This window comes from Gavia stellata, chromosome 7, assembly GCF_030936135.1.
Source record: "Gavia stellata isolate bGavSte3 chromosome 7, bGavSte3.hap2, whole genome shotgun sequence".
NCBI classification, from domain to species: domain Eukaryota; kingdom Metazoa; phylum Chordata; class Aves; order Gaviiformes; family Gaviidae; genus Gavia; species Gavia stellata.
In genome coordinates this window covers 49,853,006-49,986,496 of record NC_082600.1, presented here as the reverse complement: position 1 = coordinate 49,986,496, position 133,491 = coordinate 49,853,006, and the positions used below count along the sequence as shown (strand labels likewise).

General features: G+C 44.8%; 1 protein-coding gene across 1 annotated transcript; it reads right to left on the bottom strand.

Annotated features, from left to right (window-relative positions):
• Nucleotides 1-63,196: 63,196 nt before the first annotated feature.
• Nucleotides 63,197-120,362, bottom strand: PAMR1 (peptidase domain containing associated with muscle regeneration 1). Its single transcript, XM_059819640.1, has 12 exons — nucleotides 120,243-120,362; nucleotides 108,098-108,274; nucleotides 107,212-107,340; nucleotides 100,642-100,756; nucleotides 95,269-95,486; nucleotides 92,016-92,123; nucleotides 73,832-74,032; nucleotides 70,938-71,150; nucleotides 69,249-69,315; nucleotides 66,882-67,114; nucleotides 65,196-65,491; nucleotides 63,197-63,934 (listed from the first exon to the last, which is right to left on the bottom strand). The coding sequence occupies exons 1-12, from the start codon at nucleotides 120,313-120,315 to the stop codon at nucleotides 63,398-63,400; spliced, it is 2,367 nt and encodes a 788-aa protein (XP_059675623.1). The 5' UTR covers nucleotides 120,316-120,362; the 3' UTR covers nucleotides 63,197-63,397.
• Nucleotides 120,363-133,491: the final 13,129 nt, after the last annotated feature.

The window sequence follows — 133,491 nt, the reverse complement described above, 5'->3', positions numbered from 1 at the left end:
GGGCCCCTCACTGCAAGAAGGACATTGAGGTGCTGGAGCGTGTCCAGAGAAGGGCGACGGAGCTGGTGAGGGGTCTGGAGCACAAGTCTGATGAGGAGCGGCTGAGGGAGCTGGGGTTGTTCAGTCTGGAGAAGAGGAGGCTGAGGTGAGACCTCATCGCTCTCTCCAACTACCTGAAAGGGGATTGCAGAGAGGTGGGTATTGGTCTCTTCTCCCAAGTGACAAGTGATAGGAAAAGAGGAAATGGCCTCAAGTTGCACCAGGGCAGGTTTAGGCTGGATATGAGGAAAAATTTCTTCAAGGAAAGGGTTTTCAGACACTGGAACAGGCTGCCCAGGGAGGTGGTGGAGTCACCGTCCCTGGAGGTATTTAAAGGATGTGTGGATGAGGCGCTTCGGGACATGGTTTAGTGGTGGACTTGACAGTGTCAGGTTTACAGTTGGACGCAATGATCTTAAGGGTCTTTTCCAATGTAAATGATTCTATGATGCTATGATTCTATAGTTAAATAGCTGGCCAGCAGCATCTTTACTGAACCTGCAGGGAAGAGTGGTCTGCATGAACCCACTCCTGTCTCCAAATTCATTAGCAGCTACATACATCTCTTTCTTCTGATTTTTTAAAAATATTGTTCCATGAGGTCATTTAGGAAAACAACTCTTCATGATCTACCTGAGTTTGCAGTCTTTGAACTTAGGCTCCATTTGTTTGCGTTTTTAGAACCCTATTAGAATTGGCAGGAAATTTCTGCTCACTAAATGCTTCATTTAACAGTTTCTCCACATTTTGAATCTGGCTCATGAAACTTAATTGTACAATAAAGAAAGGGCAGTCTAGAGGCCATCCGAAAGCAGGAGCAAAGGAAAATGAAGTATAAAATGACAATATTTTTACAAGCATATGGTCTTTTTTTACATATCTATCCAGGTCCTTCCACAAATACTTATCACCATGGAGCAGAAATTTTTTTCCCCTCCTAGGGTTTCTTTATGTCTGATTGACTAATGTATTGAGTTACATATTATGCAGTACATCTGAAAAATAAGAAAAAGAAGTAAAGGTGATGGATCTGCCAGGCAGGAAGGCATGGTTTTGTACTCACAATCACACAGCCTGTGTATGTCCACATACGTGGCTTTGAATAAACTCTTTAGACAGACTGCAGTGCGTGGATAAAGCCTCTTCCCATGCAAGATTTTTTCTATTAACTTGCAACTTATATTTTATATAGCATTTTATGGCATATTACATGGAAAAGAAAATGAGTCCCTATGGAGAGGTTGTGAACTATAGTTCACTTTTCACAGAATCACAGAATCACAGAATCACTAAGGTTGGAAAAGACCTGTAAGATCATCAACTCCAACCATCAACCCAACACCACCAAGCCAACTAAACCATGTCCCACAATTCCTCGTCCACACGTTCCGTGAACCCCTCCAGGGATGGTGACTCCACCACCTCCCTGGGCAGCCTCTTCCAATGCTTCACCACTCTCTCAGGAAAGACATTGTTCCTAATATCCAGCCTGAACCTCCCCTGGTGCAACTTGAGGCCATTTCCTCTCGTTCTATCACTAGTCACTTGGGAGAAGAGACCAACACCCACCTCACCACAACCCCCTTTCAGGTAGTTGTAGAGAGCGATGAGGTCTCACCTCAGCCTCCTCTTCTCCAGACTGAACAACCCCAGTTCCCTTAGCTGCTCCTCATCAGACTTGTGCTCCAGACCCCTCAACAGCTCCATTGCCCTTCTCTGGACACGCTCCAGCACCTCAATGTCCTTCTTGCAGTGAGGGGCCCAAAACTGAACACAGCATTCGAGGTCTGGCCTCACCAGCAGCGAGCACAGGGGAACGATCCCTTCCCCACTCCTGCTGGCCACACCATTTCTGATACAGGCCAGGATGCCGTTGGCCTTCTTGGCCACCTGGGCACACTGCTGGCTCATATTCAGCCGGATGTCGACCAACATCCCCAGGTCCTTTTCTGCAGGGCAGCTTTCCAGCCACTCGTCCCCAAGCCTGTGGTGTTTCATGGGGTTGTTGTGGCCAAAGTGCAGGACCCGGCACTTGGCCTTGTGGAACCTCATACAATTGGCCTCGGCCCATCGATCCAGCCTGTCCAGATCCCTCTGCAGAGCCTTCCTGCCCTCCAGCAGATCAACACTCCCGCCCAACTTGCTGTTGTCTGCAAACTTATTGAGGGTGCACTCAATCCCCTCATCCAGATCATGGATAAACACATTAAACAAGACCGGCCCCAGAACTGACCCCTTTTCATAGTAACCTGCACCATAAACCTCACAGAATCATGGAATGATAAAATCTTTTAGGTTGGAAATGACCTTTAAGATCATCAAGTCCAACCGCCAACCTAACCCTGCTAAGTCCACCACAAAATCATGTCCCTAAGCACCTCAGAGCCCATTGAATCACATTGGTTTTGTTAGAAAGAATACAATTGTATTTTACACAAACCGGTATGTAACTGCATACCTAGAAACACTTTGGGAGTGTCAGGCAGGCAGGGCAGAAAGCAATCAGGATAACACCAAGGTGTCTGAAAGGAAGAGAGATAGAAATTTCCGCAGTAAATTGCAAAAAGGAGATCCATAACCCCAACTCACCACTCAGTGAGTGGTGGGTCTGATGGCAGGGATCCACGGGAAGCTTTGCAGGTATCCTTCCACCCGGCAGCCGTGAAGCCGCTGGCTGCGGGACCCCACAAAGCAGTGCCTTTGGGTGTCTCTTACCTAGTCATATGAAAACCTGATTTTAACACCTCAAAGAGAGTGTGTGTCGGAGTGTCTGTGTGTGAGCACGTTAGCGAGTTAACTAACTTTCTTATTTAGTGGCATGACAAAGCCTGACAGAAAGAGATTAAGTTACAGTTCCTAAGAACAAAGCCAAGGTAGTTATCCAGACCTCACACAAGACAGGTGTCCCGTGGACTTCCATGCTCCTTGGCAAGGAAGATCCCCAGCACTTTCCTAGGACAAAAGTTTTAGTGATCGGAAATCCACTCCTTGCAGAAATATCTGAAAAACCCAAAGGTGCTTCTTGCATCTGCATGTGCTGACCAGTCTACAAAGTGGAGTGAGCGACCAAAGACTTACGTTATACTCCTCTCTGTGTGAGCATCTCCAGGGTGAAACAACACTGCCTTGGTAGAGATTAGCTGTTGTTTGTAGGAAGAGAGAATTTGTAATACGGCTCACATTTTAGCAGACAAAGAAAAAGCTTTCATAATTCTTCCTATTTGACAAGTCCTCTGATTCATGCCAGCTGAGGATCTGGACATGAACTTCTTTTTTAACAAGTCTTTAAATTTGTCACTGACAGATTTATGTGAAGCTCTGTCTCTGTCTCTGCTTTTCTGATCCTGAATCTCAAGCCTAATCAACCTAAAAAAGCAAATCCTACTATGACATGGTAAAGATTCTGATTTACTCTAAATTTCAGACCTTAAAGGGATATCAGGTCTTTGTGGAAGGAGGGCTGCCGGTTTGTTTCTTGTTTGGAATAAACACGGTGCATGTCTCTCTACAGGGATTGTATTCTATCCATCATCCAGAGTGTAAAGTGAGAAAGTGTGTTTTAAACCATACAGGGTAATACCTACCATAAAGATGATCATTTATTTATGTAATGATGCACATGTGGGATATCTTTTTGAACTGACAAATTTCTGATAGGGCTTTATAGTGGTGTAACAATCTGGGAACTTGCATGCTTCATTACCCCAGAATTATGTACTGAGGCTGAAATGAAGAGTAATAGAATTAAGGATGAATCATATTATTATTATGGCAAAGGATATAATAACGATGTGCTTTGTGCAAAAAATTATCTACTTACATGCTTAGAAACTCAGAGACAAGTAAAATCATGATCTTGCATTTGCTTCTACCCGGGGCGTGCCAGGTAGCACAAAGAAAAAGGCTATGAAATGATTTGGGGATTAACGTAGTTTTCAAGGGCACTGAGCAAAGATTAAGCCAGTGAGAATGTGAGAAGATCAGAAACATAGCAGGTCCTAGACGTGCTGGCTAGGGACAAAAAGGAGTAGAAGTGTGGGGGGTTTTATATAATTCAGAGTACCTCACAGAAAGGCAGGCTGAACAAGGAGCTCCGATTGTGAGAGACAGAATTAATTTTGTCATGACAATGGGAAACAAAATGCAAGTTCTCCTATGAATTTATTTCTTGAGTGATGGCTCTTGAAACACTTCTTCCTGGGGTAAATGCTCACAGGTTTGTCACCAAAAGCAGCTGCACCCGTGATTTTGGACGACATCACTGGCACAGAACAAGTTTCTGGTGGCCACGTAAACCCCCACGGCTGAATTGGCGCATCAGAGCTCGACAATTAAGTGAGACTTAACTAAATCTGAACACACTTACTAGCATTCATCTAGATACTGTTAGGGATAAAAAGACCCAATCTTAATTGTTTAACTTTTTTCTCACCAAATCTGTATATTAACCATTTATTAGCGAAAATATGATACGTGTCAATGAGCAGAAAATATACAAAAAATGAGAAAAAGCCTCCTTGCCTCCCCCGTAATGACTATTGCCCTTGGTATCCACTTCGAAAGTTCCCTATAGCTTTGAGAGCAGCACGGAAGTACCCGTCAGATGCATTAGGAGTCTTGTCAATGCTGTGCTGTAATGAAGTGCTGTAAACTTCCAGGTGATTTCAATACAGCTCCAAAGCATCTTTCAACTGAAAATAGTGACCACAGATGATACTGCTTTAACCTGCAAACAGAAGCTCCCTCTCGTACCACAACTTCATCTTGCTTTTCCAATATGCTCTATAAGTTACATAGCCAACTAGTTGCTTCTCAAAGTATTAAAAAACCTTTAGTTTGTTAAATGTTTTCTGAGAAGTGACTGGATAGTGCTAGGTTTGCTGTCCACATTCAACCAGAAAAACTAGAAAAATCAAGATGAAAAAAAAAATAAAAAAACATCAGAGCTTCCCTCCGACTTCCAGTGGCCAAAGTCTGCGATAGCTGACCCTTCACACTTTCAGTATTTTCCTCTAAACCCTGCAAAGGGCACAAATAGAGCCAAGTTTGCCTAGACTTCAGATAACCGTAATAAAAAGCAACCAATTCCCTAAAAACTGCATTCAGTTCCATGGGGTGTTTGTAAATAAGCCAGCACATAACACTGAATCCAGCACTCGTTCTGTTCTAAACCATTTCTCAGTGCTTCCTGCGGGGGAAATCTGTCTTCCAGAAAGTATTGTGGATAGAGTCCGAAACTGTTTGCACAAAGAGCAACTACTGAGGAGGCTACAAGGAAACAGTCGAACTTCTATGCAGAAAATGTCAGAATTCGGATTAGTGTACAGAAACCCAAGGTCCCAATTTGCTCCTACGTACCCTAACAGATGTTAATTCTGCTTCAACTACAGATAATGGTGTTTCTCAGCTGTTCTCCAAAATGTGACTTACAAGGAAATTTTAAACAACTATAAAGCTAATTTACCACTGCAGTCTCCGAGTGCCAGAAACCTCTACGGAAGTGTGGAGGTCTCACAGCCCAACATTACAAACAGACTATATTTGTTCACCAGTACAATGTTATCTCACAAGCTGAAAAACAAAAGAGACATTTTAAGCTTTTTCTTTCACCATATGGCATATTCTATCTCAAAATGCATCCTGTTCAAGAAACTTGTAGTCATTCTTTTCTCTTACTTGTTTTTTTTTTTTTTTCCGGAGTCCCTGCTTCAGTTTTTATCCCAATACGTTTTTATTATAGCCAGACATTCAGATTGCTTTAATCACAACTATTGCTCCGACAAAATTGCTTTGGTCAAACTCTGCTCATGTTCCGTGAAAACAAACTCAACAAAAATTACTTGGGCTGGGCCCTGAGAAAGTAAAGAAACTTAGTTTTGAAGACATACTAATTTCCTGTAGTATGTTAAAGAGATGATAGAAATCAAGTGTAGCATCACAGAATCACTCGTGACACATTCTTTTAGCTGTACAGTGGTACCTGGTCCTTGGAGCAGTATTTATGATCAGACACGGCAGCTTTGATGAGTGCATGCCATCTGCTGGAACCAAAAAAGGGCTTCTTACAGGGGAAATCCTAAAAGGCAGCAATAATTTTCACCCAGTGTAAAGCATCTTCTTCATTGTCTCCTGTGCCTTCGTAATTAGGGTTTGGAGCCTTTATTTTATACCGTACCTTTAAAACAAATGAAAAACGGTAGTAGACACACTGTGACCACATTCTTGGGAAAGGAGGGAAAGGTTTCCTATTCACACAAACTAGGAATTTATTCTAGTAGCTGTATGAAATGGAATGGGCGTGCAGATAAATAGGTTGCTCAGCTGATGTTTATATTGTTCCCTCCTTATCAACATATCAGAGAGGTCTGCTAGGAAACTACACCCAGAAAACCAACAGTATTAAGATGGGAGCTCATAAACACAAAAAAGCTTTCACAAAGAAGTGTATATTTAGGGTTATGGGCCTGCAGATGGATAATTGGGTTGTTTTCTACCTTGTACATTATACATGGGATGCCCTCAGGGCACGCACCACCCCGTCAAAGGATCTGCCTCTGTCTGCCCCAGGTCTGCTTACACCCATTTTACAGATGCAAAAGGGTTGACAGAATTTTGGCGCTGGCAGGAACAAGATTATTTTTGGCATTCCATAAGTCCTAGTGAGACATTTTCGTGAACATATTATTTTTGCTGCTTATTTAGTATTGTCTACCTGACGGTAGTATAACACTTTGGGCAGCCTCGGCTGAACTTTGTCAGTTCAGCCTGGTGGTGCCTTCTTAGGGAGATGCTCCACTTCAAGACAGAGCAGCACAGTTACTATGTATGTGCTGAAGACAAATCTTTGTATCCAAAAGCTGTCAGGCTCAACAGCAGGATGCATTACTCTGAGCTGCAGCAGTTGTTCTTCTGCGTGATACAACTACTGTCACCACAGGAGAATGCAATAGCTTCTGTGAAAACTAGGCTGGATTTTCTAACCTTGGCCAAATTCAATCGTGGAAACCTGAATCTTTCAAAGTTAGTGGAAATCTAAAAAGGTTAATTTTCCAAATTATTCTGTGCTCCTCACCCTAATGGCTTTTAATATGAAGACTAAAGCAGGTCAAACTAGAGGGCTCATTTAACCCAGTTTGAAATCTCTGACAGCGACCAGCTCTAGACACCCGGGACATGACTGTAAGATGAGCACGTAAGCACAGTATTCCCCAAAGTATTGTCCTGGCATTCGCCAGCCTGTGAGTTGTGGATTTCCTGTGTTATCTGGACATAAACTGTAAGACTCCTTCAATACAAAGTTAGAAAAAGAAAGTACAAGCACACGTCACAAACAGTTTTTCCCATTCTTCCTTGTGAGACTCGTAATCCAGATTGCTTAAAGAGCGACCAAGCCCGAGATGGCATCGGGAACCTTTGTAGAACATGCTGTACAAGTAGAAAGTTTGCAGAGTTTTAGCTTGACTTATGCTCAGTGACATCTCAAATGATAAATTACAGAATGATCTTAACCCCAACCACATTTACCATGTCTATGTTTCCCAGGGTGAATTCCAAAGCATATTATGTAAACATCATCTCCAGCAAAATGGTGATGTATTGCAGGGTGCTTGAGTCCAAGGAATAAAAAGTCTAAGCCCAGTAATGAACTCCCATGAGTTAAATCTCAAGGCTTTTATTGAGTTTTTACTGACAGTTCTACTAAGTCACTCGAATGTTTACCTAAAGTTGGAGCTATGGAAAATCTCATTCACTTTTAGAGGAAATTATCGCCAAGAAATAAAACAAGCCCACGCCACTAAACATCTAAGCAATGGATGTCTTCAAGAGAGTTTGAAAAGGGCTGGTAAAACTGTGTGACGCGTGACACCCCTCAGCGTCGCCTGGCCTGTCCCTGGGCCAGGGTCAGAGTAAATACACAGAACCGGAGGCTCGCTGCACAGCACCCGTCACACCCAAACACAATCTGCTGGTCTTTTAATCTCATGGAGAGTCATCTCCTGGGACACAGCTGTGTGGAAACTCAGCAGCTCTTACACGCGTCCTTAAAGCTAAGTATATGTTTGTCTGGTTGACTGAACTGGTCCCTAACTGATGAACCGTGGGAGGATTTACTGAAAGCAATCACTGCCTCAATAATGATCAAGGGAAACACAGATTTTTGACTAACGGCTGTACGTACCCTAGCTAATCTTTTTAATGCTGACTAAATATTAGGCTTCTAAGTACTTAGGAACTTCGAATCCAATACTACTGTAAAAGACCCTCACATTTTTTTCATTATATGCAGATCATCTAGAAAATTCTGACTTTTAGGACTATGGGAGACTTTAACTTACGTTGCCTTTATTTATTGCATTTGTATTTTGTTGCTTGAAAAGTTTAATAGCAAAGGACACTTTAAACAATAATTCATTACCGTGCCATTGTCGTTTGTAGCCAGAAGTGAGCTGGAGTCCCAGCTGGCCATGCCGTTTCTGACTTCTGGCACTCTCACTCAAGCTCTGGCTGTCGATACAGCGTACCACCGGTGTCCTCGGTGCGAGCCAGTAGATGTTTTGATCGTTTACATTTGCAGCTTATTCCTCGTCAACAGACTTTATTCTGTCAAAAACGACAAAGTGGGGAAGCAGCCACGATGGACACACTAAAAATACAATGGACTAGGTAATGCTGTGGTGGAGCCCACATTCTAGGGCAAGACAATGCTCAGGTTAGGCTGACTTTGTAAACAGGCGTAGATCAACGAGATCATGTGCTGAAGTTACGACGCAGAGTTTTATAGCACCTTCCAGCACTTGCATGTTGCTTTCAGATTAGCGAAGAAATCGCTATTAAAAATCCACAGAGTACATGACTTAGCTCTGTGTCACTGCAAACACCACAGTATGTGCTAGTTTAATTGCTTGTCTTCGGCTGCGTATTTAGTATACAGATTTAAGTGAGAAAATTTGACACTTTCTTTTGCTCAACAAACCTAACTGAAGAAGCATTCTCATCAAATGCTCTTTAAAACTCTGCTGCCCTTTCCACATATTTTGCAGTAACAATGACTCTGTTTAATCTCTGGTACTTTTCTGCCTGATTAACTAACAGGTGGCACCAACCAAAGGACAAAAGTTTGTACCACTGAAATGTATGAAAAGCTCTAGGAATGAAAAATCTGTGATCGTGCATTTGTGTGTCTTTCCTCAGGCATCACAGAGTCACTGACTTGAACTTAGCGACGTATTTTTGTTCCATTCTCTCCCCCACTCTCTTCCTGCCCAGCTCAACTCTCATACATCAAACTCACTACTTTCTGATTACTTAGAGCTATAGTTTTTCATGGTTGTATTTATTGTAACACAATTAAACAGGCCAGTCTTGCCATTCTTGAAATACTTCACTCAGTTTCTTCTGCTGCTAATGCTTCTTTGGGCTGTTGGTGCAGCCCAAGTATCACCCCATTGCTCTGTGAGGGGCCAGAGGTCATCACCCAAGCGTCTCCCGTGACCATATGCCTTTCAGTCACTGCACCCTTCATATGGCACTGGTCACAGGGTGTTTCAAAATACACAAGTGTCCTTGAGCACACGAGCACTGTGGCCATCCCTAAACGTGATGAGCAAGCTCCTTCAGCTGGTGGAAAGCAGCCGATTCATCAAAATCAAAATGTTTGCCCCAGAGAAACTACCAAAGGATTATCTTCTTCAAAAGGCAGCCTCAGCATTTTCTCTGACCCATTTCTCTCTGTCTCTTGTCCCCTTCATCTGTCCCCGTTCCTCTCCTCCTCTGCAGGAGGCCATTCCCCACCCCTTGCTGTCCCCGCCGTCTGCCCACAGAGGAACCCCAGCTGTGCCGTGCTGCGCCCACAGGCGGGCTTCCCAGCGCCCGCATAAAAGTCACTTTCCAGGAGTGTACGAGAGCGACACTTGGGAAATTTCAAGCCAGACCCAATGCATGGCTCCTCTTACAATAATTATTACATTTACTATATTTCTTGCCAGGTTCACTTGACCTTTCAAGGGGCAAAAGTGCAGTTTGTTTCAACCGGCTGCAGTGAAGTCTCCCAGCCAGCTGCAGTGAGGATAAAGTCCATCAGAAACAATGCTGTCTTCAGCTTTCCTGGCACGGTATGAAGTTTTACTTCTAGCCATCTTCAGAAGGGTTTTGTCTGGCAATCACGGTACCACCTACAAAGAGAAAGATCTCTTCTCCCTCTTGATACACAGTAGGAATCTGTTGGAGATGAATGGCCATACCTTTTGCTGGTAAAAAATGATGCATTTCTTCTAAAACGAGTATCTTGCGCATTGATGTACGGCACCAGAAGGCAAACAGGGCTAAATCAAAATCCAGTTTCCTAAGGACTGCACGGAGCTCAAATTTTGTCCCAGACTAATATAAATTTGGGGACACTCAGGACTTCCTCTATTTTTTTCAGTTCTGGGCTTTAATTGTCAGGTGACAATTAAATGAATTTATAATACAACTCACTTTATCTTAAGTTTGGATGTATTCCTATTCTGCCTCCTTCTTCCTTATTCTGCTTTAAACTCTCCAGCAACGGGAGCTTAAAATACCTAACAAAAAAAAGCATCTTCAACTGAGCAGGAGGACGTGATTCTTTCTGGTACCCTGAACAGCACAAGGGCTCCATTTCAGAGGAAAGAAGACTGATCTGAAATGGCCCAGGTAATCCGATGCGTCCCCTTTTAGAGTGACAGGAGCTAGAAAACATGATTTATGGTGAAGGTATACTCCTCGCAGCTTTCTTGACATGCCTCCACGCTTGATTCCCCAGCGGTTTGAGAGCTGGCGCAGACTCGCAGAAGGCAGCAGAGGCTTGGGCAGAGCGGCACTGAGTAGCACCTCACGCCATCGCACTTATTGGTGTCGTATGAGTCCAAGTTACCCAACAGGCCTTGCCTTCAGAAACCAGGCAGTGAAGAAGTATTGCAGATAGTGAGAACAAGAATTCACGACCTCTGCATTTTTGCCTCTGGCTCTCCGTTTTAGTAATTTGATCACTTTCATGGCAAAGACTAACGCAAAGGATTTTTATACCCTTAACATTTTTCATGTGTTTCAATACTGCCTTTCTTGCAAATGTATTAGTAGCACAAATAACGACTCACAGGTATTTTGCAAGTGATTACTTATAACAGGAAGCATAGGTGATAGACCAGAAAACATAAATATTCTCCACCTATGAATAAAAATAAACATGAAATGTGAACAGTAAGGGTGAACACACATGCTATAGGCAAGTATGTGGGAAAGTATACAACAACAGAGCAAAGTTACAAAACAGGGTCTTACCCTGTGATATTCATGTATGAAATCCCGCCTTCGAATGACAATATAGGATCTTTGCATTTTAACTGTATATTTTTATCAAATAAAATGCTTCTCAGCTTCTCCTTCTTTCAGCTATTCATCTCTAGAAACATGGAGCTTGACTATCCACTATACTAGAATAGCTTAGCACTAATGATGGAAAAGTCAAAGGCCACAGGATGGTTGCCAACAACCCACTCCATTAAACGAGACCGCCGGAGTGCCTCGGGCTCCTCCTTACCGCTGACATAACCCTGGCAATTCCCCAGGCTCTCCCTGATCTCTCTTTGGGTTGCAGACCGAGAGCCACTAAGGTCTCTCCAGGGCGCAAAGCGACATGTTGGGGGCACAGGCCATCCCCGTGCCAGACAAGGACAGACCATGCTCAGTTCTGCCGGGAGACTGTGCACTGGTTTCCCTAAGGCGGCTCAACCTCCTCTTCTTGAGAGTCTGGCCGTGCTACGCCCATTCAGGTACATGCAACTCGTCATGAATAAGTTATAAGCCAAAATCTACTCAGAGAAATGGAACAAATATTCCTGGCTTAGAAATACATCAAGCAAAAAAACTTACTCCCTCCATGACTAATCCTCTCTATGTCTGTAGTCAAATAATTGCATCTTGCTCACCATGTAATACAAAAAGTTCCCTAGCTAATACATTCATTTGGATTCACCACGACATGTTCTAGTATGACATGATAATGCTCTGCAACCCAAACCTTGCCCTGAACTCATCTGAGAAAACAAAGCTTTAGCCCTGTTCCAAGAATGACCTTCCCGCTCTGTCATTCTTCTTTGGTTTTGACTACTTTCACATTTCCAGGTTCCAGAAGACAGACTTGAGAGCCACAGGAATCCCTTGGCAGTGCCTGAAGGAGCAGGTTCAGACCAAGCAGCTTCAGCAAACATCAATCACCCCAGTTGCCTTCTACCTAAACCCCTGAATAATTTGTGCTCCTGCATCCCCTGTTAGCTCATGCATCCCAAAGCCAGACAGAATGGAGGTAGGAATTTTCCTGCCCTTGCCTTTTTTGGCCTTATCTGTATCAAGCAGAACTTGGAGCCTGAGTTCTGCTTGAGTTACATCGCCTCCCGCAAGCCTCTGCGTACGGTAATAATTGTAAGCGGCTCATGCCCCAGCCTGTTACAGTTTCCTCTATTGTCTATATGAAGGAAAAAAAAACATTATTCTGATCGCTCTTCCTCCTCTTACGCATCACTTGGGTTGAAAACAACTTGGCTTGTTATCACGCTTGCAGGAAATGTGTTACAGATGGTCTGGGATGATGAAATGCACACCTGCACTAGCAGCCAATCTACTTTTAAACTCATTAAAAAGGAAGTTGGTTTGCTTTGTTAACACAGTATTTTTCTAGCACAGACACATTTTTGTCAAACGTGTTAAGCCCAGGTTTGTTTTTACATTCAAATAGGGTTTATCTGCATGTAGCCTAAAAGAAGGGGAGGGTTGGGAGAATTCAACAGAATGTTATGACAATTTTTAAGGGTAAATCAACCCAGTTGATATCCATCACTCACCCATTAGACACGTGAAATATTGCAAACACTTTACAGCCCTTAGAACTGCTAAGACACTCATATCTGACTTGCCTGTTGCTAAAATTGTTCTCAAAGTGGACACAGTCTGCTCAGCCCATCTCCTGGTAGCTAATGATGTGGCCATCATTACTCCTGGAAACTTTACACCTTTCGCTCTGGTTACACCTGGCACGATACAAATTGATAAAGGCCAAGCCTACGTCTTAAAGGCATAGGCCAGTTACTCTTCACCAGGAGCAAGGATGAAACGATGTTCTTTGTGTACTCCACAACACAGAGAAGGTTTCTTGCACCTTTCTCAGGACCACTCCTATGGGCTGACATCCAACACTGATTTAAGCAGGTACAGCAGTAAACAGGCTTCCTAAAATTAAAGGGGTTGTTGGCTATAAAATTTTCCTTCTATTATTTTCTCAGAACTAAGAGCAAAGGGGATATTTTACGGTTCACCATTGTACTCTGGGATTACTAAAGCCTGCATGAAGCTATCCAACAGTAGCTCAGGCTTCTTTTCTATGGTGTGGCGGGTTGACCCTGGCTGGATGCCAGGTGCCCACCCAGCCGCTCTGTCACTGCCCTTCTCAACTGGACAGGGGAGAGAAAATACAACGAAAGGCTCGAGGGTCGAGATAAGGACAGCGAGATCCCTCTGCATTACTGTCACAGGCAAAACAGACTCGACTTGGGGAAATTAACTTATTACCAATCAAAATCAGAGTAGGATAATGAGAAATAAAAACAAATCTTAAAAACACCTTCCCCCCACCCCTCCCTTCTTCCCAGGCTCAACTTCACTCCTCATTTTCTTTCCCTCCTTCCCCCCAGTGGCACAGGGGGACGGGGAATGGGGGTTGTGGTCAGTTCATCACACGTTGTCTCTGCCACTCCTTCCTCCTCACACTCTTCCCCTGCTCCAGCGTGGGGTCCCTCCCACGGGAGACAGTTCTCCACGAACTTCTCCAAGGTGAGTCCTTCCCATGGGCTGCAGTTCTTCACTAACTGCTCCAGCATGAGTCCTTTCCACAGGGTGCAGTCCTTCAGGAACAGACTGCTCCAGCGTGGGTCCCCCATGGGGTCACAAGTCCTGCCAGCAAACCTGCTCCAGCGTGGGCTCCTCTCTCCACGGGGCCACAGGTCCTGCCAGGAGCCTGCTCCAGCGTGGGCTTCCCACGAGGTCACAGACCCCTTCGGGCACCCACCTGCTCCGGTGTGTGGTCCTCCATGGGCTGCAGCTGGGTATCTGCTCCACTGTGGACCTCCATGGGCTTCAGGGGCACAGCCTGCCTCACCATGGTCTTCACCACGGGCTGCCAGGGAATCTCTGCTCCGGCGCCTGGAGCACCTCCTCCCCTCCTTCTTCACTGACCTTGGTGTCTGCAGAGCTGTTTCTCTCACATATTCTCACTCCTCTCTTCTCCGGCTGCTGTTGCACAGTTGTTTTTCCCCCTTCTTAAATACATTATCCCGGAGGCGCTACCACCGTCTCCGATGGGCTCGGCCTTGGCCAGCGGTGGGTCTGTCTTGGAGCCGGCTGGCATTGGCTTTGTCAGACATGGGGGAAGCTTCTAGCAGCTTTTCATGGAAGCCACCCCTGTAGCCCCCCCACTACCAAAACCTTGCCATGCAAACCCAATACATATGGGTATGGTTGAGGCTGGATTTTCTGTCTTTGAGGAATAATCTTTCTCTGACTTCTTTACCCCTGCCCTCCTCTCTGCTCGCCGATCCTGTTGGCAATTCTGGCTTTCGCACAGTTAAAGTGTTTAAGCAAAGAATTTCAGTGCAGGATGTGCACACACACATGTATAATGACACTTTCCCTCTCTGCTTTCAGTACAGGATGCAGTAAAAGTGAAAACACATCTAATTTAACACACTGCCTGTACAGGATAGATTTTGCTGTACCCCAGTGTCCCCCATATTTAAGCCTCCAACGTTCTGGAGGGAAACCCTGACAGACCCAGCAGGATTATTCATAACCTTGCCAATTTGCATTGCCGTTTAGATCAGTGCGAGGTAGGTACAAACCATTCCTGGGTTCACAGTTGTCCGTAGGTTTACCCTGGTGATACCATTTTGCTTCCACTGTGCGTTCCCTGAAGCCTCACTGGGGAATACAGCAACCAACCTCTGTGGGCTCTACGAGCATCCCCATCACACTAGACCTGATGCATCAGAGCTTCTCCTAACACATACAAAACCTCCTCAGAAGTACTTTGTACCACCACGTATCAGGAAACCACGGAGAGGAGAGGAAACTATGCTAACCAAAGCCCCCGCAGCTATCCTTGATGCCAACAGGTTCTGCCCTGATTTTACACTAATTACCATTAAAATCTTTGCAGAAGTAGAGCTCAGAATCTGCTTTTGATACCTGCTTTATCAAGATCTGCTTAAATACCAGAAGAACCAGAACAGCATCAGAGAGACAACTTAGAAAAGTGCAGAAGTTTTAATGGTAATTCTTACACGTGATTCTTCCTGGGCCTCGCACCTCTGACCTTCCTAACAAACAAAATTTTCTAATGCTATTTCCCCCATTCGCCCATGTCCTAGACCACTTCTGTCATGATAGCGAGAGTCCAGATTTCAGTACTGGGTTTGCTAACAGCCGCTGCAGCAACGAGCAAGACCCAGTCTGCTTTAAGGAGGTGCTGCTGGTTTGAACAAAGTAGGCATGGACAGACCACATCATAGCATTTATCCTGTGAAGGCTATCAGGATTTCTTCCCTCATAGGCATTTGTACAATACAGGGTCCATTAGGCACCAAAAGAGTTGAGCTAAATTCCAGTGTTTTGTGGGATCAGACTGCGCCCCAAATGCAATTTTAAGTACTCTAGCCTCAGAGAATCTCCTTAGTGTTAAGTACAATTGAAACTGTCTTTGGTCATTTCCTAAATCCTTTCTTTCCTCTCTGTTATGGGTGATATGGCTGCATGTAATCTTGTAATAGGCCAGAAGGCTCTTCATTGAAAGCATAAAGGATTCTTGAATGGTAACAGAGATTGAGGATTTCTTATACAAAATGAAGCGTCTGTCCTAGCTGGAAAAGGAAAGCTGACTACAGAGAGCCCCCTTTTGTTTAATTTGTAAATAGCCACCGTGTCTAATTCAATTACTTGTGGTACACTGATACAGTAAGAGATTAGCAGTGAACTGAGTTCATCAACAGTGAAAATAAGAAAAAACAACTGTTAAACAGCAGAAGCTGATGTTGGTGTAGAAAGATTTTAAGTCCAGCACACACTTGTCTTCAACAGTAACCCAACATATTTCATTGTTTTCCAAAGGCCAACTCCTATGTGCCCTGTGGCCTGAGCACTTGATCCCTAGATGACTGATAAGTCTTATTACAAGTTGTTCACGCTGCGTTTTATGTCATTTGAAGAGGAAAGGCACTGGAAATCAAAGCTCTTCATCTAGGCACAAGATAGGTGTGTAACCAAAAAGCCACTGCAGCTCATCTTAAACAAACTGCTTCAAATATATTCTGGACTAAAAGCCTATTCTTTAGATTGCATATGGCCAACAGAATTAGTCCATGATCACCCATTCTTCTACATAACAGCTATCCCACCAACACTTTCTGTGAGCCCTCTCTGCTGGTACTACATTTGGGTCACTGCCCCAAAGACTGACAATTATTTTAGAGTAGCAAATTGATCGCAATGACTACCTTGCGGCATAACCTCACCCTCCCTATATAAACCAGTCCTCTGCCGCCCATTTCAATATCCCTGGTAACTTCTACTTGGTTTTTATCTCTTCTTATTTCCAGTTCTGTATTTAACAGAACAAAGTGTTATTGTCGTTAAGAGAGTGTAAGATGGACACTGTCTAACTAAAAGGGGAAGTCCCTTACTTCATTCATGCGTATGTCAAAGATCACATTGCAACTCCCTTTGCTCTTACCTTGGAATATAAAAGGTTGATCCTCCACACTTCCCAATGAGAAATTTTTCTGCTTAGAAGAGTCGTCTAAGAACAAAATTCTTCACAGGTTTTCTACAAAGTCACTGGACTGGCATGTTACAGTCTAGACCTGCTTACTTCTACTAGAAATAATAGCTCTTCAGACTAATATTCTTTATAATAATTCCACAGCCTGTTAATAAGCATCACCTAAAAGAAAGCTCACCTTCATGCTGAATCCTGAACCATGTTTTTCCTCTTTATTAATTAGCTTTTCCAAGTTAACCAAGGTCAGTACATCTCTTTTTTGTCTCTCACTTGCCTGCCCCTTTAATCTCCTTACGTTTCATTTCTTTTCTGAGCTGCCACCTCTCACACACTGACAGAGACATACGGTTTATACGATTTTTTTTTTTAAGGCCTCAGCCCACTAATGAATTGTCTTGGGTTTTTTCTTTGTCTGTTGGGTTTTTTTCCTGGCATTTCTGGAGAGCAAGAGATGATTTCCTTCTCTTGGTTGCACAGATGTGTATGGGAAGGAAAGACCTGGCTCTGTCAGTGACCAAAATTAGGAGTACATAAAGCTCAGCAATAATCTCTTTCCCCAAACGCAAAGGAGTTTATTAGATGGGACTTCACCACGTCTCTCAATCGAGTGCCTATTCACTCCTAATCCAGGGCTTAGTGAAAATTCAGGGCTTGAGAAAAATCCAGTGAGAGAAAGTTCAGAACATATTCCCAGAACAAAAGATTTCAGTTCAGACATGCGAAAATGAAGGTCTCTGGTTACCTCGGGTCCATATATTTTTATCTGTGTAAGGGACACGAATGTGATTCACTCTTCCCGTCACAAGACACAAACGACCTTTAGCCCAGCCTATTAAGAAGAATGGGAAACCATGTGGGGACCCAAGTGACAACTACTAGGGCAAGATGACAGCACACCACAGTGCGACAGTTTGATAATTCAACCAAGGTAGTTCTGATCCGAGTTTAGTTTGAAGTGATTAGATTTCCATAGGAGGAAGAGAAAGCATGCCTCAGGATCTTCCTTCCTCACACAGACTCTCCCGGCAGTTTGAACATCTGCTGTAAAATCAGATTCACAAAATTACCCCCATTTTCTTAAGCACCTTCATCCCTGGGCCATATCTCTATGGCAAAAGAAATGAAACATCCTAGAATTCTGGAAACGTTTTAGTTTAGTCGTGACTTACAGCATTATTGATGCAATGTAATGCTTTTCTCTTTGAATCACCAGTTGTCCAACACAAATAAAGCAATACATATGTGCCCTTCATGCGCTCTTTGCATAAAATAGAAGCACGAAAAATCCCGGGAGGTCTACCAAATGCAAGTGGGCAAAACCAAAACCAACGTGTCATCACTACTGGCCAGGAGACATCCTCGTAACGCCACTCCTCAGTGTATATCCTCGGAAGTTACATTAGCAGTAGATTTACGATTTCCGCTCTTCAGATTCCTGACTAAGGGTCGCATGAATTACGATGAAGGTCAAAGTGTAGTGGATCTTCATACTGAAGCAAAGAAAAATTACAGCTGCTGATTTTGCTCATACTTGCTAAAATATATATATTTTTTATATATGTTCTCTTTCATGGTCGCTAGGCTGGATTATATGTTTTCTTGTATAAAATGCTGCATCCGTTCTATGTTATTTAGTAGATTTAACCCATAGACTAGTTATGAACTTAAAAACAAAACAAGAATCCCAACGGCAATGAGGAGTTAAAAATGAAATATATACTAATACATTTACTATGCTTTATCTGGTCTAAGTCCAGCAACTGGACTCAGGGGTAATGGCTTTAAACTGAAAGAGGGTAGATTTAGATGAGATATTAGGAAGAAATTCTTCACCTTGAGGGTGGTGAGGCACTGGCACAGGTTGCCCAGAGAAGTTGTGGCTGCCCCATCCCTGGAAGTGTTCAAGGCCAGGTTGGACGGGGCTTTGAGCAACCTGGTCTGGTGGAAGGTGTCCCTGCCCATGGCAGGGGGGTTGGACTAGATGATCTTTAAGGTCCCTTCCATCCCAAACCATTCTATGATTCTATGAACTTGAATTTCATATGGAAAATTGTGTTGAATATAAACAATCAGAGTGTAAAAAACCCAGAGATTAATGTTTCTAGACTCTGATTTGCTTTTACCCATCTTCTTATGACCAGCAGCCCAACCTACAGGCTGTGGGTTTGGCTCTTTTAAACATGAAATGCTTCTCTTCAATGTAGAGGGGGAAAAAAACTTCCAAAGAGGAACTTTTACAATAGAAATTTTCACACTTTAAATGCTTTTTTGTCAATGTAGTGTGAATGGTGCTGGGGAAACAGGCCTTAACATAAAGCTCAAAGTGGAATTTGGCCAGAACATCATTTGCCCCATGTTTCTCATTTGCCAGTCGCTCATGGCTTCAGCATGCGTTCCACAGTACTGCACAGGCTCCAGCCCAGTGGTTTGAAGAAAAGGTGTATCACAGAGATCTGAAGGAAAGAGAATTAATAACCCGACATTTCTTGTCTGATGCCATTTTCAGCAAGCAAATATTCAGCCTTTTCACATCACCCCTGCATGAGGTGCTCCTTTGCTAGAAGGGGATGTAGGGCACTGCAGTGGTGGGAAAGGTCTTACGGAAGCGCTGCAACTGTACGGCCCTGGAGAAACGCGAAGTCCATTCTCCTCTGCAGCCAGCTGTTTCCCTTTCGTCTCTTCTGGCCCGGGCTGAGAGACACCGTTGTGCTACACAGGACAGCAGCGTCGGCAGCAGCTCCCCGGCGCTTCCTCTTCCCTTTCCATTCACCCAGAAGCAGCCACAATGGGGTTTTTAAAATGAACCTTCTTACTAGGGCATGATCCTGAAACCTTGACTAATGCCTGGTGAGACTCATTCACCGGAGCGGTTTTAGTGTCCGAGGTGGTATTTGAAGCAGGAAAATTGACATGTCTGGCTAGCAAGGGCTGCAGCATTCGTATCGGTCTGAAGGAAGATGGGAGTCTGGCTTGGCCCTGCACGGTCCGGAAGCTTTAGAAGAAGGGCTGTCTCACACTGCACGTGTATTTAATTCTTCCTGCACCCTGCTAGAGATTTTCAAGCTTAATCTCCCTACAGCCTGAATTAACACTTTTATTTTACTGCAACCAGTCATAAAAAGCTGGAGGGGAGGGATATTTATTTTTTTTAACAGTTGAATTTGCTGTACCTACACCAAGCAACCTGTAACCAAAGAGAAGTATGAAATGTGGGATAAAGACTCAAAATGGGAGATTAATAAAGAAGTAAGAAAGCAAACAACATGAACAACTTGAATGAATGCCACCTTTGTTCTTTGTAAATGAATGTCCTAACTCCAGTTTCACAACTTCACATTCTGATGTAAAAGAGGAAAACAGAAAGAGGGAAATCTTAGTGGGAGCCATTAACTTCTGAAGATAAGGACAGGACCTCATGAAGAAGGACACTTACTTTCACTTGACTTCAATATACAAGGGAAAAAAAAACCTCCCCGAAGGCAAACTTTGCCACGGGTACACTCAAACCTCAAATCTTTGAGGGGCACGAACCTTGTACTATTGCGCAATTAAAAGTGCTGGAGTGAACAAAATGTTATTTACGATGGAGTAGCTTTGGTTTCGATCCTGTTTTATTAAAGTTTCAGGAGGTGCATCGGTGACTGGCACTCAGGATAAAGGTCAGCAGACGGCAAACAACACGCCCTCGTTGTGGTCACTCTCTCTGCTCGGTTGCTGGTTTTTGCAGATTTCCCTCTCGATTGGTTACCGATGGAGAAATAGGTACAACCTGGATTCGCACTTCAAAACAAACAACAGGAAAAACAAACACGGAGGGAAAAACAACCGCTGTTTCAAAAGAATTTGCTAGGGCCTGTAAAACCTCCGAGCTGATGCAAACTATTGCAAGTCCGAGTCTGCCCTAGTCCAGATCTGGTGAGCTCTAGGACTGTCGTACTTTGCTCTTACAGCCTTCCATGGCTTCGTTCTGAGGATGAAGAAAGGACAAGATGGATGGTTTTTACAAGGATGCTTTTGCTCTGTGATCTAAAAGTAGATCACAGTCTACTTCTATACACTTTACACACTCCTATATACAGATAGACTTCTATATAAAGATACACTTCTGCTCATGCTTGTAACCCAGTTTCACCTCAGATTTCAAAGGAGCAAGACACTACCTTGGAAGATCTTCCTTACGCTCAACCATTACGGCCTGAGCTCAGCCGGGGGAGGCTCAAGTGCTGAAGCGCCTGGGCTGTGTGGTACGTGCCGCTTCCTAGTGCTGCGTCATGTACGCAGGAGACGGTGTCACCATCTCGTGGGCTTGTCGGAGATGCTAATGCTAAAGGTTTTAGAGAAAGAGCCCGTCTGGTTACTTAGCCTGACCCAAACTGCCTTAAAGCTCACTTAGCTATCACCGGTGCAGCGCCCTGGAGCAGATGCCTCGGGAGCCCTTTTCCGCAGCCAACAACAAGGCTACAGAGAGGAAAAGTAACTGGGTATCACACCAACCAGAACTGATGATTGTCATAAAATCTGCCTGGGCCTTGGGGCAGTTGGTAGCGTTTAAAATGTGATAGGAGTGTAACAGGTTCAAATTATGCCATCCTGGGCTAGGATTATGGTCCTGCCCTCTAAGGCACATCATACCACTGCACGACCCAGTCAGTGGTTGATTTCTCTTCTGAGTCAGCTGCGTGGTAATTAGCATATTATATTTTAATGAAAAATCCAAAGCTACAGTTACACAAGGTAAGCTCTTTGCAAGCAGTAGCTTCTCTGAAGGAAGCAGAAAGGGACTTGGACGAAGGCCCTGATTATTCCATGCCGAGCAGCCGGGATGACCAGGTGCAGAAGGCAGCACACATGCATCCTCCTACACGTGCGCGTGGAGCGCATTCCCCTCCGGTGCAGTTCTCCAGAACTGCACGATCACCTAGAGCCGCAGGCTCTGACATGAGTGACTTGCTAAAGGTTAGACGAGTTGAGACGGAACCCAGCTCTCCTCTCTTCTTCTCAGACTCCATGCTTTTGGACCTGAAACAAACCATACTAATGTTAATGGAGGATTCCTATTTCTTTTAGTGATTTTCAGAGAAAGTACTCAAACCTCCAGTCTGCCTGATAAGAGGATGTGGGCTCCTTGCTCTCTGAAAATCTTCAGCTGCATGCCAGGAAAGAGATTTCCCTGAGTAGGAAGAAGGAGCTATCCCATTCTTGCCTTTGTAGATATAAATCTCATTCACTCATTGCTGGTTTTACATACAATCTCTCCTCAGTTGCTCAAGCAGAACAACGCAGCTGGCAATAGATTTCGGTTTATATCTTGCTTGGGAAAAAAAAAAAGCCAGATGCAAGCACATCTGGAGCGCATGCCATCCTCCCTCTGGTCATAAAAGAATGACAGTGATGGTGGTAAGACCGCTGAGAGGTTTGGCTGTGCCCCACAGTACATTTTGTCACACTCAGCAATTGGGTTCTTTCGCAGTAAGCTACATAGGATGGCAACTGTAATATCCTGGCTTTTGTAATGAAAAACACAACACTTCAAGCTGAGGGTACACAGAACAGAGAAGCCTCCACCTCATTTCTTGCACTCATCTTAAATACTGTGTAACAAGGGCATTCAATGTACGTCTGTGCCTTAGCACTCCCTTACACACAGTAAAGAATCTGGAAAAAAATCCAGTTTCTTTATCCCCTTCGCATGTTATTGGCTTCGTTACAAAACGCTCTGTCCAAAAGGCAAACTAACTAAATTGTTAAGAGCAGCGATTCTGTTTTGTCTAGTCTGGAAGTTGTTCCCTACAATCTCACAGATACTAATCCATTCTTTCCCTCCCTGCGACACCTCTTCCAAAGACTTACACTATACTCCCCAGCTCAGTTTTCTCTAGCTCAGTTACGAAGCTTTCAAGTAATAATAAAAAAAATCATTCGGTATTGATATACTGTACAGGGGAGCTTCAAACCTTTTCTTCAGCAATTAGGGTCTGCAATGCCATCAAAGAACATTTCCATCTCCAAACTTTTGTTACTGGAGCATGGAAATAATTGGCTATGCAAGTTCGTTTTGGGGATACTGAGCGTAGACGTGCAATGTCTTGGGGAAAAAAGGTTCCATACAATACTGTCAAACAAGTAACTAATGACTTCCTTAAGCGAAACACCCTCTGACTTTTTGGGAGTGTATAGCTCAGCTCCAAACGAAAGAACAGAGTTCTTTTTAAAGCATGCAATATTAGCATGAGCTGAAATAACCTCTGAAGAACAATCAGTCCCCTTGTTTCAGGGAGCGCTCTTGCGAACAGAACAAGAGGAGGTGCCCGCGTGATTTACTACCATGCCACATAACACTGAAAGGATCCTATTTAGTTTTACACATGCAGTCTGCAGGTTATTCAAAACATTTGCCTTTAGAAATGTTTTTCATCACAGCTTTTTGCTGATATGTTCTTTCTTTCTAGACTTCCCAGTCTGGGTTTGAAAAACAAACAGGATCTCTGCATTTGTTTATTTCTTTTTCATTGAAAAAATACAAAGTTCAGGAGAATCTGAAAAAACTTACTTATTATTAAAAATATACATACTTGTCAGTTTGAACGAGACATAAAAACAAGCAGTCCAAGAAAAAGCTAAGTTCTGTGTCCGACACAGACATATTTTAAAGGCAGAACTACAACGGCTATAGGAAAACGCAGAGGAGTTACATTCCTGATCATATCCTTTTCCCTTTAAGGTTAGTGGAAGCTTTGCCCATAGGCCTAGCTTTTTTCAATCTAACCAAGGAAAAAAAAACAACAAACCCACAACTGATGAACGCTGGGAAAAAGTGTCAACCAGCCAGAAAGAAGTTGTGCGGCAGACCCGACAGAAAGCCTGATCTTGGCCCAGAAACAGATGCAGGAATTTTATGATAACCGGCAACTATTTCAAAGGGCTAATTGGAGACGGTGCATTGTAGGCATCACCAAGTGCTTTGTAGGAGCCAAGATAGCTGCTGAAAGACAAAGATAGACACTCCAGTTCTTTTATCAGTGTTTTTCTTCTACTGTGAGTTGGAATCAGGATATGAATTATAACGGCAACTATTAGAACAATTTGGCACTTCTGAGGGAAAACTTGCAGTGGAGTAAGCCATCTCAGCTTTATTGACACTAGTAGAGATAAGCTAGTTAATGAAGAATTAGTTCACTAGCACTTTTTAAAGTCACAACTCCTTTAGACTTGTTCTGGACTCTGCCATGGGTTCACTGTTACTTTCGTGATCTGCTGAACTTCTCTGTACCTCCGTTCACCTGCCAGGACAGTAAATGTAATCAAAGAATCACAGAATCATTAAGGTTGGAAAAGACCTGTAAGATCATCAAGTCCAACCACCAACCCAACCCCACCATGCCCACTAAACCATGTCCCACAGTGCCACGTCCACACATGCCTTGAACCCCTCCAGGGATGGTGACTCCACCACCTCCCTGGGCAGCCTCTTCCAATGGTTCACCACTCTCTCTGGAAAGAAATTTTTCCTAATATCCAGTCTAAACACAACACCTGGTCTTCTGTGAAAGCACAGATGTAAGTATTTGCAGGACAACTCAGCGCTGATTGCCTACAATGCATTAGAAGTTGAGTTGAAGGCAACCTCAAATCCATCTACTTGATTGGAAGTGGGTATTCAGGGAATGACCAACAACAGCAATGCATACTCACAAGCAAATCTTAAGCTACACAAACTTATTTTAGCAAACTAAATCTAAAACTTCTTGGCAAAGGGGAAATGATGCCCACAACAGCATTGTTAAGATGCAGAGACACGTTTAAAGGCCACTACAGAAATACAGCAGGTTTATTGCTGTTTTATTTCAGCTTCGATAAGGAAATCTGACCACAGGGCGCAGGGGAAGCGGCTCGCTGGCAGAGGAGGCCAGCAGCGCACGTGCCGGCAGACGACGCCAGAGACCCATTGATGCAGTGACTCAAACTGGCTGATGCGGCACTGAACACTGCCAGACTTGCGGCAGAGCCTCCGGGCTTCTACCACTTTATGCTGGTAGACAACCTCCTGAGCCTGGAGATCACACAAATAACTGCCTCAGAACAGAAACCTAGGAGAAAGTCTCACAGCTCAGCAGCACAGTCTTTATCTCAGGCTGGCGGTAGCAGGCAAGGTACGTGTTTCAGTAGTCCTCACATAGCCCAGAGTCTCCGCAGACTGTTCTCCAATGAAAGCAAACCCTGACCGTTACCCTATTCAAGCTCCTTGCACAGCATCCCTTAACGATTCTAGCTGTATAAGCTAAAAGCCAGGGTGGTTTTTTTACCCTACCCTTCCTCCCAGCAGTCTTGCAGAGAGCAAAGCAGTCTGTAGTCCATCTTCCTCATTTCAAGCATGAGATGATCTCTGCAAACGCGTATCCAAATCCGTGTATGCTACCCACCTTTTCCCTTGAGAGGGAAAACAGATTTTAAAGACCTGTATGGAAAATGCTAAGGCATCATTATATGCTGTTGAGAATTTCTGATGTTTCTTGAGAACAATTTTTCCCTGTTGCGACCTTCTTCTGCCTCAACCTAGTCCCCTGGATTGGACATTGACATCACTTCTAGGTAGCATTTATTTCACATTCCTTACATCTCAAAGATCATCAACACGGGAAGGTCAGGCAAAGTAAGCTAGTGTGTGAGCATCAATACACCCTTAATTTGCATAATTGCCTGTGTAGATGGAAGCTACTCTATAGGTGCTCTCTTCCAAAGCAGAGTCCTAGACACAATGCAGAGAAGCTAGCGCAAACCTTACTGTACTTCTTAGTCACTTCATTTCATAACAACCCATCCTGTTTCAGAATGCTGGATCCCAGTCACCCCAATAAAATTCAGAAATTATTTGCAGGAACTATGTTACAATGACGATAATACACAGGCATTTTCCATAGAACAGACATTTAAATCTTACTCATACAATGACATTTAAAAATATTGTCCTTAGAAAAAGTACATAAATGACCTGACCCTCATGTTTATTATACCAGTCTTAGAGAAGTCTGATTTTGCCGAGTGTAATCCTCCTTACGCTGGCATCAGATGATTCGTACTGGAGTCAACAAGAACTGCAGCGAGAACGTGGACCATCAACCGGTTCACTGGATTCACTCTCGGCATTGTAGCAATGCATGTGAAATGAAAATTAAGGCAAAATCCTGGAGCACTCTTAGGCCAGAATCACCACAGGCTTTATTTGTCCTTTTTAATCGTGTTATACTACTCAGGTCAAGAGAGTTAGAACAGCATAAAACTAAACTGACCGACAACGCAGCATTTTGCTGTCTGCTCAGTTAGCTTACTTAGCTGCCAACAGATAATCATCTAAACATTTTCCTCTCGTGCTTTACTGCTGACTTAATAAACCATCATGCTTTTATTGTCAGATTTTAGGACAAATTTCACCAAAAAGCAGTGTGCTTTAATCCAGTCAATGTACTAAACTCTTATTTTGTTCTAATTACATTTCCCAAATGGCGTCTTTACAGAGGGAAAACAAAGAGGAAGCTGAGATAGCCTAGCAAATTAAATCCCATTTGTGGCTAAGCAGAATAACAAAAATGGAACACCTTATTAGAAGAGCGGAATATGCCACCTAAATTTGCAACAAGCTTATATTGAGCTAGACACAGTCACCCTTATTCACAATGAGGACCATCAGGTTTCAACTCAAGACTCTTCTCAAAATGCAGCCAGTATTAGAAGTAAGATTATCTAGAAAGAAAACAAATATTAAAAATAAGATAGACATCACTGGCCTTATTGTCCTAATGACAACGTTCCCTTATGTGAGCGTGCAGAACACTTCATGACCCACTGAACAGTGCGATTGACTCCATCTTGCGAAGTTCTTCACTTCTCATTATTCTATAGCCAAAGGCCAGCCTGTGATTTTAAGAGTGCACCCTGAGGTGCAGAGCACAGACTATCACTACATTTGGCCCAAAGTGCCAGACACATAAACACCACGATACAGCAAAATGAGGCTAGTCCTAAAGACCTCTTCCTGACATTCTTCAGTAAGAAGCAAAATAACTTCCATTTGTGATCTGGGACTTTAAGCAGGCTCTCTGAACAGACATAAAAAGGTAGAGTTTTCACAAAACAAGAGTTCTTTTTGCAAGGTGGATACAAGAGAAGCTCTGGACCTTCCCTGCCGGTGCAATGGAAACAGGTTATGCTGAATATATATAGCAAACCATCATTAAAATACCACACTGTAAAACCAAGTGACTGATAGCTTTATTATGGTTGGAACAAAAGGGGAATTTTACGCTGTGGTTGTACAGTGGGAACCAAGTGCTGGACTGCATCTCTTGTAAGCTTTAATATAACAAATGTAGCTCTTCCCATAAAAAGTTAGGTATTTTAATTAAGATTTAACACCAAGTGGGGATCAGAAAAGCATTCCATTATGAAATCGGCTGCTCTATGGGACAAAAACGATTTTCTATATCTGTGGCTGTAGTAGATAGAAGGAAAAGAACTTAACGTCTAGCAAGGAGGCTAAGGTTAGGTGTCATGAAAACTCTTCTCCTCTGCAGAAGTAGCCTGCAGGGGCTGGGGATGTCCTTCACTGACCCTCTAGTTTAAACAAAAACCTGTCAGAGATGAGACCAGAGCGATTGATCCTGTCTCAGATGAAGGATGGGAAACCTCCTTAGGTCCCCTGCAGCATTATTTCCTGACACTGCAATGGTTGGGTTACTGCGTTGTTTTAGTTTCCACTAATGTGCAATAAGCATTAAAACAAATAAAACAGCAAAGGGCTTTGGTTGCTCGATTGCATTTAATCTCTTACGAATTATCAGTCTGCCTCAGACAGTGACTGTGTTTTGCAGCTTGTGCTGGGCAGGGGAGTCACGCTGCTCTCTGTGAACTAGGTCTGATGTGCTAAATCCCTACCAGTGGTGCCAGGGTTGTCTGGGATGTAAAGCACCCTGTCACTTTGCAAGGTATTTTTAGGCACCAAAGATTTCAGTGGTGTTCATAAGTGGGAAGATTCCCACCGACATGTCTGTATGTATGCTCATTTAATAACATGATGCTATTTAACCATTAAAAATAACGCAGAATTTCTGTTTCGTTCAAAAACCCAGGGTACCACCACACCCCATCTAGTGCAGGGGTATTAAAATTCATATTTTACACACCTCAAAACAAGACAGGTGTTTATTCATTCTTGCATTGTGATTCCACGTTGGTTTAAACACTGGTGTCTATTTGGAGTCCTTGCACCTATTCACGGATAAAAGCATGACAGTTTATTTTTAGTGAACTTTTTTTCCAAAGAGTTTTATTTTAAAGCCTGACTAATCTTTGCTGCACCACAGACTAGGCTGATCTCTTAATAAATCTTAGCTTAGATTGGTGGTGAGCTGCAAGAAGACACCAAATGCTTTTTCAATTAATCCTCTTTTATATCTACCCTTAGAAGGAAGGCACAGAAAAGAGCCAGAAGGCATGCAACGCTTCCCTGAGATCCTAGAGCAGCCTGGAAAAGGTGGGAGAGCCACATGCATTTATTTAGCTGTCTTCTGTTTCTTAGCGTGGTCTTTTTAGCAGCTCTACAATGCATGAATTTGCTCTGCCTGCAATTATTCACTGCGTCTCAAAGAAAACATGCATCAGATTTGCTTGCTCAGATTTTCTTACTTTCATCTTAGCCTCGCCAACTAGGATGTTGGAAAAAAAAAGAAGGGCTGGGGGAGAAACATATTTCAATTTACAGAACGGTGCATTTTTAGATCCATACTATTGTTAAATTTTAATACATAATAAAAACAGTGCCAAAGCCATCAACAGTCCTTGAAGCCTTTCTACCAGAGCCTGTGACTGGGAATTCCACAGCCTGAACCGGCGAGACAGAGAGAGGGAGACAGGCAGGCGGGCAGGCAGGCAGACAGACGGACACACTTCTTTTCTGTTCACAGCCTTGCAGCTGCTAATTCTGAGTGCCTCCTTCCCTTGTACTGGGAAACACAGTGGTATGGTTGTTGGAGGTGGCATAAAGGTAAAGGCCACTTGGCCATCATGGAATAATTAGGAGGGATTTCTCCGGTGTCAGGGAGGTCCCGGAGGCGGAAATCCACACACGTGCACAGCGGGCATATGGGCACAGGAAAGGCCATTTCACACACTAAAGAGTTGTGAGGAGGACAAACAGCCGACTCCATCTGTCCTGAAGTGACAACCTAGACCTTGGACTACTCCCAGCTGGGTAGAAAACCGAACACGCTTTCCCAATCTGTGCTGGAGTAACGGCCCCGTGGAAAATGGGGGAGCTCTGGCAGGCACCTCCCCATTTCACCACGTCTCAGGCACAAACCTCAGTCTGATTTTCTTCAGTAAGGAAAAAACCCTTGGCTTTAGCTTCCTGATGTGCTCCGCAGCCAGGAATAACGCAGCCTTTATTCTTCCAAGTAACCTCCCAGGGACTGCTTATGAGAGCAGGTATTGCAAAACCAGGGTTGAACTCTTCTGCCCCATGCTTAAGTAATCCTCCTTTCCTTTCCATTTCAGGGAGGGAACTAAGAAGCTACAAGTACAAGAAAACACTCGATAATTCACATTCTTTGGTGAAATGACACCTAGATGTGCTATTCAGCTTGAGATGGTTATCGAACTCTGGGCAGCGGAAAGCCTCCGAAGTGCAAGTAAATGTCTTTGGACATACTTGACTGAATCTTACAAATGAAACTCTAGCTCTAGCGTTTTGCCCTTCTTGGGGCATGAATTTCAGCTCTCAAATCCCCCAGCCAATCCTCCTAACACCTCTGCAGGGAAATCAGCTGAGCGGGGTAGGGCTCGACGGCTGCCCGCCTGCAGCGAGCGCGGTGGCCGTCGGCTCTCTGCAAGGGACGGCCAAGCCGGCTGCAGGATGGAGGAAAAGATACACGTTAGGGATGGGTGGGGAATAGCAAAAAGCAGCATTGCTCTTGTTACAGGCAGCACTTCTGGGGTTTCTGGTAATTCTCTATTTTTATCTCGGTCGTGAAGCAATGACTGTGTCCAAACCAGGACGTTGAGCACATCAGAGGGTCGGGCCCTTCCCATTCACCCGGACGCTGCTGCACGCCAGCCCCTCTTTGCGAGGTCTATTACAGCCACCCCTGGGGGCCAAACAGTAATCGGCACAGAGCAGGCAAAAAATACATATTATCCCCAAGCCTTGCGGATTTTCATGAAGGTTTACTGATTTTTCTTTTTTCTTCTGCTTTATCTTCTTTTCCTTTTTCCTTTTTCTTTGCTTTTTGCCATCTGATTTGTAATGTTTCCTTTTTCAGTCACAAGCAAGAGGGAGTTGCCTTCAGTATTCCTGAATCATGATTCCATCTGGGTTTACCGAATTGCTAAAATATCTGCTAAGGACAACCCCACTGCTAATGTTACGGCCCCACACATTCCCCACAGGCCACCCCTCTCCCTCCCCGCTGTCTAGTTTTCAGTGGATTACATTTCAGGATCACTCCTTGGCCTTAGTAAATAGATCATTCCCTACCACCCGACATGGGGAAGAAGTATTTTCTTTCCTGCTAAAAGGTGGCTTTTGGACAGTGGTGCAGTGATGAAGAAACTGGAGAGAAACAAGTGCGCTCCTTTGGATTTTTCACGCTGAGTGCATCCAGAAATAATCTGGTGGAAGGTCTCAAAACCCCAGAGGACAACAGGATCCCACTGTAGGAAAAGGAGGGCTGGATTTTTTTAATTTCCATTAGTGCCCTTGGACCTCTCTCCTCTCAAATAAAGCTCTAAACCAGGTATCTAGTAGGTCATCTGGGCACTTCCTAGGCAATTCAGGTGGTGTGCCGTGTGATATATTAGAGTGATCCGAGCAGCCTGCTCATTAAAGTTTTACGGCATTTATCTTCCACTACTTCCCCTGAGAATCTCCAAAACTGTCTAATGAATCTTGTCATTAATACATAAATACACGCATACATTTGGATTTTTTTCAGTAAATTCAAGCTCATTTTTCCCTTTTTTTTTTACCATCTGAATATTCCTAATTATATCTCATGAGGACCAAGCGAATTAATTCCCTTCCTTTCTTGATGGTACAAATACTTGCCTCAACCTGCAGCGCTACGTTTCAGCTCAGAGCCCAGATACCCTCAGATAAGCACAGGCAACTTACTTAACACTTCCACGAAAATCACTGTTTCTCCTTCCTACGGCAATAACGGCAAAGGCTAGCTCTGCTTCTGCCTCTAATTTCAACGGCTAGTACAGAAAACTTATTTCTAACAAAAACCTGACAAAAAGCAAGAGTCTGTGCTTTGAACTTCGAGTTTCCCCAAGAAGCCTGCCGTGCTGCCACTCATTTGAGGTCGGCTGTTTGGCCCCATCTGCTCCCAGCGTTGCTGAACAGCTGAGGTCTCCCATTCCCTCTGAAATGGGATCACACGTTTACCTCTATCAAGTTGCGGTGAAGCATGACCTGGCTTGAGCAGTTGGCAAAAAAGCTGCCGACTCTTCCATTCATTGCTTTTCCTGGAAACGATCACTGCCACCTGCCAGGTGTCTCAGCACAGAGAGGCATCCTACGGCTCTGATTTTCCTGGTTTTATCTTTTTTTCCAAAGGACTCATTAAGGGCCCATGATGGACAGCCAGGCAGATACAGCTCTTGTCTGTTCGGCTGATGAGGTTATAATACCTGTCCTAGACCATCAGCTTTGTGTTTCAAACCCTGCACGTCAAACCTGTCTTTGGTCTCATTCCTGCATATCAAAGCCTAGCTGGAGTGTGAAGAGAGGAAGAGCTGCAGAAAAATCTGCACTAATAGAGATTACAACAATAATTATCAGCCTACAGTGAGGTCTGAGTACACCAGCCATCACGAGGGGAAGACCTGGGGTTGGAAGGAGAAGACGAAGCTGCATAGCCCTACAGCAAGCTCTGAATTTGGCCCAAAGACGCAAGTCCCTGCTGACAAGGCGTGAGGGTGAAGCTATGCACAGCACCCTACCTCAGCTACCCACCTGGGAAAGAAAGGTCTCTCTCCAGCCCGAAGCAGCAGCCTCGCAAAAGACCCACATGCAACCCTTCCAGATCAAAGATGAAAATTCACCTATCTGGGACAGACCATTTGGGGAGCATTATTAGTCCTCGGTGGAAAAATTTATGATGTGATTGATATTTACTCAGTTATCTAGTTGTTTCAATGAACAAATTTAGGATCACAGCCCCAGTATTTTTGAGCATAACTACGTCTACCAAATTTCCTCCTTGGCGTATCTGTTAAACACCTGTATTCTCCTCAAACACATTCACAGACTGTGAACAGTGGCGGTTAATACCTATGTGTCTCTTAAATCACATTTTAAAGACCTTCTGCCCTTTTTGTCATGAATATTCAACACTACCAGAAATGTAATTCTTATCTGGAGTCACCACTCAAATCCCTTAGTGAGAAAAGACTAAGAATAGAGACAATTTGAATAACGAAAGCAAGCTGATTGTGCATACATGAGAAAAATCAATAAGCAGGATCACATCTTTAAGTAGTTTGAAAGCAGTAATGTAAAGTCCTACAAGAGCAGTTATTCAGAGCCTTTTGAAAAAGTAAGCATTGTGTCAACCAGTTTTGTAAGCTTAGAAGAGCTGTCTGACCCTTCGGAGAAGAGCTGCTGTCTTTGCCAATTCCAGAACACAGTGGTGTACGTTGATATTCATATTAAAGATGGAAAATATTCTGCCCTCAAATCACGCCACTGGCATGTTTCATTTCCAAGTGAATTGCCCTCTTATCCTCATGATGCTTTTCATGCTAAACCCTAAAAAGAATTTCCAGGAAATTTTAGAAAAGAAAATGTTTGAAATATGTTTTGGGGGAAGCAGATCTGAGCACAGAAAATCATTATGAAAATTCTTAATAAATAGTGCAAAACCAAAACTTCAGCGTTAGTCAATTCAGTTTCTGTTTTCTCAGAAAATTAGAACACAGTCTTCCCCTACTTACATATTATTCCAAAAAACATTTGTGGATTACTGAATGTATTAAAAAAACCTTAAAATCTTCTGCAATACTTTTACAACCATGCTATTTCTGCATAGAAAAGCTGTATCAAAAACTAGCAGGCATCAGACACACTTTTTCCCCTAATTTTTTTTATAGTTACCACCCAGATTCTAATTTAAAATAGTAATGTATTACATGTCAGGAGGCATTTTCTATACAAAATTTAAAACAAGTGAGTTTTGCATTGGAATTTTGAAGCTCAGGGGAAGAAATTCCCTTTTAAACATAACCCACTCTGCCTGTCTGTTAATGGTTAGATAAACTGCTAGAGCTGCTTAAAGCTTGAGAGTAGATGACAAAGCTCCAGGAAAAATATATAAAGAAAAGAAAAAAAATCTTATAGCTTACATAATGCACTATGAAATCCCAGTGCTACAGAAGTCTTGCAATATTTGCTCAATAAAACACATGACACCACAGCGCACAGCCATCAAGGAACAGGATTTTGCATTTTCTGCTGCTGAAAACCATTAATAATTCACTCCTGACTGACAGTATTCGGTTGCCATAGTAATGTCTGTGCTCTCTATCCATAAGAATGTATTTGGGCTGCTTTGAACGTGAACAGTGCATGTCTTGACACAGGGTAGATGTGTACACACTAAAGCTGAGGCTGCCCCATAAAACGCACAGTCTGCCACGACTGAATGATGGATCGTCTGTATAAATTTCAGGCAAGCAGAAGGTCGCATCTCTGCCGGTGTAAATCGCCAGAACTGCACTGAAGTCAGTAGAGTGATGACCAGGGAACACAAGCAGAGAATATATCTTACTCTCCTGGCTGAGGGAGAGTAACAATAAATACCCCTCGTTACCATTTTCTTTCTCACTGCACTCCCTGGAAAACAGTTGCTGGGTTTCATGTTCACATTCCAATAGGATCTATTTCTCCTAACGAAGCGCCAGTGGGCATACATGCACACGTACAACCACCCTCAATGTGGAGTTAGAACGGCTCCAGCCTGTGTCGTTTGGCCGTAAAAGTCTGTGTCACATTTTTGCACAGCTCCTTCAGTTCCCTGGAGCGTGAAAGTAAGTCAGGAGGAGCGATGCGGGACGCATGGGATGGTTTGTGGTGCTGCCCGTGATTTCAGAAGGAGGGTCTTGTAGCTTAGGCCATTTTTAGCAGCTTGAAGTAATTATTAACAACATATAAAACACTACTGCACGAGTTGCACACATGTAGTCAGCAACAGAGCTGGTGGGGGGTCTGGAGCACAAGTCTGATGAGGAGCGGCTGAGGGAGCTGGGGTTGTTCAGTCTGGAGAAGAGGAGGCTGAGGGGAGACCTCATCGCTCTCTACAACTACCTGAAAGGGGGTTGTGGTGAGGTGGGTGTTGGTCTCTTCTCCCATGTAACTAGTGACAGGATAAGAGGAAATAACCTCAAGTTGCACCAGGGGAGGTTCAGGCTGGATATTAGAAAAAATGTCTTTACTGAGAGAGCAGTGAAGCATTGGAAGAGGCTGCCCAGGGAGGTGGTGGAGTCACCATCCCTGGAGGGGTTCAAGGAACGTGTGGACGTGGCACTGCGGGACATGGTTTAGTGGGCATGGTGGTGTTGGGTTGGTGGTTGGACTTGATGATCTTACAGGTCTTTTCCAACCTTAGTGATTCTGTGATTCTGTAATAGGGCCACTCCTCTATGATGGATGTAGCAACAGCATGGTGTAATATCATAAGGACTTATTTTGGGAGAGGCAGAGTGAATTTTACATAGCGGAGGGTGTTGGTGTTGCAAGCAAGTGGAACTGGATGCCTAAGGGAGGGGAGCTGGGCTCATCCCTGGACCCAGTCCAGCCTGGCTCGGCTGTGACCGAAACACGCAACCACTAATGGCAGGTTTGGGATAGATGTGAAACGAGTGATTTCAGTTCCTAGGGAGCAGTCCCACAAACCACAAAAACATTACTTGTGGTAGACACAGCAGGGAGAAGCCAAAGGATAAATTGCCTGCTGGGACTGGCTTCACTCCCTCCAAGAGACAGGATGAGATTTTTCAAACATACACAAATCAGATGCTTGACTATTTGGAGGCCTCTCTGGAAGACCGCACTGAAGGAGCACTGGGACCTTCCTACCCATGGACAAATACCAACTGAAATCTATTCTTCTGGGTTGCTTGTTTAGCATCATTCATGAGCACTGAATTCACTCTGCCCTAGAGCAGACCACAAGCATGCTAACATGAAGTAAAGCCATCAGGTAACTATGGCTGAGATTAAAAACTGAGGCTAGGAAAGAAAAAAATAAATCAGAGAAACTGCGTATGACTAAGTCCTGAAAGAGAAATGAAGAGGAAAGAGAAGCTCAGCGTGCATATATTTGGGATGAGCTGTGAATAAGGTAGTAGTGAGAAAAGGGCAACAGGTGAGAAAAAGTTAATTTGTATTTTCTTACGTTGCACTAGAATACGACTATCCACATTAGAAGTATTGTATTAAAGGCACTACGAATAGTATCTAACTGTCTAGACAGGATTTTAGTTTCCTGGAGAATGGGTGCTGTTGGCGGGTTGGCTTTTGGGTTGAGGTTCTTGTCCGGAGACCTGACGGATATCGGATCTCAGCTCTGCAACAGCTCGGTCCTTCCCGCTCCACCAGGCAAGGCGCCCTGAGGTCCGCCTGCAGAAGGGCTGGTGCACCGCGGCCCTGACCCCCCGGCCTCGGGGAGCGTGCGGCAGGCAGGAACAGACTCCGTCTGCTCGGGCTGACCAGAAGGGTCAGTGCGATACCAGACACAGGCTAATAATCCCAGCTGACAGACAAGCTACACTAGCTCAGCTGCGGCACCGGGCTACCGCAGCCACACAACTCTCCTCGACGGGAGCTGCCTCACATCCCTCCAGCCCAGAGCACAGGCAGGGCGACCTCAGCACAGCAAGGGTTTGAAAGATCTGCGCCTTGAGGCTAACCGTGTGAAGAGGCAATATCAAAGTTTCAGCTCTCAAAGTCCGTTTCTGACCAAGCCTAGCCCTTTCTGTACCTCCAGCATCCAGCTGCATGTCCCAATCTGAGTCTTACCAGCGTGTTACTCTAAATGCAGATACAGCAGCATTAAGCAAACAGGGAGGAGCAGAGACTGATCCTCCTCCTCTTCTTAAAAAAACGTGATTACCTGGCTTTGATGATATGAACCACCACCTCCTTTCCGCTTTGGGGAGCACCCGCAGAAAGTCACAGACGTAACTTTCAAAATACATCATATTGTGTATTATAAAGCAGATCTGAGTATCATGAATTCTATTTTTTTAATACGGTGAGTCTTTGCCGTCCATCTGCTGGCAGAATGGAATTCCAGGTTTGTATTTTTCTAAGGCAGGAACGAATGTCACTGCACAACTGTAACATGGAAGTGGTATTGTCAAGTGTATTCCTAAAAGGAGTTTCATTAGCCTATTTATGGTATTTCATTAAAAAAAAGTTCACCTACCACCTGTGAGCACTTTCCTCACAGCCTCATTAGGGAAGCATCTACTTGGCTTGCTTTAGTTTTCTCGAGTCATCTTTTTTAAGCGCTAATTACACCCTCCCGTACAGCCTTGTTGTGTCCTTGTGGTTATATATTACTGTATGGCAGCATTTACTGTTAACAAAATGCCCTGTGAAGGGAGAACTGGGAATGTTAGCTTTTAGCCCCCATCTCTGCATATCACATAAATGTTTCTGAGCTCTACCTGTTTTTTTTTCTCCAGAAAAGCCACGAGCGATTGCCCACTACTTGTTTTCATGAGTGTCCTGCTCCTTTTGCACCCACAGCGCGAGGGAACTGCGCCACAGAGGGAACAAGGCAAAGTTTGCAACAAGCAAAGGCCTGTCGCTCTGACACAGCTGCATTGTATTTCTGAGACAAGATGAGTATGACTCAAATTCATTTTGTGCATAAAACCCAGAGGTTTTATTAGCCGCCAGGCTTGAACTTGCAGAGTGTCTCGTGTACTGCTAGCTGGTGGTCAGAAATGAGCAGAGTCAAAATCAATTCTTTAACCCCATCTCCTGGCCTCATCCGGGCAGTCACATTCAGAACCCGGGCAAAGAAAACGAAGCTGCTGAAACTCACAATGAATAGAAAGAAGTTGTGATTTTTTTTATTTTTTTTTTAGGACGGCAAAGCCTTTACAACTCTAAAGCCTGCCTGCGCTGGGAATCTATTGAGGCACAGGCATAGGTGCCATGCTGGCTCTCCTACACTTTCAAGGTATAGTCAGCTACTTCACCTTTGCTGTGGGGTGAGCGCATCTGTGTGAGGAATTGGTGCAGAGTAGCTAGTGCACAGCCAACTAGCCAAACAGCTTGCTTCACTGTAGGCAAGCCCATACATTTCCAGAGTGCTGGTATGTCTGTGAGTAGCTGTGAAGGACTTCCAAAGACTTTCAGATCAACAGGTAATCCAGCAAAGCATCAGAATTTACACGTGACACATATCGCGTATTCTATGAAAGTCTGGACTTGAGCAAAAAGACCAGCATATTCCACTGACACGGCTTTGTGCCTGCCAGCCACACGGGCAATAGTCTCACCGAAGGAAGAGTAAACCTGAAATGAAATTTTCTTCTATTATAACTAATGAGAAGTGATTGCCAGAACACGGGCAAATAGTCAGAGCAGTCTGTACTGGCAAACACAAATAAACTATGCGTAGTTGGCCAGGAGAGCTGCAATTAAATGTGTACCACCTTCCTCACATTCCTTTGTAATTAATTTTTATTTCTTCTTGCAATGAGTAAAGATTTTTAAAGTAACAAACGAGCAGAATACCTACCTTTCACCTATTAAAAGAAGTATTTGGATAGCACTGTGGAAATCCCACAACGCCCTTTTTTCTTCACTTCCTTTTCAATAAAAACCTGACATTTGTTATCATGAATTAGTTCTAGCAACTATCAAGTCTGATTCTGGTTCAGCTGACCAACTATTGCCAATAGTCTGAAGAAAAAATATGACACAGAGGCTTATAGTGTAAACAGAACAGAGCAGGTAGCCAGAACTGTTAAATCCTACTTCAGTTTTTGTCAGGGGTCCCTATTTGATCCGTTCAAAAAATTGAGAGTGAAAAATTTTCAGATCTAAGGCATGCTAGAAAGTACGGGCAAACTTGTGGGACACTGCACGTGAACACTGATATCCACGTGACTGTGGGTATTTGCACTCACAGTCACTGAGAACACGCTCACGCAAGAGAGTGGGCTTCCTGAGCCGGCCAGGGACCGTCGAGGAGTGCACGTAAGGTCTTCACTACAAGCTCTATCCATACAGGCACTAAACAAGCTGTAGGAAACTCCCACTCGGTATGTGGATGAGGGAATAGCAAAAAAAAAGACATTACACATAACAAAAGTCTTACAGGCAAATAATAGCTAGATGGTGAATATAACTATTCATTTTTCATTTTTCATTTTTGCACAGGAAAACTCATACCTCATGATCCCACTGACCTGGAAGGATGCATTTTAAACAAAACTTACAAACTCTGAGATCTTCACATAGAATGTACACCTGTGCATGGATGTGAAGCCCACCGAAACATGTTTGAGTGGTGTCACTGATACGGAATCCATAGATGAAGATGGAGACTACCAACTGGTGTTACCAATGTTGAATCACAGAATCAGAGTCATTAAGGTTGGAAAAGACCTATAAGATCATCAGGTCCAACCACCAACCCAACCCCACCATGCCCACTAAACCATGTCCCGCAGTGCCACGTCCACACATTCCTTGAACACCTCCAGTGATGGTGACTCCACCACCTCCTACAACAGTATGACAAAGGAGGTCTCCCTCCCTGTTGGGCCAGTCACTGACCATTATCCTTTGCTGAGCTGTGAGTGGTTTTTTTTGCTGTGAAATCAGATTCAGTATTGTCCACAAAACAGATAAGCTAATTCACCTAATTTTCTTTTACAGTGGGTAATTTCTGTAATTTTTCTAGCTACACACTGTAGGCCTGCATGGGATCCAATGCGCCTTTTTGTCTGCCTTATTATTGTTTTCTGACTTTGTTTCTGCTAATCCACCTAATCTTTGTGGGACCTCATGGCACTTGAAAAAACAAACATGAACCACTACGGCAAGTTAATGCTGATGGTTTGAAAACGCTAACAGTGGAACAACTTGCCAGGGATTTCTGTTAGCTACACTGAAGGATTTTAGAAGAGGACCAGATTTAAGGCTAAAATCTGGAGTCTTTTCTGTTCCACATACATCATTTGAGTATTTCAAAAGGAATTAAGAGCGTAATTCTTGGACAGAGGGATGCTCATCTGAGAAGACAATGAAAGATACAGATATGACTTAGCCAACTCCTATACCACCTTCTCCAGAAACTCTGGACAAAGGATATGTTGAGGAGGAAATACAAGATAAGGATGTCTAGTACACTCACTAACCATTATAAATGATCCCAAAGGCTGAAAATTAAAGCACCTGCTAGAATATTCTAATTTATGCTGGGATGGGACTGTGAAGATCATTTCCACAGAGCCCAAGTACTTCTTTTACGCTGAACTCAGGACATGGTGAAACAGCGGAGAGGATCTGTCGATAAATCTTCAAGAAATGTGTATTGAGGCCAATAATACCCAGACAGACAAACCAAATTATAGCTATGTCATCTCCACGTTAATGTAAATTTTGCAGTATATCAAATGGGGCAATTTAAAACTACACCATGTTTGTCAGTGATGGCCTAGAGACACCTGGCAACTCAGCAACAGATTAGCACTAGGACTTAATAATGACTGGGTGTTTGCACGTATTTCTTTCAGTACGTGTCTGTACATAAAGATGTCTTCCATGGCTCAGTAGATGTGTGAGCATCTTCTTTAAACAAGGAAGACCCTTGACAATAATTGTTTATGGCCAAGTTCAAGAAAACACACTATTCCGTTCTTCTTTTACACTCTGTCATGTAAAAGGTGCCCTACTGGGGTGTTATCTTGCTTACCTAATTGCTTATTCAACTGATGGACTAACTTTTTTCTGTCTCCTGCTATTCTGTCCTGCTAGGCAGAATGTGATGTTATGTCAAGAGCATAAGCCATGAGAAAGAATCTACCTGTTGAAACAAAACAAATAGTGATGGAAGGTTCGTGAAATGCGATAAACTGGTCATCTGCCAATAAGGATCTTTCCATTCTGGCTTTTGATGTTCATTTGGCACTAGTGTATTTCCCGTCGCTGGGAAATGTCCCATCTATCCTTCAGGTACATACTTTTGATGTCTAAAAGCCTAGTTTTACAAATCAGCCACCGTTAATAAACACATCAGTTTCACAACAGTGCTTAGAAACAGCAGCTCTGAGAAATGCAGTCTGCCTCGAAAAATAAATAGTCGTCGTCAGGTTTTCGGGTATTTTAAGCTTCGGGAGAAAAAAAAAAAAAGCTGAAAGCAAGCAATAGGAGAACCTAAGCATTCCCGAACAATTCAACAACTCTGAAGGCAACCTGGTATTTTCTCTTCGCAAGAAGGGGGAAGCCACTGCAGGTCCACACAAAGAAGCAAGTTCAGCCCCTCATCTGGCCTCCCTCTGCTCTCGGCAGGCAGCAAAGGGGCAATCAACATCACCTGGGATGAAAAGTGTGGGAAATAGATGGTTTTGTGTGACCTGACTGGCCATGGCGACAGGACAACTGTCCTATCCAGAACCGCAGATTCCTGTGTGACAGGGAGCAAACCTCACACCTTAGCTCTCCATCTATAAAGATGAGAATATATTGCTTCTCCTAAGCTGTCTCTGATTTCTCTGTTTAGACAGGAAGATAAATTAGGAGACATGTACATGTCATTTTAGCCGCAAAGAGGCATTCTGGTAGCACAGCATTACTAATAAATAGATTGGAAAAACACCACCTCGATGTGGCCACTCTTGATATGCCATGGATGAGAAGGAAGGTTGCCAGAACTACCATCTTTCTTGATGGCAGAAGGAATATAAATAGCAGGGAAACTGGCTGGAAGTTAAAATCCTCCTTCTCTTTCCTTTCTCTCCCTCTTGGAAATAAAGAAGAAACAGGGTATGCAAGCTACTGTGATTTCCTTATGGTGTCTAAAATTATGGAAATACTTCACTTGTATGATGATGTACGGTCACTGCGTAACCCACAGTAATTACCAGGCATTAACACACAGGTACAAGACATGAACTAATTTGTCCCCCCCTTTTCAGTTCTCAGTCTTGAGGCCAAGTCTGACCTCCAGGCACCAACTGCTGTTTCTGCAGCTCCCGTTCCACGTGCCTGCCCAACCTGTCCCCTGCTCTGGCAGGTTCCTCTCATCAGCTCTGACCAGCGTCCAAGTGACAACTTTCAGTGCTCCCGCTGCAGATGTAGAGCCGGTGGCTTTAAGGTGAGAGCTCTAGCACTTTCTTCCCATCACCTCCAGCACTTGGTGGGCAATGCTGTCAGGAGCAGCCTAGTGATCTCTGACATGTGCTGACTGCTGAAATCCTCCTGTATTTGATCAAGGAGGAGGGATACGATGACTGCTACACTGATTGAGGTATGACAATTATTTCGTACCTTCAGTGCAGAGCCTGAATAGAAAATATTATGAACTGTTACCACCCAGTAGAATTAAACTGTCACTTAACACTTTTTCAAGTCAATTATATCAATCCTACACTGTCGTTACATCAATTTGTCAAAGAGTCTAAGCAATGAACCAGTTTCGTCTGCGGGTTGAATAGCATGACATGCAACCGAAAATCACTTGTACTTAACAAAGCAGATGGCAAATCTAGATTGAGTGATCCAGACACGGGGGAAAACTTCACTGATGAAATATTATTGTTCTTCATGTTTTTATTGTTAAGGGCTACATATGCTGGCTCTGCAGGATATTTTGGGGGCAGCCCAAAGTTCAAAATGGACAGGAATAAAGACACTGGCATTCGAGCCTTTCTATGACTACATCTTTACTATTCCCTCAAGATAGCAAAATGCATTCTTTTCTCCTGATTTGGACAATACATTCAGATTAACTAACACCATGGTTATTTTGAATTAGAAACATTTCTCTGTAGGTTAGTGAATAAATAAAACCTACACATTAAGTTGCTTTTGGACTCCACCTTACCCCTGCTCTCACCGGGGCCCCAATGTCAAAGGGCCATAACAACCGATGGTGTCTTTTTTTAGCTAGAAAAATGCAACGCACAAAGAAGTTCTGGTAATAAACACTGCCACGCTGTCGCTGCGGCTGTTTGCTGGATCTCTGTAAAAGAGTGCAAGTTGTCCAAAGCAGACAACTGTCTGTCTTTCTACTGTAAATGTAAGAGTTAACGTATGGTTGGGCTCTGATCCCCAGCCCAGACTTTTGGACACCGCAAGCACACTGATGAATGACAAGATCACAAGCGGATTGATCTCCTAAGACGCAGAGGCTTCCATAGCACGCACAAGTACGAAACCGAGGTACCTAAACTCAACAGCCTACCTCATTTGTGGGAAGGCAAAATAACAAAACTGTTTAAGAGTACTTGGTAACCACTGTCGAAGGCAGGAAGCTGGTGAGAATCCAGGTGGCCAGAACAGGATTCCTTCGGTCTGAATTTAGCTACGTATATTCTTGCGTTATGTTTCACAAAATCCTTAACTGCTACTGATAGTAACATCTCATTGCTAAATATTATCAAGAAAAAAAAAGGAATGTCTTGGCAAAAATAGCCAGGTGTGATAAATACCAACCAACATATTGGGATTTTACTCTTTGCACTATGATTTTGTGTCTACTGCCAGGTTACCTAAAAAAATGGGGCTTACACAACTACACCATCCTTGTGGGTTTTATCTGTTTCCCACTGCCCAGTAAGTCTTTCCACCTATTCACCGATTTCAAGCCAGACACAATCAGGGGTTCAACATCTGAAAGACATGCTAGCCTCCGTTACTGAGTGAGGGTGAAGCCCCCCTAGACCTCTCTGACGGAGGGAGAGCCTGCAGTGGGAGTTCAAGCTTTATTCGGTTTGCAAGGGTGCCACCATGTGACACAAACCCGTTTCCAGAAAAGGGAGAGAGGAATGTCCTCCTCAAGGCACTCCAGCAACTCCTGTGAAGAGACGGTGACTGCTACGGGGCCCTTCTGCCCTTAATTTCGAGCCCAGTACTGTGCCTTTGGGAGGGTCCTCCAGGTTCCCCTCGGAAAGGGCTGTTGGGAACACCCTTCAGCAGACCACCAGGGAACACATGCCTGCAAACTAAATGGGGCAGGAAAGAAAGCAAGAAGGAAGGCAACAGCTAATCCTGGAAGCAGCGTAAGGCTTCCTACTGAGGTGCTTTGCTATTACAGTGAGACAGGTTTTGTAACGCTGTTGGCCTACATAGCTGTGAAGGTTCCTCCGGCGCTTTTTTATATCAATAGGAATAGTATCTCCTGGCGGTTTCCAGCATGGGACGTTGCCATCTGCCTGTTCTAAGTCCCCCTAAAATGTCAGGTGAGGGATTCTGATCTGTTTGTCACTTCCTGTCCTAGATTGCTGTGATATAAATAGCAGCCAGGTGTTAATTAATTCCCATAGGCGTGCGTGTGTGGGGATGCCATGTGTTCATGTACATGTCTGCTTTTAGGGACAAATCTTTTCTCAGTTACTACAGCAAGAGTAGTTCTTACACAGAGAAGGACCAGATGCTTAATTAACGAGATAGCTTTCTGCCTCAGAGGAAGCGTACTACAACCATACATACTCGCTATGCTGCTTCTGCCATTGTACGGGGCCAAGGGCCCTCCTGTGTCTGGCATGAATTTGCAACAGAAGCCTCCACGTTCACAGGGAAGTGATCGTGCCCCTGTACTCGGTGCTGGTGAGGCCGCACCTCGAAAGCTGTGTTCCGTTTTGGGCCCCTCACTACAAGAAGGACATTGAGGTGCTGGAGCATATCCAGAGAAGGGCGACGAAGCTGGTGAGGGGTCTGGAGCACAAGTTCAGCTCCTCCGCTGAGGAGCAGCTGAGGAAACTGGGGATGTTCAGTCTGGAGAAGAGGAGGCTGAGGGGAGACCTCATCGCTCCCTACAATTACCTGAAAGGGGGGTGTGGGAAGTGGGTGTTGGTCTCTTCTCCCATGTAACTAGCGATAGAATGAGAGGAAATGGCCTCAAGTTGCACCAGGGGAAGTTTAGATTGGATATGAGGAAAAATTTCTTCACGGAAAAGGTTGTGAGACACTGGAACAGGCTGCCCAGGGAGGTGCCTGAGTCACCATCCCTGGAGGTTTTTAAAAGATGTGTGCATGAGGCATTTCGGGACATGGTTTAGTGGTGGACTTAGCAGTGTTAGGTTTACAGTTGGACTTGATGATCTTAAAGGTCTTTTCCAACCGAAATGATTCTATGATTCCATGATTCTGTATGACTGGAGACTATGGTTCACCTCCAGCCATGGTGGTCTATGCTCCTCGTGACGAGTCGGCCAAGTACTGTTCACTAACGGCTTACGTACACAAATGTCTCAACAGACCATGGCAGCACCTCAGCTTGTGGCCGCAGAAGCAGCCGTGCTGCCATCAGGCACATGAGTATCCAGAAGATGACGAGAGCCTGCCAGGAACCTGCCCAGTGAGGAGCACTTACCTGAGGAGTATCAGTAACCAACTGAGGGTAAACTTATATTAGCAATTTAGTCCAAATCCGGAGCGAGCTGCTGGAGTGAACTTGCTGACGATGCCCACCTGCTGCACTCTGGTTCGCATGGCGGAGCTGTGTTGGGGCAGATGCACTGAATTATTTCTGGATTAAGCTACACCAGGAAACGCACTCTAGGAATCACACAAAATCACAGAATCGCTAAGGTTGGAAAAGACCTGTAAGATCAAGTCCAACCATCAACCCAACACCACCATGCCCATTAAACCATGTCCCACAATGCCTCATCCACACGTTCCTTGAACACCTCCAGTGATGGTGACTCCACTACTTCCCTGGGCAGTTTATTCCAGTGTCTGACCACTCTCCCAGTAAGGAAATTGTTCCTAATATCCAGTCTAAACCTCTCCTGGTGCAACTTGAGGCCATTTCCTCTTGTCCTGTCACTTGTAACTTGGGAGAAGGCTCTCCACACACTAACCAGTGTAGTGTGGACTTACGAGGACCAACTATTCCTGTTGGGCTGGACTATTATTCATGTATACATAGCCTGAAGCCAATCTCATGAAAAATCAGTAACATGGACATAGTATAGCATGGTATGGTGTGCCAGCAGTATATGGCATCACAGCCGTATCCAAGAACTGAGATACGAAGATACTACATGGAGACTGCTGCATACTGTGTATTTGTGGTATACAGAATCTCAGAACAGTTAAAGTTGGAAGGGGCCTCTGGAGAGCCTCTAGTCCACTCTCATATCCCCAGTTACATGTTACATATGTGTTGGCATTTTTTTAGATGAAGAGAGCCATCGTGCTAGATGGTTGGTGGTTAGTAAAAATCACAAATGCCAGCCATAATTTTCATACTCTAGAAGAAATAGCATTGATCTTTTTTTTCTTGGACTGAGAAACTTGTTGAGAAACAGGCTTTCAGGCTCTGTATGGGCCTGACCTGGGACATAAAGGGTACCCACGCCTGCCTCTGTGCCAGCCCAGGACATCCATACTAGCGCAGTCCTGCGCTCAAGCTAATTAGCCTGGCTAAGAGGCAGTCATTAGCCTGGATACAATGCTGGGCTAATACAGTTACACCTCCTTCAGGGTCTGAACTGGTCCCTGATCATGTTGCTCCTCCAGGTTGGAAAGATGTACCGGAGGTGTCAGTCAAGCCCTCTAAGAGGGTGCTGCATCAGACACACTTGCCCAAAGTAGTAGGAATGGACAGGTTTGCGCACAGCGCCTGCCAGGCAGGCTTTGTGAATGATGTGCAGTGCGTCAGAAGCTTAGCCGTGCACGTGACGTCTTTACCAGTGATCTCTGTCATTGCCCCTGCGACAGAGCAAATCTCCAAGATCCAAACTTAACTCAGCTGCTGGGGTTAGCACAGTAAATGACAGGAGGAAAGTCCAATGCACGGTTGGAAAGGAAAACACCAGGGGTTCCTGTCTAGGGGGAGATGAAGTCCACCATCTGGAAACCACATGGCATGGCTTGACGCAGCCACAAGTAAATCAGAGATGCAGTCAGTCTCAAATTTGAAGCACAAGTTTGGCAGTGGGGCTAAGCAAGACTAACTTGACTCACACAGAAATGTGAATTAGCAGGTGATACACCTATAGCTCCCCTTAGACCTGTTTACCTGTCTTCCCTGGGGTAGAGGTACAGGGATAAATTAATGCATTTACGCTTTTGGCAAGTATCAGTTTGAATGCAGGTTTTACTGCTACCCTCTCTAAGCATTCTAGTACCGAACTGACCATCTTCTCACTCACACAGATTTTATACTTGGATACATCACTGGTTATTCTGGATAAGCCAAAGGGATGATTGATTAAATTTAAACTGGCCCTAAAATACGTACTTCAGAGGTGCTGTCCATTATCTTCTTATTGGGGATGTGGTTGATAATGAGCTATCACAGAATAAGAAAAAGCTCAATTCCTGGACAGAGCTGGAGGACCTTGACTTTGGTAATGGCAGTTGCATCCTGCCCACCCAACAGAGACAGGTGGGCAGCCCCTATGCCTACATATGGATACCAGTGTTAAAAACCAACGCTGTAAACCTGCCATTGTGAAAATCAACACCACAAAATACACTAACAGGTTCTGAGATTGACAGAGAAAAGGCTCAAAACCTCCTGCCAATTTTGGAAGCAACACCAGTGAACCAGCTGAAGACAGAATCAAATATGCCTCTGTATGCAGCAGAGAAGAAGAAACATTTTATTCCAAACTAAATAGTACTGAAGCATAGAGACTTGGCAAAATCTCTTCTCAGCTGGCTGTCTTCACAGAGACCCTAGGTGAATCATCAGTGTCTAGTGACCAGGAAAAAGATTTCTTATTAAAAAAAGACAAAACAGAAGCCACGAAGGACTAGAAATAAAAGAACGACAACAGAGATGGCTGAAAGTGTAGGAAGCAGACCAATATTGAATGGTAAAAGAGAATGCCAAAAGTTACTGTGGAAGTATATTTCAGAGGTGGAATTAAAAAGCACCAATATAACAGAAACAGCAGAAACGTCTACTAAATAAAACTGTTGAAGACAGGAGAAAGTATCTGAAATGAAGCAACGAAGCATACATATATATGCGTACACACACACATATATACACACACACATAGTGCATATTATAGTTGTAGTCTGAGGGGAACAGAGGGTCCAATATGCTGCACAGACCCTCCTCTTAGGGAAGTCTGCTGCCTCCCTGGGGCCCGGGCTAAGGACATCACTAGGAAACTCCCTAGCCTGGTGCGGCCCTCGGACTGTTACCCGTTACTGCTCTTCCACGTGGGTGGTGATGAAGCCGCAATGCGTAGTCCAAGGGTGATCAAAAGAGACTTCGGGGTCTTGGGATGGTTGGTAAGGGAATCTGGAGCATGGGTTAGTTGTTCCTCTCTCCTTCCAGTTGCGGGCAGCGACATTGGAAGAAACAGATGCACCCCGTCTATTAATACATGGCTGGTGTCACCACCACAGTTTTGGGTTTTTCGATAATGAGATGGCCTACACGGCACCAGGCTTGCTGGCATCAGACGGGATTCACCTTTCTCAAAGGGGGAAGAGGGTCTTTGCTCACGAGCTAGCAGGGCTCATTGACAGAGCTTTAAACTAGGCTTGAAGGGGGAGGAGGATAATATCAGGCTTGCCCATGACAAGCTGTGGGGTGACACGCCAAGGTTAGCGGGACAGGGTGCTAGCGATGGCCCTCAGCCTGTTGCTCTGAGACGTGCTGGGTACACTGGAGTACACCTGAAGTCTTACGGAGATGAGCCAGGGGCTCCTGAGGTAATAGGAGCCAACAGGGTTTCACACCAGTGAAATACCGCGAAGGAATTAGGGGTGTTCCTCTAAGAAGGTGACACGGCCGACAGCCCAGCTGAAGTGCCTCTGCACCAATGCACGCAGCATGGGCAACAAACAGGAGGAGCTGGAAGCCACTGCGCTGCTAGAAAGCTATGACCTAGTTGCCATTACTGAAACTTGGTGGGACAAATCCCATGACTGGAGCGTGGCTATCGCTGGCTACAGGCTGTTCAGAAGGGGCAGGCAAGGAAGGAAGGATGGGGGGGTTGCCCTCTACACCAAGAAATGGATAGATCGTGAAGAGCTGTCTCTGAAGAATAGCCACGAGGAGGTTGAAAGCTTATGGGTAAGAATTAGAGACCGAGGCAACAAAGGGAACACTGTGGTTGGTGACCACTACAAGTCGCCCGATGAAGGGGAGCCTATTGATGAAGCCTTCTTACTCCAGCTCCTGGAGGCATCGCACTCGCAGGCTCTCGTCCTGCTGGGGGACTTCCACCGCCCCGACGTCTGCTGGAAAAGGAGCACTGCGAGCTGTGGGCGATGCAGGAGACTCCTGGAGCGCAGTGAAGATAACTTCTTAAACCAGGTAATAGACAGCCCTACCAGAGGGGATGCGGTAGTGGGCCTGATGGTCACCAGCACAAGTGAGCTAATCAGTGACGTCAAAATTGGAGGCAGCCTGGGCTGGTGGAGTTCACAGTCCTGAGAGTTGTGGGTCAGGCAAAGAGTAATGTCAGGACCCTGAATTGTAGGAAAGCAAAATTCCAGCTGTTCAAGGAGTGAGTCAATAGGACCCCTTGGGAAACTGCCCTCAGGGACATGGGAGCAGAACAGAGCTGGCAGATCTTTAAGGATGCTTTCCAAAGAGTGCAAGAGCTCTTGATCCCCAGGTGTAAGAAATCAGCAAAGGAAGGCAAGAGACCAGCACGGCTGAGTCAAGACCTGCTGGTCAAACTAAAGAACAAGGAAATGCACAGGCAGTGGAAGCAGGGATAGGTATCCTGGGAAGAGTATAGGAACGCTGCCCGGTTGTGTACGGATGGGGGCAGGAAGGCCAAGGCACGGCTGGAGCTGAACTTGGCCAGGGATGCAAAGATCAGTAAGAAGGGCTTCTACAGGTGTGTCAGCCAGAAAAGGAAGGTCAAAGAAAGCGTACCCCCCTGATGAGCAGGACTGGCAAACTGGTTACAACGGATGAGAAGAAGGCTGAAGTATTCCACAACTTTTCTGCCTCAGTCTTCACTAGCAACCTCTCTTGCCACACCTCTCAAGTGATGGACCTCAAGGCAGGGACTGGGGGAGCAAAGTCCCTCCCATATAAGAGAAGATTGTGACCACCTGAGGAACCTGAACATACACAAGTCTATGGGACCCAATGAGATGCATCCTGGAGTCCTGAGTGAATTGGCTGATGTAGTCGCCAAGCCACTCTCCATGATATTTGAAAAGTCACAGCAGTCGGGTGAAGTCCCCGGTGACTGGAAAAAGGGAAACATTGCACCCATTTTTAAAAAGGGTAGAAAGGAGGACCCTGGGAACTACCGACCTGTCAGCCTCACTGGTGGTACTGGTGGATGAAAAGCTGGACATGAACCGGCAATGTGCGCTCACAGCCCAGAAAGCCAACCGTATCCTGGGCCGCACCAAAAGAAGTGTGGCCAGCAGGTCGAGGGAGGGGATTCTGCCCCTCTGCTCCGCTCTGGTGAGACCCCAGCTGCAGACCTGCGTCCAGCTGTGGGGTCCTCAGCACAGGAAAGACATGGACCTGTTGGAGCAGGTCCAGAGGAGGCCACAACAATGATCAGAGGGCTGGAACACCTCTCCTATGAGGACAGGCCGAGAGAGTTGGGGTTGTTCAGCCTGGAGAAGAGAAGGCTCCGTAGAGACCTTACGGCGGCTTTTCAGTACTTAAAGGGGGCTTATAAGAAAGATGGGGACAGACTTTTTAGCAGGGCCTGTTGCGATAAGACAAGAGGGTAATGGTTTTAAATTAAAAGAGGGCAGATTTAAACTAGATATAAGGAAGAGATTTTTTACAATGAGGGTGGTGAGACACTGGCACAGGTTGCCCAGAGAGGTAGCAGATGCCCCATCCTGGGAAACGTTCAAGGTCAGGTTGGACAGGGCTCTGAGCAACCTGATCTAGTTGAAGATGTCCCTGCCCATGGCAGGGGGGGTTGGACTAGATGACCTTTAAATGTCCCTTCCAACCCAAACCATTTTATGATTCTATATAAATTCAAATGCCTAAAGAAATAGCCCAGAGTTTAACTCATGTGTTGAGAAAATAGTAAAAAAGGCTACAGAGCAGAAAGCAGTGTAAAAAAACTACTGATTTTTGACTTGGTGTTTATATTTGAAAAAAGTCAAGAAATAGATCAGTCACAGTCACAGTAAAAAAGATATGCTTCACGTTTGCCAGCAGAACTTAAAAAAAAAAAAAAACAGAAAAAAAGACAAATATTGTTTTAGTCAACCCAAAATGTTTCCTTAATACACAGTGAAGTGTTTTCCTTTGTATTGGAGCCCCTACCATTTCATTTTAGTCTTCCTTTTTTCATTGACCTTTTTTTCAATTGAAAAATAGGTTTGAAATTAAATGTTTGGGCTGAAACAAAGCATTTATTTTCGAAAAGTAAAAATTAAATGGTTTTCATTTTTCAATTCCCCTTCCACCTTCTTTTCTTTACAACTCTTCAATGAATTTGATCTCTCAGACACGTCAGTGAACCTGAAATACTGCATTTTTGTGAATTTCACGCTGTTCTCCTAAAGACGCCTGTAATTAGCGGGAGTGTTCCTTAATTTGTTTATGCCTCGGTTCTTTTATGTTCTTCCTCGTAAGGATCTCCAATTTGGAATTGCTTACACAGGGCCAAATATGTTCTGGATAAAAGTTAGAAAATATGTGATCTTTGAATCTAGTCTGTTATCTTTCTCAAGCACTGAGACATGTATTGTAGCTAATTGTCTTAAAGCTTTAAGTACGCTGAGAGGCTTTGAAATTAATATAGAAGTAGGATTAAATATATAAAAGCACACTCATTTTTATTGCTTGCATGCCTCTAGAAACAGCATTTTAAACTAACGAGCTGGAGGCTAAAACTATGAAATATTGTACTGACTTGGCGAGAGAGGAGTTTTCATTAGCAGATGGACACTAACAGAGATGATGGATTTGACAGAGCCAGTGTTTTCAAGAACTCATACAATTAATTCTTCTAAATAGCAGGTGTTGCAACACATTGGGCTGGGGAAGGGAATTAAATCATACGGAAAATTAAAAGGTATTAAATGAGAAGGTAGCAAGGATGAAGGCCCACTTGTTGGCACTGCACCCCCTCTCCACACCCCTCCCAAGCACACAGCGTGCTCCTGTATGAAGACAACTCTTTGCAGAGCTAGCCCGGCACTGCAGGCTGGGCTTCGTGTGGGCTCCGCGTCCCCCCACATACACGGCCCCGGCGCTCCCACTGTTGCATACACCGAGAAGGAACCCGCATGCCAACCACACTGCTACACAGGTGAAAGAGGACAGAGTTTTAATGACAGCCTTTTTCAACTGAAAAACTGCGACCCTTTAATCACTGCACACAAATTTACAGTTAGTAGCAATCTTGGTTAGGGTAGCCTGTAGATCGAGGGGAAATGGGAAGACAAAGAAGAAAAATGAAATGCAGTAATTTGCTGGTATAGAAACACAGCACCGCTTTGTATGCTGAGTTCTTAGTGCACTTGTACATATACATCTGCGTGTATGTTGATGGAGGAGGGAGTACATATGTGTTTATCTCACAGAAACCTACGGTAAGGCAAGACTTTTGAAAACTTTAGCCATTTTTTAAGGAAGCACTATCTCCCTTTAGCCTTTTGTATATCTAATCCAAATTTATAACCTGCTTTTTCTAAAAAGTTCAGAATAAATAAGCCCCTGTAAGCTTTATAAGAAGTATTTTAATCCTTGTGTGTCTATATAAGGATCTGGATATGTAGAAAAATGGAGATAATGTCTAGGTGACAGCTTCTTTTTGAAAGTGTAGCTCAAGGCCAAACTGAAGGTTGGGGCCATGAGAATTACCGTGTCATCAGATTAGTTTTAAGGAACATGAGTTATCTTCTGTAGAGCCAATCAATTTTATTGAAATCGATGAGAGATTTGCAATCGACAACAGTGAAATGAGGTCAGAGCCACAGGTGCTATGTCTAATTAATAGGCTACATCCACTCCATCTGTCCCACAAAATGTCTGAGAAAGAGCATAGGGTAAAACATCTCCATCCTGAGTCTGTGCTGTTCAAATCCTGCATAAAAATAGCAGTGAGAACACTTGGAGGATTTCATCCTCTGAAGTATCTAAACATTTGTGCCAGCAAATTTCATCAAGTTTCCATTTAGAGGAATTTTGTGGGTAAATTACAGAGTAAAAACTCATATGACAAGAAATCTGTGGGTGTGTTTGTTGTACATATTGTGGCAGATCCTGAAAAGCCACTCTCCCATGTGGGTGCCTGAACCCTACCATGAAATGCAAAGCTGGTTCTTCTGACTCGCCTAGGTGTGTCCTGTTCTCTCTGGGCTAGGCATACAATACGTGTGGGCATTCTCCCTTTCAGGCTTTGTCTTGCCCGGGCAGCGAATGGCTTCATGACTCCCGCTCCAAGATCCAAAACCACCACAGCTGCATGACTAAAACACTAATCCTGCATAATAAATTAATTCTTAAGGTTCAAATTTGTTCAAAAAATGTTGACAGGTTAACTTGCATCCACAGGGCTTGATGCCAGGTAAGGTAATTTTTATTTGTGCCTCCTGTGTTAACTTTGTGTTGAATTGACTAATAATCATATTTCTACAGCTAGTATAAAACCTGTGTAAGTTCCATGCTATATGCCATGGCTAATTCTAGAGAAATCAAATCATACGCTCCCTGATCTGGACCAAACTTGTATTGTTTGGTGATCAGGTAGTACAGACAAACCATATTCATGACGGTGGAACTGTAGCGTCAGAGACAGTGAAACTTGGGATGAAGATACAGAGTATCTATGGAAGAAGAATGTAGGAACAATCAAGCTTGGAGAGGAGGAACGGACCACAGCTGGGGTTTTTTGTTTTGGCTTTTTTTTTCCTGTTAAGTGAGATATTGATCAAGCCAAATATCAAGACAGGGATCTCTGTAGCTTGCATGCAGTATATCTGCTACTCTGAACAGAATGGGAGCTCCGCATCCATGCCATTTCATATTGCATAAACACCATTTATATTAAGTGTACATAAAATTGTGAAGCACTTACTACTATTTCACTAATCAAATCACAATGCTAAGCAATTACCCAGACTTCTGTATTTTCAAACATAATGTTTCAGCGTACTATTCCACCTCACTAGATTTATTTTGTAGCAGAGCGCATACACACACGCACACGCAGACTTGCCTGTTAACTGCGTACCACATAGCCGTAAGGGTAACATCTCCCTTCATAAACCTGCCCTGGGACTGTTCTCTAGCACCGAGACCAATGGAAATGGAAGAGCCCACATCAGTATTATTAAACTCTCCAAAATGCAGTGATCACATCCAAACTGCCCACTGGGAACAGCCACCGGCCCACACCTGCAAACTGGGAGCGGGCTGCCTGGCCAAAGCCGTGGCGGGATGGCTCCGGGCTGACCTGCACACAGAGGGTAGAGCTCCCGCTCCGACACCTGCTCTGCCTCTGTTTAATTTACTACTATAGATGCAGTGATAGTGTCTCCTAGTGGCTATATTCTTGAAGGAACAGACCCAACCCCAAACTTCACACCTGTAACTCCCGCTCTTCAAAGGTACACACAATACAAACGCCTCTCTGGATTTTTAGAGTATCTAAATCAGCATCACTCAAACAGGTGAAATAAAACAAATAATTTAAACACTCAAGGTTCAATATCTGAGTTACAAAGTCGCATGCTGATCTAACATCTAAAACCCACCTGTAGATTATACAAATGTGTTTTTTTAAAACAAACAGTAGCAAGGTATCGCATTCTTTCCTTTTTGAAACAGTAATGCTGCAGAAAGAGATGAGAGCCGCAACAAAACCACGTGAAGCAAGGTGTTCAGGACTTTGCTCAAAGGTCTGAAGGCAAGCATGGGCATCAACTGGATCAGAGTCAACCTCATTTAACCTTTAGGTCCTCTCAGACCCTGTAAAAGCAAAGCAAATGCTGAAATGCTCTGCTACGGCAAGTTTCCATAGGTTCAACCTACCACATACTGAGCCCAATGCCAGACACCACAATCTGTGAATATGAACTGAGGACGCTGGATCTTTGAAGGGTGCTAAGGACTCCAAAAGGCGATGCCGGCATCGACCAGAAGGCCACTTCTCTGTCTGCCGTCGTGACCAGCAGAGGATGTTTAAACAGAGAACATAAGAACAAGCAGTATCGATACGTGGTTCTAGCCCTTCCCCCTTGAACTAGCAATTTCCCATTTTCAGCACCAGCTAAACACCAAAAATCCATCTTGGTAATGAGATCTGTATCAGGGGATTTTGCGAAAGGAAGACTTAAGTGTCAAGATACAGACCATGTGTTCAACAGTAAGCCAAAGCCAAAGCCCCACCAGCTGGAACTACAGCAAGGCAGACCCAGAGGACACACGGGTCTGATTTTGCCATGTTCAGGGACATTTCTCATTTTCAACCGACTGCAGCTTCGCGGTGTCCACTATCCTCTTGGAAGAGAAAGATTGGGCAGCAAATTTCCATACAATGGATAAGCTTAACCAAATAAGACATTGAAAGAAAAAAATCATGACTGGAAAGGCGCAGACAAGGAAAGCTTTCCTAGCAAATCCTGGCTCTAAGTGACCACTACTTCTTAATAATGGAATACAGATTTGCCTTCCTCTGTGTATATATCGGGGCTTTTTCTTGTTCACCAAGTATCCTGTCACACCCCTGACATCCCACTTTGGAGATTTCATGTAAGCTCCCCTGTTAGAGGAGAAACAACACAATGGAGTAGTTGTATCACAACAAAATAAAGCCTTTATATACTTCAGATCTCCACTAACGTAGCTATCCGAACATCCCAAGAGCCACCAGCCGTAAACCTGGAGTGCATACAGTCTGTCCCCACCTCCAGCAGGTCTTTCTCCGTGTACCTGCCTGAGATACCCTGCTCCGCTTGCAGCAACAGGCGCTTTCTGCTGCCTTTTTCCCCACTGTGCCGGAGCTGGTGGAAAGCCCTTCCTGAATAAGGTCTGGTCAGTATTCACTTTCCCTGACGATCCTCACAGTGCCTGAGTTTGCTGACCTCTAGGCCAGAGCGTAAGCTCATCTACATCCTCAGCTTTTTACCTGAGGGGAGGGAAAGATGACAATTCAGTTTTGGAAGAGGTTCTCACTGGTGAAAAGGGATTGCCAAGTGAAATGCTTTCCACTCAACTTGTTTTCCACCCCTCCTTCAGCTATCGCCGAGCACTAGTTGAATCATACCAAATAAACAGTTTCAGCTTGTCTTAGTCTAGGTAAATTTCCTGAAAAGTTTGAAAGCAAAGCCTAAACTTTTTGTTTTCTCACCTTGACAATTTAGCTCTGTCCAGTAAGCAAAGCAAAAGCATGCATCTATTGAAGCCTTTCTGTTTCTGGCGCTCTGATCTTTTTTAGCCCACCTGTTCAGCCGACTTCTTTTAAAAGCATCTCTCGTCACACACGTTTAAAACCTCCTTTCATCCAAAGTTGACAAATCCCCCAAACACAGCCACCTCTCATCACGTCTCCTCTTATTAAACCCCTGCACAACAGATCCCACATTCTCCCACCGGTCCGAAATAAGCACAGACCTCTAGAGCCGCCTTATGTGGGAATGAAAAGAGCACGAGACCTGTGCACCCAGAGGGGAGCGAAAGTTGGGGTAGTCCAAGGATACAGAAGGGACAGAGAAGACAGAGCTGCAACCCGATGGATGTAGGCTGGTTCCTCCATCTCCAAGCTTCTTCCTCGTGGCTCCAATTTTTTGTTGACAGTATCTAGGTAAGTGATTTCATTGTCAGAGGAAATGCTACAGGGCAGATTAAACTGCTGGGCTGCTACCGAAACGGGAACGTACAAATTTGGAGCGGACATTCCCCGCGAGGGCAAGGCAGTAGCAAACAGTAAGTTAGTTACCTCCGTCAGTCCCGCGAAGAGCCACAGAAGTCCCACAGATTTGCCCTCTGTCAGACCTGGGGGGTTGTCCTTTCTCTAAAGCAACCAAAGCTAACACTTGCTAACCTTCCACTCCTCCCGAGCCAACTGCTCGGGGGCCACTCTGAAGAGAGCCAGTTCCTTCCTTTGTCCAGGTAACAGGACACTTGTGCGCACACCCTCCCAGACATGTGTCGGGTTATTTAAATCAGCTCAGCAAGTCTTTCAGCCTGAGAGACACAAAAGCAATACAAACAGAGCTTCGTTTTGCACTCTGTCCTCAGAGAGTCCTATCCAGAGCAGATCATGCTGATAGAACCTGACAACATCCAGGGATAAAGGGGAGGCTCACACCAGACACAGTCTAATACTAGCTAGTATTCTAAGAGGGCAACCAGAGATCAAAGAAACGTTTTCTTTCCTTTCCTACTACCAGTTACTCTGTAAACCGAACAAGCCCCCAGCCCCATCAGAGTGACAAAGCGGCTGATCCTCGCAATCCTGTCAGGGGTAGGGAGGAAGGTTTCCTTCCAAGGGACACTATGAGGGCTGAACTGTGTTTGCTTTTCTTTAAAGCCTCTTGTATAAACCTTTGCCCTTCGCCGCATTTCTCTTGCTAGCACTGTAACGCATTTGGCACAAAACTGCAAAATTGCAAAACTCCTCAAGAAGTCGGATTTATTTGTTGCCTTTTTGAGGGGCGGGCAGGGGGACACCTCCTCGAGTCTTTTTCAGCTATTGAGGATTATTATTATATTTAGGAGGCTGCTCCCCCCCTCCACCTCTGAGTTAACCATCCCCTTGGGCTCTTCTTCCAGGCAGGTGGTTTAAGCTTGATCTGCCCTCCAGGGGTTAAATAAAGAAGCGATGGGAGGAAAACCAAAACCTTTCCAGTGGCTCATATTTGAAATTCTTTTTTCCCTCTCTCTCTCTCTCCCTCTCCTAAACGGGGCTCGTCTGCTTCTCGTTTCCTCTCGCTCCCTAATTATTCCGTTAGGGAATGGCGAGGGGCAAGGATTAATAACGAAGCAGATGTCAGGAAACTGTTACCAAAAGCACAACGCCGCACGCCTCCCGTTCCTCCCTCCCGAGAGACGGTCCCCCTCACCCTTCCGTCGATGCCATGGTCCCGAAAGCCCCCCTGTCTTCCCAGAGTCCGCGGGATTCTTTCGGACAGCGGGGCGCGAAGGAGGCTGGCTCTTTGGGGCGGCCCTCGCTCTCCTCCGGGAAGGAGCGCGCAATTCCTTGTAATCCGGGGGGCTCCGCGGGGCGAGGATCCGGCAGCCCCGCTCCTCGGCTCTGCCCCAGCCCGCCGCCGCCGCCGCCGCCCCAGCGAGGGCTCCCCGCGCCCCGGGGACCGGCGCTGCTGCCCCGCGGCCGCCCAGCAGTGGCCGGCGGGGCGAGGAGGCGCTGGCAGCGGGGCTGCGGTGGCCGGCGCCCTCCCCTCGCCGTGGGGTGCGTGTGCGCGTGGGTGCGTGTGCGTGTGCGGGAGGTGGGGGTGACTTCACATCGGCGCGGTGCTGGCTGGGGCTGGATTGGAAGGTTTTAGCCCTCGAGCCGTGGATTTGCAGTCTATCCCTCTCTATTTTAGGCACGGGCTGACATCACGAGCCGTTGTTACTCCTATAAATCCCCCCAACCGCTCCTTGACAGAGGCGGGGGGGGGGGGGGGGGGGGGGGGGGGCGGCGGCGAACCCCTCGCAGGGGGAGGGCCGCCGCTCCCGGCCGCGACCTGCCCCGCTCGCCGCGCACCGCCACCGCCTCCGCGGGGCAGGCCCGGCCCTCCGCGCCGAGAGGGCCCGCCGGGACCCCGGGGAGCCGGCCGGCAGCGGCGGGAAGGAGCCAATCCCCCTCCACCCCGCACCCCCACGCCGTTGGGGTCCGGCTGCCACCTCATGCCCCTCATCATGGCGAGCGGGCCGGCCCTGCGGCGGGAGAAGAGTCCCGCAGCCCGCCCGGGCGAGCGGCACGTCGCCGCCTCCCCGCCTGCCGGGCCGCGCCCCCCGCAGCCGAGGCACCTGCCCCGCCACGCCGCGGCGGCAGCCTCCCGCGGCGGCACGGCCCGGCACGGCGCTGGGCGGCCGCCCCTCGCCGGGCCCGGCCCGTTCAGCCCTTCGCGAGAGCCGCCCTGCCTCGCCGGGCCGGCCCGGGGCCGGCTGCCTGCCGCAGCAGGACCGAAAGGCGGTGGCGGGCGGCGAGCGGGGCCGCCGGCCCTCAGGGGCGAGCAGGGCGCGGCGTGGCCGTGCCGAGCGCGCGGGACCCCGGCCCGGCCCGGCGGCGGCGGCGCGGGGCGGTGCTGCCCCCTGCCGGGGAGGCGGGGGCGGCGCCGCGGCGGAGGCCCCACCTGCCGGCGCGGCGGGACCCCGGCCCGGGCGGCGCGGCCCGGCGGCGGCGCCCCCACAGGCGCGGCCTGAGCGCGGAGCAGAGCCCGGGCGCGCCGGGCCTGGCCCAGCCCCGCGCCGCCGCGGCCCCGGGAGGAGGCCGCCGTCCCGCGGTGGCCGCGGCGCCTCCCCGCGCCCCCTGCCCGCTCGCACCGCCCTCGACCGCGCCCGGGCCCGCGCCCGGGCCCGCCCCGCGCCGCCCGGCGTCCCGCGCCGCGTCCCTACCTGCACCGCCCGCCGCCGCGCCCCTCAGCACCGCCCCGCCCCGCCCCGCCGGGGGGCGCCGCGCGGGGCCGCGGCCCGGCGGGCCCGGGGGCCGGGGGAGGCTGCGGGGCGGGCGGGGCCTCCCGCCGGCGGGGCCGCAGGGCGGTGCTGGGGCAGCAGCCGCCGCGGGCGCGGCGGCGGGGCGCGGCACGGAGCCGTCTTTCCATCCGAGCCCGGCCCACCTGCGGTCCCCCCTCGCAGCGAACAAGCGTTGCCGCCGTAGCCCGTCGCCGCTGCACCAAGGAGGGGGCGCGGGAAGGCGGCAGCCGCGCGGGAAGCTCCCGGCCGCGCGAAGGAGCCGCGAGGCTGCAGCGGGTGCCCATCCGAGCGAAGGCCGCCCGGCGCTGCCCGCCGCTCCCGCCCCCCCGGGGCGCCTGTCCTGCACCCCAGCCGGTTCCAGTACCTGTCCTTAAAAACGGCAGGATGGAGCTTGGGATGCATTCCCTCGCCCCGATCAAATACGTGTTTTTTCTTGTGATCTTACCATGGGCGGGAGTGTTGATCTGCTGGAGGGTCGGAAGGCTCTGCAGAGGGATCTGGACAGACTGGATCGATGGGCCGAGGCCAATTGTGTGAGGTTCAACAAGGCCAAGTGCCGGGTCCTGCACTTGGGTCACAACAACCCCATGCAACGCTACAGGCTTGGGGACGAGTGGCTGGAAAGCTGCCCCACAGAAAAGGACCTGGGGGTGTTGATTGACAGCCGGCTGAATATGAGCCAGCAGTGTGCCCAGGTGGCCAAGAAGGCCAACGGCATCCTGGCCTGTATCAGAAATGGTGTGGGCAGCAGGAGTGGGGAGGGGATTGTGCCCCTGTACTCGGCTCTGGTGAGGCCACATCTCAAATGCTGTGTTCAGTTTTGGGCCCCTCCCTACAAGAAGGACATTGAGGTGCTGGAGCGTGTCCAGAGATGGGCGACGAAGCTGTTGAGGGGTCTGGAGCACAAGTCTGATGAGGAGCGGCTGAGGGAGCTGGGGTTGTTCAGTCTGGAGAAGAGGAGGCTGAGGGGAGACCTCATCGCTCTCTACAACTACCTGAAAGGGGGTTGTGGTGAGGTGGGTGTTGGTCTCTTCTCCCATATAACTAGCGACAGGACAAGAGGAAACGGCCTCAAGTTGCACCAGGGGAGGTTTAGATCGGATATTAGGAAAAACTTCTACACTGAAAGCGTTGTCAGACACTGGAACGGGCTGCCCAGGGAGGTGGTGAAGTCACCATCACTGGAGGTGTTCAAGGAACATGTGGACGTGGCACTGTGGGACATGGTTTAGTGGGCATGGTGGTGTTGGGTTGGTGGTTGGACTTGATGATCTTACAGGTCTTTTCCAACCTTAGTGATTCTGTGATTCTATGGACTTAGGTTTTCAAGGGAAACAAGCTACCAGGGCAATTCTGTTAGAGTCACTGAAGGTGTGCCTGAGAAGAACATGTACTTCAGTACGTCCATTTCCTTACAGCGCTATTTTTCAGCTAAGCACCCTGGCTTTTGGAACTAATTTAATGCACCCCCAGCCCCAAAAACATACAAAGGGAGAATTATGTATCCACTGGAGTGAGTAAAAAAGCAGAGACTGTTTTGCTCTCTGTTTTTTTTCATGGCAAATGTCTTTACAGCCTTTCCAGAACACACAGCTTTTTTCCTTGGAGGGAAGATGTCTTGCTGTCCATGTTGTGCTATTTCACACCCTTTCTCCAACAGATGTCATAGATCCTCACCTGTTGAGAAAGAGATGTTTGAAATAGTTTTGCATCTTAAAAAGAGATCCTAGCTATCAAAGGGATTCGTGGTTCCAGCTCATGGGTTGTTTTTTTCAAACATTCATCCCCTATTTTCCCTCATTGTTGGCGTTAGATGTTAACGCCTGTTCTGCTCAGGCTGTATGTATGGAACTAGTGTGGCTCAGCCTGCCAGACAGGATGGACAAGCCGATTTGTAATTCCTAGGCATGGCACAGGTGCTTGGATATGTTGACATGACTGCCCACCCGCACATGGGAATACATAGGTCATGTAACAATAGAAATAAAGTGTTATGTTTACATTTAGAGATTAGCCAGAATTGAATCTAGGATTCAAACATCACTGAGGTCCAGAAGCAGAACCAAACGCTACAGCTAATTCCTCTTTCTATAAAGGACTATGCTAAAATCTGAATCCTGGGGTTGAGAGAAGCCTGGCTGTTTTCTTGCTTCTGTTTTCTTTGAAGAGCATCACGACTGTGAAAAGAAGGGGGGGGGGGTGAATTCTGCTGTGCACACACAGCTGTAGCAACCTCCTCCTGTGATTTTCATTCCATGAATTCCTTCAAGTTTCTCTTCAAGAATATACTTTTGTGTGATATACAGCCGGTGAACAGCTATATTGTTGCTGCCCAAGCCGAGAAACTTTCAGCTCCTCCTTGCCAGATCTGTGAGTGGTTTGAAGCCAAACGGGGACGGGATTCAACCCTGAGGAGTCAGGATCAGTAAATACTAGGCATGGCTGATCTTTAGTAACAGGGGAAGAGTGAGGGCTAAAGCTGGAATTAATACAGACTTTTGCAGATCTGTGTGGACTGCCTAGTTCTCTACTGGACAAGTCCTAGAGGGAGAAAAAACCATTTAGGGCATCTTCTTCTCTCTCAGTTGTAGCAGCGGAGAGCAAGAATGCTACGGAGAGCAATGCAGTCACCGTGTCGTAACTGAGGAGAGAACCAGCTCACAGACCTTTACGATTTCTGTTTTAGAAGAGAATTTCTCTTACAATTAGAGTGCAGAGACTCTCATTTAATGTAATCATGGAAGAGCTCTGACTGGGCAAGCCAGGCTCCGATAAACAATTCTATTCCTTTCTCATTTCATTCTTTGTCGATAGTGTTAGGAAGAACCACATATTGACTTTCTGCAAGTTTGCCCTTCTCCAAAACTGTCACCTAACTTCCTCTAACCCCTTCTGTCAGCGGGGGAGTACCACACGTTCACTGGCACATGTTCTTCCCAGCAGAGGAATGAAACACATCTTATTTTTCACATTTAATTCAGATTTTTTGTTGCTGTTGTTGCCGTGCAGTTTGTTGGCCAAGCATAATATCCTGGCAGGAGGAGACAGGCAAACAAGACAAAGCGAAGCAATATACTTTGGTTGTAGCCCTTAAACTTCTTGATTCAAGGAACATCATCTGGACCTATTGCCAGTGAAAATAAGAGAAGTGCAAAAGCATAACACATTAAATCTTTCTGCCCAGGGAAGCAAAAAATGAATTGTATGGGTTGACCACCAATACTAATTGCCCTTTTAGCAGCAATTTTCAGATTCAAAAGTAGGTGGAAACTACTGAATGCTAAAAAACTCGTAACAAGATTTCACAGCATCGGAGAATCAGAGCTGAAATCAGACTTGTTGGCTTATAATTGCCGTAGCCATGCAATAGTCAGGCAGAATGCAACTTCAGGACCTGAGCCCTTCTTGGTGAGAGTACTAAATCCTTTCATCCCATCCCCAGCCTTCACATCCAACTATGGCTGTGAGCTGGTTTGGGCACTGGAATAATCTGGAGGTCCTACAAATTCCAGGGTGGCATAGATGATTTATCCAGGAGTCATTACTGATGGGAGACATTCCCCTCTCTCTCCTCCCCAACTTTTCTGGGAGCTCATATCTAGTCTTTAGCCACAACTGAATGGAGAATGATTTAGTGGAAGAGCAGCAACTAAGGACTATGAGGAGACCAAAGTATCTCCACTAGACAACATGTCCAATGGGAGAATCTTACACTTTGATGAAAGTCCAGTCAGGAAAACAGTCCAGTCAAGAAAAGCCTCTGCTAAGTGTGAGACCTGGACATCATTCTTCACCCCAAAGAGCGACAGAGGAGTTGTTTTGCCACAAAAGTATGTGAGCTGATGGAAACCAGAAGTTCTCCTGAGGTTTTTATAGGTCTTTGAAATAATCCACATGGAAAAACATTTTTAAAAGTATGTTTCAGGTTTTCATCTGTTCAGAATACAAGGTGGGAGAGAACTCCCCTGTACATTTCATTGCAATGGTTCACGTACAACAATAGCAGCACTGGATGTATTAAGAAAAAAAACCCTTGTTATTTATGTAGTAATTGAATTTTGTGCTGATTCTGCCTTTCAGTGTGCCTGAAGAGTCCCAAGTGAGAGTCACGTGCAAACAGACAAGGGCAGTAGAGAGTCCCTAGAGTGCGAGACAGATAAAGCAACAAGGAATCTAAATAATGTCAGACACGGGTATGTAGGTTAAAAAAACAAACCATGGTTTATTTAAATGTGTAAAGTACTTGGGAGGGAAAAAGATTACATTGTACTATGGCAATACAGACAGCACATACCGTAACAAGCTCATCCATCGTAATGAATTCAGGCTACTCTTTCCAGCCTCCTAATCCGCTCAGTCACACAGATCTTTGGGAGAGGCTCACCGTCACTTTCTCTAGGGGACTCCACACTACAGACTAATTTCAGTCAGAATTTGCCGTCCTGTTTCTGTATGTCAGACTCAGGAGCAGAGCATCATCCTCCCACCAGGGGAGATGGGCGGAATACGGCAAAACTTCTCATGCACTAAGACCATCTGTCATGGGGTAAGTAAAAGTAGCCTGATGGAACATCTGATCCTAGGACAAATTACCAGGCTGTCTGCCTTAACCTTATCCCAGAAGTGGCTCATCACTGGGATGAGAAGCCTAAAGCAGCAGAGACTGAGAGAGATATTATGATAGCAATAAAATGCCATTTCCAGACACAGCTTTTTATTTCAGGTTCTTCTCAATCCAGTCTTTGAAAGGAAGAGCTTTGGTGTAGCCACTGTAGAGTTCTAGGCTGCAAGTTTTATCATAGCCCCAGCTCACTAATCCCATCAGGTGCCACCTTAGCTCAGGAGATGCTTTTCCTGGCAAAGTTATGGCTGCAATCCCACCAGTCTCAGCAGGGCAGATATTAGAAAAGGCTGTGTGGTCTTGTTTGGCGCAGAACATGCTGTCAGTGATGCTGACTTGTATCCCATTATCCTCGTACTGTTGCTCGCACAACAGTGAATCCACCATCCGAACACGTCCCATGCGGATTGTGTCGTTCTTGTATCCGGGATCTTTAATGTCAGCCAACACCTTCCAGCCAGTAACCATTATTTTTAAATCCTCTGTGGACGAAGTCAAGTCATGAGAAGATGATAAGCAAATGGGTTGAACACGACTGCTGATTCTGGCTTTGTCCAAGAGTTTTATGATAGCTATGTCAGAATCAAGTAATATAGGGTCATAATTGGGATGCACTATGATGGCAGAAATCTGCGGAGGAAACGGAGTAGGAAGAATTGTAGTGTTAACAGCGATGGCAAGTCAGCAGCACTCTTTCCATACTACTATAATACATGTTAGTTTATTTAGCATACTTCTCCTCCACCCTCCACTCCCAAACTGTTCTTTCACCACAGTGCTCACTCAAATGAGAAGCATGCAAAGAGATGAACCATCTTCTGACTTTTTTTTTGGCTTGGGTTTCAGGACAGTTTTTATTGCATGAAACTCTTCCTAACGAAAAGCAGTCAAGGACATTTTCAGCCAAATGGGGAGTTAATGTGCAGTTCAAGTTTTTCCACTGTTTTCTGAAAAGATTTTACCTGCCATGTCATCTTTAGCCTGTAGAATTTGAAGGGGGGGGGCGGGGGGGGGGGCTTTGAATTAAAATGTTATCTTCTTATTGAAATTCAACCATCTTCCCACCACAAAAGAATACTAGCAATACATTACATGATGTTGGGACCTAACCTTTACTGATAGTTACCTTGGTGGAACACTACAATAACGGATAGGATTCCTCTAAGGAAATATTGTAAAAAATAATATATTTCCTTGCAGGAAAAGTCTGAAAAAGCTGGAATTAGAGAAGGAAACTAAAAATGGGGAGGGGGGGAAGAGTCAAATTAATTATGATCTCTTGGGTAAAATCCATTAATTAACTCACATGCCCCAACACTCCAGAAAAAGAGACACACACAGCCAAAATTGCTGTACTTCTCTTCATTTTGACTTCAACCTTTCTAGTTCTGCTTGAAAAAAGCAAACCACTCTGGTGAGCCTGAGGTGCTATTTTTGGAGGTGGAGTCAGACGTAAACTTCTTTTGAGTTTAGAGCTGTACAGCCTTGGGACTGAGATGTGAAATGCGCTCATGGCGTCAAACCAGGATCTAGAGCACAAGTGTTTCCCTCATAAGTTATGCTAATCGCTTTTGACAGTAGCTGGCATCTCTTCTACTTTTTTTCCGGCAATATCACTCAAGACATTATGGCCCATGGAACCTGAGCTATTTTCTTAGCGTTAGGGGGTGAACAGAAGAGTTGGACAGTGTCAGGGGAATTTAATGAACAACAGCATGTGCCCTCCTTTGCCATGACAGTTCTGTCAGTTGAGTCTCTAGATATGCATTTCAAAGAACAGCATGTAAAACAATATACTGCTCAAAGGATAACCTTTTTCTCCCCATACAAGACGGATGTGATCAGCGTCTGTCTGTGCTCATCATTTTCCGCTCCCAGCAGACTTACTCACCCGCAGGTTCTGGATGGTCTTTTCATCCCTGTCATCATCTCTGTAGAATTTCCCCAGAACCACCTTGAGCTCTGCTGTCTTGAGCACAATGGTCTTGCCCAGGTCAGTGACGCAGTGAGCTGCCACCACCACTGTGCGCTCGTTCACCAGGGCCCCACTGCAGATAAGGATCCAGGCCCCTTTCCGGAGACTGTTCTCCTTCACCCCGTTGGCCGTCCGATAGATTGCTGCTTGCCAGGGCCACCTGGTGGACGTCACTGCCTTCTGAAGGGTGATGTTTTCTGCTTTTCCACAGACTGAGGAAACATGAACCAAGAATGAGGTAACGCCTTTTCCCCACCAAAGAGTCTGAATATCACTCTTGATTCCTGCTTAGGTTGTGCCAAAAGAAACCAAACTGCAATGGTTAGCATGAGGGACAGCTTTCTAATTAACCTCTGCCTCCAAACTGCAAAACTGTAATATAAGAATATTTTATATAGCTTTTTAAAAAAAACTTCCAGTTTTTCCATTATTATCTGAATTCCTGGCTGAAGTAGGAATGTGGATTTAGCACTTGAGCAGGTGAATTTTCATGACAACCTTATCAAGCCGCACTATAATGAGATGACTGCATAAATAAATGGAAAGAACATCTGTGATTCTTGCTTATAATAAACCGCCATAAAGCCAGCAGTGCACTAAAACTCACCCTAGGCAGTCACAGAGTAGTTGTGAGGTCCTCTCCTAGAACTGACCTTAGCACAAATGCGTTCATGCCTATGAAAACAGACTTGTCTTGCAACAAGAACCTTGAAGCAAATGCGTCTAAATCAACAGCCATCTGGGGAAAAGAAAAAGCTCTGCCCTCTTATAGGAATATATCACCCGGGCTCAGACCTGGAGTAAAATCTCCTGCATTAGGAAAGGTTTACTTCAGTGGAAAGAGTTACATCATGTGGTCACATTTTTCAGTCTCCCTTAGGACGTTTTCTTTCCCTGGGACGTAGTGCGTGCATGCCCATAGTAGAAAGGATTGAATGAAATACTTTTCAATACATGAGATTATCTCAAACCAGAACCACAAACAAGAACTCTAAAAATTTGCTTGATGTTAGGACCTACTTTTCACAAGTTGCCTGATGTCAGTAGTGGGTTGTACCCAATCTTGTGATGTTCCTATACTGACTTACTCTGTGCACTAGCTCTGGATAAGATTTTATCTGGACTTAGAGCTTGCAGTACGAACCCTTTCTTAGCAGGGTATATTAAAGGAAAAACCTCTTTAAAATGCAGACTCTCCATTCTATTGCTTAAATTTTGATGTTTTTGTCATCTGTGTGCCAAAGTATAGAGATAAATGAAAAACCACGCTTGCAGTAAATAATACAAGAAAACATGAAGTGATAGTAGGAAAGCATTTTCAAATCAGGAGAGAAACTCACTACATCTTTTGCTCAAGAAAAGAGTAGAAAAATTGATGGCAAATTACAGTGCTGAAAGCTTTATCCCTTTACTGTCAACTGCACAAGTTCTACTGGTGGATAAAAAGAGCCATATATCCCCCAAGCCTTATTGCTCCTATCTCCCAGCTGGAAGCATAGGCAGCCTACGCCCCTGGGAGTACCTCATTATCTAAGATGAACACACATCCTGTTCCCCTATCTGCCCAGAGATGTGTGCATGTTTTTCCCCTTAAAGACTCACTTGGAATACACACAGGGGCTCTCCCACTCCATTTTCCTGTCTTCAGACAGGTCCTCCTGCTGCTACCCAGGCGGCGGTAGAAAGGAGAAATGCACTCATACTGAAGCTGCGTGTGCAGATGCTGGTACCCTGGGGGCAGGTCCCCAAATGGCAGGGCTGGCTTCTTGGTTGGGTAGAGTTCAAGCTTTTGCTTGCTGAATGCAGATGAGTAAAGTTGATGCAAAGGTGTTTCCCTGTTGCAAGGCACAAAGAACACAGGGTAATAATAATAATAATATTATAAAAGCGATCATCACCATAGCTGTATCACCAGCTGTGTTAAGTATCATTTAAAAGCATATGAAGTTTGCTTGTGAAAGGAAAAGGCAAAAACGTCATTCCAACATAGTTTAGGAATACTCCTGTTTACATCCCAGCTATTTTACTTACATATATATGTATTTTTTGTACACACAAGTTTATAGATTTTCTATTTGTGTCTCTTTTTTTTCATTTTACAGTTTCTGGATTGCAACCAGTTGCCTCTGAATGTGGAACAGTTTTTGCCATTCACAAAAGGACTGAGATACCATGTTTTTAAATAAAGAAATTACACTGTAAGTTGGCATTGCCGTAATTAATTCGCACTAGAGAGGAGTTAGGCACATCTTTTCTCTAGTGAATGTTTTAATAGGCAGTATTAGGAATCGATTCAGATTAAATCATGTTGATAAAGTTGCTTGATTTAGCAATTAACAGAGATAATTGCCTCACCACAGAGATTTCATAATTGCAATAATCACTAAGCTTCCATTTAGAAGTTGTACTGATTAGCTGAACCATGGCACATAATTAAAAAAATAAATATATGCACCAGCCTAGATATGGACCATAAGCTTGACTACAGTCATATTTAAATCTTTATCACTTAGACTGGGTCCCTTGCTCTAATGCTTAAAAGCACGTATCTACAGAAAAAAACTATTTATGTCTGAAAAATTCAGCAGGAAATTAATTTCCCTTGAGATTTCTTGTACTGCCTGCATCCAGAAAAGCCATAAGAATGTTTTTTCACGTGGTAATTCCATTTTTGATCACAGAGAGACACAGACTGCCTCCGTCATATAGAATCTGTGAGGCGATACGTAACAGCACTCAAGGAAAGTAAAGTTATCAAGAACAAGAGCAATGGCAAGTTTCTTGCATTTTGGAAGAAGGATGAGAGCTGCTGTGGTCATGCTTAGACTGCCAGGGTCCCATTCCCTACTCACATGTGACCTTGCAATATTGCATAAGCCACACTTTGCCTATTAAGCTATGACATGGAGATCCTACTTCAAGGGATAAAAACAGTCCACAAACGAGATGCCATCATGATGGTATGGAGGTGGGGGCATGGATGCGCTCTCATACAGCTGGTGCTAATATCTGAAACATTTAGCATAAAAAGACCTGTGTTCAAAAGTGAATTGAGAAATTTAAACAAGAAAAATCCCCTGATAGCTCCTAAAGTCTCCTGATGGCTTTTCAGGGCCATCTCTACAATTATACATCACAGAGCTGGAGAGTGGGAGAGTATTTGGGAAGTATGTGCTTGTCTTGTTCCTAAAGTCTTCTCTAGGCATCTCTGGCCACTGCCAGAGACAGGGTACGGCTTGAGCTGCACCTTTATTCTGACCTGGCATGGCTGTTCTTAAGACCAAAGATGAAGACAGTTCTTGCACTGCATCTAAAAATAAATGAATCATGTACTCCAGAAAAAACCCTGGAATGAGGAATTACTACTTGGAAAAAAATGAACCGGAACATTGCAGCATAACTAATTCAGATTGGGCTTATTTCAAGAAATCAGCAGAAGGGTAAGCCCAGACAGGGTCTGATCTTTCCTTCCTTCCTCCCCTCCTACTCTACTTCCTCCTCTCCCCCATGCCCACCCCAAACCCAACTTTATTTCAGTTGTGCTATATTGCTTTGGATGGTGAAACTTAATGGGAGCAGATTACATTGCTATACCCCTTTCTCTCCTTATGCTCTCCCCACTCATTTCTTCACTAAGATGGCACATGTTCCTATTTTAAGACACATCATTAGCCCCGAGGAACTGTTCTCAGACTGTTCTCATAGCCTGTCACAAGCTTGCAAGCCTAATTCTGGCATCGCCCAGTAGTTTGCACATCTCTAACTGTGCATTTCCTCCTGGCTGCCTCCAGCAGCTTGCAAACCTGTGCTTAATCAGACCTCCCCTCCCAGCAGCTCTCATTGCTCAGGTATCAGTGGAGTTGTAGGAATGGCTGCTCAGGCAGGCTAAACACACAGGGTGGAAAGGAGAGGAGGGGAAAAGCAATCACATTTTTTCTTTAAACTGTAGTTGAGATATTGCATTCTCACCTTGACTGAACCTGCATTGGAAGCACTTTCTGTCTCACCAGGTCAGAGATCTTTGGCTCTCTGCAGGCTAGAAAAAATATAATGTTGCACAGTACTTTTCCACATTCACAGCTCAAGTGTTTTGGTTCATACACATTTCCACTCTTTCCTCTCACTAGCTATAGTGGACTGGATTAAGAAAAGGGGCAGCAAATTACGTGCATTAACATAAAGATAGGCTCTAAAACCTAAAGCCTTGGAAAAATACTTCCCCGCAGATCGCCAGATCTATCCCATTTACAACGGTGGAAACAACCGAGTGTCTTCTGCACTGGCACTTTCAGCCATGGAGAAGTTTTGTCCATCAGTGTGTCTGAATGCCAGATTTACACCACTGCAGCTGATGGTTTGGAATCTGAGCAAACTTTTGCAATAATGGAATGATATAAAAAAAACTTGATTTCCATCTGTGTAGCCACACACAGCTAATCCCAGTGACTCGGCATACAGAGAAAGGCTGCGGGATGTTACAGACTTCTAAGAGTCTGTTTCCTTGTGTACCGATTGGAAGGAGATGGAGACTCTGATTCAGAGGAACACCTCAGAGTTACCTGAATACACACAAAATAACAGAAGGGAGATCCAGGATTTCTAATTTTGCATATTCAGTTTATTTAAGAGCAGGATAAAATATTCAGGTTTATCAGGTCAAATAACCCTACCAGGATCTCCTTCCTGCTGCACACAGTGGAAGAAAAGGAATCTTGCAGGATGGATTTTATCTGTATGCCTGAGCACTTGTGTTCTGTGGGATTTAACAATATCTAGCTCTTTGTGATTACTGTATATGTTAACCTTTATGTCACTATCAAAGTTAACATCAATAAAGATGTGTTCCACGAATGGTTATCATCAATAAAGATGCTTTCCACAGATGATTATACGCTTCAGGGAGAGAGTATTTCCATCTAAAATAACAGAATAAAGCAAATTCCCCAGGGGACAGACATATTTCCTTGTATTATTATTACTTCAGTTAAAAAAAAGGTCCATTAAAATATGTGTCAAACAATTGCTTTGGGAAAATGAATTTGGCAGTTCTCCAGGCCAAATTCATTCATCTATCCATTCAGGCTTTCAGACGCGCTTAGAGTAGCTCCAGGTCAACAGCATAATTCCCTTTCTAGCAAAGTATTTAAAGATGTGTTTCAGTGTTTTGATGAATACAGATAGTTTAAGCATGTCCTCAAGTGGTTTTCTGAACCAAACCTTCAAGGCTGCAATCTACCGGCTTGGCCTTTTGCATTCATGACTGGTCCCATTGACTTAAAAGGATTGTGAAAGGAGAGCTCAGCCCTATGACAGCAGCTCTGATGAGACAATTATTTCCTTCTATTTCAATTCCCTCCTGATCTTCTTTTTGATTTTGATCTTACGCAGGTTTGATCCTAGAATGAGGGTAATAAGGGTCTTAGGGAACATTCCTTTCTATGTTTAAAGATGGAAACATCTTCTGGAATCGCTGGCATCTTCTCTGGCTGAGTTTAGCAGCCAATAGAGCTGGCAAACTACCAATCTCAGTATCAGGTGTCAGTCAGACAGTTTATTCTTAGCAAAAATGATTGTTTGGAGAGTGTAAATCATATAAAACAAACTCCAGTAAAACCATAGCACCTTTTGTGAGTTGTGGTAAAAAAGATTGTAAACTACCTTTTATGCAGATTGGCTGCTTCCCTGACCATTCTCCATTGTCTTGGCAGGTCCTCTGTTCATTCCCACTAAGAACATAGGAGTTGTTACAAAAGAAAGCAATGACTGTGCCAATTTTTGCATAGCGTCCATTCAAGACTCCAGTGTCTTCTACTACTCTTCTGTAGCCATTGAGTGGGCCACCAGGATCTGTGCAGTTTTTTTCATCTAGAACTAATGATAGGAGATAAAAATAGTAACCATTTTATCAGGTTCAGAGCATTATTTTCACCCATCAGACTGCTTGGCATTTCATTCAGATGTTACTGCAAGATCTACACTTTATTAAAGGTTCCTTTTCAAGACCCATCTGGGATCTCTGTCTTCAAAAAGATCAAATATTAAAGAAGAAATGATAATATACAGATGTCTGCTTATAATACACACTTTAGTCTTCACTGAAAGCGTAAGATTCTCAAATTATTAAAAAGACCTTAAAACGTAGCTGACAATCCTGAAAAAGAACCTTGACTTTACATGATGTCAATGTCCCATTAACATTAACAAGGCTACTTCAAGAGCATGAAAGGATGCACTCAAACTATTTGCAGGAAACAGGCCCTTGGCATTCTTTCCCTTTTCTGTACTTTCAGCACTTCATTGGACTTGGATAATAAGACTAGACTATTTAATTTTACTTTTATGTTTGATTTTATTTTGGTTTTTTAGCACTGAGAGAGACACCTCAATAACCCAGGGAAATACAGGAATCGAAAGAGAACATCTATATATATATATTTACGGATACTAAACATTTAATATGGAAAGTTTACTCATGCTAAATTCTGCCTATAAAACCTCTTTTACTTCCTCCTTCCCAATATTTTCCTCTTCTTTTTATTTGTTGTTTTGTTCTTTCTCTCAGTAAACTTAAATTTTCGGCCTAAATCTGGATGACAGTATTCCCTATGTGATGCTAATAAATGCTTTTCCCTACATTTTTCACTCCTCTGCTCTTTCTATTTAGCAGTTGAAAGGGTTTTGGTTTTTTTTTTCCTTTGGATTTCATCTCAGTTTTCTTGTCCGGCTGACAGTAACATGCAATTCTGTTTAATTCCTCTGTCCGATGTCTCATTGCGTGATAACCAGTGAACACCTAGTTTAGACAGCTAGTGTTGGTGCTGCTCTGCTTGTGGAGGGCTGAGAAGACTGAGATGTATCAATTGACCAGAAATGACCTCTTCACGTCATTGCTTCAGACTCAGCTGCCTGCTGAGCCTCGCTTCACAAAAGCGCCAACAAAGCACTGAAACATTTATTTAAATCCCTGTGAAATCAGCACAATAACAGTGCATAGGTATGGCCCTGTCCTGTTCCCATATCCTCATGTCACCAGGCAGAGCCCAGCTCAGCAAAGCATGTAAGAACATAGCTAACCATAACAGTACAAGTTCAACGAAGAGCATATGCTCTTCACGTTGAGTCTACAATTCAAGCTAAGCATATATTTCAGTGCTTTCTTTAACAACATTGGATTTTAGCATATGCTGAAGGCTATATATGTACTTAAATACTTTTCCTCATGAGTCATATTGAGTAAACAAAAAGGATGTCTGAACTTCCTCTCAACCAGGAGAAAGGGAGAAGCAGAGCCCTGTCTCCTTTTAATTTGGCTCCATTTTTCTTCTCTGTGCCTCACAGGCTCTCTCACTTGTGAACCACAAGTGACTGATAAACTGATAGTAGCTAAAGACTACAGGGAATCACCCACAGTATAATGCTTTACTTGCAAGTTGCTTTCTGCACTGACGTCTCGCCTAGAGGCATGATCTGATGAACAGAGTGCACGTTTCCAAATGTACCTACGCTTGACCAAGTAAGTCAATGAAGGTCTTCTCTTATTTCATCCTATGCCTATCAGTAACTTGAACAGTAATTCTCTTCTTCCCTAAGCTCGGGGTTATGAAGTTTTTGATGGAATAAAAACAAAGAGAAAACATCTGGGAAGGAGAGACCTAAATTACACCACCTAGCACTGCAGTAACAGCCAAGTCTAGAGACAGATCTTTCAATAGATCTTTAGGCAGGGACATCATGCAGCAGGGACTTTAGCACAATCCTGATATTACATTTACTGCAGCTGGAGACGTTCTCTCTAGATAGAAGAATGCCTATTGCTTGCTCTTTCAGGTGAACTTATATACAGCTGTTTCACAACACTCCCCCCCAAATTTACATTGTTTGCCACAACACACTTGTAAAAGCACTTTTTTTTCCAATTGATACAAATTATTCTCGAATATGGAAAAAAAATTGTGCAATACAAAACAGCTAAGGAAAAATTAAGTCTCTTTGGATGAGAAGAAGGGGCTTGGAATTTCACACCTGATTCAACATGAATGGTAGGCATGCCAACTCGCACAGCCAGAATGAATGGAAGTTTCTCTTTTACCAATTATTCTCTAGGTTGGGAATTCTGTTGCAATAAGAGTTTGGTCTTCATGCAGTAGGCCCCTAATCACCTCCACAGAGTGCACCAGACTTCTGCAGAGAAGGTGTCAGAGGTACATAGTAATGGAAGTAGCTATTCATTGTTGCACAATGTCCCTCGCTTGGTTTTGGTCCTAGACATTTTCAGTCTGTGTGTAAGAAGGATGTATGCCTAAAGTCTTTGAGGAAATTACTTTTCAGTCATTTGATGTTTCAGTCAGACATTTATATAAGCAAGTCTTGCAGGCTTGGGCTCCAGCAGAGTAAAATAAGGATCCCTACTGCTTCTTAAAGACAGGAAGACAAAAGAACATCATGTTAAGCCACGGATCTACCAAATTTCAAGTGAGATTTGGATATTCTAGTTTCATCTGAATACATTGGCCGAAACATTTGATAAGAATCAAAACTTAAAGTAACCTTACCACATTCAGGATGATGTGTTGACCAAATCCCATCAAGCTGACAGTGGGCAACACGGCTGCCTTTTAAGCTGTAACCTGCGTTGCACTTGAAGTAAACCTGGGCCCCGTATTTAAAGTCATCTCCTTCCACAATACCATGAGCGGGAGCACCTGGAGTCCTACACATCACCACTGACAGTTCAGATATTTCAAAAAAATCCACTTTATTACAAAAACAGGACTGTGTTAGGATGATTCTTTATTTAGAACATTGAAAAACCAATTAAAATGGGCACAGGAGTCAAAATTACAAGACAGGTATATGCCAATCTTTAGAAAGTTGTTTAGACGTCAGTTCTACACACACTTACATATATGCCACTTTTCAAAACATATCTAGATCCATTCAGTTCAATGGGATTACTCAGAAGTGGGAAGTGATCATGTGCATAAGTGCTTGTATCATTAGGGCTCATTTGCTCAAAATATTATTACTTGAAGCACTTTCCATTTTAACAGGGGTTTTGAATGAACTACCGTGCTTGGTCAAGAAAAAAATTAGATCCTTAAAAGCCTTATATTGAAATTCTTTCAAATTCTTCTTTTTCATACAGTTTTTCAGATAACCTCACTGAAATATTAATGCATCATTATTTGCGTAGATCAAACATTATCATAATGACATTAAAAAGGAACCTTGATATTTACCAAACTGTGATATTTACCCTTTCCACAGGGTTTGCTCTATTGGGAAAATACTTACAGACAATGGGCTATTTAACTACTGCAAGTAGCAAATACTAGATTAAACTTCGTAAGCAAGATTTCTCTGACAGCATCAAACCAGTAAACAGTAGATTTGTTGGAAGGAATATTAAAACAGAGCAAGCATATAGAATACTTTCCTGGCATATTTTGGCAGCATTCAGCAATCTGGGGCTCAAGGACTACCTGAACTACAATGGTATTTTTTGGTATAACATACCCTGGTGATTTTTTTTTTAACATTAAATTGTCTGAGTATTTTCTAAACTCAACTACGTACTTGGTGTCTACAATATCCTGTGGCAATGATTTCTACAGACTAAGTGTTGTTTGAAAAATACACTGCCTTCTTTGGTTTGGTTTCTAGCCTGCCACCTGATAATTTCATTCGATGCTCTACTTTCCCTGTTTTGAGAGACAGAGAACATCCATGCCCTATTCACCTCCTCCAAGTAACTTTTTAAGACCAATTTTCTGTATGTAGAAATTATATGTATGTACTTCTGTATGTAGAAATTACAACAATGTAGGAAACACGGGGTTTAGTATCTATGCAGTTATCCATCTCTCTGTGTGTCTCTGGCTTTGCCTGGCCATTCATTGTGGAAAACTGCATAGGAAAGGATTCAGTGCAAGATTTAGATATGCGTATGGGTTTTTCACCTCGGAGCTGTGGTACTCTGGTGAAGGTAGATAGATGGATGCTAAAGAGATCATCCTCACTTTATGGTTTGAGAATTTGACTTTTTCTGTTTTGCCTCATAGCTGGTTGCTTACTAACCTGCAGCCAAATTTTGATCCTTACACTTCCAGAGGAAAAACTTTTCTAAGGACTCAGCCCTGTAATCCTTACACAGAACACACACAAATGCATCTGTTTATATGGATTGTGGGCCATCCAATTATTCGCATAAGGAAGAGATTGTTGAGTAACAGTCCTAAAGCAGTAGCATTCACAAGAACAAGTCTCCACAGAAATTCCCCTCATTTTACGGATTACTACAAACACCAAACAACGAGTCGGCAGCATCATTTGTGCATTAGTAAGCACAAGTCTTGGAAAGAAAAACTGTCTAACATTTAAGCATTAGAGAAGGGCCTGGACTCACTGCTCCAAATCAAAACACATCCAGTTAGGGGAGCTCAACATTTTCTCTTGGCTGCAAGTGTTCTGCATCAGTGTCATCTTTAACGAAAGAATAATGACAAAAATGCAACAAAATTCACTCCTAGCCCTTGACGTTTCTCATATTAAATATAGGCACACATACATATACGTGCATATATAGGTGCCTATGTGTATACACAAGCACACACAAACATCAAAGAGAAATAATGGGAGCGTAGATTTTCTAAGTGTTTTAAATTCTCAGAACACTGGCCTTCCCAGTCATGATCTTTGTAGTCCCAGTCATTCCCTCCATATCTTTCTCTGAACAGCAATTAATTACACTACATTTATATTTCTCTCTTTCAGTGTAAAGTCACACTCAGCTTGTCAAAGGAGAAAAGAAGATTAGAAACATCTGTGCACCACTCAGAGTTCTCCTGTTTATCATAAATACAGGTTTTCTGTTTTGCTTGTGGTCCACTTCAGCTCTGCAGAACAAATGGTTTGGTGCTTTTGTGTTCTAGGTCCATCCTGGAAAAAATGTCACCAAGCTACACTTACTTTTTTTTCCACAAACTGCAAGTATTTGTTCTTGTTTAGTCTCCTAAGTGATTAAGATATTTAGTTGCAAGTCCTTTTGATTTGCTCTGGTTGCACAGATTCTCTGTGCCAGCGTGACCCAGCTGGAACAACTCTGGTTTTATTTATGATGTAAATTTAGTGTTTTGGGCACAGTTTCATTCCACATACTGGAACTATGGCCTAGAGTAGAGGATATGGAGGCAGAAGGTCATGAGATCTAATCATAGCTATAAAACTGTGGCCATGGGTAAGTTGCTTCATCTGCTGTGTCTAACAAATGAGAGCACCCCTTTCCTCACAGGGATGTTACAAACATTAGCTCATACCCACTTGTGTCACAGCGTCACCGTGGGGTTTCTCTGATGGCAAACCAGCTAAGTATTATTAATAGACGTGTCCCTTTTGTTACCCATGCCTTTATCTACCGGTAGTCTGTTCTCTTGTAACACAGGATCTTCCCTCATGGTCTGTCCTATTCTTTAGACCTTGCTACTGGAGGCACAGCCACTCATTTTATTTTTTCTTTAGATCATTTTGTAAATTCATTCTTTCTCTCTACAAATTAAATGCGGTTTTGAATCTTGAGATGTTCCCTGCATCTCCGTACCACAGCTGAGCTCTCTGTTTTCAGTTATATTATCTAGCCTGAAAGTCACATACAGTTAGTTACTCTAGTACCTGCCTCCTCTGCTTTGGTTTGAGCTCTATAGATTTTTTCCCTCTGCAGTTTGACTTGCTTTTATTCCTTCACCTAGTATGTTTCAGGCAGCTCTTCTGCACCTTTTCCCTTTACTTGTGAACACTTCAGGCAATGGAGTTTTGAAGAGTTATTGTGAAGGTAATCCTAGCCCCTGTGTGCTTCATCCAATTCTCTCTTTCTTTTTGTGGATAGCTTCCCATCAAGAGTGTGAATTTGACTGGTTCTTACATCTTTCAGAATGTGCAGTATATTCCACTGAATTTTAGAACACCCTCTTTTGTTTGAGCTACTTTATTGAAGTCTTTCAACATTCTCTCCTGGTGTAAGACTATATCCAACTCTCCAACAGATGCTTCTCAGAAGTCAAAAAAAAAGGAAAAGAACATTTTGTAAATGTGATTCAGACCTAGCTCTGCCCTTACCCTCCGGATATACACACTAGCCATAAAATTCAGATACCTGAGCTGACCCAATTCTCTTCAGTTTCTAAGCTCTCTAAGATATTTGATATGATTTCAGATTCCCTCAGCTAGGCAGGATGGGCCTGATCCTGCCATCTACTGAGTATTGCTGAATATCAGTCCTCCTTCTCTGCGTGGTCCAGCTTTCACAGTCATGAGGGCTGGATCCCTCTCACAGCCCTCACCTACCCACACCATCCCCATCCCACCTTGTATCCACCCCCAGCTATACCTCTGCCTGGTCTAGCCTGACCGCTACAGCAGAGACGGGGCTGTGAGCCGTTTGGACAGCACTTCCTTGGGAAGCAGGTAGGTGGGCTGGCCAGGAGCACTCCATGGGCTGGAACCATTCCTAGGCCACTAGTTAGACTGCTCTGCTAAACATGAAATAAATGATTCTTACTGCCCTGTGACTCCAGCTTCCTACTTTAAGGTGCCTTAGACATGTTGTTTGTGCTGTGTTTGGCTAGAACACTACTTGTCCATAGCAAAATGAAAAAGGAAGGAGTAAGAAAATCTGTCTTGATAACCCATGGGAGAACTTTCTCACTGACACAGCAGTGGTTAAAGAAAGAACTGCCATCCATAGGTCTTATCCTACTTGAAGGCCTTATCAACATTTCCCTAGTGTTAGTGTGATGGCCTCTGAAGAGTAGTCTCTGCCCAGCTTTTCACAAGATTAATACCTTATCATTTCTCTCAGTGCACTTTGCAAAGCAGATGGAGGAAGAAGCAAAAGACAAAGGAGAGAGCTTCAGACAGATTAAATGTACCATGAAGTCAGCAATACTCACTCCAAACTGTAAGGTTTGAGACAACCCTGCCAAAATGGAACTAAGAGTGTCAGGATTTCAGGTTGCAGTGCTCGGTCTCTGCACCTTTCTCTCCACAGAAGACCAAAGCCACCATAAACCCAGCATATGGACTAAGTGGCTGCAAAATTCTACTATGAGATGGTAATGGACAGCCAAACATGAAAGACATTCATTCAAGGTCTGCCAAAAAAAGTCTGAGCAACCCAGAGACTCCATGAGGATCAGGCTGACCCCATTCTTCATGCCATGGTGTCATCACACCTATAAAGATTTTGGTGAATTTGTATCTAGAAAACAATAGGAAAACTGGAGATATTTCAGGGAAAGGTGAAACTAATGTTAGGGAAATATAATCTTGAGAGTGACTAAGAGCTAAGAATGACCACCCTGGTCATGCAAAAGCTAAAAACTACAATAATCTAAAAGCTAAAACCAGAAAGGATACAGTAAAATGTTTAAAGGAAGACAAAGAGCTATATTCAGGCAGGATAAAATTAAGAACTGGAGAATTCTTACTCAAGAAAAACTCTATAAAAGTCTCCTTGACGAATCTGTGAAAGGCATAGTAGAATGTCAGTGGAAATTATATGAGTCTCATAATTTGAAAATTGAAACTCCATCTGAAAAAAAAAAGCTGGAAGAGACTTTGGAGAGAACAGGGCGGCAGTAGCAAGGCCATTATGAGCTGAGAGATTTTTTTGGTTTTAATTTTTCCACATTTTGCTGCACAGTGTTGTTCCTGGGAAGTTCCACAATTAATCTATGCAGGCATATAGGTAACCCATGTCACTTTAGGGTCTGAGGTGAGTTTTGGCCTGATGCAGCTCTGTACAGTTCATAAGAGAGCGAAGTAGCAAGGTATAAGATAAGGTGGCTACAGGCACCTCTGGCAGAAACGCTCAGTTCTGACAGCCCAGTTGTTAGAGAGAGAATAAAAACCAGAGCTGCCTCAAGTGTCTATGTAACGAACTCACGGATTCCTGATAAAACTTATTACCCTTCTTGCCTCTTACTTTGGTGCCTTGGGAAAAAGAAAACAATATTTCTGTCCCGTATGAAACATTAAAACTGCTCCACATTTCACAGACAACTTTCCACAGTCTGAGAAAAACTAGACTAGAGGAACAGTGAGTTCCTGAATTTTTAAGTAAAATGTTCCATTATTAATAATAACAGTGCAAATTCCTCTCCCTTTCAAATTATATGTAAGAGACATTCCTCAGATCTGAATTATCTGCCATTTAGAAATAGTTTTCAAGCTCATTTTATCACCAGTGAGATAAATTAGATGATCTCTTGAGCTACGCTTTTCTCTCTTCAATGTCCTTCAAATCCTGCCTGATGGAATTATCATTTGCTTTTGTCCCAGGGTCCCTTCATTAAATGAACACCATTTTTTTCTGCTGCCTTCCTCTCACCCACTTCTTCATTAAATAATATATACTCCCTCACACATACATTATCTCTAAATTCTGCACAACCTTTCAATAATATATTGCATGCCTGAAATAAGTCTCATTTCTCATTGCTGGTACTAATAAAAGGTTTACATTTCCATTTTTATCCCCCCTGATATAATAGGTGCAAGCACTTGTAATTGTATGGAGTTTTATTCTTAATTTGCTTACAGGATTTTTTAATACTGCTACTGCTAAAGAAATCTATCTTCTTGCATATTCCCAAGTCAGAGTTTGGCTTTCAGGCTGACCCGTGCTAATGTATATAGCACATTTTGACTATCTAGAAGTGGCTCTGGGGAACATTTTTCTATGTACTTGTAATATTGCTTTCACATAAGATGTGCTGGCATGCTCAGTGGAGGCGAAACACTGAAAACGGCCACAGAAACTGCAGTTGGTAACAAGTAGGGGAGTAGAGCAGCATCTGCTGTTACGTATCCTAGCATATTTGGACTTGATGATCGTACAGGTCTTTTCCAACCTTAGTGATTCTGTGATTCTGTGATATGTCTCATGCTGCAAAAGAGAGAGCTATGGACTTGCTTTGGGACCCTGGGTGCCACCATCCTAGCCAAACCAGTCTAATGACTGTTAGAGAAAGCCTGATAGAGACTGAAACTGAGGCAATTTAACTATCTATCTTCAGAAAAAGGACATTTTGTCAGGAGAAAGCCTAAATGACATTCTTTTCTCCAGTGAATGCTATCATGGCCCAGCATGCTGCTAAAAGCCACAGCAGCTGCTGAGCCAGAGAAACACTGCGCAGGGAACCTCAGCATCAGGATTTTCGATCCTGAGCTTTGGGGTTTCCTGGCTCCACGGCAGTGGCTGGCAAGTGCTCTGAAGCCAGAGAACCTGGAAGCCCTAGAAATCGCAGCTCCAAGATGGTGTTGCTGGAGGGAGCACAACATGCAGAGTATGTGGAAGGGATTTTTTTTTCCTCTATGAATAAGAAAATAATAATTTAAAAAAATTCCAGCAGAAAATATAAATTTCTTTGAAAATTTACTGCTATAAAACCGTTCTAACAGAAAACTCCCAGGCAGCTCTACCTACATGCGCTTCATGCATCTCACTGATATTTGCAGTCGCTGCCTATGGCCAAGCCTGCTGAAGTCAATGGTGGTAAATCCCATCAGGTTTGACTTTTGGCCTGCAAGTCTCTGATTTGATCAAATTCTTTTTCTTGGTTTAACTTTTGTTTCGAGGGCAAGTCTGATTACATGACTACCTGAGTATCATTATATAACAGTTCTTAAAGCTTATAAGCTCTGTATTTCCAAAGTTTTTTATAAAATTAGTGTCTGTCTGCATTTTACTGCTGGGGAAGCTATAGCACAGAGGTATCAAGTGATTTACCCGAAGGCAAACAGTGAGGGAGTGGCAGAGCTAGGAACAGTCCTGTCATCTCCTGATATTCTTACTACGTTTACATTTAAACTGACCCAGCTTTGTGCAGAAATCAGCATTAAATAATTATACCATTACATAATCCACACATTATTCTCAGCAGCAGTGTTTTGTACAAAGCCGATGGAGCCATATGGGAGCAGATAGTTCAGTGTGCCTGAACGCAAAGCACAGGAGTTAGGGAGGGAACCAGCCATGAACAGCTTAGCAGTTACTGCTGGGTATTGTGATGCCCTTTGCAAAGCCCCGTGAGTAAAGAGCTTTTCTGGATTCAGACTTACAGAATTTGTTGTCTTCACTTCACTTCACAGAGCTTATTTCCTAATCTTGGCCCATGAGCTCTGTCAGTCCATGTAAACCTCTGATACCATTTATTCCTACACTTATCCCTTCTCTCCCCAGCGTGCATCCACAAGGTGAGGACGCCCCAGGTTCTCACAGGGTTTGCTGGCAGAAAAGAACTGACGTGGGGGAGGACTCAGATGGCTCTCCTGAGACATCATCCCTCTGCAGCTTGGCATAGCAGCCCAGAGATGGTTAATGCCTAACACGTAAGCCCACAGAGACTAACTTTAGTCAAAAGCATAAGGACATTGGCTGTCAAAATGTTTTTGGAATGGCTGTGTCCTCAAGGAGGGAATGAGGTGAGGGATTTCTGGAGGCCGTGGCTCAGTGTGCTCAGGAGAACTGCTTTTTTATTCCTTCTCATAAGCAGAGAGCAGGGCTTTCAAGCAAGCATATGAGTTTGGCGATGGATTTGATGAAGTAGCCTGCCAGCATCAGGAGGCATCAGGCCATCCTGCCATCCCAAAGTAGTGTGGCTCTGCGCTCTCCTCTGCGCAGGGCTGCCAGACCTTGATGTATCAGGTCACACACACTATGAGGCAGGAGTCCTGACTCCAGACGTATGCTTTAGGAGTCCCAGTGTTCTTGTCTGGCTCCCGTCTGCCTTCAAGATTCTCTGCATGCTGGGATCATGGGCACATCATAAGTCTGCTGACAGCAACATTGCATTGATGAGGTCCTGCAGCACCTCAACAGAGCACACTGTTGTGTTGTGGTGGGAATGTCCTTCTCTCTGTGACACTGCTGACACTCCCTGAGCCTGCAATAGTTTCAGCACAGGCTTTGTTCCTACAAGGGGCTCAATTCACTGTGATGGTACTTACACTCAGGAGAGAGCCTGGCATCTTCTGATGCTGCTCTCAAGATCAACTCTCAGTTCAAGCCCTTCTGAATAAATGGTAGCAAACACTGCAGGATCCACCATAAGGACACCGACCTTCTTGCCACCACCTGTTTGAACCTCCCACCTCTCCTACACTGGAGAGCGCTGCTGACTAGGAAGCCACACACTGACAAACAGCCCAGTGGTTCTCCTTCAGACCCTGGCAAGAGCTGGATGTGAATGAGAGCAGGAGAGGCTCGATGGCATTAGCTTTGCTATGTGATCATCATTCTTCCCCACAGCAGAAAGAGACTGCTGGGAGCTGAACCGCTTTGGAGGACAGGTGGTCTTGGTCAGGACTCTCTGAAAGAAACGCTTTCCGGGGCTGGTGTGTGTTTACACGGGCCATGTCTGAGGGGGCTGGTGATGTCTATCATGCTTGCCTGTCTTCTTTGTTGCCCCTCAGAACTTTTATTTTTTGAAGCTGGCAGGCTCTGCATTTTAGGTGAAAAAAGGGTGTGGTTGCAACTTTGACAACCAGAAATTAGAAGGGGGTGAACAAGGAAAGCCAAGAGTGCTAAGATTTGGGTTGAAATTTTTTTTTTTTTAAAGCCAGACTCTCAAAGCAGAGAGCAAATACATGCAAACACTGCAGCAGATCCTGTACAGGAAAGGGCAAGGAAACCACTGTGATAAAAAGGTGTTCACAGTGATGGCAGTGTTTTCTGGAATAAGGAGACTCTTGGACCTCAAAGAACAAGGATGCTCTGAACAGCTACAGCCACACGTGCAAGCAGCACTGCTCTGCTTGGTTATGCCTGTCACCACAGACTCAGCAACGAGTGGGTGAGGCTTTAGGGAGGGGTCTCAGAGGTACCTCCAACCTCTATGTTATCACAGGCACCTTAGCTGGCTGGTGCCTAAATGCCACTCAGGAACTGTCCTTTAGTATCACATACAAGTCCTGGAGGGGTAACAAGGATTATTCCCCAAAAGTGACCCTCTGCACTGCAGTAGCTTCCATTCAGGTTGCTAGCAAGGGAGGATTTTGGATAAACTCTCTCTGCCCTCATTCACTTGTGTTTCAAAAGAGAGGAAACTCTCCACCCTCCTTCGTGCCTCTTGTGATGCCCCAGGACACATTCTCCCAGCTCCATGCCCAGCTCCAGCCACAGCTGCTGCAGAAATGCTGGGACAGACAATTCACAAAGATTTTGGGCCTTAATTTATCCCCCATGAAAGATTCCTGAAAGTTCAAATCTCCTTCTCATTGTTGCATTTTGTCAGTCCTCATATTAATCCTGGAGATGTCAAAGGAAATCGTAACAAGAGCAGCTGATCAGCCAACCTCAAGTACCAGAGATAGTGAATTTCCAGTCTTGCTCTCTGGGCCTCTTTGCTTTTGCAGTGGTTCCACCAGCTAGGAATAATTATACAAAACTATGACGTAATCCCTACTGAAATCCAAGTCTTTTCATTCCCTTCCAGCCAATTGGAACTCACCCCTGATGTTTTCCAGCTCTCTGCTTCTGTGAATGATACCGTATCCATGTGAAAATATGCTTGGATCACCCACTGTGATTTATTCATCCAAAGGCAATTTGGAGGTTGTTGCTTACAATTAGCCACTTGATCTTTATCAGCATTGTTCTTAGCCCTTAGAAAGCTGTGTACCTTTCCGGTACTTGGATGGCCTATTTAATTATACAACTGGACCTGTTTGTGCATGTGATACTGGAGTGAGTGAAATCCTAATGATCCTCAACATTCGCTTTCTCTATCAGTGGCAAGAACTAATATTTAGAATAAGTAAATTCCCCAATGTGTCCCGTGGAAAACATCACAATATCACACTGCAGAGGAGAGCACTATTTGCTCAGGGAGAAGATTGTAGGGCAACAAAGCTGATATGCTCATTATTATACCAAATTACAAAGGAGAGTAAATCATCTTGAGGTGTTTCATTTCGGAGATGTCAGCTTTCCAGCTAAACAGGAACAAGCCCAGGCAATGCTGGATGAGAAAGACAGTCTAAAGAAATGCATATTGCTTTGAAACAATGTTTGTGAATGTGCATTAACTGTAACAGGAAAACACCACTTAATGATATAGATTCACCCTAGCGTAGCTGACTGAATAGTTTATTCAGCCTTTTGCAGGGGTCTGAGCTGGATTTCAGACAGAAAGGAAGATCTGGCATTGCCTGTTTAAGAAAAGAGATGGAAATTACCAAGTGTTGAGATGAGAGTGTAGGGAAAAAGAAAATGAAGGGAACTAAAAAGCAGGGGAGTACTGAGGAAGTAGCAGGGCAATTTGGTTGGCTGTGAAATGCAGTTCCTGAGCTCTTGAAGAAACCAAAGAGGAGTATGGGAGCCATAAGAAAGAGCAAGTGGGATACTGCCTGGTCGTTTGTGTCATCATTCCTACCGCCTGGGGCCATTCTGCCTAGGCAGTGTTTTGTATCAGCTGCAAACAGTGTGCAAGACAGTAAAATCATGCAACAAAGGGAAGTGTGTAAGGCAGCTTGCCTCAGAGGTGTTTGAGCGTAAAATCCTTAAGGAGGAACGAAGCCTTTGAATGAACTTTGCGGGGAGAAGAATGAAACTGTCAGCATTTAAGCATGCTGATTATTCCAGCAAATTTTCAAAGTAGCTTTAAGGTTACCCCAAAGCTGCAAGAATGTGCACTCTGCATGCTTGCATCCAAGAAGCTACGAACAGTGTTATCAGTAGTTTTCAGAGAGGACAAGGAGTGGTTAGAGGCAGAGACCCCAAATCTACAATCTACTCTGGGACCTTCTCTCATTTCTTCTAGCTCCAAAGAAACCAAAAGATACATCTCCTTCCCCTCAGCTAGGAGGCAGAAAACATGTCCATCAGCAACTTATAATGAATGGTACACCAGCCCCCTGTCCTCTGTGACTTTTGCAAAAGCTGGAGGTGAGCCTAAAGCATGCCACTGATGCAGACTGTTTTTTTGGCCTGCATGCAGTTATTCTGTGCTGAAGAGCTGATTTATGCCATACATTAGAGCAGACCTGTCAGGAAGACTTAGTCTCCTAAGTGATTCAGTGATGAAATGACAGGGAAAAGTATCTTTGTCCCATCCAGTGTGGCAAGAATGCCTGGAATGTAGCTTGGTCCAACCTGTCCTCCTGCAGCACTGATTCATCCTTCCACACAGCAAGTCATACCAGGGAGAATCCTGTGGATGGTTTTATCTCTAAGGCATGTTAGCAGACTGAGGAAAGAACTAAGGATTGTTTTGTGGTGGGGCAAGTGATTTAGAAGTACACCTCTTTTTTCCTGTGGCAAGCCTATCCTTGGATGGATTACGTTAAGAGACAATTGCTGATTTATTTACATGATAGCAATGCCTGGGACTATGCTCTGGGCAGAATAGCAGGGTTTTTTACCAGACATGTTTCACTTTCTAAAAAACTAAAAAAACTGGCTAGTTAATAGACAGTGAGAAAATAACAAAGGGACAAGAGGAGGTGTCAATAAAGCAAATGTCCTGTCTCTTTGAGCCTTGCTGTCAGCTACACTTACTCACTGGAGTTTCAAAACACTATAAAAATATTATGAGATCAAACACTGCTAAATGGTATGAGCAACTTCCTCCCAGAGACTGCATGACTTGCTCAATCCAACAGTCATATTGACAGAGCTGAAGGAAAGAGCTGTCCTAGAGACCAGTTTTCTGCAGACTGATTCACAAGCAGCAGTTGTTTAGTGAATGCTTCAGATGTTTGTAGCAATTTCCATCCTCAGCCATCAACCTCATTTTTCTCTTAGGTATTTCTGCCCTCCTATGGGGCACCTTGACTGTTTGTGTAACAGGAGCTGAACAGCTTTAGTGCATCGCTAAGTGAATTAAGACAACGCAAAATTGATGTTAGGTTACCTTAAAGCACCAGACATAATGTTTGGTGGTTTGGCAGTTGCTGTGTGAACAGTTGCAGCAGCCTTCTAACCAAGGGAGAAACCTCCAGGAAATATACTGAAGTATATTTCAGGGCAGAAACCTCTACCTCCACCTCAAGCCCTTCAAATTCATGCACTAGGCACTAAACAGTATGGATCTTGCCTTGTAAACACATGATTCTCCTGGAAAGGAGTATACTGTGGGGCAGTATGGGGCAGCAAGGATAACATCCTAGCAGAAGTCTAGCCAGCATCACAGTGTTCTTATGATCAGCCCAGGAGAACAAAAGATGGCATTATCCCACCAGAACTGAACTCTGAAGGTGACTTTAAAACCTCTCTGAGGACTGCAGTACTATTATCTTACCTGGCTTTGCAGAGACATGTGGGTCAATGAAGCTTCCTGTATGACTGCACTGGCCATGTCTTCAGTGCAGGATTATCTCACCCTGTCTGAACTAACTGTCTTTCTGAACAGTCTTGCCCATAAAGAGCAGTTTAACCAAGTAATGGTGCTCAAGGCACAAGTAGCGATAGTACGTTGCCTCTCAGAGGGAGCCCCAGGAAGGTTCTGGAGAACAGGCCACCTCTGAGAGCATCCTGCCTGTGTTCACACTACAGGGTTGCTGCATGACAGGCTAAAGGGTGCTGCTGGTTTAAGCTTTAGCCTGTAACCCCTAGTGGGTCTGCAAAACCTGAGAACTGCCACATTCCAGTTAAAGGCTTTTGCTAGTGTGTGGGTCTCAAGGCAGGTGAACCCTTGGATTGTGATAGTGAAAAAAGGCCACTAGCCTTTACTGCTTAGCAGCTCCAGGTATATATGTGCTCTGGCAGCGGAAGGAGTTGGGTTCTTATTTCCCACCCTATACACGCAAGCCTGTAGGGAGGACAGTAGAAATGTGATGGGTAAAGAGTGGCATTAATCTCATCTCTTTGACATAGCCACCAAAAAAGCCACCTTGACACAAGGGGTCCCTTTAAAAAAGCTGTAATAAGCTATTTTCCACTGGAAAAAATAAGTAAAACCCAACAAACAACCGAGAAAAACAATGGCAGGGCTAGGAGTAGGGACATTGAGAGTCATATTTCTTTTTGGAACATTTTCCCTAACTGGAATAGAACTGATTTCCAGGCCAGAGTGGCAAGAAAGGGCTCAGGAGCATTTGGTTATACCTGAAGTTCTCCACTGCAATCATGCAGCATAGGCACAGTCTAACACATGTGGGCTGCAAATGGTGCAATATATATCAGTGATTATGGCACTGCTTGAAACCAATTACTGAGAATCTTCCTGACAAAATTTAAAAAAGTTCCAAGCATTCCCTTAGAAGACTCTGCATTATATGTCCATGGTTAGGTAAGAAAACTAGGTTTAATGTCCAGAACCTTTCCCCAGTGCCTCATCCTAGACTCTGCTGGGCTTAAAACTGTCTAGCCTATGCCAAGCACTGACAGCTGGGCTCATTTCTCCCATAGCAGAACAAGGCAGGGCGTGAAGGAGTGTTAATGCTTTCTCCCTATCTTAAATATCAGCCACTCAGTCCATTAAGGGTGAGGGCATCCCTAAGAACCAGCCCAAGTCACAGCTGTATGGGGCCAAGAAGGATGGAAGGGGATTATATCAGCAGTGAGGAAGGGCCTGAAAGCTATATTCAGAGGCCTGTTGGAACATAGTAAGGCCAGCCCTAGCAACATCAAAGGCTACAGCAAGGAGTTCATAGGGCTTAGTCAGTTGGATTAGACCCTTCATTAGGATGCAGAACAAACCTCTTCTTCTTGGCAGACAGGAGCGAGAAACAGAATAAAAATGGAAATCAGATCTGAGCCCTGAATTCCCCATTCAGCACGAGTTCCTCTTATTTGCGTAGGAACTCTAGTTTGCCTGTCTTTGTTTGAAATAAAGGTAACAGGAAATTTCAGGGCAGGATGAGGTCAAGGTCTCCTGCTTTGGGTCCAGCAAGCCCTGGGAGGACTCTTGAGTCAGAACACCCCGTCCTAGCAGAAGGACAAGCAGAGGGGGAGAGCATTTGCCATGGGGTACCAGCAGTACTCTCTCTCTCCAGCTGCATCTTCAGCAGGCAAACTCAACACTGAGACTTTGGAAAAGACCTTTCTTAGTTTGAGTTGAACAAGTAGCTGTCATGCTGTACAGAGTCATTGACAGTCTGATACGTGAGTGGATGCTTTTTAGCATGCAGAGCACCAGGATGAGGCCACTAGTCAGCCTGTTACTTTTTCCCTAACTTGCATCTTTTGAAGAAGTTTCTGCTCTGTTTCAGGGTATTGCAGGCTAGGAGAACAAGATGATCTGGTTTGGGGGGTTTTTTAACGCCTCTGATTGCAGGATTATTTGCATTAAAATACACAGAGGTCAGTCAGAAAAGCCTGAGTTTGACCTCAATCATGTCAGCATGGCTAAGGGGTCACTGGGAGGGGTATGCAGGTATACTGCAAATTCAGTTTAAGATAAGAAAGAAGCCCAAGTATTTAAAATAGGAATTACTTTTCTCTACTTACTGTATCATCATAACAAAGCATGCTTATGTGTAAGAAGGTATTTGTTGCTGGTCTCTAGGACTTGTCTTTACTGTGTTTTAGGGCAGAAGAAAGAGGGAAAGATTTCACTCTATTGGTTAGCATTTGTTTTACAATTTCATATAGATTTTTTTTTTAAAACAGTCTCTGGAGTGAAATCAGACATATTTAGATAAAATGTTTCTTGCCCTGAAACAGGACTGATGATTGAAATATTAACAGCTGTTAGAAAGATACATGCCTGCATTTCACTTCATGCTGTTGAAACCTTTAAATCACTATCGCAGACCCTCAAATTGTAAACAAAAAGACAATTTCCTGGCTGCCACAGTAGAAGAGACAAGAGACTGCTAGTTATAAGCAACCTGTGCCTTTAATTATTTTATTAATATTGCAAATTGTAACTGACAGAGCAATTAGTGTTGAATATTACCCCAGGAAAGCGGCTTGACCAATGTTGATCATCCTGTTAGAATTTAGTTTAACAGAGGAAAAAATAGGTTCCTTGTGGTTTATCTCATTAAGGCGATTTCCATAATTCCCACATATTTAAAACTAAACTCGATAAGAGACAAAAAGACACAGCTGCATCAGGATGGTGAGGGACTTTTAGAAGATTTCTGATTCTATCATGAAATGTCCGTGGCTGAATTTGTTTAATTTGGCCTTAACTTATTTCTCAATTAGATAATACCTCAGTCTCCCTTCCTCTGAAGTATATCCCTTGGATTTCTTTAAAACTCTCGTATCTCTCTGAGTACCTTCTGTTGCACCACCTCAAATCTTCTACATGCACTTAACATTAAGGGGCTCTAATTTTCTTCTCTCTTACACCTATTTTTCATCAACATAAATCCATTTACTTTAATGGGATTGCACCTGACTTGCTCCCAGAAAACCAGACTGAAAGAATCAGCCTCATAGTATCCAAAGTCATATTCAATATTCCAAAAGTGACCATTTTATGATTGTTTTCTGCAGAAATACATTTATTTCCCTTGGCTCTACCTCACAAGACAGCACTGTTGCTGCAAGACTAAACAGACAGAAAGATTCTGAGCATGACACAATCTCCCTTTAACATTTAAACTGCAATGCTGTTCAAGAAACTACATGACTAATTTTTAAAGAATTACAGCCACAGATATTTTTTCCAGTTCTTCTTTTGCTCTTAAAAAACAGATCAAACTTTAATTTTCTGCCTTTTTCGTCCCGTACACTGGAAAATACTTAGGATGCATTTTGGCAAAACTGAAGGAAATATGTTAGGAAAAAAGGTCTGTGGAGGCAGAGAGAACAGAGATTTGCCGTGATGTTTTCCCCACTGTGAGGTTTGCTATTCACATACAAGACAAAAAAGTCAACCTTTATCTATGTTACAGAAGGCAGCAATATGGGTGCTGCAAAAAATATTTCCTAGCATAAGCAAAAGGCAAGCATATGGTTGCAAGCATCATAAAGTAATAGTATTTTATCCACCTAAACTCTTATTTCACAAATCAAACTACAGGATTCCTGTCAAGTTAAAAACCTCACTGTATATATTTTTAAGGGTGTCCTCCCTTTTATTCTGTAACTGCCTATACCCTTCATTGTTTACAGTATGACAGAAGTCTCATCCTATTATTTTTCAACTACCTCCTCTGTTGTTTGCTCTGTGTGTTGCATGGATGAAGTTTCTACACTGGAATTACAAAAGAAAACTAGTAAAAGAATGTGAGCTTCATTTCTTGCCTTGACTGTAGTGTAGAGCCTGCCAAAACTAGAGTTGAGGTTTGCTGGAAATTTAATTAATTCGAAATTTAGGTTGGTTCTGAACCAGACAGGAATCTTTTCTTTTTTTTAACTCTCCTAAAGACAGGAATGGAACTAATCTCACTGAGCAGTTGCAAAGAGCTCGGGAGTTTCCAGTCCCTAAATGACCTGCTAAATAGCTACTCACAGGAAAGAGGCTGTTAGCAGAAGAGCCAGCCACATTAGCCCTGAGGTCAGGAACCCTCAATTTTCAGCAACCCTTTCCCTACAGAAAACATACCAGGAATCTGTGCAATCTGGCAGAATGTGGCATGCTTTTCAAAACCAAAACTTTTTCAGGCTTGTAGAAAATGTAGAACTACCTCTCCTCTGGTCTGCTGGGAGAAAAGTCATGTCTTACGAGCTACTTCTGGATCTGTAGAAATCAAAAGGTCTTTTATCTCAAAATGATCCGTGCAAGGAGGTGCCATGTCACTATGATTTAACTCCCCTGATGAAGTAAAAGCAATTCCAGGTGAGAAATCCACTCCTGACAATGGCAGAAGCGGGGAAAAGATTTTGAAGTAGTGAGGTTTGGTGTATATTGGCTGCTCTGACATAGAACTGAAAACTCTGGAAGCAGGCAAGGCATTGTGTGCCTTACGGCCAGAGTAATGCCACAGCAGGGCACAGTAAGCCATGCTTTCTGTCTTGGGCCAAATATGATCCCAAGTGGATTTCACTAGTATCACTGAAATCCTCCAGGGTCAGCTGGAGCTCTAGCTCAGTGACTTTAAATATTGCACAATGCTCCTTTCAGCTAGTAGAGATGATGCAGCCTCTATCATAGCATATATTGCACAATTCTTACTCCTTCTTGCTCTTTCAAGACCTGTTAGATGAATACATTGGCTCAAGAATGAAGAATTAAATCACTAGAACAGACAATTGATTTGAACTCATTTGAACCCAGTTATTTTACAGTTTGCTTGGCAGGACAAAACCAGGTGTATAACTATATGTACAGTGAGGACCACCAAAACAGATATAGACAGAATCTACCCTTTTTCATTTGTTTTGATCCCAAGTCTCTGTCATTCATGGTGCCAGAAGTCTGCCTTTCAGGTGGCTGTGAGGGAAGACAAACTTCCTAGGACTGACTCTGGCTAGAGCATCAAGCACAGGGCTCAGCTGGGGTATGTGCTTTTAGAAGAGAACAACTGATCCACACAGTGGAAAATAGCAGGCAGGTATATCTTTGTCTGATAAAGTTAGTCCATTACAAGATTTCTTGTGTGCTGTTTCCCAGCTCCAATTATGTTTTACCTTTTTACACATAGATAAAAAGCTCCAGAACTATTCAGTAGAAATCTTCATAAACTGCAAGCAACGTGTCTTAAAAAATGCCACAAGAAGCTCAGTGCATTCTCTGGCACTGTGACTGACCTAACCTACGTATCAATGACACTCCTAACAATTAATGGCCTGCATCAGTGACAACCCTGGAGGCTAGTCATGCACACAGTGCCTGTACTCACAGTTTTCACAGCGATTCCCTGTATAGCCAGCCAGACAGGCACATTTGTAGATACCGCTTTTGTCTAAAATGCACGTTCCATCATGAAGACATGGAGATGAAGAACAAGCTATAAAAGAAAAGCAAGAACATTCACGGTGTCTCATAGCATGGTGGTCCTATCTATTTTTCCTCACTATGGTTCTGTCTTGGGATAATTTACATATTCTGGTTAGAGTTAGGAAGACATAGTAAAGGGCCTAATGCACATCAAAAAGCCTTCTGCTCTTCTTTCTTTCTTACTGGAGAGGGGATGTTATAGGGATGGGCAGTTCTTTTCCCAGCCTTCATGACTTACTCTCACTATTTTCCTTTAACTGTAATCAAGTGGTGAGAAAGGTTTGTGGAAGAAAAGTAATTTAAGACAAGCTCCAACGGTGTTTAGAGCTTAGCCTAAATTAAAGAAGTTTAATATCATCCTTCATTTCTCCTGCCATTAATCCCAGAGTTTAGGGGGAAGTTCTGGGATCCGTGGTTCTGGTGGGTTTTTTGGGTCTCCGATCTTGTCATCCCAGACTTTGGGAGTTGCCTTGCCCCTGAGGAGCACTTCTTTGGTGTTAGGTTCAGGAAGCTCTGAATGGTCATGATGACCCTAAGTCTGCTGGGGAAGCTCTTGCACACCACAAATCTAGCAGTGATACACATCAAACTGTACATATTAGCATAAATTAATATCATAATGTGTAATTGCACCACTTAGTATCAGCAAATTCCACTGTGCAATAACACACACACTTTTTTGTGCCTGCTCTAAGGGGAGACGAGTCAGTAGAACACAATTTACTCTCAAAAATACAAAGAAACCATTTTAACTTAGATTATTTTCCAGAAGAAAAGGAGTCTTGATTTGCCGGGTTCAGTCAAACAACATGGGACAGTACTACAAAAGGTTAAAGCCCCTATGTTGTGTCAAAGATCACTAGCTTGGGGATACAGAAAGTAAAGCGTTATTGAAATTCAATAACAGGCTTTCATCTAACTAGATCCAGCATATGTCTAATCCCTAAGAGACCCTGATGCCTCCCCATCTGGCCCCCCATCCTTCTCATCTGAAGTCTGTTGAGTGACTTCCAGTCACTCATGCCAATTACTGGTTCCCATTTGACACCAGGCACAAGATGGGACCTAACACCTGCTCCCAGACCAGGCAGCGCAGCAGGTTGTGTGGTTTCGTCCTTTAATAACTACACATGCGGTGACCTTTCCTAAAGGCGATATAGGCTTTGCAGCTTATTTTGTATCAGTCAAAACCATTCTGGCAGTTGAACCAGTGACCTCTGTGCAGACACTGACACTGCTTCAGCAAGCTATGACTTATAAACCAGCACAGAGCTCAGAGGAGGGAAGGGAAGACAGAAAGGGAAGGAATTCAGTTCTGACAGCACAAGATGCTTCTTCAGTCCTCTCCATTACACCACTAAGGTGCTGGGGACATCAGATCACCTCCATGGCCTGGTCCACATCCTGTAAGCACAAGTGCTGCTGCTGCTCTCTCCTGCAGCACAGGGAATTGCTCTAGCAAGCCCTGTGCAAGCTGTTCCGGGGACCTCAGCTTTTCCACAGTGCTGTGCACAGAGGGAAATTTCAGGGGAAATGCTTCAGTTCGCAATGTGTTGCCAGAGCTTTCGATCCTGTGCTGCCCCTGCTTTCAATTCTACGCTGCCCAATGCACGCCATATTCTTCCCCTAAACTGTCCTGCTGGCCAGGTTAACGCTTCACATAAAAGGACACTGGGAGTGTTTTAAAAGCCTTTCACTGCAACTACACATTAGGCCAGAACAGCCTCATAATAAAGTGCACAATAAGACCTCCTCACAAACTCTAAGCAGCCCTTTGCAACGTGCTCTGGGTGGATTACCACACTTGCAGCCACCCAGCCTCAGAATAATTACCACTAAAAATGGGTCGGAAATACAGTGCTCAACAGTATTCGAATACCAAGTGTTCCCTGCTGGGCAGAGAAAACAGAATCAATTCAGCTTGCACCATATGGAAAATGTTAGTTCCCTGAGTGTAGGCAGCCCTTATGCAACATAGCCCACACCACATTCATTTGTTCTGTATCACCTCTCCTGCTGTAAGCCCGGGCGAACTATCAATAGCTAACTGCTCCTGCTATGTTACTAACAGGTACTGAAGGTAACATTTGAAGAACAGGGCAGGCTAAGAAGTGGCATAGGCACTGCATCCAGCAGTATGCACATTTCAGATTGCTAGTTACACCCCTTATCTTTGTTAACAGCTGATTCTCTCTAGGTTTGTGCATTTATATAAGGATTACATAAACTAACTAAACTTCCTGAGCCAGATATACCCTGGATGACCTCATGAAATGTGGGTCACTAGGGTGTGTGGAAGGCAAGTTATGGTGAGTCAGAGATCCTGCAGGGTTTATCTATGGCAAAGCAGCACACTCTGATTAGCCTTCTGTGCCAGGAGTACTGTGGATAGGTTTGACCAAAATTCCCTGCATAGCTAAACAAGAAAGATCCAGGAAGAGCGTAGTGGCTGCGTCAAATGCAATGGCAAAATGAGGAGCCAGCTACACTTTCAATGTTATTTTGCAGCCAGAAACAAATGGTGGAAAGCAGTGTGGGGGACTCAAGCACTGACTACTAACAAAAACACAGACATTCTGGAGCCCTGCTTCTGTCATTCATAACACTGAGTTCATCACAGAATGGGAAATGCCTGGTTTTATTTTCTTAAAGAAAATAATCTGTCCTTTGTACACACTTTTTTTTTTTAAGCCCAAACAGTATGATACCTGAGCCAACACGAGAGTCATGTCAGGGCATTTTCACTGAGCTAATTACGAGGCTTTGCATCAGGTTTTTGCTAGATAAGATAGTGACTCTGCTCCTGCACGCAGCATTGGGCAATCCTGCAATTGCAGGTATACGTGCCCCTTCCTCTATTTCCTTCTGTGCTCTTAGTTCTCAGATTCAAACAGAAAAGTCTCACAAAACAGCAGCTTTTCTGTGCTGGCTGATGTGCTTGTTCTTCACACAGGTAGAAGGAATTTAGTCTTTGTTAGAGGAGGCTCACGTTCACATGCCAGCTGACGGCTTTTGAATCTTCCCTGCACTGACTTTGTGTAAGTTGCTGTTGGCAACACAGCATGAAAGTTTTTAATGAAGCAAAACAGGGAGAGAGATTAGTGAAATTGAATTAATGAGAATGAGTGGCATGTTCCACTTTTGGATTATTTTACCTGTAATTTCTTCAAAGACAGCATGAAATCCATCAAAGTTCTTTGATCCATCAGACTGGAAGAGGACATGGAGTGAAGACCCAGTGCTTCGGATAGGAGGCGGCCTCTCATTTCCACAGAATTTCTTAATTATTCGGCTGTCCAAATTGTCCCCATCACGGACCTCCACATAGTCATATTGGCACATGTAGTCAAACTCCAGGCTCAGCATGGAAAATCTTGGGGAACAAGGACACACAGTCAGACTGCGTATTCTCACCTGTGCACCCTGACTCTGATTTATTTGGATGTTTAGTTATGTTAGTTGCCTCCTGCCCCTCAATGAATCAACAATTCCCAAATCACATGAAGTCCCCCTCACTTCATCTCAACTTTTGCATCATGATCTTTGGAAGCCAGCTCAGATCTACACAGTTGCTCCATGAGAATATTTAAGCGGCAAAACAGTGAAGTTTAAATTGAAGTCATGCAGTCTGTTCAGACGCATCAGGTCCCTAACCACATTACAACGTTAGAACTTTCATCTAGGGTCAGCCACAGCAGGGGGCATATTTCTATCTTGGCTGTTTGCTAAAAATTGTTCTATTTCCCCTAAATAAAGTTCTAAGTACTGAAAGTAACAGTATCAAAGACCAAGGCGCAAAAGCTATTTGCATTGTGATGTTCAGAAGTCAGCAATTAGGGGTACAAGGAAAGCTTGGGGATGTAACACAAGCAGAAATAGGCAGAGAAAGGGAATCCAAAACACTACAGCACATTTTGCATTAGAAAGCAAAATGGTAGTAAATCCCCAATGTCTGGCACTTGCCCTTCTTTTGAGGGCAGAAATAAGGGACAGGAGTTAGTGCAGAAGGGAAATATTTAAAGCCTTTTCCCACAATGTCTGTCTTTCCTAGCTTTGATCCAGCCAGTGCGCGAGGCTCTTATTTGTTAACAGCAATGTTATATGCTGCTGTTTGAATTCAGTGGGGCACAGAGCCAAAGCATCCCGCTAGAATATGAATGAGGAACAGAGTGAGAAACACCAAGTGCTCTGGAGAATGAGCAATTGCCAGGGGTGCTGGGCCCAGCCATGGTACAGCACATAAGAATGAGGAGATCTGGGCCTGGGAGAGACCATGCCACTAACTGTTCAGCACAATATTTTATAAATTAAACTTGTTATGTACTAAATCTTCCTGAGAACTCCTAAAGCCGCAGACATGCGTATTTAGGATTAAGCTAAATCTCCCTCATTGCCTATTCCAGTGTGGGCCTAGTGATTTGCAAAGACTGCATTTTCACACCAAAAAGGTGAGACAAATTTTGGATCTGCTGCTGGAACTCACAGTCTGAAGAGGCAAGAGAGTACTGGAGCCTATTTCCTGCACTTCTCTTCTTGGCACTGAGGCCCCTATGTTAAGGAGCCCCCCATGTTGTGTGAAATGACCTTTCTTTGACAACTCATGAGCTGACTTACAAGGCCTCTTCACTCAGTCACCTTTGTTCAGGTCATATGGTTGGTTTTAAAGCATCAGGAGTACACTACCTCCAGAGAAATGAATGAGCAGTTGTAGGAAGCTACACCAATGGAGCAGAGCCCCTCATTTTTTAAATCATCTGGTGGAATGTAGAATAAGAAAAAAATTACATCTGCTTTTAATATGCATTAGAGAGAGATTAATTCAACTTAGCTTTGCATAAAATGCATGAGTTGAATTCTAGTTCTGTCAGGTTTGCCAGAGACATCCTCACAGGCATCAGGTTATACACTACATCTTCAAAACATTCTTTCTCTGGCGGATCATACCCCGGGGATCTACCCTTATGGAAGTTACAGAGCAATACAAATTAACCCATTCATCCTTGTCACATTTATCAGGCTACATTTTATCCTGACTCAGACCTAAAAATATTTGCCAGTTCTCTGAACTGGTATATTTCTGATTAAAATTAAGTACGTGTGTAAGTTCAGAAGGAAAGTTTCTGGGATGGCCACCATGTAATGGGAGCAGTGTTATTTATAGATGTAAAGGTAAACTCTCTCTAGCAGTGTGCTCCTGAACAAAGAATATCAAGAGATTCTCACAGAGTGAAGGCACAGAATGAAAGAGCCATACACGGAATACTGTTTTTAATTGTTTGCTTTCTCTGCTTTAAAAAATTATGACAACAGAGTGGAAGATGTGAAAAGCATAGGGGCTTCTGATTTGCATTTCATTTAACTTAGCACAGAAGCAGATACACTGTATTGATGACATGGGATCCCATGATTAAGACTCAGAACTGGCAAGTCAGGAAACCTGCCAAAGCTTTTCAAAACCTTTTGGCTATGGCCCAGTTGACGGGACCCTTTACAGACCATGAGGTCTACTGCTGTTTAAATCACAGGTACAGGCAATGTAATGAACCTCAGTTCCCTCACATGTGAAACTGTAACAATATCATAATTCTCTTGCATATTATGAAACTAAGCATGCTAATTTAGTGCTACAGATCATCAGATACAAAATGGAATGCAAAGTATTGTCTTGATTTCATCAGTGTCTGTAGTGTGAATACATTCACCAACCCCTCTGAGGAAAGCTTCTAGCCAAAGGAAAATATTTAAAACTTCATCTCTACTGAGGCATTAAAGAAAATGATTGAAAGTTGTTAGCTACTTCTACTGTGGTATGACATCCCTGACATGCCTCGGGCTGAGGGAGTCTATACATCACAAGCCAAAGAAAAACAAGGCTGGAAAAAAGGAGAGAAAACAAACTACCGCCACAATCTGGGCACCATTTATCAAAACAGCTCTCCTTAGCCAACCCCCAAAGGACTGTGTGGCACAGCTTGAGGCAAGGGAAGATTTATCTGTGCACCTGAGAGTTTTACTCTTCCTGCCCTATGCAAGCAGAGACAAACCACTTTGTTCCCCTGCCGTATCATACTGTCCCCATCCCTGCCCTCACAGGCCATCAGAGCAGGAGCAAACAGGATTTATGCACAGAGAGAATGAAGAAAGGAGTTCTTTTGTTAGCAGTTGTGCTGATTCAGCGCAATGTTGGCTGTCCATTACAGCTCTAAGCAGAGTTAACACCCACAGAGGGGATCAGTGCGATTATATGAAAATGCAGCGAAGGCAACGATTCAGCACGGATGGCAGACCCAGGAAAAAGACTCTGGTGGCCTGCTTAGTTGTACCTGCCCTTCTGTGTAGGAATGACCTAAAGGAGAAGCTTTAGGCTAAATGTACCAGTTTTCCACAGTATGAAACTGCTAAAGTACCTCAATGGCCAGCTTTGAGGTAGTCCACCTTGAAAACGTCAGCCAATTCAGAACACACTCCAGGGTTACCTTATGTGAGGTAGATATAGGCCTTCATGTTCTGTGTGTGCCCTGGAGGCTTGCGCCTATGCCTCCTGACTTGCAGGGTGGCAGGATTAAGTGTGGACATTCAGGACACTTCCTGATCTTTCCCTAGAAGTGCCGTGTCATCTGCTGGCATCTTCAGGCACCCAGACGTCAAGCTCAGCTCAGGCTGTGCACAAGGCTTTAGGTTTCTCCAACACTACCCAGCTCAGATAAATGTAGTTGGTGACAATACAAGGTTGGCAGCTCAGGCTTCCCTCTTGGAGACTTTCACAGTTGGAATGTAACGTTACGTCACAACAAGGAGATGCCTAGTATTGTGTTTGTTTGACTGTAGGAAGGATGGACATGGGAAGAAAGAGAAAGGCAATCTCTGCAGGATGCCCCTCATGTTAAAGTTTTGCATCTTCTGGTAACAGCAAAGGTAAACGGAGTGAACTGTACAGATCTCACCTGACACTAACATCTTCCTAGCATGCATGTGGGTGGCTCTCAGGAGGAGGTCTGATTTCTCCAAAGAGTTAGTACATCTGTTAGCTTACTTTACAGCACTTGCCATTCCTCTGCCTTGAAAATGGATGACAGTCTCCTTAGCGCAGCCACAGCAAGTACAGTTGTTGGATCTAATGTCCTTTGTTAAAATAGCCTTTCCTCCCTTTCCTGTACCTTGTGCCTGATGCCACCTGGCTGTCAACTCTTTACCCAGCGATGGGTGCATCCACTAGTGATGTGCATGCACAGGATCCATTTCCACTCTCACACCCACTCCCATAAAAGTGAAGACCAGGTGACACCTGTAGCTTATTAAGCCTTACAATTGACAAAGCCTTGTTCAGAAACGTAAAACATACCAGGTTACCTCCTCCCTGCGCTTGCGCTGTTCAAATCATACAGCTAGCCAACACCACCTTTTAAGGTACAGCTCATACCTGCTGAGACTGATGCAAAGTTGTGTCATAAGAACACAAGATTCCTCCTCACAGCATTGCTCCCCTGTGTCTCCTACACATTTCTCCAGAGTCAAGAGGCTCCAACACTATCCAAGCAATAATTGCAGCTGCTCATAACTACACAGCAGGCTTGCATTTGCAAGTCTGAAAAAAGGGCATCAGTGTGGGAACGCCACAAGCTCTTCTTTTCTATTCAGTTGGTTTCTCTTCCTCTTATTAAATACTAAGTCTCTCTTTAAACATATAGGAAGAAATCTGTGCATCTAGCATAGTTGTTTTCCCTGGGCTCCAAAGCTGGTGAAATACTGATTTGAAGGCTACTGTTTTTATTGTATTAGCTAGTAGGTTTTGAATACAATCCCACGCCAAGCTTCCTGCTGCATGTGTGAGCTCCCTGCTACACACACATGAAAACAGCATTAATTACCCCAGCTAAGGGCTGTCCTGCACTAGGCAGGATACCCAATCAAGAACTGTGAGCTTGAGTCAGCAGGGGCTGGTTAACAAGTCTAAGCATACACAGGTCAGAGGAGCAATGACTTGCAGGAGAACCAATCACATCCTCCAGACGTAGGAATGGTAAGAGGAATAACTGAGGCTGGTAAAAGACAGGGCTGGTAAAATGAGTGAAAGAAAAATAAGAGAGGGAAAATGTAGGCCAAATGCAAGGCAGGTGCCATGGGCAACTCTCTCCTGGCATGAGACATCATATCAAAATGTTCCTACAACTTTTCTTCAAAGAATGTCTTTGTTCAGCCTGGTACACTCTTCAGAAAATACTGGGTGCTTCGGTGCCAAGATCTTGAAGAGACCTCTAGAGAGATACTTTGTGCCCTATAGCTGAGAAACTCTCCTTAGCATCCAGCTGTTCTAAATGGGAATTGAAGGCACAGCATTGATGATTTGTGCAGTGGCTGCCCATCACAAGCTAGACCAGGGGAAAGAGCTGAGGTACCAAACTGCAAGGTGGTGGCAGTACCTTCACTGCCCCAGGGCTCCCAGCTGTTGACCCTCATTGACTCTTGGTTATCCACATGCCCCAGTGTCCACCTGAAACCAGCGCTGGCTAAAAGTCAGTATGACCTACCTTAATTCAATGTTAAATCCAGCTTGAACATGAATAGTCCATTCACATCGTGCATTCAGTGGGTAACCCTCCAGCAAAATCTGACCTCTAGAAGCCCGAAACACCTTCCCGCACCCTGGGGAGCAAAAGAAGAAAAAAATCTGTGTGAGGGATCTTCAAGAGGTGTTTGAAGAAAATACATGTAGAAACAACAGCGGAATGAGAAGACAGGGAGGCTTAGGAAGATACACACTTTCTTACAAGGCAGTATTTAAAATAATGGGACAGCCACACAATGGCTATAAAGAGTTATGACTCTGTAGAGTATTGCCTAGGCTAAGAGCATGCCTAGAAAAGTTTTAGTTGATTGCTTCTCCCTGGTTTGCAATGCAGCCCCATGAAACCATTTCTTACAGCTTTTGTCCCACTCTTGATTAGCCCACCCACCCTGGCTGATGCTCCAGCTCAGAACAGTTTTGGTGGATCTCATGTTGACCTGTGTAATCACTGAAGCTGAGGAAGCTGATGGGAAAGTGTCAAAGGTTCAATGAACACTTGAATTAGCTCAAGTGAGAGAAACAATGAGAGGAGGAGCTGTTGCACCCAACATCATAGTTTCAAGTCCTTCACAAGGAGACTCCTGGAGGAAAAACAGCTGATGTATTCCTAGAGGATACATCTGTTTGTCCTCACGATTCACCACATCATCCTTACATGTTAATGCCACCATGCCAATGGAAACATATAACCACCACAGCTCCTCCACCAATGACTCAGTGTAACACATATATAACATACAGCCCTCATCCCTTCTCTCAGGTTCATTCTTATCCTACCTCTCCTCCTGTCCCACTCTGCCTGTGTCACTCTCAGCTTTTTGCCATACTATGAAAGGTACTTCAGTGCCCAGCATCAACAGAATAAGATGAAGTACTCTGATCATTTGTGCCCAGTCTGAGAAAACCATCAGAGGACAATGACCTGAACAAACAGTAGACAAGGTCACACGCTGAGGAAGCAATATCTTTTCACGGCTATCCTGCAGCTGCCCCTAGGCAGCTGTCCAGGGATACTTGTCCTAATTCCTCTTCTTGGATGCTGAACATTTTTAGCCCAGAGAGTTCACTCACCTTCGGTAACCTCTCCCTATAAAATATGGCTAATGCTATTTTCCTCTGTGGAAGAAGGAAAGTCGTTTAGTGATTTTTGTAGAGCCTTCTGTGATCTGTAAATGCAAGCGCTAGCAAAATGCACAGTTAAATCATTACGCACCAAGCAGAGCTATTTCTCAGTTTCTGCTTTCCTGACTACATCTTTCCGAATGGAGTCTTGCACATGGCTACATTCCCTGGTAAACCTTCTGTTGCTTTGCTGGGGGATGAGGCTGTATCTGTAAGCCAGAAATTGTGATTGAGTCAAACAGCATCACTGAACCAGGGGACTCTGATAGCTGCACACCACAGATAATGAAGATAAGTAAAAAGACAAATGACCCAAAAGATCTCCACAGCAACTCTCTCCCTTCTTTTTACCTCTTTAGTCCAACAGAAAGCCCTGCTCCTTCCATCTGTTTCCAAAGAGGAACCCTAAACTTTTAACCAGCAACACAGGACGAATGTTTCCTACTGAAGCGGCGGGTTTTAACACTCGCCTCAGGGCCCTTCCTTCCTTTGGGAAAAGAGGGTGACAGCGATTTGGTGAAGTACCAAGCATCTGCGGTTCCCATTGATCTCAGTGTCTGGAAATCAGTCCTGCTGTATCTGGTCTATGGGGAAACGTGAAAACTGCAGGTCAATTACTCCTCTTTCTTCTTAAGAAAGTGTTGCTCAAATGAAATACCCTTTGTTCATTTACCCTCGGTTACCCTTAATTAAGCGGGACCCAAGGAAACAGAAATCCTGCTCAGAAGTGTTCCTCAAAAGTGTTTCATCCTCCTCTGTGGCTCGTTTATTTCCCTCTGTAAAAGGCAAGGATTAATGACTGTGCCCAGCAACCACATTAGGATTCAGCGAGTACAGCAGGATCTGCTGTGGTGCACATGATAATGCTCCTTCCCACAGCAAGAAACAGGACCTTGTGCTGCCACTGGCTCCTGCCTCAAAAACAACCTGAGACAAAGCTGCTAGAAATCTTCAGATGGTTTGACAGGGGGCTTGGACCATCTCAAAGAAAGTTTCCCTTTCGTCCCGAAGGGCTTTTGAGTTTCTGATGCCTTTAACAAAGGAAAGCCAAAGAACTGGTGCAAAGAGATACTTGTGTGCACGGCATACTAAACACACTTTTCTGTTTGCAGTGGTACAGCCTGAACTCTCTGAACACTAGTGCCAAGGAAGTAGGTTTGGCCAGCAAAGCAGGTGGTCCAGAGGCTAAAGAGGAGCCATTCAATGACTGCCTCCAAAAGAACGTTCTCAGATTCGCTACCGCCCTTCTCTGCACGAAGCACCTTTGCAATCACATCAGATCTGTGCTCTTGTATCTCCAGCCCTTCTAGCAGAAGTTAGGCTGACTCCCCAGGCCAACAGTTCAATCATCTGTTGATCAAAAGGAGTCTTTTCTCTTCCCATTCTGAATCTGCAGGAGACCTGGAAAGCTCTCAAAAATAATTTACATCCCAAACACAAATGCTGGCAAATTCTGCCTCATTTACAAAAAAATAATCCACTTTGGCGGAGTGTCAACATCCCTGTTCCGTTCCTGTTCCTGAAAAAAAGGCAGCTTTCAGGGCCACAGTAAGATTTCCTCTAAGGCTTGTTACTAACAGAAAAGAAAACAATTCAGGAAACCTCTGAGTTGTAGCCCACGGAGAGCCCTGGGCTGATGGAGGGAGAGGTCCTGAGGAGACCTCCAGTAAGAACTCATTATCTGCTGTTCAAGTGCTGCAGCATCGATGTGGGGCTCCTTCAAAAGTCAAGAGGACTGAACAGAGGAGAACGCGATTAGAAATGTTACTGGTATTCAGAAACAGGCTGATAGGGGAAGGCAGCTGTCCCTCGTCACGCCTTGTTGCTACCTGTTGCTTGTTGGTCACCAGCCTTGCGTGAAACACTAATGTTCGCGAAGTCTCTAAAACTACAAGCACTGTTGTTCGTCACGGGGACCACATTTGGACAGCGAGGCTGAGGACATTTGTCAGATACCACCACTTTCTCCCCTGCTTTAAAGGAGCATGTGTTCTCAAGCACTGACAATCGGAGGTTGACAAAGGCTGTTGGAGTGCAGGGTACAGAGGAAAGGGTCCTGCAGGGTCGTTTCTCTTCTGGTTTTAGATTCTGATGTGCCTTTTAAGGCACGACAGTCCAATCCAATGAACAGTCCCAACAGGAAATGTCCCAGTACCCAATTAACTCTGTTCAGTGTGGATTTTTTACTAATAACATTCCTTTGAACACCCTAGACCATTTCTCATTTTACCAAATGATGTGGTGCCCTTTGGCTGTTTTTCAGCCATGTCCATGTGTCCGGCTATGCCAGCAGACAGTACGAAGCAGCCGGCCCCATGGGCTGGCCCGTGGTACTTCGTCCTTGTCACGGCCCTCCAGGCACATCACCACTTTTGCTGGCAGTTCCCAGAAATCGCTCCCAGAGGCTCACTTGCGATTGCAGGCAGTCCCTTGACCGCTGCCCCGTGGCTGGGGCAGCACCACCAGCCCATGGAGCCAGACGGGGCACCCCAGGGTCCCGGGCTGCCCCACGAGCAGGCCTCGCTGCTCCCCTTGGGGTAACCACAGCCTGCCCCACAGCTTACCCCCCACCAGTGCGGCATTAATACGGCATTACTCCTGCCCATAGGCTAAATCGCAGCTGTGCGCTCCTCTGCATCGCTGGCATTCATCCCCTGGTGCCCACACGCGCGGCCATTTCCCCGTCTGCCGGAGAGGAGCGGGCCGGGGGCCACGCAATGGCCGGGGCCGGGGCCCTGGGGCCGGCGGCTCGTCCTCCTCCGGGGCCCCGGGCGCCACCTAGCGCCCGAGCGGCGACAGGCCGGGGCACCTGAGGGAAACGGCGCGGCGGGAGGGCGGAGCGGCGGCGGCTGCGCCGCGGGAGGGGAGTCCCCGCCGTGCCCGGGGGGGGGGTTCTTAGGGCGGTCCGGTAGGGAAGGGACGGAGCCGGAGGGGTGCCCGCTCGCCGCCGGGAAGCTCGCCCGGGTTACGGCGGAGCCCGCCCTCGCCGCTCGCCGTCTTGGCCGGCCCCGGGAGCGGGAGCCGGCGGCCGACGCTCCGCGGCAGCGCCTCCCGCGCCCCGCGAGAGGGAGACAGAGCCCGGCGCTCCCCGGGCGGGTCCGCCCGGAGCCCTGCCGGGTGTCCGGTGCTGCCTGCCCGCACCGCCGGCTCTCTCCTCCTCCGCCCCGGTCCGTGCTCCGGGCAGCCGCCCTAAAGCCTCCCGGCTGTGAGGTCTGCGGGTAGGTTGCCCTCGGCGCGGGGGCAGGGTAGAGGCGGGCCGCGCTGGGCAGGAGGAGGTGAAATCTGGGGAAGAAGCTTCGTTTGGGGACGCCTCGCCAGGGCAGCCCTGCCAGGAGGAGCCCTCCTTTCTGGCCGCTGCGGCAACGCCGCTCCCCGCAGCCGCCGACCTGCCGCGGGGGGAAGCTTTGCGTGCGGCCTGCGCGCAGGGCCGGGGCGGGTCCCGCGGGACGTCCGTGTGCTTGCTGGCGGAGGGCACTGGCGTTTGCCGTACCGGATGAAGTAGACAGATTACATCCCCCAATTACTGCGGTTGCGCTCCCTTGTGTTCCCGGGGTTTATTGGCACTCTGCCGCTGGCGAGGTGCCCGGGGCAGGCTGCAAAGTTCCAGATGTGAGCCTGCGAGCAGGTACCAAAGAGAGATGCCTCCTCCTTCGCTCTCCAAAATGTGTTGCATTAGCACCGGCAGCTGGTGCACGCCATCATTCGAAGGCTACTCGCTGGCCGCCCTCCAGACCCAAAGCCACATAGCTGTGAGCCGGCAGGCCAGCACCCGCTATGGTTATGGGCTGCTTTCTGGACACGCAGTCTCCGCATGCCTGAGCCTGAGCCTGCCGTCAAGGCCAAAAGTGAGATAGCCATGAGAGCTGGAGCAGGGAAGCTCAGGAGTGTGCTGGGATCACAACCGTCCCCCGTGCTCCTCTGTAAGAGTGGAAAAGACAGTAGTGCTATCTGCCCATCCTACCCTGCCTTGGAAGAACCTCAGAACCACACTCAAGAGACCACACCCTCAGTGTCACACTGCTTCCCTCAACAAGTACTAGGAAAAACACTATATAACAAAGCCCTGCAAAATTTCAGTACTGCAAAAATGTCCAAATAGACTGCAGTGTGAGGGTGTATTTGCCTTAAAACACAAGTAGGCAGAGCAGGCTGAAATACACTGTAGGCAACCGATCTACTCAGGCAGAGGGAGGATTAGATGAGCTAATGATTCTTTCTTGGCTCTGCTCTTAGAGAAAGTGCCAGGGGAGCTTTAACATCGACGCAGAGCAAACGGGACTTTAAAGTGCTCTCAGAAATCACACCGTAAACTGCAAGAGACTCAATTTATGAACTTCCAAAGCACCAAGCTGCTGGTTCCCTTCCTCACCCCCTTTTATTATTATTATTAGATGAGTTAGCTCTGTTGCTGAAACATGCTGATTCCCCATATTCTGCTGTTTAAAGCAATGATTTTATTTTGTTTGCTTTCACCTCCTGAATGGTCATGGGCTGTGTTGCGAAAGCAGGTTCAATTGTTGCTTTAAATTCAATGACTAAGAGGAGACAAGACTAAGGTGTGGAGAATAATGGACTCTGTTCTCAAGAACAGAGTAGGAAAAGCAGACTGCTTTCATCCCTTTCAGTGAAATGGGAACAAAGAGACATTCAATAAAAATTGAAAGAGGGTCGGTGAAAGGCTATACCTTCACCAGTGGGAAATTGGTAAAGGAAATACTAATCTTAAACTGTATCCAATTATGGAATTCATTATTGAAAGATAGCATTAGGACCAACAGCTTAGCAAAATCCAAGAAGCAGGAGCTTTTGTACGCTGTTGGGAGCAAAACCTTCAGCTATCGCTACCAGAGCCTGAAACACTCCTGGTCCATCATGGTGCTGTTAGCAGTTGCAAGACACTGTTTTCCAGAGCTGCCTTGGAGTGAGTTGGAGCTGTGTGAAGGAGGGAGGGAGCACTGGGACTTCCTCGGGGCTGGTTCTGCAGCCCAGGGGTTGAAAGAGGACAGAGGAGAAGCTCTTTGATATAGCTGTTGCCCATGTAAATGTTTATGTTTTGCTGAAGGCCTCTGGGGAATCAGTTATGCTGAAATATGTCTGAGAAATGCAGAGAACAGAAGATTTCCAGAGTCACAGTAGTTAAAGTTTTAAAATAAACCAAAACAAACCAGAAGTTTAGTAGGGTTGTAACCTCCTGTGACTTGTGGTGTGGGCCAATCCCTAGCAGATGAGCACTGGGAGAGAAGTTTTCCCCACTGTAGATCTGCTTACTGCCTGGTTGTATTTGCCCTCTCCTGCCTGTGCCCTTTGCAAGTCACCGTACAGGAAGAGCTGGAAAGGCACAGCATGGCTCCGGCTCTGTCCCACCTCTCCCTGTCCCTGACATGCCTCCCTGCCCATGTAGGACACTTACTCATGCAGTCCCCTCCATACCAGCCAGCTCTGCACTCTGCACAGTAGATCCCCTTGATGTAGAAGTCGTCAAGTGTCCCTCCCCAGGAGCCGTTGCGGCAGGACTTGCAGTTCTCAAAAATGGTGCAGCCTGAAAGGAGAGCCACTGAGTTAGAGGAAAGCCAAGGTGGATTGTCCTGCGGGGAGAGGAGCAGCCTCTCTTTTCCACAAAAAATGCCAATGACATTAGTGACTGCTGCGGTGCTGACAGCTTCCCCACCGTGAACCGTACCCAACCTCCACCCGCAAACACTAGGCAGCTCAGACTCTGAGACTTGGAGCCAAACTCCCAGTCTGACTTGCCCAAACCTCTAAATCTCATTACTCCGACTGTAAATGCCTCTCTCAGGAGTCTGAATGTGGATGCTGGTGCTGCTCGGGCCCAGCCTAAGTGATTCTGATGTCTTCTAACTTGGTCCTGTCTCCTCCTGCTCTCAGCTGTAACTTTGCCCTTTCCTCCTTGCTAGCTGGACTTCCAAGTCATCTCTCCCTTCTTGCTTTGGGGATGCAAATGATCCCAGAACACCTACAGAACACTCCTGGTGTGAAGCCAGCTGCAACATCACCCTTTGGCAGCTCCCAAGCCTGCCCAAGGCGCCCCGAGGACAACATTGCTGGTAGAAAGTGGGTTTTTTTCTGGCAGCGATGCTGCCTACTGCAGGGGCATCTTGCCAAGTTTCTTGCTGCTGTCAGCAGAGTGGCAGAGGGAGTTCCCAAGGAGATGCGGGGCAATCCCATGCCCCGGTGAGATGTGCCTGCCCTCACTGCTCCCCTGCCCAGCAGCTACCATTACATGCTGATGCCTTGGCCAAAGATCTGGTGTGAACACAGCGTGGCCCTAAACATACCTGGGTGGATTAAGCAGGAGTCGCACTCGTTCTCCTCGTTCCTGCAGCAGGGAATGGTGTAGCCCACTCTTTCCTTCCGTCCTGGGCAGACGCACTCAATTTGGTCGTATTCGCAGCACTCCCGACACATGATATTCCACTCGGCGCCCGGGCAGTTTTCATTGATCACTGTGTACTCTGCAAGCAGGGAACAGAGAGGGGGACACACAGAAATAATTCGTTATCTGCCAAGGATTGACAGGATCTATTAATCAGTGATTTGTCAGATCATGTATGGCATGAGGCTGGCCAAGGTCTTCAGCCCAGGAAATCCCAAGCTACGTGGTAACACGTGGCCGAACCATCAGCTCGGTTTGGGTGTCTGAAGAACACACAGGCAGTTTCGCAGTGCCAGCCAGAGGAGGCAAACAGACCAGAGGGAAGGAGTATCTTCACTTCAGTCTTTTCTCTGCAAGGCCTTCCCACTTCTGTGGTGAGAAAATAGTTTAAAAAAAACACAGAGGATGACGTCACATGGGAGACTCTTCTTCAGATCACAGGACTGATTTACGGCCTCATATAGTATAGATTATTTAAACTATAATGGCATGTTTTGGTTGTATTTCTGTTTGTGAATTTGCTACACTTGAAGACTAGGGTGTCCTCTAGGAAAGGCCAATTTTGAGGCTGGGTTTTAGCTGGTTTTACTCCCTATTTTCACTCAGAAGCACACAGTGTTAGGCTCGGCTTCACTGCCAAAGGAAACAGATTTTTCATTATTTTTAAAGGTTCATTTTGTCTGGCATTTCTAATAGGGTAACATTATTAGTATCTTTTTATTATTTAGTGTAGCCTCATATCATGATACTTAAGCTATGCTGGAAGTGCCCTTTTAGGAAACCACCTCTGACTGGGACTCGGGACTGCCACAGTAAGGGCAGATCCCATCTTTCTCTGCCAGCGTGCTGTCTAAATTCTACAAAGTGAAATCTAATGAGTGCACGGTGCTGTCAGCATGTCTCCTAACCAGTTGACAGACCTGATGACTGCTTTCTTGGAGTTTGATGGTAAAAAGAGAGAGAGCAGACTAGAAAGATGAGACATGAAGGAAACATAATGAGAGTCTCTCTTTCTTCTTCCCTCTCTCCTCTCCTTTTATCTTTTTTTTTTTCATTGTGATTAGGTAACATCCTCTTTCCTTTTGTTTTAAACTCAGAGTAACAGGGCTGCCTTGTCATTGCAACAAGCCATACATCTCTAAGGCGCAGCACTCCTGTCCGTGCCTGTACCTGGCTCCCTTCTCACACTGCCGGGTTTTGTTTCATTGTGCCTCATAGCCTAATTAGCATGTCTGCTGAAGCACCCTACCACTGAACCTTGCTGCTCTGTCTCACTTGATTCTCCATGGCCTCATGAAGCCTGGTTCCTGGAAGCTTATCTTTTCCCCTAATGATATTTACTGGCTCCATAAAAAAGGGACCACCAAACTGTTTCTTCATTTTTTTCCCTTTGGCTAGGGAATGAAATTCAGCCCTAAGTGCTCCTCGGAACCGAGCCTTTCCCTTGTGCCTGGGGAGAGTCCACCACTGCTCTGAGTTTGGAAACAGGCTGCTGTTTGTGCTGAAACCTTTCTATTCCCTTTCCGCGCCCCCATAATCATTCCAAAAAGGAAAAGAAAGACTTTTCTGTCATGCAATAAAGTTATGTGATTTTTTATTCCAATAATGAATTCTTGCATCAAAATAACCTTAGTGTTTAGCAGTTATACAGCCTTCTGCTTGTAGATCTCAAGATGGGAAACTGAAGCAGAAGGGAGGTGAAGTGTCTTTGCTCAAGGTCCCCGAGAAAAACAATAGCAGAGCCAGGAATTAAACTCATGCCTTCTAATTCCCAGAACAGCAGTCAATCAACTTGGCCAAGTTGGGACTTCTTAACCTGTGGCTATTATTCTCTTTTAATGAAGCCATTTATCTATGAACTGTATCTGATTCAGATTCCAGAGCAAATTGATTACATATGTCTAATTATCTTATTAGAACTGACACTCAGTTTGTTACACTGCACCATACATGACTGAAAATAGCTGTTTCTGTGGTGTATGGAGGTGGGGGTCTCACTCCTTATTGAAGGAGGACTCCCCAAAGTCTGAGTGATAAATGACTACCCACCACTCAGGAGCTTTTGCAAAGCTTCCTTCAAATTCTTGCGTTTCCCAACTCAAGCTAAAAATCTATTTTCTCTCAAAATTGTTAAAGCTTATTAATAAAATGGCTATATCCATTTGGGTTGTAGCTGTAAAATGCCCAAGAGAAACTGATATCTGTAAAATGATCCAAACATCATTCACAGGCAAAGTTGCACTGGGATGACGAGGGCATGTCTCCATCCTTGCAGGAATTCAAAACCTGACAAGATAAGGCTGCAAGCAACACAGCGTAACTTCTCCGACAGAGGGGCTGGACCAGATGACCTCCAGAGGTCCCTTTCAACCGAAATGACTCTATGCTTCCATAAAATATTACACATGTATTTGTATGTGTGTAGAGAGTGTGGTGTGTGCATATGCATATTTTTATTTACATGTAGAGCTTGTGTACACAACAGGGCCAAAAAGCAGATGCCACACTTATTCTTGGTGAATCGAATGGGTGTATTTGTAGCGTAAGTTGAGTTTAAGGTAATATTTAGTGTTAAGATGGGAGCAGCAGATCTTGGTCCTTAAAGAATTGTAAAAGAAAATTTGCTGCCACCTAGAAATGCTGTTTGCTCACGTCTTGCCCTTGTCTCAACTGAAACAATGAAAATAGACTGTCTTTTGATTTACTGCCAGTTTAATTCCCTTTCATGTTCTCAAGTACTGCAGTTTGTGCAACATATATAGCCTTGACAAGGAAATTGTGGATTTCAGATTTTTAAGTGATCCTCTCTAGGATTTTCTTCACAGAAATCATGAAATCTATTATTCTAAATTGTAGAAGCTATTCTTGAAAGACATTTGTGTGAAGACTATGCACCTCTTTAATAACAGTAGGATCCCTTTTGTTTTGCATAAGTATCTCCAGGCTACTGAACAAAAGGCAAAGGAAACCTTTCCCTCAGAAATGTAAAAGGGAGATGCAAAGAGCCTCTAGTGCGTGTAATGAATGTTTGTTTGGGTTGCTGAGCTCATCCTGGGCTCCAGGGAGGAAGAGGCATAACCCCACTGCCCCTTGTGTGTTTGGGGAATGGTAACCACTGGCGGCTCCCCACACCCACACTTGGCCTTTATTACCCCAAAACAGAAGAGAATGAGGCAGAGAAGAGCGGGGGGAGATTTATTGACTGAGTAAAATACTGGAAGCCAGGCCTTGGCCAGCTGTGGCAGAGATAATTGTGGGGTGCTTTGTGGGTCTGACTTTGATAATCCTCCAAAGCAGGCAGTCTGGCTTGCAGGCAGTGCCTGTGTCTCCCAGTGTCAAACACAGCCCAGAAAGTGGCTTGACCTGGTTTTGGGAGAAGCAGGAAGAAGCTGCTTGACAACCCATGCAAAATATTTAGCTGAAAAGAACAAACAAGTCTCTGGACAGGCAAATAAACAGTGGATTAATTTATGGGATTTTAATGATGGAAGAAAAGCCCATTAAATCCAGGCATAAACAGCACACAAGGAAGCAGCTCAAGACCATGGAAACCAAGCAAGAAATGGCTGGGCTGTGAAGGCATGCGAACCTCCGGGGAAGGTGCCAGAGGGAAGACCTGCTCGGCTCAGGAGCCTGGCAGAGCACAACTCAACGTTTCACCCGATGCTTTGAGTCCAGCCTGAGGGACAAGTGAGGTGGGAGATGAGCACTGAGGCACATGCAAGCTGGCTGGTAATTCTTACGCATTTCTAGGTTCGGATGGCAACACGTTCATGCTTTTCACTGACATCTGCACCTCGTGAGACCGCCTAGTCCCTACAGCACATTTCAGATCCTAAAGGCTGTCAGCAATGGATTTTGTAAGGCAGCAGTAGGAGGGGATGTTCCCAGGCAATGTCCTCCCTGCTAGCAGCATCAGTCCGAGGGCTGAGTTACAGCAATGACAATTCATCACGGTGATGTTGGCACCTGCCCTGCTCCCTGGTGCTGAGCTGGGGCTTTGGAGGAGCCAAAGGCTCCTCACTTTGGGGAGCCCTCGCCGCTAACAGGTGGGCCCTGAGCTTCCTCTGTGAAAACCTGGTGCGGGTGATGAGCCGCAGCAAGGAGGAGGTGCAGCAGGACCACGTGGAGGGGTGGGCTGGCTGATCCTGCTCTGGCCTCTGCTGAGCCGGCGCTGGGAGCTGAGCTGCTGAAAAGCAGATGAAGAGCATCCACAGAGCAGCTGGCACTGGATGAAATGCACAGCCAATCTGCTGAGTAGTTTAATGCTTACTGACTTCCCCTGTCAGTAACAGGACCTCAGTTTCCTCACAGATCCTCAAGACTGCAAAGGCAAAACTTTCAGCCTTTGCTCTTGGTTTTGACTCAGCTCAGTGTCTGCCTTTTTAAAAGTGGTGCTTGCCTGCCTGCCTCTGTACCATGAACCCACAGGAGCCAGTGAAGGGAAGGAGTAGAAGTAGGTTACTCCTGGTGCTGCAATACCTTGAATGGCAAATAGTTTTAATCTGCTGGACTATCAAGCTTCTACTGTCACTCACTTCCTTTACGAAGTTGCAGCAAATCCAGCTCTGATTTGGCTTGCCAGGCTCGCTCACATCCCTCACTTTCTCTGGCCCAGAATTCCCTTTTTTGCTTCTTATTTTTGCTCTACCTTTTCAAAACATGCCGACTTCCTTGGCCAAGACGTGCTTGGGCAGCCTGGTGTGCAGCAGAGGAGCCTGAACAGTTAGTGATGCAATCATCATCTCCCTGATACAAGTGTGTCTGGTTTTCCTATCACCCTCGTGGTCTGGGCACACATATGACTCAGCTGTCTCCGTCCTCGCTAAACCTCAAATACTATCCCATTCCAAACTGCAGGACTTTGGAAAATGAGGCGATAAAAACCACACAAGAAATTCTTTTATTAGTACTTGGGAAGGGTCGTGATGGAGGTTTGACAGAAATACTGTTTGAAATTGAGTGGAAATGCAACCTTCCAAAAGGGCAGTTTTTACTGCACCATTCTGAAAAGCCAGAAGTCTCCTCGGAAGATAAGTGAAGACTCCATTAGCACTGACGCTGAAGACTGCAGATGTTACTTATTCTTATGCCAGTGAGTTCAAAGAGGATGCCCAAGTAATAAAAAATAGCTGCAAGGATAAGACCATCTTAAAGCACTAGTTCTATTCAATACAAGGTCTGCTGGAAAGGATAGTGATGAATCCTGTGGGATATACAATGAGCACAGTCAAATCTCTCATTCAAGGAAAAAGTAGAGACCTATCAGGGATGGGAAAAAGTCTGATCATCAAAGCAAGCTGTGTCTTACAGCTCAGGGACAAAGGAAGAACTGCCAAAAGCCAAGCTGAACTTGACCTTGCAAAGGAAATTAAAATAATAGCAAAAAAAGAAATAAGGAAAGAGGAAGAGAGACTCCTGTGGTATGGGGATGCGGGTGAAATGTAAGACCGTGGTGCAGAATGTAGTGAGTTATTAGCTTTCATCTTCAAGGAGGTTGTTTATGGGGAACCTGTGAGGAAGGGTTTGAGGGTGTGGAAACAAATAAAGTGTAATCCACATATTAGTGAGCTTCTAAGCAACTGCAGTTTGCACCTTGGGATATTCAAGTAAACCAACTTCGGTTTTGGTTTATCTTACTAGGTCAGGCTTAAAGCTTTGGTGATTTGGGAACAGATTCACGAGCACATTGCTGCCTTAGGGGTGGGTCAGGCAGCTCATCAGGGTAAAACTTCAGCTTCAGAACACTTGTCTTTTCCCATGGTGAATTTGTCAGTCATAGATACCTTGCCAGATAGAAATGGGATTTCTGTTCCAAAGGTCTGAGAGCTGGGGAAATTGTATGGCTAAGAACTATGGTGAATTGAAGCAAGTCCGATTACACCGATTAAATTTTGTGTCTTCCACTTCTTTGGAAGAATGACTTCTTCAGGCTGCACTTACTTTAAGCTGATATAAGCCCATGCTGCTGCTGAGATGAGACACTTCCCTCCTTCCTCTCCCTGACGTCCCATTCCCTCTTCCTATCTTTGTGCTGGCATTAGCTGCTATGCAGAGGGATTGGAGGACTGATCCAGCAGAAAAGCAGTTTGCCATCTCCATCCATCCTTGGGGGACAAAAGAGAAAAATTTACAACCTAAATGTGCTCTACAGTCCTCCAAAAGAGGGAGCACCTTAGGACCCTGCTGGACATATGTATTTATCAGGACTTCTGAAAGATGGAAGAATGTGCTTTATAAGGACATCCATATCTTGGTCTGAACTGATGGACCTTCCCATCCTACAAGTCCATTCTGTTATCCTGCAAAGATGAGTTCTCCTTCCATGCCTCAATTTATCCATCCGCACATTGGTAAAACACTACTTAGGCTCAAAGAAGTATGATTTCAAATTGCTTTGAAAAGTGCCATACGAATTAACAGCACATTGTAAATAAGAGCAGATATGAACAGATATGTCTCTAAAATTAGAGTCCATAGAGGATGACTTTTTCAAAGTGATTATTCAACCAGTTCATGTTCCACAGATGAGAACATGCCCTTTTTGTTTAATTGCATTTTATTTTTTCAGCATGATGCTCAAAAAGAATTACTGCCTTCTGCAGAAGAAACGAGCATTTGAGTTTGAAGGAGCAATTTCTTAAGGCTCTTATTAGGGAATGTTTGGCCATGCAATAATTCTGAAATTAAGCTTTCTCATTTACATTAAAACCAGCTCCAACAGAGGTGAAACCTAGTAACAGCTAACATTTTCTTTAGGTCTGTCTCATTTGTATTACTGTTTTATCCTGCTCCTCTTTTACTCAACTCTACTGTCATTGCACAGATGTGCAAGCTGGGCCCCACCCCATAGGTATCGTGTGTGTGGACGTTGACATTAACAACAAGAAGAGCTTTGAGCACACAGGAGATCTAGAATTTGTCAGCTGGAAAAGAGAAAACATGTTGGGTGAAACTGTGGCTCCACTGTGATGAATAGTAAAACTCTCCATTTGATTTCAGTGGGGCCAAGAGGAATAGACCTCAGAAGGGAAGAGAGATGTTCCCTTTAAGAGGCTTTTCCTGGGGCTCTTGGCAAATGGTGTACCCTAAACCATTAATAATGAAGGAAAGTGCAGGTCTTTGTTCTTAACCTCTTTTTGCCTCTGATAACCCATTGTGCAAATGATGCCTGTTTTCCTAATAGATGTGTTAAGGGGATGAAAGGGATAATGCTGTCTCTAGAAACACTTGCTTCTCTTTAGAAATTATGTACCTATTATTCTTTTTAGCAGCTGGGCTAATTAAAAGAGGAGCTAAAATACATCCTTGTTTTAGTTTTACTCAGTGTGCTTACTTTATGGATTGCAGACCTTTGCTGAAGAATTAGACTGCTTCTCCTACAGAGTCAGTTAGCATCCTTTCCTGGCCATTAGTGTGAGCTTTCACATAGCTGTAAGAGGTGGCAGCGGGAAAAAAGAAAGGATTTCTATTTAAAAAAATCAAAGCCAGTGGGTGAACACAGGGGGAAATCTACTATACTAAGCTGAATCTGTCCACTTAATAAATGTGCCTTAACTTGACTGTCTTTTTTAAGTCCCAAATGCAGGATTGTGTTGAAAGCAGACTAAACTACTACAGAAAGTATATTCTGTTTAAGAAACGCATTGAAAACCTGTCTAGTGTGAGTACAACTGTGTTCTGCTGGACGAGACAACCGTTGTCTTAAGCTCTACCTTTTTAACAATTCAGATCACGTTTCACATAGAAAAAAAGGCTAATGCACATTCTCCTTTGATTCAGGAATTGGGGTCTGCCTTAATGTTTTCAAATAGGAGGGTCTCTATTCCAGGTTTCCTGTTGTCATATAGTGTTTAGGAGCTATAAATTCAGAAATAAATAGCCCTGATGTTGTTCCCGATAGGCCATACATTTGCTTCATCGTGCTCCTACAGTAGTGCCTTTTTTACATTTGTAAGCTTCTATTCTTAATTAGGCTATGACAAACAGATCATAAACTCCCAACACTTATGCTCCAAGGAGGGAAGAATTGTTAGTTCAATAAAAAATTATTTTTGAGGTCTCCATCAGGTCCTTAACAGGATTTCCAGTGTGACTTACAAAGCTTGTATCTCTCTCCACACTGCCTTGTTTTGCTTTGTCCGTGATAAAAATCAAGTATGTCGGTGTAACTAAAAGGAAAGCCAAATAAAAATTTTGCTTCCTATTTGTGAGGTCTAGACTTTGCCCATCTAAGCGCTGTAACAGCGAGTTAATGCAAAAACAGTGTTAACACAAATAGCTCTAGGGTTTTCTGTTTCCAGTCTTAATAGAAAACAGGACTGTCATTTCGGTCTTTCTACATGCTAAAGCCTCAGTAATCCCACTACCCTTCAGCCAACGTTGCCTCAGTTGTGATGCCCAACCGGTTGTGTCATTCCCACCATTTTCCTTTTTCAATAAACCTGCATGCCCTGCAGCCCCTCCTCTTGCCTGCTCTACCTGCTGCTGCGGAGAGGACTGACAGGTAGCTCTAGGGTAGGATGCTTGTTCCTGTTGGAAACTTCCCTTTCCCTTTCTTCCTACAGTTCAGCAGCCCTCGTTCCCTGGCGGTAAGCTGTAACGTGCAAAACAGCCATACTCCACACCTCCCCAGTCGAAACTCTGCTCCTTTCCCCATTTTCTTGTACCAAACCCTTATATCCCTTCCTTTCCCTGTAGGGACAGGCCAGTTGGGCCACAGGCCCAGAGAGCTGCGTCAAGTGTTCATGCCTCCACCACATTTCAGCTCCAGTTCCAGTTTAAACCTCGTTCTCCTCTGCGTGCATCTTCTCCTTGCCCTCCAAACACCACACAGCTTCCTTTTACTGTATCTTTTTGTCATAGTTGGATTTAAATTACAGGCCATCTATGCCACTAGCCAGGATGTTTTTAGCATCTAAAGCAACCTGAAGAAGTCTGCCCTAAACCCCCCTCTTTCAGTTTCTTCTCTGTAATTACGAGCTGGCATTTGTGATTTTATTATCGGCACTGTGGCCTTGTGTCTTCATCCGCGAAGGGCTGTGACAGGATAAAATAGCCAGGGTGAGGCTAAAACTCAGAGGTTGCCACATTACCCTTCAGGCCTTGATGTCTTTCTGGGACAGAGGAGTTTATTCTGGCCAGAAAAATTATACTAGTGTGATCAGGAAGAGATTTTGTTTTCTCCACGCTGCAAGACAAGGAACAGGAACAGGTAATGAATCTAGCGCTTTTGAGTTAGCAACAACATTGATGAGGCTGGAGAGCCCGGCCTTTGCTAATGGGGTCTGGGGGACAAAGCTGGACTTCTGCAGTAGGGGAGAATATTTGGGAATCTGTGGAGAAGAAGCAGCTGCAGTACTGAACTTCATTACCACATAACATGAGAATGTGCTTGTGTTATAAACATGGAGGAGCGGTGCTGGGCCTGTCTTGAGTGCTTGCTTGCTGTAATGGTGTGAGACCTGGAACATGTTGGTGGTTCACTTGCAGTTAATGTTGCCCATATAGAATAGTTGACACAGACAGCAGCAAAACCCCTGAGCCTTCATCTCAAATCATACTCCTTACACCTCCTCCGGGGTGTGTAGTCCAGCCCTGACCAAGGACTGCAGATGCCCTCGGGCCGCCAGCCCTCTGTCCCTGCTAATAGCTTGCCTCCCTGCCCTATGGCCTCCCGCCACGTCCCTGGCCCTGCAGGAGGGAAAGGGGCATCCACGTCCCCAAGGGAGCTCCTGTTGCCGGCAGCACCCGCGCAGCCCTGCAGTGTTGAGGGCTCCCTCTGGGCCGATGGAGAGTCAAATCCTGGGCTCCGGCAGGCTTGCAGGGACTCCTGGGAGCCCCTTGAGGTGGCCTCGGTGTCAAGAGTGAGTAACCCCAGCTTTTCTCCAAAATAAAAAGCAAGCCTCTTTCCCTTTGTCCATGCTAGGAACCTGAACATGTGAACTGAAGTAACCCATTTGCTGAGATTGAATGCATCTGGATGTGTCTGAGTGCATCTGGCCTCCACTTCTCTCGACAGAGGCTGGAGGGGGAGGGGAAGAGAGGTTGGGAAGGGTTTAGATAGGCAGAAACACACACAAACACACATATATTTTTAAGCAAATATGAGTCACTTGCACTTCAAGTTTATTCCAAAAATCAATTCCCAGACCTCCCCGATTCCTGCCCCCAACTCTTGAGGCAGGCCCTGTGCAACTGGGTGTGATAAATACGGATAAAAATTGGATACATCTGTGGGGAGGAGGCAAAATGCTATTTTCCAACCTGCCCTGACATGCTAAGGCCACCGCACTTTTGAATCGCTCCTCGGTCTCTGAGTGCCCCTCCCGCCGCTGCTGGAGGGGAGCTCCTGGCCCCCTCCTCATGCTGCCAGCTGTGTGGTGGGCAAGGGCCCGTGCCAGCCACTCCATCAGCAGCAGGGCAGGGGAGGCACGGCGAGGAAGGAGAGGGGGCGAGGGGGACAGCTCTCCTCCATGTGTCCCCCAGGCCCTTCTTGCACTGCTCCTGGCGTGTGAGGAGCTGGTGTTGGGGGAAGCGGCATCCTCCCTCCCAAGCTCGCAGCCCCACAGCCCTCGTGTCTCGTTGCCGGTCATTGTCCTTCCTCCTGCCTCCCCTCGTCACTGCTGCCGGGGGGGCCCCCAGCAGCCCAGTGCCTGCCCGCTCTGCGGACCAGCTTCTCACCATGAGAGAGACCTGCCACCCCCGCAGCAGGAGAGATTTGTTGCCCACCTAGCCGCTTGACAGCCGCAGCCCATGCCTAGGGCTGCTCTGCCATCGGCAGGGCTATTTCTGTGCCACCCCAGCACGTGCCACGGAGCCACCTCGCCTGGCCAGTGTGCAAGGTGCCACGTAGCTGAGGGACAGACCACCGCGGGGACAAGTCGGTGCGTGTGGGACGGAGGTGTGGAGAAGCTCTCTGTGCTCATGCCGCAGGGGAAACTTTGGCAGGAGGTCAGCGTCCCAGGATGGCTGCGGGCGCTGATGGCCAGCCTGGCAGGCAGGCATCCCTGGTCACCATCTGTCACCTGCACGCTGGGCCCCAAGGGGCCAGCAGGGAAGGGCACTGAAGAGGCAGAGCCTGTGCCGTGGCCCCTGGCGAGGCGGGCTCTGAAGTGCCGTCCTTGACACCGATTATTTATAGCCATCGCAACAGGAGTGCCTGTGTATCTGACAGCTCCCCCAGCAAGAAGCGCTTACCTTGCCAGGAGTGCCGCCGTCTGTGGCAGCCTGAAGGGTGGGTGGTTTGAGGGCACCTCACCTCCCAGTCCTTAGGGCTGCAACTCCCAAGCAGGCAGCCTGCGACGCTGACAGCTAGCTGCTGCAAGCAGCTCCAGCCACCTCCAGGTGTAAACAGCCCACATTCGTGGCCGTAACAACAGCAAATTTGCACTCAACAGTAAATGTTTTTTGCTTAACCTTATCAAGAAGAAACCATACATGCTGGTTCAGCAGAAACTGGAGCGAGGCTTGAGTATAAAAAAGATCATTCTGCTTTAACGAGGCTTCCCGTTCGAAAGAATAATATTGGCAGAACTAAAGCCCAGATCGGAAACAATGTGTGGCTTTTGTTTTCTTTTTTTCCTTCACTTTTTTCCTCCCTTGCCTTCATTCTTGGTGTTGGGGCTGGAGAGGAAAGTCTCTGTCTTGCCAAACTAAACAAATTACGCTTTACAATTCAGAGACTTAAATGCCTCTTTCTATCATCATTTCCTTAGCACTGAGTGTTGAGAAAATAAAGCAGTAGTAAGCGAAGTGATTGCATACCCTTTTCTTGATGGCCATTGGCAAACAAATCCAGCCAGTCGTTTCTCTTTAAGGCTATTAAGTTTGCCTGGAAATCATCCCTGGGCAAACCTCCCCCCACACACACACTCCATGCCGGCAAGAAAAAAATAAATAAAGCAGAGCCCCTTCTTTCTATTATTACCATCCCTGCAGATCTCTCTACTTCCCATGACAGCGCATGAGATCAAGCCCCTCTGACCACACTGAAGGAAAGGGACTCTTTCAGCCGTGCAGGGAACGCACACGCTCGCTTACGGTACCTCTTGGCAGGCAGGAGATGAGCAGGAGCTGGAGGAGAGTGAGTCCTACAAGTGTCCAGGGGGCTCGCTCCATACTGCCCAGGCCGTGCAGCGGTGTGACTGCTCGGGAAGGGAAAGCAGGCAAACGCTTTTACTGGGACCTCACCAGCTCCAGACTGCGAGGGATCTCGGATTTCAGACCTCAGCTCGCTCCCATCCTCACCAGAGGGGAACTACCTTCAAGAGACTTCTCAGGCGTCCAGAAGCACGACGTCACCCCAAACCTCTCCAACTGCTGCCTTAACCCTTTCTGGACTCTGGCAGCCGATCCCTTTTGTGATGGGTTTGTTGGCTCAGTGCTCAGCTCTGAGATAGCGATTTTCATCCGGGAAAGAAAGATATTGTAGAGGGGGAAGAAACAGAAATGCAAAGATCTGTCTATGTGAGTCATCCCCGTTGCTGTGGGTGAGCTGAAGTTACAGCCGTCTCCAGAAGGAGGCACTTCGTACATGCTCCCTTTGGGTTTGCAGGGGTTGATTCACCCCCGGGGTGCTGCCCCTCACGGTGGGGCCGGCCCTGGGGTGGGTGCAGAGGGGGATTCCTGGCCCATGCTCCCGTGACCAGGCAGCCTGGCCAAGTGACATGTTCCACTTTACGACATGCCTAAAATAGCTGTGTGTTTTTATGGTGGGGCAGATGAATGAATGAGGCTCGCTAAAGTTCACTCCACAGTGGATGAAAACCACAAAACACAAAAGGAATCACTTGGCATACACGCGCTGGAGCTAGTCAAAACCTTTTTAAGGAGTCCATTTCTGCCAGGAAATCCAATTTTGGCAAAATTGAAATGTTTTGTCAGAACATGTTGATATTGAGGAAATGTTCAATCCAAACAAAGGAGACCATTTAATTTGGATTTTATCTTTGTGCTGTATTTTGTTGTGCCTTTTCTATTAGCACATGCTACTGATTTTATCTGGTCTTCAGCCCATATTTCATAGCAGTATACTCTACTTCTTCTAGTATTTTTCTTGCACAATTTTTCAATACTATCCAAAGGAAATATTTCATAGTTCTAAATCAGACTTTCTCAATTTAATTTCTGTAGCGAGTTTTCAAAATTTACATATATTGTGAGGGGGAAAAATTGAAATATTGACATCTGCTTTGAAGTAGAAACTCAAGTATCTCAAAAAGCTTTAACAAATACCTACAGCTGTTTGTAAAGCTCTTAGGCATGTTGAGCAACCTCAAAAATTTGGGAGCAGTAGCCAATGGAAACCTTGAGTAGTTTACTGAAGTGGAAAATCCATTACACCTTCAGGTGGTCTTTCACGGGGTGAATTCCGTTATCCAGACATCTGTCTAGGTTGTGTTTGTCCATCTACTAACCTATTGACAGTCTTCATAGTCTTTGTGGACCTTCTGTATGAAACAATACCAAAGTATTCACGATTATCTTTGTTCTCTAGATCTCTTAACACTGATGCAAACCCACCATTGAGAATACTAAAATAAGAAGACCTGAGACAGATGCCAAGACTTTAACCATTATGGCACATAGCGCTACTCAGAGCATGTCAACATAACATGGTACTTGGAAGGACATGTTGCACTTAGCTGCCGTTTGACTTTCTGCATGGCTCCCAACAGTGGATCCGATGCTAACTGCAAATACAGTGACAATCAGTCAATAAGAATATAGTTTACACTTCTCAGACTATTTCAGTATGATCTATAGATACTAATTGTGGTGGGTTAACCTTGGCTAAGGGCCAAACTCCCACTCAGCCGCTCACTCACCCCCCTTCTCAGCAGGACAGAGAGTGAAGATAAAGACAGGGAAGTTGATTACCAGTTACTGTCAGAGGCAAACCAGACTCGACTTGATTTATTGCCAATTAAAATAGATTTGGGTAGTGAGAAACAAAAACGAAAAGTAAGACAGCACGTTGTGTGTCCCCTCCTTTCCCAGGCTAAGCTTCACGCCTTCACTCCTGACTCCTCTACCTCCCCCCCGAGCGGTGCAGAGGGACAGGGAATTGGGGCTGCGGTCAGTCCATTGCGGCTCCTCTCTGCCGCTCCTTCCTCCTCACACTTTCTCCCTGCTCCAGCACAGGCTGTCCACAGGCTGCAGCCCTTCAGGAAATATCCCCCTGCTCTGGCGTGGGGCCCTCCAGGGGCTGTGGTGTGGGTATCTGCTGCAGTGTGGGCTCTCTGTGGGCTGCCGGGGAATCCCTGCTCTGCCTGGAGCACCTCCTCCCCCTCCTCCTTCTCTGATCTTGGCGTTTGCAGGGCTGTTTCTCACTTTTTTTTCTCTCTGTCTGGTGTTTTTTGCCCTTTCTTAAACACGCTTTCCCCGAGGCGTCACCAGCCTGGCTGAGGGGCTCGGCTGTGCCCCGTGGTGGGGCTGTTGGAACCGGCTGGAACCGGCTGCGACCGGCCGTGTCTGGCACAGGGCAGCCCCGGCCTCTCCTCACAGAGGCCCCTGCAGCCCCCGCTGCCAGCACCTCGCCGGGGACACCCGTACAGTCATTTAGTGTCCGCACACCCCTGTATTTCATAGTAGCTCCTGTTCTCCACCTCTGACACCACGGGCAAAATGTCCACAGCTTTTGTAAAAGGTGAAGAAACCAAGGCGGAGTGGAGATCTCTCTCTGGCGCAGGAATCATTGCAATGACGGTCCGTAGCAATCTGAAAGAGAAAATCCTAACAAGCGGACTAAAGCTTTTCCGCCGACCCCAGCGTGTGAGCCGTCCTCGCCGAGCCCAGCTGGTGCCCCGGGTGCTCGGCAGTTCGGGAGAAGGCTACCGAAGCTCTCCAAGTCCCACTGGGCACTGTTGTGGTTCAGCTGCCACGTTCCCCCGGAGCCCTGGATGGGCATCTCGTGCCCCAGAGCCCTGAAACCCTGCCTTGGTGGGCCCCTGCTCCTTTCTAATCGCTCACAAGCATGCCCAAAACTCTTTCCTAATGCCAGTTTTGGATTCCTCTAACAAGCCATTGCTGGGCAGTGGCAGGAGGAAAAAAAAAATGGAAAAAACCTGAAGCCCCCCAAACCAGATGAAAACAGTGAAAATGGGTAGCCCTTACCTCTTCACAAAGAAACACAAAATTTTAGTGTCTGTGGAATCACGATTAGTTTATTACCTAGCCCTTATTTCTAGTAGGCAATTAAATCATTTAACCTAGTAAGTCCATTTAGGACTGAAAGGTGGCTTACAGATATCTGAGGCTTAGATATCTCTGAGGGGGAGTCTCATGAGGACGTAAGCCAAAATCTGGTTGTGGTGTGTGAAGTGCAGGGAAATCCCAGAGCACTGAATGAGGCTGGACACAGGGAAACAGAGTGTTAAGGCCAGACACAGGGGACCTAATCCTTAGGTTTCTCATAAAGGCCAGAACCGTTGGGGAAAACATACCCACAAGGGCCACAACTATTTGTTTGTTTGAGCCAGTTGCTGTGGCGAGACGTTCAACCCGGTAGAAAAGGAGTAGCTGGAGTTGCGTCTTTGTCCTGTGCAAGGAGCAGCTCTGCAGGGACACCTTCTGTTTTAGGGTGGAAAAGTGGTCTTTCTGTTTTATGGAGGACTGGGCTAAAGGGGAAAACTGGTAGACCTATGACATCTTTTTGTTGTCTCTGAAGGAAGGTAGTTATGCCACCAGGAAATATAATTGCACTCAGCATTACTCTACAGTGCTTAACTTAGTTTGGCACCTTGCAAAATCAGTTTAGTTGGTGGATCCACTGCCTCCTTAGAGAATGGCTCAGCAGCCAAAAAAGTGAATTCAGCCATGATCCCACAGATTTCCACATGGCCTATGTACACGGGTTGTCTGGTGGGATGTAGCTTTAGCCCCGGGAGTGACTCTGGGCACTTACGCGGTGCTCCTGAATGCACTTCTTGCGTTCCTATTAAGAGGCAGGGACCAAACCAGGCAGGTCGCACCAGCCAAATATTTCAGGCTGTATGTAATCCTCCATGAAAGAAATCTAAAAGCTCTTAACCATGTGTCTGTGCTGCTGAGGAATCTCACTGTAGCATTTGGCTGCAATGTTTGTATCTGCCCCATTGCTGAACGTACTTAAGTACAGGTTTGAAAATCACATTCCACTGAAACTGAATTGTAAAACAGAGTGCTGCAACAAATGATAGAGTTATCATATTTTAATAGTCCTTTTAAAGTACCCAGCAATCCATTTCAACCTAGAGTAAAACAAGCCCTTTGATAATTGACCACTGGGTGAATAATTAATGTGTAATTAATACCACTAACTTGTACTTCTAATAATCCGCCATCAAATCTGAGACATGAAAACCCTGTGTGGTCCAGTCTGCAAGAGCAGAAAGAAAGCCAGCACTTTATAGTGGGGAAAAACTGAGATGCAGGGAGATGAGCTGAGGTTCATATCCTGAAGCAGTGGTGGATCAAGAAGGGAACACAGTAACTTCACCCCCGTTCGGTACTTGAAGTGCCGGATTGTCGTGCTTGAGAGGACTCAGTGAAGAATAATTAGGGATGAATGTATAGTTCTTAATAAAATCAATTTGGACCTGAAATAAAATCACTCTCTCAGAGCCAGCAGGACTTTTTTTCAGTCTTTGAAATTTTAGTGAACTTTTTATTTCCCCCCATTTTCACAAACTACTGAAATCTCTTGTTTCTGTTACTGGAACATTACCAGAAAACTTTCTTCTTTTGTGACTTCTGCTCAGATGATTCCATCCCAAATGGCCTTGATGATCTTCCAAAGCTCCAGAGGTTCTGCTGGAAGGAAATCTGTGATTTTCAGTGTTATTCATTTACGCTACTACAGATTGGATGCCTTCACAGGACGTCGTTACAAGAACATTTGGAGCCCATTTCGCTCTCTTCTCACAGGCAAGATTCCCACTGAAACTAGCGGAGTCTTCTGCCAAAGAAAGAGTTTGAATCATCTGAGCTCAAATGTGCTCCCAGCAGGGTTGGTGGAGTTAGGTCTTGAACTTTAGCGACTGCCCAATAATACCCATCCCACTCAAACAAAACCTGAAGAAACCATTTGAAAGACACTGTAAAAGAAAATGGACCCATTGAGAGGCTGGAAAGGGCTTGTATCTCAGAGGGAAAATAAAGTTCAAATGAAACTCAGACCTGGAGCTTTAAGAGTAGCACCAAGAGCATTTAATGAAAGATTAGCACTCATGTTTTATTCCTCCCCTCAAAGCATTATTGTTGAATAAGGGGGTCCTTTTAGAGGAGAGATTACAAAGTGTTTGTCTTTAAAACACAGCTTTTAAAAGAAATCCCAGACCTTACTGTAACATCTGAGGAACATTTTATAAGTTTCTAGGAGTATTAAGAGTATACTACTTTGCTCTTCAGGCTTCAAGTTCTGCCAAATGTGTGCAATGCAATATCCAGCATTTATGAACCACAGTAGAATTGCGGCAGCCTGCCTGCACAGGCACCTACAGGCAGGGGCACTTTGTGTGCCTTTTTTCTGCCCTGAGCTCCACAACCTATTCCCATCTCTATGTGGGATGTTAATCCTCAGCGACTGAGGCATCGCACTCCAGGAAAGCTAAATGGGTGAGAGTGGGAGAAGCCAAAAGAGCTGGGAGCTGTAGTGCCAGCGCACAGTACAGCCCCTGACCTAATGGGACTTGTAATGACAATGGTAATGCTTGTATTTGTTAAAAAGATTTTGTCAGGAAAATCGAGGTAGTTTAAAGTTTATGATTCCAAATACATTTCTGGGCAGGTGATCAGCAAAATATGGCCAGAAGAATATGATTGCTTAATGGCACCTAACAAGCAATGGGCTTTTTTTCAGTTGTTATTTCATGTCTTAATCTGTCTGGATGTTTTTTTCAGTGATCCTTCTGTGTTTCACTTTTGTATACAGTCTTCACCATAGCAACATGTAAGAAAAGAAACAGGTGGAAGATTTGGTTTGAAATTAAAACTAGCCAGTAGTCAAGCCTACTTAACAATCAGTCAGACACTGATATTACAGTCTAAGGGGGTAACAAAACAGGGCTGCAATTACGTATTTCCCTATGTGGACGTGAACAACCTGTAGATTCAGTCATTCTTGTGAAATACATTTTTGCTTCGTAGGTTAATAAATAAGGCTTTCTAGGTTAATTAATAAAACTTTTAGTCTGTATAGCAGATTCAAACTGATCACCAAAACCACAGAGACACAGAAAGTTAGCAACTGTTTTGGTTTTATTTAAGTTGGGCTTATGTTTTATGGTCTTGGGTACATGTGAGTCAGCATGGAAGCCAAGAAGAGAATGTGATTTTGAGACAGAAACCTAACCACACTCCACCTAGAAGGCCAGCCTAGCACTGCACCATGAAGTCCAGCCAGATCACAGAATCACAGAATCACAGAATCACTAAGGTTGGAAAAGACCTGTAAGATCATCAAGTCCAACCATTACAAAAAAATGAATGTGTGCATGAAATAAAGGTCAGGAAAATGTACGTTGGAAGTAATTGGTGGAAGGTCAGCTTTTCAGAGGTGCTGAATGTCTGATTTTCCAAACTGGAAATGTAAAAGTATAGCACTTCTGGAAATACGATTCACATGAACTGTAACAGCATTGCAGTTAGATAATGGAGTGATGTAAGACTTGGGCAGTGCTGCCTAACAAATTAAGAGCTTAGTTTGAAGCGCAGGTTTTCTGTGATCTCCTTTTCTCCTTTCATTGATCCCCATAAAAACTGAAATTAAGGCTCACTTTTTCTGTCCCTGTAGGTCAAATTTGCAAAATGTTCTTACGAATGTTCTGTGAGGATGTCTAGTTAGGAGCAACTGTGAAATTCTAATTAAAAAGAGTAATTAAATTACTCACCTTTTATACAGTTGTCTTACATGTCGTATACGTAAATAATCAGGAAATGTAGAGTAACATGCCATGTATCTTCCCGATGCATCTTTTGGGAGTTCTGCCACCCATCATTTAACACCCTCTCATGCATTTCATAGTTTTTCTGTCCTTCTCCCTTGATTGACTTGACTGACCTTGACAAAAACAGGGGGACCTGAATAAGAAGACAAAGGCAATAAAAATACAACAATTCAGAAATAGAGAGCAAGATTGCTCAAACTAATAGATGAAGTGACTGAGATCTTTCAGAGCAGTAGTCCATTCTGAGAACAATCGGACACCAGGGCATTGCAAAATTTTATCTCATGATATAAAAAGATATACTGATCAAAATCTCAGGCCAATATGCAGTCATGTCTTCAATTTTATTTTTAAAAAAGTCATCAGCAGCTTCAGCTAGTGCAAAACCAGGTGCTGAAAAACAAGTTGCCGAAAAGTAGCATCTTGTCCACCTCTTCTGTCCCTATCAGACATTGATGGGGCAGTTGACAGTCCTGATGACCCTGCTTCCACATATTTATTCTCCATGTCATCCTTGTAATCTTTGAACTCTGGCATGCCAGACCATTACTGATGTTTCATTTAAAAACTTGGAAAAAAAAAAGAAAAATGTTTCCTAATAATTTTTATTGTGTTATTTTTTAGGCAGTGATATGGGGATACGAATCAAAAAGATCATATGTTGTAACATATATTTAAACTGTGTAATTCTGAAGCACAGATGGCACCACTGCCCTTACATTAATTCCTATGGGAAAATTTGTTTTGCTATCTGTCAAATTACTAACTGTCGCACTTTCCAGGAATGCACGCTCAGTGAGTAGCAGGATAGGTCTGTATCAGGAAATCCCCCTCTGTGTGTCTAACGCCACAAAAAAATGCATCTTAGTATAATTGTGTTACTTATAGCTATATAAACTGGGGAGATTTAGAAGATTTACAAGCTGTTAATCTAGGAAAAAGACTCTATAGACAAAAAACATGAGCTAAAAAGTTCAGTCAAGTTAATGGAAGACTTTGTGTAGCTCATAAGACCTCTGTTTAAAATATCCATGAAGATACTACACAGTACTGATCGCAATGGTATTTTAAGCTCTGACCTAGCAAAGACTTAAGCATGTGCTTAATTTTGGCTATATCAGTAATCCCACTGAATTCAGTGGGGCTAAATGACACTCTTTTAAGCTTTTGGAGCCTAAAGGTCTTGGTGGATAAGCATAACTGAAACTGGGAGAGGTGGCACTGTCAGGGGTCACACGGAAAGCTTTCTGTCCGAGTCCTGGGCTGGCTGGACTTCCCACACCTCCAGAGGTGTGGAGCATTGCGATCATTACCACAGTTGCCACCCTCAGCAGCAAAGAGGAGTGAGGTTCTCATTTTGCAGCATGCTGTACAAGAAATAAAAAGAAATAGATTCCATCAGACCAGATTTCCCACTGGGATTACCAACAGACTAGCACCAGACCACTACGTCAGAGATATTGAAAGAGTGACAGGAGTTTCTAAATAAGACCGCCTTCAACATTCGTTCTTAATAGGTGTATCAGAGTTTTTAGTAAATATTTATGTAGCAGCATCCAAGATTAGAAATCAACACTGCTGCTTTCCTTTAAAGATTGAAAAAACTCAGCTGAAGCAAAGTAAAAGATGTTACCACACTGTTGTCGCTCCCCTTGACTGTTAGCATTCAGTGGCATACAAGCTGACAGGAAGGGTATTGATTTTTATTACTTTGAACATTTCTTCGTAGAAGAGAAGCAACAAAAAGGAGTAGAAAAGAAATAATAGCAATTCTTGTTTTCTCCAGCAGATCTTCGATCTTACAAGTTTAAGCAGTAGAAGAAAGGAATACTCTATTCCATTGCACTCTGTCCTGCTAGAAAATCCACATTTCTCCATCCTTGTCATTATTTCTCTATCTTGAAACCACAGTGACAGCATGTGCCTCATGGCAGCATAGCTTTAAACTTCTGATATCTATTCATGGCTCCTTGAGACCTTGCTGAACTCCATTGCACTATAACACAAAATTGTGCAAGGAAAGAAAAGTCTACACAGAAAAGTCTGCTTTGAGTAGTCTAAACTGATGCAGGAACTGATGGCCTCAAGTTGCACCAGGGGAGATACAGAATGGATATTAGGAAAAATTTCTTTACTGAGAGAGTGGTATCACAATGGAATAGACTGCCCAGGGAGGTAGTGGAGTCACCCTTCCTGGAGGTATTCAAGGAGCATGTGGATGTGGCATTGTGGGACGTGGCTTGATGGGCATGGTGTTGTGTGGTGTGGGTGGTTTTTTGTGTGGTTTGGTGGGGGTTTTTTGTGTTTTTTTGTTTTGTTTTTTTTTTTTTTTGTTTTTTGTGGGTTTTTTTTGTAATGGTTGGACTTGATGATCTTGCAGGTCTTTTCCAACCTTAGTGATTCTGTGTGATTCTGTGAGGAAGGACCTGAGAAGAGCTGGTCTTGGATCCAGTAGAGAATTTTTAGTTTGTGCTAAAAGAGTATTGACTGTTGTGGGTTTTTTTCTTATATATTTGGTTCTGTCCATAATTCCATTGCTTGTATTCAGTCATTGCCTTCTATGTGAAGAATTTCTTGGCCATTGACATTTGTTTTAGATTTCTCTTCATGTATTTTTTAATCCAAAACGGCTTGATCCAAAGCCAGTGAAGTGAATGGAAAGACTATCACTGAGTTCAGTGGTCTTCGGAGCAGGCCCAGAAGGATCCTGATGATTAGCTGATACAAATTTGTCTGAAATTGAAGGCCATGTCTCTGCTATGTTGAAACAGAAACCTCTGGAGTGTTTGTGAGCCTGTCCTGACTTACTTCTTGGCTGGCCTGGGCATACATGATCCTATAGATGATGGAAATGGTGCTCCAGTTGTACCTCAGGCCATGCCTGGAAGCTCACCGTACGGCAGATAGGCAGTTCATCTCCTGGGCAGTCATGGGACCATCCTCTGCAGGCAATATAGGCACAGGTAATGTGAGTGCACCACTTCAAATGACTTTATCATCTAGATCCATGTGACTACAGGCAAAATTGTAAATTAAATATAATATTTATTCCTGAATTAAGTGTGCTTATGAGCAAGGATTTTCCCAAACACTATCAAAACAAGCATTATGAAGAAATTTCCTGTATGGACTGTTTATGTCGTAACTATCCAAAGTTGGCTTTTCTATGCCTTCAGAAGTAGCCACTGTCAAAGACAGGAGCACAACTGAATACATCCAGCTATTTGATATCCAAGGGAAATTCTTCTCTTGCTGATGTCCTCAACTGTGTTTACCAAATGTTTTGGCGTGTTAAAATCTACAAACTATGCATCTTTCCTGAGTCACCTAGTAAGCATTGGCTTTTAGATAATTAGCTTGTAACAGTAGTATCTCAAGGCCGAAGCCAATACCAGCACCTTGAAATGTTTAATTAGTTTTCACGTGCAGCTTTTATCTCTCTGCTCTAAACACACAACTGTCACACACGTCATTATGAATAAGAGATCTTAGGCAGAAGCCTACAATAGCAACTCAATGACCCACTTAATGGGATTGTTGCGTATGGTGGAATATTACAATGCGTAACTAGGGTAGACAGCAATCACTTTCCTTTTCATAATACACAGATGGCATTTCTGCTCTTTCAATGGGAGTCAATCAGTGAAAATTGGTTCTCCTGCCTCTTCTTCTATTCCTGACCTAAGGCGTGATTCAACCAACATGTCTCGGTCCTGGCCTCTAGCATTTTGTACTCTTTCATGGATCTTCCATATCAGACATGAGGATAGCGTCCATCTAACCAAACGTTAGATGATTGTACGTAGATATCGGAGTTAGTGCTTTAGGTGCTCTTCATTATAAATGGAGAGAACTAGAAACTTCTGGTATGTGATTTATTAGCACTCTCTTAAAAATCAGCATTAGGATGAGTTTTCTGTTCTTCTCCATGCACTAGAAAGGGTTTTTAGATGACTACCTTTGATGTAAACACTGACATTTAGGATATCTGATGTTAAATAAGGTGAATCCCAACGCAATCTGGAAAACTTATGTGAGGACTGCGTGCCATATAAAAAAGTAAAATGCAATATTGACTTAATCTGCAAACCTGTATATCACGGGACAGATTGCACTGGTTCAGGCTGCCATTCATCATGAAGCAAAATATTGTCTGCTTCCACAGAGTACAGATACCAGAAGGGTGGCAGATAAGTACTACGTGAGGATCTGGCCTTCGGTGCCAGCCCTTCTCTGCTGTTTTAGCAGAGTAAAGCCTTACTGGCCAGCACAGATGAGCTGGTTTAAAAATGTTTTTTGATTTTCTCAACCAAAAGAAGCCACATGGGCCACAGTGTAAACTAATAAATGGGAACAATAAGATGCAGACAACGGAGATCTGCATATTCCCAGCTATCTTGAAGTGTATTTAGCATTATATCATCCCCTTCCTCCATGTGATCACAACTAAGCCTTTCCCTTTGAAGTATAACGTATCAACCACAAAAAGAGGAGGAAAACATAAATCAGGATGCCTTAATAAATAGTACTCCAAAATAAGTTGGTGAGACTTTTATTTTCTTCTCTGTATGTAGGAACAGAGTAAACAGGTTAATCAGTTTAAGATTCTTTTATAAGGTCACAGTGCTCAGTATGATTGACTGGAGATGAAATTTGGCAGGCAATACCTTCATAATGTGATCTAATAATGTTTGGTAGCATGGGGAGGGAAATAAAGAAATTGGCTGAGAGAGGATTGCTTAGAAATTGGCAACCTTGCAAATACTGTAACTTCTCTATGGAAATCTCATCAGAATGATGAGCCAGCCAGCTTTTCCGAGCCTGTCCAGAATTTTCCCTTTCAAAATATTTGTGCCTGAGTGATAATGGATGACTTCTATTACTGGATGGCTCTTGCAGTGCACTTCAGGACTGACCTGAAGTATCCCCTGCTATTTCATTATTGGACTGCAAACGGCCCTGCCAAAAAGCCTCACTCCTCAATCCCTCCTTTTCTTTCAGGGCTAGGGTTCATAGGTCTGTTGGAATATTGTCACACAAACACAGTCAGGCCAGACAAGATTGAGTATCCTCTTTGTATAACCTCCAGAAATGACCCTGACCATACGTTTCAACAGATATAGACAGTAAACTCATTGGGACAACATGTTCCAGCTCACAGTTCTTTCCCGTTCTCCACTAATAAAGACTAACTCAACTCCTAAAGTGTTTATGGTTTAGCAATTATACTCCTATCTACACATATGTCTAACACCCCTTTTAAACTTGCTAAGATTCTGCTCCCCGAGGTATGCGGTGGAAGTGATCAATTATCTAACTACATGTTGCACCAAGAATCATTTCTCTGGTCAGATTTGAACTGGCCACCTTCTATTTCATTAAATTACCCTTTGGTTCCTAAAAACCAAGGCAAACACTTAAACCATACCTCTCTAACATTTTCTTGATTCAGCAGGTTACTATTTTTGGTAAGACAGTTCTCATGGTTTTTTCAATTGCTCCCAAGAGACCAATTTAATGTTTTTTCTCTGCCTCTCCCCTTTTCCTCTCCATCCTCTAGTCCCACAACATCCATTTGAAATGCAGTTATTGGGATGAGGTGAGTATCCCACAGCGGCCATCCCACCGATTAGATCAAAGCATCGCATCATTCTCTTGATTGTGTTCTCCTCTGTCCATACTTGCTGGCTTGCTGGGATGCAGCTGCCACTGCAGCCACCACCTCTTTGGCCTGCCCAGAGCAGGACCCAGCTCACTTGCCTGAGCTGATACAACTAACCTATAACTGAGAAGTGCAGGGGTAACTTACTCTTCTGATGCTTGTATTGAACTCTGCTTGTCGTGTTGTCTGCTTCCCTAGACCCTTGCTTAGACTATGCTTGGACCCTTTGCAAGTTCCTCACAGACATTCCTTGGTCTGGACTGATCAGCCTGACCTTATGCTGTCTGCTGCAGTTGCTAAGTCTCAGCTCACCCCTCTTTAATAGGAGTATTCAACTACATACAGCTTCACATCCATGTTAGACACCTCGCTACACCTATGTTGTCAAGTATGAGAAGAAAACATTCGTTCCTACTCTTTCTTCCTATCTCTCAGCCAGTTTTGACTCATATACTTTGTTTCTCAGCCATGATAGTTTAAATTTATTTCTGTCCTTCTATAAGGCACCTCAGAAGGGGCTTCACGGAAGTCTAACTGAGCTCTGACAACCAGCTACCCTCTACCCGCTGCTTTACTCTCATGTAAATTCACTGGATTTCTGTCCTGCAATGCCCATTGCTGTTTCAAGCCCAGAGCTCCTCACAGCACCGGCACAGCTACCACTGTCCACCTCTGCTGCCGGCTCAGATGGTTCCTGCTGAACTT

Coding starts and splice junctions, on each gene's coding strand:
- PAMR1 (XM_059819640.1), bottom strand. CDS start 120,315: ATGGAGCGAGCCCCCTGGACACTTGTAGGACTCACTCTCCTCCAGCTC. Junction 95,487..100,641: donor GGATTTAACATTGAATTAAG/GTAGGTCATACT, acceptor TTGTTCCCCAAG/ATTTTCCATGCTGAGCCTGG. Junction 71,151..73,831: donor AACACATCATCCTGAATGTG/GTAAGGTTACTT, acceptor TCCTATCATTAG/TTCTAGATGAAAAAAACTGC.